The sequence below is a fragment of the Anoplopoma fimbria genome, chromosome 24, assembly GCF_027596085.1.
Source record: "Anoplopoma fimbria isolate UVic2021 breed Golden Eagle Sablefish chromosome 24, Afim_UVic_2022, whole genome shotgun sequence".
Lineage (NCBI taxonomy): Eukaryota > Metazoa > Chordata > Actinopteri > Perciformes > Anoplopomatidae > Anoplopoma > Anoplopoma fimbria.
In genome coordinates this window covers 23881698-24025876 of record NC_072472.1, presented here as the reverse complement: position 1 = coordinate 24025876, position 144179 = coordinate 23881698, and the positions used below count along the sequence as shown (strand labels likewise).

Here is a 144179-nt window from a genome sequence, read left to right as displayed (position 1 = left end):
ATGGAATAGCTGAAACCTATTTGCCTCTCTTTATTCGTGCAGCCCGTTAGCAGACTGTGAAGGTGATTTACAGACTGATTGTGTGACAGACCCTGGTCAATAGGTGCGGTTTTGTCCAGTTATATAGCTGACACAGCCTGTGCGGTCTTTATATAGGAGATCAGGCCCCCATGAATGAATTCCTCTCTGCTGGTCTCTAGTTTCAATTGATTGCTTTAATTTGGCCCATAATGAGTAGGATGCCTCCTGCCTGCAATTAGTGTATGCGTGTGTATGTGTGTGTGAGTGTGTATACTTGTGGGCTGTGTTTAATTACTGCAGTGGATGGATGCTGTGTGGCCTAGCAGGAGCCTGCAGGAATGGGAGGATCCACGACTGCACTTGGCATCCACTGACACCTCAACCCAAAGTGTGTCAGGGCCAGGACTTTACTAAATGCCTTCCTGTCTGAGGAAAGCTGCCAGATTTTTTTTTATACCTTAATGCCATGAATTCCAGTATTTAACCTGGTGAACTGAGCTCCCATAGACAGGAATCTGAAGTTTCTGAGAGTAAATCGGGGCAAACTGTGTGTTAGTAGAAATTTCCACATAACTTTACCTTACTGTAGCAAGCAATTTGACCTCAGTTGACAAAGATCTGGAATATGTTTATCAAAATGGAAAGGAGGAATTGCCCTGAAAAGTAGGAGGTGTGTCCTGCTAGTTCAGTTGGCTAGACCACAAACCACACACTCTATGTCGTGGATTCAAATCCACCACATGTTTCAGAACAACGTTTAATGCTACTTTAAGCTACTGTAACACATTTCAGAGGGAGATGTTGTAGTTTTCACTGCATTGCAGTTATTTAACAGCTATAGTTACTTTTCATATAAATATTTTCTACAAAACATCAACACATGATACGCTTTTAAAATACTTTGTATTATAGATTAAAGCAGGGGTTTCTAACGTTTTTGGCCTGTGACCCCATGCAAAGAAGCTAATTGGTCCCCATGTTAAGTCTTCCTTTTTGTTAGCATTGAGCATATATTTAACGAAAAACATAAATTGAAATCTATGAACCAGGATTACGTTTTTCTTCTTTCCTACCTCATTAATCCTCTCAGATATATCTCTTTATCCTTTAGATGGACCCGACCCCTGGCTAACTGTATATAAAATAGTGACAACTAGCTTCATCTCAACCAGCAACAACTGTAAAATGCTAATTACGCATTGATGCTACAATGTTAATCTGAATGTAATGCATTCAAAAATATATGAATCATCGGGGGGGACCACTTTTACTTTGACACAAACTTGCCAAGAGTACCACTTTTATTTATTTAAACCCAAGGACTTACTACTTTTAACTTACTAAGAGTATTTTTACTAAGTACTTAGAGTACTTATTCCAACACTGCCATAGATTTGATGACCATTTGTCATCTCCTTGTCTACCTCCATATTTCCTCATAACGTGTAACTATCTCTACATCTATGACAAAATAAGTTCAACAGAGATCAGGATCTCCAAAAATATACAGTGAATGTGTCAGAAGTAATTGTTCTAAAAGTTGAATGCTGAAAAACAATTCATGTAAAATATATTCTGGTCAAGAGAAAGTAGTAATACATAGGTATACATACATTTTAGGCTGTTTGGTCCTTTAAAGAATGAATACCATTATTGCATACAGATGTCCACATAAAGATAGTGTATCTGTTAATGTAGTTAGGGTTAGTGTGCTCAGTTTTGAGTGCATGTGACAAAACAGGAGGAAACTAATAGACACCAACAATACACAATTGTGAAACTGGCATCCAGACATCCAGATGGTAAGCTACCAAAAGAGCTCATGTCCTCAGCATAATGAAAACAAAATTCACCCCCAGACACCCTCCCTCTGTCTCCAATTTGTCTCTCCATTGCTTTTTTTTATTTTTATAAAATCGTGCTTGCTCATCAGCAGAGGAGGCCGGGCGTCCCCTCTTGTTGGGCGATAGCAGCAGCAACAGCAGCTCCCTTGGGGCATGATGGTGGTGGTGGTGGTGGTGGGCTTGGTTCGGTGTGTGCCGCCGCTGTCGGTCTGTAGTGAATGCAAATGAGGCTTTGCTCTCTCTGATATAGTCTCTGCGTATACCAAAGCACTAACTCTATCTCTTACTATCACGCTCTCTCCCTCCCTGTCTCTCGTCCCATCTATCTCAAGGTCCCGAGGGTGCACACACCCTCCTCCACCTTTGTTTAAATCATGATGATAAGGTGCACTTAGCACTTAGCTGTCACACACACGCACAGCTGAAATGGTGGCTTTATTGCACTAGTAGGCATGCAGATTACTATTACAGACTGTGATCGTGTAGATCATGAATGGTGTTGCCTGGCAAGGGTGCAGTATAGACCCCGGAACAGGCTTTCCATTTAAGTATAATGTAAAATGTACATGTAATGCATGACTCCTTGTTTTCATCATTAAATCCCAGGCAGCAGGGCATTTGGTCCCAGGTTCAGTTCATCAGGTTGAAAACTGATGTGATGATAGTTAAGAAAGCAAAAATGCGACTGTGACCTGGACTGAGTCCTAGATTGGATTTCAATGCTCATATTAGCTGAGAGCAAGTAGACCTCTTAAGCATGAGTCGCCCATCTTAGCATGTGGAAATATATATTCAACTTTGCATGGTTGTTTATGTCTCATTAATAAGCGACTGTGATTATTTGTTCACAAATCTCCTATCTCCAGTAGGCCTAACCTCCACCTCAACTTAATTATCTTCGTGCTGTTTCATGCTAATTTGAAGTGTAAAGCAGACTTCTTAATGATGTTGTGTGTTTGATCGCTCCGAAGCTCCTCCAACAGTTAGATGGATACCATTTGTTTTCCTCAGTCATTAAGCAGATAATCATATGTTGATTGCCAAGAGCTAATTACAATAGCCAGTGCTGGAGTTTTCTGTGTAGTATAGAATAAAAGAGCCGAACAGGTAGAGCTGAAGAGCTTTTAGCGTAGTGGCCCTGCTGTTCCGCTATCCACATTCTCTTTATGATCCTCGTAAATATGACTTATTGTTTCCAGACGAGAAGGAGACCATATAGCTTTTTTTTATTCACTGCTGCGCGTCAGCAGTGCAGACTTGATTGACCTTGCATCCTAATGTCTTTTCATAAGCTAATCCTACAGGGCCTTAGTGCCAAGGAAAACTAAAATACCAATCATACAACAACAGGGATGTCAACTATTTAGAGCCGGTACAGATTGTATGACAGAATATGACACAAGGAAAGCATATTGCTGATGAAAAACCAAGCTTTTCCCCAAAGCTGCTGGTTATTGAAACCATTCCTTATGTGCATCAAGAAGTCTTGGCACTGTTGTATTTTACAGTGTGGCTGTTTATTTGCCACACTGAAGTTAAACACATAAGTCAGAATAGAAAAAGTCTGTCTCTAATAGGTCTCTCAATGCCTATATGCCTTTAATGCAGAGAACATTGTGATTTGAGCCCTCGGTTTGAGGCAAAACATCCTTTATGCTTCACAAGAAGTTGAGTCAGCTCTAAAATCTGATCCTGTCCTTGTACAGAGTGTGTTCCTCCGCACCACTCTCACAGGCTGGCAAAATGACAGTATTAGCAGTGACCTCCAGTCATACCTGCAGCTGCTCCTCGAGAAACATCGTTGCTGCAAATTAAACTGAGGGAAAGAATAAAGGAGGGAGAGGAAGAAGGCATGGCTGGCCCTGATGCTTTCAACTCAGGCAAGCTGTAAAGTCAGTGATAGGAAATTCGAATTACCAGTGAGACGGTTCTTTCAAGGTTTCAAGTTCTTAATCAATGTTTTCGCTGTTGAAGTAGGATTATGCTTTTGATCTTGGTAAAATCAACTCTAATCAAATTTTGTCAGCTATCATCTTCATATGTTGTCACAGATTAGGAATGATTTTAAGTATATGATGATCGTGTTTGAATCGCTTCTTTTTTACAGTGTAAAAATACTGCTGTCAGCATCTCTTCGATCCTCCTCGAGTGTCTGCGGTCATTTCAGGACATCCCCCAGCAGCAATTCACCTCAGGGTAAGTCTCTCTTACTGTACTCGCTAAAGACAGTCACTTCCAAGATGTCTCCACGTCCCCCTATTTTACATTCTCTATGTGTATGTCATCCATTTATCCCCCTACTTCAATCCCTCTGTGTCTATCCCATCATAATTGCTGTTATTGCCCTTGGCCTCAGCTGTGGTGGCAGATATCTCTGAGATAACAGCTTACTCTATCTCCCCTCCTCCGTCCTCAGGGACAAACACAGACTGATGCTCCTGGCCCTGGAAAACACTGGCTAGCAGGATGGTAAACATTCCTGTTAGTGTGGCTTACCTCTGTTACAGATAAGGGCTACTTAGTGTATTTATATTGTAAGATGAATCACACTAACTAGAATGGATTTGGAATGCATCCCTGTATCTAAAGCATGAGGATAATGCATCCATGCAGGTGGTTGTGTAAAGGAATGCAGCTATATACAGCAACACTGCATTGTTGCACAAATAGTCAGAGGTTGAGAGTGTTTGCAAATGAGCCCACACAGCAAAAAAAAAAGAGCAAATTAGGGTAGGTGTGTGTGCTTCTGTGAACTTGCACTTGTGCACATGCATTTGTCTTTGCCCCTGTATGTGTGTGTGTGTGTGTGTGTGTGTGTGTGTGTGTGTGTGTGTGTGTGTGTGTGTGTGTGTGTGTGTGTGTGTGTGTGTGTGTGTGTGTGTTTGTGTGTGTGATTGACTTCTTTCGCCCTGCTGTGTTTGTATAAGCTGAATGTTGTTGCCTCTGAGACCTGGCCCTTCAGCGCCTCCAGCTGTGGGCTTTAGCCCAAGTTGCTGTTGGCTGTTTGACCCACCACATCAAACACACACACATGCATGCATGCATCTTTAAACACACATCTTAAGATTCAATTTATGCTATCACTGGTCTCAATTTACATACATTACCATAGATCATACATGTGGAGGCTGCTTGCAAGGTCACCACTGAAACGCTCCCTCCTGTTAGAATGGGAGGATAACATGTATGATGGCTGCAACAGTATATCCTTGATTTATTTCAGGAGCTACTGCCTGAGATTACTGACACGCTATGCGCTATATGCTTCTATCTCTTCACATTCCTGCACTAACCGCTCAAGTAGATGTGAAATGCATAGACCTCATTACCACATAATTGCTGGGTGCACCAGCGAGGATGTCTCTCTTAGCATAAGAGCCCTTAATGCTAAACAATGGGCCCTGTGTTTCCTCTGTGGAGGTATGTAATGGCATGTAAGTTGGTGAAAAGGGGAGTGGGCTGGAGCCAGTGATGTCTCCCTCATTCCCCTTTTCCGATCCCTGCCTCCCTCCCTTTCAGCTGGTTAATATGCATTTCATTAGGCGGCCTGCTGTTGGGGAGCCGTGCACTTTTGGCTCGTCTCCTGCACTCGCAGCGTGACTTCCTCCAGAGTCGGACATAGTGATTCTCCGAGATGGCAGCAGGTTCGTGCCCACTTTCCACTTTGCATCCAGCCACAGAGAAAGCTGTGGATAATTCACCCTCTCCTCACTCCCCTGTCTCGTACTGAGATGGATGCAGATGAGCTTTTCTATACCTCTCAGTGTGTGTATGTGCGTGTGTGTGTACGTGCATGAATGTGTGTAGGAGGCAGTGTGCCTTAAGCAAGAAATGGATTGGTCTGTGTCTTCAGACTGGGCCCGGTGAGGCAGGCGGAGAGTATAATCTGATTTAAAGCATGTCAAGGATTGTGAATAATTTCCTCATTACCCCCACCCCTCCCGTCATTTTCAGGGCATATTTAATTTAACAAGAAGAGGGCTTGTGTGTGTGTGTGTGTGTGTGTGTGTGTGTGTGTGTGTGTGTGTGTGTGTGTGTGTGTGTGTGTGTGTGTGTGTGTGTGTGTGTGTGTGTGTGTGTGTGTGTGTTGTGTGTGTTTGTGCATGTCTCTTTGTGTGTATGTCACGTCTATGCTGAAGACTGTCTCCTATCTTCCCGCTCTAGGAGGAAAGAATTACTCCTTGCATACTCTCTCTCCGTCTCTCACGTTGCCTCTCTCTCTCTCCGACCCCCTGAGAGCTACAGCTGTCACAGTGTCACTTTTCCCATCCATAATTGAGGAGTGCGCACTGCACAAAGCCCATGAAACCATGTCAACCACTTCCAGTTGCTCCTGTTAAATAATCAGGCAGAACCAACAGTGCCAGGGGGGGATCTGCCTGTGCAGCTGCCTGTATCACTGGCTTGTGCAATCAGTCCACAACTTCCCCCTCTTCTATCTTCTCCAGCCGACTGCACCCTGCACTCACCGACCTACCCTAACACGCACCATACAAACACTGGCCCAGTTGCTACACTTATCCAGTCAAAGTTGGGACACAGTGTCATGATGGAGCTGAACAACAGCTTTGTTAGGTTTGTAAGGAACAGCGGGAGCAGAAGTGCCCAAGAAGTTCAGGTTAACCTTACTTGTATAAGAGAAAACTTTGACCCACCAGTGAGTCGGAAAGTCAGATAATAACAAAATTAATTCTAATTAATCCTCTAGCAATCTTGGATACCTATAACTAATTTCATCGAGAAATTTAATCTGAACCACATAGTGGCGCTAGAGGAAAATTCAGGGGATTACCAAAGACATTAGTCCTCATCCCTAAAAAACACTGAATGTCGGTACAGAATATATTGTCAATCCTTCTAATATCTAATATCTCATACAGTCTGGACCAAAGTGGCCGACCAACCGACTTACAGAACGACCTTGGCATCCCTGTGGCCATGAAGCTAGCATGGCTGAATATAAGCCATGGATGCTACCTGTGCACATTGAATGTATTTACTGTCGCAGCACCATCAAAGACGAGTGTACGAGGAATTACGCTGCGTTTTGCTTCAGACACTGCTCTCTACAGAGGCGTTTGTCATATTTCAAATGAAGTCTGTGACAATTAGATCCCTATTAGCTCTCTGATTAGTGAGCCACAAGGTATGCTCTCTCTGTTCCCATTTCCCTCACCCCGCCCATCTTCTCTCCCGACCCCTCCTCTCTCTGTCTCTCTCTCCCGATGGCAGGTTCTCCCTGGCATCTCGCAGTGTCAGGAATCAAAGCAGGCAGAAAAGCTCCCAGGAAGGCATATGGCGTGCTGTGTAACCCCCCTCCCTTCTCGGGTCTCTGTATAATTAAGCATCACCACCTTCACTGTGGAACTGCAATGACTCACACTGCTCACAGATACAGCAGCCATTAGTATAACCCTACCTACCCAGATGAGTATTTGACACACACTTCACTTTCATGGCGAGGTCGTTCATTGGAGTGCGTGTGAAGACAGGTAAAAAAAAAAGCCGGTTAAGATGTGGTGCCGTGCAGCTTGACATGAAAGCAAACATTCAAACACTTCAAAACTACAGAGCACAGCTTACATTTAGAAAATAAGCGGTGCTGCTAAGATAGGAATTGAATGATACATTAGCCTACGTACAGAAATTGTCCAATAAGTGAGCGTCTGTGCCGTTTGATCACAAGAGCTGTCTGGAAATGTACACCCTCTACAGAAAGGTAGAGTATCGTGAGGCGTAGTAATGAAAGATCTGTAATTACTGAATAGTGAACAGCAATGGTAAGCTCCCTCTCCACAGGCTTTTGACAGCCACACAGCTCTCTCTGGGGAGCAGGGATTGCTTTATATAACATGGCTCTCTATACTTCGCCAGGCCCAGTTGGAAATTAACAGTGAATACAAACTGGGTAGGACATTGGACAAGCCTGGTGTCCGCCTCTGCATTCCTGGTATAAATCCTGAACACAGCTGGTACAACACAAACAGTTAGGGAAAGATACGTTTACCTGATACGTTTTTGGTAAGACAGTCTTTATAAAGAGTTTATAACTTCTTACTTAACACTGATTTATTTAATAGTTAATACGTTATTTTAAATCAATATGTTATCGATTAGTAACTAATAAGAACATAGGTTGCCTGGTTGTGAAAAGTCCCTTTTTCTGGGAAGACAACTTGAATGGACAGTTCACCCATGCAGAACTGCAGAGAATCCAGATCTAAAGTTATTTATTAACCCATTTTAAGAAATTATAAATATTGAAAACCAACCAAAAAACATATTTTTTTAACTTTTTGATTGAAAGTTATGAACAAATAATTAGAGGATCGGTTAACATTTTTTTCTATCTTAATGAAATACACTTGTTATGTCCACATGGTGGACCATGACTAAATACATTAACTTAAACAGGCCCTATTATGCTATTTTCCGGGTGCACATTTTTATCTCAAGTTACAGTTACAACATGTTTACATGCGTTAATGCTCATAATCCGCCTTGTTTTTCTCATCCTGGCTGTCCTGCAGCACCTCTTCTCACCCTCTGATTCTGCTCTGATTGGTCAGCTAGCTCACTATGTTGTGATTGGTCAACATTTCACATTTCAAAAACCTATTCCTCCGGAGCTTCAGCTCCGTCTCTCTCTTTTGTTGTTTGAGGGCGGGCCAAACTAGCCGGAAGGAGTTTTACGTCACTTCTGTTACATTGTGACATCATAAAGTTACGGAAGTGAAGGAGAGAATTCAATCGAGCCGTTTCAGGCAGCTCAGGACTTCAGGTTTTACACTCTACGGACCTTTTACATGTAAAAAAATATATATAACACACTAAAAAAATGGAAAAGCATAATAGGGCCACTTTAAGTACAAAGTTGAGGTACTGCTACTTATACTAATTATATTCTTCATTTTAGATGGAATTATCGTACTACTACTACTTTCCTTACACCTTATAAATAAACTACTTACCTTACAAACGTGAAAAGTTGCACTCAATAGAGTGCAGATCTTCACCAGGTGTGTCTGCAACAACCACTGATGATCTGTGTGATTGAATGTATTAAAATAGAAAAATAAAAAATGTAAACTCACCAAGCTGTCTGCTGGCTTTGCAGCGGCTGAGGGGCGGTGCTGTACTCAGCAGTCTGTGTTCTTGTAGTTCCATTAGCTATTAGCCAAACACACCTTTTGAGAAAGTGCAATTTAATAATAAGGTTTTCTCCTTTGATTACGAATCACTTCTGCATTTGTAAATGTTTATCATTTATGATTCATGAAGCAATAATGTATTAATTCAACATTTATAATGTAATTCTCACAGTTGATAAAAATACAAGTTTTATTAGATAGTGGTGGTGTGTTTTCTACATTCAGAAGAAAGACTGCACTCATAGTTTGAACTTAAGTGAATATATTGTTTGCTTTGGTTCAGAACCTTTATGAGTAAACATTTGAAAAAGCTGTTGTTTAGTGTCCTGACTCTCAACAAACTGTAGCATTTTAAATTCTATGCTTCACATGCTTAGTATTTATTAGTAGCATTGCCATTGCGTTGAATTGCATTATATGGTGGTGTTATTTTGTCTATCAACTGTACAAACCCACCTGTAAGCCTCCCAGTACAACTACAGTCTACAGTTGGTCAGTAAACAGCTCCACTGTGGATCCAGTGCCTTACTTAAATGCTCCTGTATTCATTAAGAGAACATGATTATTGACCAAGCCACGTTTTTCTAGCAGGTCCTCAGAATCAAACCAGCTGGCTGCTGCTGCTTCTCTTTCCAGTAAGGAACAGATTTAATAACTCCACTATTTGTATATACTTAACATCTCTTCCAATGTACCACTGTCCCTACTGTTCCTCTGCAACAAATTCCTCCATGATCTACTCTTGTATGTTAACCTGAATGATGATGTGTGGCCCACAGTGCCTCTCTTCCAAGCTGCTGCTTTGTTGTTATTTGCAGTGACACATGCAGGGACTGGAAAAGGTCAATGGCTTCTCCCATAGAGGGCATAACTAGGGGCCAGTGAGAGTAACTGTGACTCGCTTTCGTGGATTTATTGACTAGCACACAGATCTAAATGGGGAGTCATAATTGTATGGCGATGAAGGAATCCAAGCAGGCTATATTATGTTAATGTGGCGTCTGCTGGAAGAAAAGAAAGGACTGTGGAGTAGTATTTGTGTTTTCCTGCCACTCAGAGTCTGCATCTCATGAAAGCAGTCAGCTTCAAGGTTTTCGCTCTCTGTGTGCACTAACCAGAGCTATTCATAGCTTTGATTGCCCCTGAGCAGAGCTTTGTCTGTGTGAGTGACTTACCAGACTGCGCAAGATGCCATGTCTGAGGAATGGCTGTGTTTGTGTGAATTTGTGTGTGTAAGAGATTTTTAAATAATTAATTCATTTTAGTAATTCTTTTTAGGAATCAGGAGTGATGGTTATTCCACTCTGCAAGAGCGACAGTTTCTTTCTTACAAACAGAGTGATTGGAGTGGAGTGAGTCTGTGCGAAGCAGGGCCCTGATGGAGATGTGGGACTCTGACCTGAGATTGCTCCTCTACCTTTCCCATGCAGACCCTGGGCTTGTTGTTCCTTTAGCAATGACTGAAAGGCAGCCGTTGTCTCCAAACCTGCCAATCTGCATTACTGGCTGAAATGGAGTAAATTGATTGGAAAGATATATTTTTTTCTTGAGTGAAAGAACTTACTCCCAGGAAGCTGGTTTAGCATTTTACAGACCTTGTGTGTTAATACATGTTTGTGTGAGGCCTTTACTGTGTTATTGCGTGGTGCCGTAACTGGACAAAATAATAACACCACATGAGAATATATTGTTGAAAATATAAAAAAGAGCCAACTTCAATCACTCATCGGTAGAGGAGCAGGAGTGATGTGGAGATTTGATTAAGAAGCCTTACAGAAGGTTACATGGCTTGTTTATGAATCAATATAAAAACGTTGGCAGGTAAATCAGGAAACATATCTGAATCTTTATCTGGTCTTTTAAACAGAACATAATGTGTTTCATTCAGAAAATACTGCCCTTACTTGCCTCCCTTGGTTTTTATCTTTTCTTTTTTCTTTCCCATTTATCCAATCAGAACACACCCCCTGGAAGATTGCATATAAATGATTGCAGGCTCAGGTATTTTCTCCTGATTTTAATATTCTAACCCTTTTTTTCAAAGCTCAAGCATCCGTTGATTGCATCTCAAGATGTACCCACTCAGCACACCACTGTCTTTTTGGACTTGCAATTCGTACATTGATGATTTTGAGGCTGTTGTTAGATTGCATTGTGATTTTGTCCATATACAATGCAGAGGAGGGGGATTGAACATAACCAGAACACCCTGTCTTGGTGACACCCTCTAGATGCTCATATTGATGTGTCAAAAGTTTTCATCTGACTTTCATCTGTTTATATATTGCTGACAGTTTATATATTGCTGACAGTTTATATATTGCTGACAGTTTATATATTGCTTATTATATATATGCTAACACACAGGTGTGTTACCTAGATTTCCTGTGAGGTACTAGGTGTAGTCTGGCCTCAGGAAAAGGCAGATTGGGGTTTTAATGTTGTATAATGTGATTAAGTGAAACAGATTGTGTGGTATGTCACATGCTGCGCAGAACACAAATATATGCACAGGGCACAAACAGATATTCTCCCTCTGTGATTTCAGGGGAAGCCTCTTTACAGTTCACGTTGCTTCACAGCCAAGCATTAGGCAAGCTACGTCTGTGTTCCATGTGTGGGATTAGATGACATGGCGGCGGATGGAGGGGATGTCATGGTGATTCCTCTTGCGTTGTTTTTTTGTGTGTGTGTGTGATCAGTGTGTCAATCGGGAGGCTGCTGATATGTTGGTGTTATTTAGAGGTCAAGTTCTATATCATGAGGGGTGCTGCGGGGGCCGTGCACAACATCATGACAATCTGACTCAAGTGTTTTTTCCTCCCGTGGCGACAATATCTGAATGTCACATAACGAGTGCTTCCTTTTTTACAGCTTACTCTCTGCTCATGCATTGCCCTCAGGTAAACATTTCTCATCATAACAAGGCAGTTTAGGAGGATTATTTTGCCCCACACAGGGATGCTTTCTTGCTGAGATGTTTGTCAGGATCCTTCTTAATGACTTCCTAGTGTTCTCAATGGCCCACCAGTCAGCGTGTCCTTGACTCTGACGGCTGCTTAGCTGCCTGGAGAACATAAGGAGAATATGATCCTCTCCGTGTGTGTGAGAGATGCGTTTGAGAGACAGAGAGAGAGAGAGAGAGAGAGAGAGAGAGAGTTATCTATATGGAGTGTGTATTCATGCTTAGTGTACATGTTTGTCTCTTAATGCCCCTATGCTTGTGTTTGCCTGTCTGTCCTGTGTGTGCAGGCAGTGCAGCAAGCCCGTCCTCCAGCACGGCCCAGGCTCTGCTCTTCAGACATCTTGTGCGTCTCTGGTGAGTAATCAGGTAATTGATCATAGAGACAGGTAATTATTCCTGTGCCAAGCTCACTGGCAAATGAAAAGTCCGGCAAAAAGCATCCGTCTCATCCAACACAGCCTGGAGTAAGAGAACAAGGGAAGAGTAAAAATGGGACTCTGGGTGGATGGATGGCAAAACAAAAAGGCCTTAAACCACAAATGTTAGAGGAGTCTGTTCCAGATGTTCATAACCACAATCCCTGTGTGAACAGATTAAAAGGGGGAGTTTTTGGGTGATTCAGAAGGGATTCCTGTAACTTGAAAATACATTTCAGTTCCCATGTTCACCTTTTAGAACAGGGGTGGCCAGGCTTTTCTTGATTATGGGCAATATACAAAAAAATATAAGGCCAAACGATAGTAAATGCTTAGTTTTCAATCAGTTACACTGCAGGGAAATCAGCGTTCCTAGATCAAAAAACCCTGTGTGCCATAGAAAATTAATTTTCTATCAAAGTCTAATACAGTGCATGGCTTAAGTTCCAAAGTATTATGATGTTATGTGTATATTTGTAGATAACAAAAGTTAAAACAGGAAGATGCATATTTAAATGTAATATAGAGTTAGTTAGTTAAAAATAGAACAGACAGAAATGGGAAAATATTGGTTTCTGTACCAAGAGGTTATTACAGGGGTAATTTCTCAAACTTTTGTCTACATTTAGTGTTTGAACTAGGATGTGCAATGTAAATGCAGTGCAACCTATTAGAAATACCCTCAAGCCACATCCTATATTATTTTAAAACATTCACAGCCCGCCATCTAAAAACAGGCTGCAGGCCTTTGTTGGCCCAATGGGCTGCAGTTTTGACCACCTCAGCATAAGATGTTTGTACACAAGCCTGAAACAGTGACGGCAGCAATCCAGTGATTAGAACATTTCAATGGTCATGTAGTGTGTTTTGCTTGGGCCTGCACTCTGTGGGTTGTAAAAGGTGAGCTACTGTCGGCGTGACAAAGTGCTTATAGGCAGAATTTTACCTCCCCCTGCATACATCTGTGATCTAGAATGCTTGCTTCATTGGTGTCATTTAGGTTTGTTCTGGAGCAGTGAGTAAACCAATCTTCTTACATACACCCCTGTCTGCAGTTTGCCTTGATTTATGAACAGGGAATAACCCAGCCGAACTTGAGGCTCATTTGTCACCTGTCATTAAGATGTACTGGTAAGGTGTTTTCCTGTTACAAATAGCCCCCCTCAGCCCCCTCAGTAGTTGTGCTGCTGCTGCTGCTTCTGGGGCTGTGTTTTGTGGAGAGCAGTGGAGGGAGAAGAAGACAAGAGAGGAGCCTTGCTGCCTCTCCAGCATGGTGTGTAGCTCATACAGAAAGGACAGTTATAATGTGTTGTCCGGTTTGTCTGCCCTAATTGCATCGGCGTCGACACCAGAGAATCTCGTTCCCCTCACGGCGATCACTCATTGTTCTTTTTTTTTTATCTTTGCAAGTGAGTGTGCACTGCCTCTCCTCACCTCCCTTCCTCACGCACCCCCCCACCACGCACAGAAGTGGTTGCGCTCTTGTGGGCTGAAACTCCCACTGGAGACAGACATTTATTTGGCTCCAGGATAAAGCTAGATGTGTGCTGAATTGAAATGCTAAGTCTAGCATGAAACTCTGGGGCCATGGGAGACTAATCAGTTGTTGAAAGGCAAATAAATAAATAAATAAGGGCACGCTGCAAATCAAACGTATCACGTATGCTCCTGCCTTTTTGCCTTTTTTTGTTAGCCCGACTGCTGCTGAAGCCTTAGTTGTAAAACACAGGGAAGTGCATCACTTCTTTCCCCCTTTGTTTCAGTGTAGAGTGCTGGAGGAAAGGCTAGAGGAATAGGAAGGGACATTAGCCCCTGATAGGTGACGTACAGGAGGAGGGAGGGGTGAAGCTGGTTGAATGGGTGAGGTTCAGAGAGGCACAGTTGCATATTTGTCATTAAATATGTATTTCCCTCGGCAGAAATCCCTCTAAACACACTCCCTGAACTGACATTCAGTTGGTATCCTCCAAGCTGTATGGGGGGGAGGCGGGTGGAAGCAGAGAGACAGACACACAAAGAGATAGAGACACGCAGAAAAGGAGTAAGACAGGTGAGTCTGCTTGACAGTAATGGGAAACAAAGGCAGGAGAGGCTAAAAAAGATGACAAACCAGTAGAGGTTGCTTTAATCAAACACGATAGTGTTGAATATTAAGAGAGAAAACAATGATAGACCTCAATTACGAATGGGAGCAACCAAATGCAACTTCATATCTTCCATCATTTTCTTTCCTGTGTAAGCTGAGGCTACTGTTCCAGGATAGAAATAACTGGAGCATGTGTGACAGCTAAGATTACACCTAGCTACCCAGCTAATTCTCATTAATATATGAGCCTAATTATAGCGTTAAGAATTGAACTTGTTGGCTTAACGGTCTATTTCCAGAGAGACTGCCGGTGTGTGTTCATTTACCTGTTCACACAGCACAGAGGTGCTACGATGACTCAAAACAGAGGCATTTATCAGGGCAAACTTCAAGTGGCTTTTAAAGACATACAGACGTGTTAACAGTTAACAGATTAATGATTAATCCCTCAGACTCAAACAGCTTGGGCCTCCTTCCGGAATTATAATTTTACATCAATGTTCAACTATCATGCACAGAGAGATAAGTCATAGAAGATGCACAGAAATTAATTTCTCCACCAGCAGTAGCCTCAGTAGCCCAGAAGGCAGAAAAACTATGACAACATGTTGACTTTTGAGTAATGGGACACTGAAAAACCCTGACTCTTGTTCTCACCGTCTCTCCTGCTCTCTTCACCTTCATGAAAGACAACAGCTGAAAGCAACAGGTTGAAGTTCATTCTTTTGTATAAAATCTCTGACATATGTTGAAGGAAATTCTAATGTCAGCATGCTATCAAGCTGTGATAGCATGTTGATGTTTAGCAGGTACGGTTTGACCATTATAGATTAGCATGTTTGCAAGCTAATATTTGCTAATTGGCACTAAACACAAAGTACAGATGAGGCTGATGAGAAAACTTTTGCAGGTATTTGGTCATAAACCAAAGCCAGATCCAGTCCAATTGAAGTAAATTGCATTCTGGTGTCTATTAGAGCATACTTTACATATCTGCTCTGTAAATCACTTGTCCTGTGTTCTCCCTTCTGAGATCTGAAAACAAAAGACCAAATGGGTCAAATTGTTTTCATTATTTAGAGCAAGCTGTCTAGAGTTAATTTATTTTCAAAAGTTGCGGGAACTACATGAACTTTGTTCCAGGTTCACTCCAAAAGGTAGGCTACGTTTACAGTAATCACTTCAGGTGCAAGCTGTAATTCATTTTAATCCTCCAGTGTGCTTTGATTTGAGTAGAGCCTGACTCACTGGCAGTTATAAAAGTAATTGCATGCAAGATTATCAGAAAATGTCCACTTGTCCTTAAAAAAGCTTCGTAGAACACTAAAAACTTTTCCTCTAAATTATTAAGCACTTACTCCGTTCCCTCATCTATTTCTATGGGGAATTAAAATCTACATTCTGCTGACAGTATAAACCAATATTTAAAATGCATTGCCACACACACACACACACACACACACACACACACACACACACACACACACACACACACACACACACACACACACACACACACACACACACACACACACGCACATACACACACATATTCCAAATCCCTGCAGTGAGCTAAGTGTTGTATATCATCCATTAGAAAAACGGATATCTACAACCTTAATTACAGAGCTGGATTTGTCATTCAAGCAATGCAGGGATATGTCGTATTGGCTTATTTAAAGTCATTGAAGGCTGAAGTTAGGTGCTGCTATCCAGGGAATTATGTGACGTCACAAACCTCTATGTACTAATACGAATGATAACTGGGTAAATTGTCCCGCCCGCACAGGTGCAACAAAGCTAACAGGAGACATGAATGAGAAGTCAATCAAGCCCAAAATGTGTGTGTTTGTTAACAGGCAACATAACTGAAAACACCTGTGTGGGTGCTTTAAGACAGATGTTTGGAATCACATTATTCGACTATTAGTATCTGCCTTCCAGCACCGTGATCTTTTCAGCTGCTGCCTCCAGATGAAAGATCTTTGTGTAAGTCGTCACAAAGTGGCTCCGTCACATTCAGCTGTTATGTCAATGATGGGGATCGAATGGACAGCAGCAACCAACAGCCAGCGCAGAGCGTTTTTACCGCTGATCATGTGCGGGCGGGTCTAACTCCTCTTACTTTGCAATTCCTAAAGAAGGCAAAGTTGGGGATACTTGGTCTTTTCTTGTTATCTCTCAGAATGATAGGGAGAAGCCGATAGACTCTACCACTGTTTACCTCAATACTGGTACTGGACTTTTCACTGCTGAGCTTGTCAAAAGAGGCTTGAGAAAGCCAGTGAACGAGGATTTTTAAATTCTGTCTATAGGCCAGTTCCTGTTCTGTGAAGGGTTAATCTTGAGCTGCAGCAAGGCCTCCTTGACTCAAAGCCGGAGCGCACCCTGATGAAGGCAGGTAGTGGGCATCCAGTTTGCATTGCCCCCCGCTGTGACTGATGGTTGGAGAAACATGGAACTTGCATTCACAGGCTCCCCGGGAGCTGCTTCATCCTCCCTGTTGGTCTGATCCCACAAGGTCTTCAAACCTTAAATGTTAAGTGCCTAAAATAGCTATTTTTGTTGCTTTCTTCCAATCCTCATTAAATGTGGAACATAACATATACACTCACATAACATGGTGATGAGCCTAAAGGCTTTTCATTCATGTTTCTATGATATGCCAAATAATTGGTGACTAAATTTGTGTAGGTGTGACGTAATTTGTACAATTACAACTACATTGTATTCAGCACAAGTAGACTGTTTGTCAACTCTGGGTGATTTTGCTATATTTGATGGCATTTCACCTATTGACCTACTGATTTATATATATATATATATATATATATATATATATATATATATATATATATATACAGCTCTCCAAATTTTTCTTAAATCAGCATCTCTACGTGTATGGCAGCCATTCCATTCCAGTGTCTGTTGAATTCCAATACAGGCACACCTGATTCTACTTAATGAGGTACTGATTAGGTGATCACCTGAACCAAATCTTATTTAATGAAGAAAAATATAAAAACCAGTGCTGTGGTCATCACTATCCTCTTGCAATAGGACCAGCTGGATGGCAGAAACAGTGCTAGTAGTACCTTAAAAGTAATTGGAATAAAAAAAAGTGACTATTGAGTTAAAAAGAAAAGTTTGTGTGAGGAAAAGAAGGGTTCAATTCTGGTTTTACTGGCAGAGGGATACAGTGAGCGTCAGGTTGCTTCCATCCTAAAAAATTTCAAAAAGAAGAACAAGGTCAAGCAGCAGACATTAGGGACAACTCAACAACCGGCAGAGGACGAAAACAATCATGACCGCCAACTCAGAATGACCTCCAAAAAGAATGGCAAACTGCAGCTGGGGTGAAGTGCACGGCGAGGACGGTTAGAAACAGGCTCCTAGGGGCAGGGCTGAAGTTGTGCAAAGCTTGGCACATGAAAAGTAACCCTTCATCAACATGCCGAGAAGCTAAAAGAAGAGCCAGGCTGGGAGGGTTTGCAAAGAAAAGGCTGAGGTTTGCAAAAAAAGATAAGGATTAGACCATAGAGGACTGGAGTAAGGTCATCTTCTCTGATGAGTCCAATTTTCAGCTTTGCCCAACACCTGGTCGTCTAATGGTTAGACTGAGACCTGGAGAGGCCTACAAGCCACAGTGTCTCGCACCTACTGTGAAATTTGGTGGAGGATCGGTGATGATCTGGGGGTGCTTCAGCAAGGCTGGAATCGGGCAGATTTGTCTTTGTGAAGGACGCATGAATCAAGCCAAGTAAAAAGTTGTCCTGGAAGAAAACTTGCTTCCTTCTGCTCTGACAATGTTCCCCAACTCTGAGGAGTGGTTTTCCCAGCAGGACAATGCTCCATGCCACACAGCCAGGTCAGTGAAGGTGTGGATGAAGGACCACCAGATAAGGCCAGCCCAATCTCCAGACCTGAATCCCATTGAAAACCTCTGGAATGTGATCAAGAGGAAGATGGATGGTCACAAGCATCAAACAAAGCCGAGCTGCTTGAATTTGTGCGCCAGGAGTGGCATAAAGTCACCCAACAGCAATGTGAAAGACTGGTGGAGAGCATGCCAAGACGCATGAAAGCTGTGATTGTAAATCAAAGTTATTCCACCAAATATTGATTTCTGAACTCTTCCTTAAGTTTAAACATCGTATTGTGTTGTTTAAAAATGAATATGTAATTGTTTTCTTTGCATTATTCCAGATCTGAAAACACTGCATCTTTTTTGTTATTTTGACCAGCTGTCATTTTCTGCAAATAAATGCTCTAAATGACAATATTTTTATTTGAAATTTGGGAGAAATGTTTATAGAATAAAACCAAATAATTCACATGAAAACACATGAAACTGATAATTGTGGTCTCTTAATTTTTTCCAGAGCTGTGTGTATATATATATATATATATATATATATATATATATATATATATATATATATATAGTTTAGCTGTTGTTTTAATTAAGAATAGCCTTGTAATATAAGTTTCTACCCTGACCACAGCTATGGATCTGTAGAAAACCTCTAAACATTTTTTTTTTCAAAGTGGTTCAGTTCTGCTTATCTTGAATTAGTTCTTATTCTGAAGATCTAATGAATCTGAGAAAAAGTGAGTCAGAGAAAAGGCCAGAGTGAATGATGTGTGCACTGTATTTGTGTTGGCAGTGGATTGAGGTGCCAGGAGTACAATAAAAGGTTTTAATATCTCCTCAAAACCACATCAACACAGAGCCCCTGTGGCACAGACTGCAGGGCAGATGTTTATCTCTAATCAATATGAACACAAAGAGATTACAGCAAAGTCTTATCATCTGTCATCTATTACAGCGTGGCTCCTGTAAATATGCTGCCGTCGTCCATGCTACCTGTTGTGGGAGGTAAAACCTGCATTAGAGGACTGACTGAGCAGCTTTGAGCTTCAGTGGCAGTGGTCCAGTTGAAACTGCGGTGTGGATGATGATGAAGTGATCTCAGCTGACTGTGCCCCTCCCAGGATTAGTAAGTGGCATCATGAAAGCACTCGAACATGTAAGGGCATACCTGATTTGCAAACCAAATGCCCTCAGCCAAAAACGGTCTCTTCCAGTGGAATATATTAAAGCAACATTTGACACCTAATCATATCACTTACACTGTGTATACAGGCTTTTTAACAGCTGCCACAAGCTGCAGATGAAATTACAGAATGATGAGTTAAACATGTCCATTAGATGAGATCAGGGTGAGGGAAGCTTTAAAAAAGAGAATATTGCTGCTGTAAACATGCTGTGGTTTCCTTGCTCTGTTTTTTCGTACATTAACTGAAAGTTCACATGATCAAGGCTGACAATTTGAAAACATGCATTCCCTGAAATTAACTTTTCCTCTTTTTCAGATATTGATCATTTTTGTTAAAATAGTGATGTGAGACACTACAACCAAAGGGGGGACTCTTGAGTTTATGTTCAGTAAATCCCATTCAGTGCAGGAAACGGTGCAAGCTGATCAAACACACTACAGTGTGCCAACCATATTGCTCCTCGGAACAAGACACTCTACACAGTAAATGTAAGACACAGATGCAGACATGCATAATGCATGAGTGTTGAGCAAGTGTTCACATTGCGATGCGAGTGTGCTATGTTTAGAGTATTTATGGCATATTGCAGCGGGAATAATGGCTCAAATACATATGTGCACACACACACATTTGCATGTACACCAACGCTCATACAGCTGCAGACACACACACTGAACAAACTAGAGTGTGCTGCCAGTACAGACGGATGTCTTCTTGGCAGCTTATAACCCGTATCAAACTACCTGCTTGGCTTGCACCGAGCAAGTAATGACATGTACACTGTATTATTGCATGCATTAAAATAAATGTACACTGCAGTCCTCGCCTTGACTGTCAGCTATATTCTGTGTTAATAATGAGAACTTATTACTATGCTGTTCTTTACATCCAGAACAGATTTAGTGTACTGCATCTATTGATCACTGAGCCGAGGAGGATACTGTTTCTGCATGTTTTCTCTGTTGGGAAGAAGCTGCTCACAGAGGCCTTGGCTGCTGCACTTGGTAAGTTATTGACCAGTAAGTAGCATGTTCAAATAAACTGCTCATGAATATTAACCAACATCCCATAAAATGTTGAGGAGTCTGCTGTGCTTGATCTTTAGTTGTGTGTTTTTTTGTGTTTCCTTGCAAATGCATGGATGGATGGAAGTCTTTCAGTGTATTTTCATGAACGTTGCAGTCTGCTGTAGATAGTCAAAAACTCATTCTTTACTGAAATGAAAAATGTATTAATAGAACTTTGAAGTTGTTTCCCAAGCAACAGTATTTGAAAACACCCTGCAAAACCTTAATTTCTTTTCACATTTCATTCATCATTTAATGGTTCAATGGTTATGTTTATTCAAAATGTAATCTTCATTTACAGACCTAATGAATCCTGAAGTATTCCCTGGATATCTGGTGATTTTCATTAATGCAGCAAAGCTTTCACTGAGAAAATTATAACTACAAACACAATGTGACTAAGCAAACTGCTAAAACAACTATCACAAATACAAATTTAGAAAAGGTCATTAAGCATGTAATCACCGAAATTCAATTCAACTTTAATAACTTTTAATTAAGATTACAATTATAAAAATGTATGAATCTGTTTTCAAGAACAAAGTGGGAGAAAAATTAGATACTCTTCTTGCTTCTAGTGTAAATAAACTATTTAATAGGTTTTTCTAGGCTTTATTTCATAGATGCTTTATATACCGGTTACGTAAGATATAGGAGTATTATTAATATAACTTAAATTCCAAGTTATAGTCAGTTTTCAGAATGATAGTTGTTTAGGGACATATGCTTTTAGTTTTAAATGATATAAGGATATAAATGAATGAAATTTATGCAAACTTTATATGTATTTAAAGGTCCATAATACAGGAGGGAGCATATCTATCGCCTCTCAATGGCTCTGAACATGGCGACTGTTGAGCCGGCGGCTAGAAGCTAACAATGCTAACAGTGCAATCTACAGCAACAGCGCTGACAGAGCTGTCAGTGTTTACCTGAAGGGGAACTGGATGTTGACTGCTACACTTCCGCCATGACGGTGTCAGCTATGATTGCCATATGAGCACAGTACAGAGCGCCGGCTGTGAGCTAACTAGTCGGGAGGCTACATGCGCTAAATAGCAAGTGCGGCTGGCCTACTCCACTTTAATTTTACACAGCAAATGATTTTTAGCTGAGATATTAATGCTCTGAATCCCATATGATACACCTTTTAGCACCTAACATAGTTTGTGACATAAGCAAAAGGGTCACATGACGAAGATTTAGATATGATAGGTATAAGAGCTTTGAACTTTTTATGAAACATGTACCAACAGAGTCCTCATCAAGCTCTAAATGTATGCAATACATTGACTGGACTTGACCCCACTTGTTTCACAACCTACTTGTGAGTTGACTTAATTTGGGTTGTCACACTAGAGCTCACAGTTTGACATTTATGAGCTGGGAATTAGATAGAGATTCGGACCTCACAAGTTAAGTGGGTCGTTGCGTTTCGCATCTGTTGTTTGTTTGAAATAGAGGTCTGGCGTAACCATCAATCACAGTGCTACTTTAATTTACACATTTCTGCAAGGGTTGCAATTTTTTTCCCAGCATGATCAACTAATGTAATGAGCCTAATGCAGGAAGCTCAGGGGCGAGGTTGGAAGGGGGCGGGGTTGCTGATGTGTTGCTGATGGGGCAATGAAATCCCATCATGAGGACTGGAGGCCTACTGGGTGGTAAACAGGCCTCTATATCAATCAGCTGAGGAGTTGAGAAGAGAACACTGGAGCCTCCTCCATCCCACACACAGCCTCCAATTAAACAATTAGGGGCAGAGGCTGCTCTAATTGGAAACATGGCTGGTCCTGTTGCACAAGGGCCTCCACTCCATCAACAGCCCCTTGGCCACCCTACTCCAATGCCACTCAGAATGCCCTTGAGTTGAACTCTAACATACTGCCCCCTCCTGCTCCTCCTCTCTCTGTCTGCTTGTCTCTCTTTCTCTCCCTCTGTTTCTGATCTAAATGCAGCAGTCATTTAGCTGTCCACATGGATGGTGGGAAAACTGCAGTGTCTGCAAACCTGGGTGTGTTTCCTGTGGCTGCTGTGTCCTTTATGATGGCACGAGTGTGTACGCTGTAATCCAAAAGTAAGGTCTCAGTTCTGCACCGCACGAAACTTAGTGTGTAGCTTCTTGCATGTGTACTTTAAAATTTAGAAAACTATTTTCCAACATAGAAACTATCATGACAAATATCCATGTTCTGGGAAAAATAAAAAGAAGCACACGTTGTAAACCTGAATAATCACACCACCTTGAAACACAGTGTGAATGCTGCTTCCTCGACTGGGTCCCATTCCCTCAGTGTCACTGTGGAGAAAATGACAAAGCACCATGTCGCAGAGGAATGCCGGGCATGTTGTAGCCAGTCGACCAGGTCAGCCTCCTGACAGCGGGCCAGTTTTATGGTTTAGCTGACTGCTGCTTTTGATGGTGTAATTGTGACAATGATCTCATTCTCTCCCTCTCCCTGCCTGGTCTCAAGGAGCTCTGTGCTCAGCCTTCTTCGCAGCGACTGGCAGTCAGGAGGGAGAGGTGGGGGTGCACATTTCATTAGCTTTCAATTCATATTGAATTTATTAATCCCATGCTGGTTCTGCAGGGTGGGAGGCTGCTCAAGAAGGGGGAAAATATCTTCGATACAGACACCTTTTTCCTCCATCTGCTTGCAATGTGTGCGCAAAAGTGTATGAAAGAGAGGAGGGAAAGGAGGGAGGGAGGGGAGGAAAGGAAAGGAAAGGAAAGGAACCAAGAAGGTGGGAAGGGAGAGGGAGAATAACAACGACAGCCCTAACAACAAGGGCTTGTGAAAAGACTGCAGCGGGCAAAAAGTGTGTCAGATCATTTACCAGCGGGGATGCACGACTCCGTCTCTTAAAAGGCAGCAGCCCTGCAGAAAAGCTCTTGTCTAGTCAGCATTGCAACAAAGGCACAGCTATGGCTTTATTTACGCGCCTGGAATGTTCCTGTGCGCACAGGGGCAGCACCCGAAACAGCTAACCCTCAGCTCCATCAAGGGAGGGAACATGGCACCAACCTCGGCCAGACCTCACCCCAGATAGAGAGGCAGAGAATTTTTTCAACAACTGAGCTGACAAGCACGTCACACTATTTAACTACAGAAGTGACTCAACAAAGAGCAGCTCTCTGCCTAGCTGCCTCTGAATGACCCTGTTTGACGTCGCTCTGAAGAGACTCATGTTGTAGCACAGTGGTCCTGTTACAAAGCAGGCTGCAGACATTTGAGCAGGTGTCAGCTGAGAAAGAACTGAAGTTTACACATCCCTTGTGAGGACAGTTTACAAGCAGACGGCCATTATTTCTTCATGTTATAATGCCTTGTTGACCCGCAGAACTACCAGGAGACTAGTTTTTTAATTCTCTTTGTTAAAGCGCCCCTGGTACACAATCTGCTCTGCCTGACCCCTCACTCAGCAAGCCTTTACACACTCCACCCGGCTGCTCAGATGGAGGCTGAGGGCACGGAGCCAGCCCCTCTGCATCCCCAGCACTCTGCAGCCCTCTCAAGCTAATGACGAGGGCTGCTCCCACTTTGTCATATGGAGAACTCTCAACGTGCCATTTCTGTGCTTGTGTCTGTATGTGGGAGGTTCCAGTACGTGTTTGGGTGGTGTCAACCCTTTTTACAGTGGCTGCAGAATGAGGAATGATCGTAGAGTACGTTCAGAACCTGCTGTTGCGTCATAAGACCTTTTTTTTTGCACACCTAGCCGATCAGCTGCAGGCCTCCAGCTCACACTGGTAGCCACCAGTGCCAGATATATTTCATTTCATTTATTAAATCATTATCAGGTCTCTAGACAGGGTTCCTTGATGGGGTTTTCTACTTGAAGGTGAACAAGCCATTCAAAAGGAACAAAGTTTATTCTTTAGGGATCATGAAGAGGAGATGACTGCATCTTTATAAATGTCTTGAAAATTTCCATTTGGGGTTTGTATGAGTGGAATATTTCTGCGCTTCCTGTGCATATTTTTCTCATGTATGTGCGCTAAGATAATAGCTGTATTTATAATGAACACCAGTCAATGCCAAAATATATTTTATCAACAGCGCCACGCTGACACCTTGACAACTTCACAAATATCCCGTGCTCTGTTCCTGGTTACAGGAAACCTGTTCACTGAAACTTAAAGAACACCATTTTAAATACATCTGAACTTGAGCCACACAAGAGCCAATTAAATGCTGTACATGATGTTCTCTGTTTCCCTTAGTTCACAGGTCAAGTTTTATTTCCCTTGCCTGGCTTACTAGCCAACTGCGTCATTATGTTTTATGTTGTAGTACAAGCTAGATTTGCTCTACTCTTTCCCACATGCAACTTCATCGGCAGACTCTAGAACTTGTGCTTTTTTATAAAAAAAATATTTTTCAGTTTCCTCCTTTTAAAAGTGAATTTCCTATTTAAATGTAATAAGTAACTTTTTCACAGAAAAAAAGCTGAATATGTGCAAAGTGGTTAGTTGCCATCCAGAGAATATGAACCAAATAGAGTAGGTACTTGAATCTCATGCATTATTTTTTTTCAAATCAACCCTGTGGTTCCTAAAACATCATTATAATTCAAGCTCAACCTTGGCTCTCAAGATGTTTTTATTCCACATTTTAATAACTTTGTAGTCAGGGCCAAGTGCCATTATTTGAGTGAATGAACGGAACAAGTGCTTGTTCTCATTATTTTTGAAAGCTCTCGTCAATCCATCTTTGCAGACTAGGTTTGTGGGTGCTCAATAAGCAGTGTGTATGTATATGTTTGTGTGAGAGAGAGGAGGAGAGGGCACAGCAGAGAGAACACGTCTCTGCTCTTCAACGTGGGGGCTGGGAGGAGGTCTACTTTATTTGAACATGGCACGCTTGTTGACCCTCTTCATAACTATTCCTCCTCTGCAGTGGCCAAGAATGGGATATTACCACTTAGCCTCTGTAAACACAACTTCCACTGTTGAACTATGGACCTCGGAGTCTCGCTCTTAACTGCTGGATGCCTCGGCTGTGTCTGCCAGTGAAGGGAAAAACCTCTCCTGTCTGTGTGGTCAATTGAATTGATTTGCAGAAAGCTTTTCAGATAGGTCACGTGTTTCTTGTGATCTCCTAAGTAGCAGCGCTGTGTTTGCCCCGTGTCTAAGGTCATAGGACATACACAGCTACACATGAACACACAAACACATTGCTTCAAACTGCATTCTCACATTGAGATTTGAGCATGTTAAATGAACACAGACTCATTTTTTTATATTCTTCTATCTGATCTGATCACAAGCACTCATTAAAGTCAGCCCAGGTTCTCTTTCTGGCTAAATCTCAGATATGTTATTCCTTTTCTCTTGAAGGATTTAGTCACACAACAGTGGGATGGGGCTCTCTGACAATTGCTCGTACAGCAGAATGGCAGGGACCACAGAGCATGTCAAATCAAATGTCAAAAGAGCAGCTGGGCCAGCTCCAAACTATCTTGCACTTTCATTTCCCCAATATTCTTGAGTGCTTCTGGGATGGAATATATATACGACAGAATGTCTCCGTGGGACTTAGATAAGAGGGAGCCGGAGATAAGTGAGAGAAAACCATCACCAGATATGATAGCAATCTGGGATCCACATTAGTTACCCTGCTATGACAACTGTGCTCATCGGCTGTGCTATTATAGATGTTCTTTTTTCTGTTAAACAATCTTATACAGATGGTATCACGCCACAATTGTTTTTCTTTTTTGTATCAGGGAGAGGGGTGATAAAGAGTGGGAAGCACCGAATGTGAGATTATCATTCATTCCTATGTGTAGATTTAAGATTGAGAAAGCTGCTTGATCCTTTGGGATGAGATGAAAGCCACAAAGCTCATGTCGCAGGGCCTTGGAGACTGCACAATACAAACACAAAACTCTTGCCATACATTGTGTTGGTAATTAGTTCAAAGTGATCAAATAATTAGCATATCTATACTGAATCATCATTTTGATCAGGAATGTTTACTGGGTTTTTTTTCATGTGAGGAACAGACACTTCTCTGGCTTTGGAGCAGTTTGGACTGTATGTTTGCAGTGGAAGAAATACTGTAGTTGAGGACAATGTTGCCTTCATGTGTCCACAGTGTTTCCATCCTCTGCAAGTCATGTTGGTGAAGTATCCTCTCATTAAATACTTGGAACAAATTGATCACATCACTTTTTGTTGTACAGTATCATCCCTCTTCAGGCTGGCACACCTTTATGACTCCATCAGCGTTTCAGCAGCAGCCAGCTGTTTTCTGCCCTCAGGACCTGCTGTCATCACCACCTTTAAGGCCTGGTTTTCCCAACTCTCACATTCAGTTTTACAAACAGGAAATGGCACTTATGATTCTATGTTAATGTATAATTCTGGGCACAGAAGAAAATATTTGTCACATCTTGTTGCACACAGCCCTGATTTATGGGAACACTGCCATAAACTGCTTTTACCTTATTAAAAAAATGACAAGGCAGCAATGACTTCATGAGAATAAAAGCTTATGATTACAGAGACATTTTGTAATACTGAGACTACTTACTTGACAAAAGCAAAGGTTTTACTCGTAGAAATTACTAAATAAAAGTTGCACTTTAAGGGAGAGTGATTATGCACTAGTGAATCAAGGGATAACAGGATGAATTAAAAGAAACTACCTTGACTAAAGACAGCTTACATTGTATTATAATTAGGAGGTTTTGCGCAATGATGAGACAAGGACTTGTTAAAAACTCATTAAACCTACAGCACTCACACTAGGAATTAGAGGAAGTAATATTCTGGCTGAGAGTGTGCCCCGGGGTAGAAATGGAAGAAAAGTTCTGTTGGCTGAATTTAGTTCAAATTCCCGGCTTTGCCTAAATAATTAATTATATAGCACAGAATCTTTGAACCTAGATAAATAAATAAGAGAGATAGTGATGGATGAATTTGTTTAACTATTTGGTTATGTGCATTATAATTTGTAATAACATTGCATCCACAGTAAAAGGATTTTCTTTCATTTTTGAAAAGAGCTATACATGTCAGCTCCAATAGCACAGTAACAATTATTTGCATGCACAGCCCACGGAGGAAAACTATACCCGGTGGTAACGCAAATTCAACTGGACACAGAGGCCCTCTGAAATCAGTTAGCCTTAAGCCTAATGCTGATAATGCTGAAATAAAAACTGTTTTTATCTGGTTTATTTCTCTTGCAGTTTGCAGCTGTAATTGAAGCCATTTTGGTTTGGCCCAACACCAGCTTGGATGGCGGTTGTATGAGATCAGAGGTGCAGTTCTCAATTTGGTAATGTTTTGCAATATTTTGGAAAAATGATACATAAAACTAAGAACAAAAAAAACAAAAACATGCGGTTAAATTATATACAACTGTCAGGCTGCAGCAAGAAGTTATTTTGAAGGAAGTGCTGGCTGCAGCCAAAACCTGCAAAAAGGAAAAAAAAGGAAGATAATATCCCGAAGACAACCATCCATCCTGCTGAAGTGTCCTTGAGCAACATGCTGGTTGTGTAGTTGCTGCTCCAAGACAATGGCAAGAAAAATTAAAAAAAGATTATATATATATATATGTGTATACTTGTCAAAGCTTAGCTGACAAAAGGTGGCCGATTAAGTTGGATTGATTTCTGTTGTCCATAACCGTTAGAATGAAAACATAGAAGAGTTATAATCTTAACTCATCTATAAATTAAGATTATAAAAAATCTTTAAAAAAACAAGATATTACTCTTGAAACGTTTGGTTTAATTTTTCTTCATCTCAATAAAGAGTTATATAAAAGTGTTTATTTTAGATGTGCTGAAGTTGTTATGACAAAGTAACTGATACTGTGTTGAAGTCAGTGAAAAGCTGCTGCCTGTTGTGGCACTTACAGAGACATTGACATGTATATTTGTATATGTCATATCTTTGCCCTTTTATTTTATTCACCGTGAAGTGTATTGTATGTGGCGTTTTCTATTGCAAGGCTTTGAAAAACACTGATACATCCTTTCTGTAAACGTGTCCTCAAACACATTTTCTCTATTATATGTTGAACTCAGTTTGTCATCTTGATTCAATTGCTGTGCACATTTTTCTTCAATAATAATATGCATTTGTTTCATCCCAACACTTCTGAACCTAATACATGTTTGATTCACACTGCTTCTTTTATCTCACACTGGGTGGATTTTGGGTTCAAGTGAATGTATTTGATAGGAATTTAACAAAACAAAGGTGCACATCAATGCATCTTGGTTGCACATTTCAATTGCAAGTGCAACATCACATGCACTAGGTGGTGCACTGTGTAAGTGAGCAAGTTTATGTGGTTTGATCATTGGTAACAAAATCTGTTGCTCAGTAGCGCCACTTGTGCTGGCCTAGCGGCAATACCCATCAGTCTCTGTTATTACAGCCCTCATGACCACGACAGTGTCAAGCCAGCCCTACTACAACACGGAACCAGCTGTCAGGACTATCAAAATAAAACGAGCACCTTTTTTTTTGCATGTAATATAATCTTTGTATGACATAAAGTGGTAAAATCAAATCAAACACATTATTTAGTCATTAAATCTATTTAACAACTTCAAGTTTTCCCCGCAGCAACATTGATAATATTAATCATAATATTAAATAAAAACAATGCTTTTATTTTGCCGGAAGTGGTGGCTACTTTCCGCCGTGTGTGTGTGTGTCTTCCGGTGGCTTGACAAAGCTTTGACCACGAATGAGCCAATCGGCAGTGGAAGGCAGAGTTGTCCCTGTGGCCGCCATTAAAGAAAGGAATCCATGAATTCAAATGGAAACCAACAGGAACCGAGAAATAATGACCGAAATAATCGTTAAAATATAGGCAGACGCCAGAATTCGAGAGGTTTTTACAGGATGTGTTTCGTTTTTAGACACGTTTTTGGGATGGAGGAGTAAGAGGGACGTCTTTATTTTTTTAACAGAGAGCGTTTTAGGGCTAAGGGGGAGGGGGAGAGTTCTTCTTTGCTCCTTTTCTTTTTGTTTTATGAACATTTCCCTCTGCCTTTACTTAGTTTTAACTGTGTGTTTTGAGATGTGGACGTGAAGCCCACACAGCCTCCTTTACGCGCTTTTTTTTTTTAATCCTGGAACTGCAATCGGAAAGGTTGTTGAATTAACTATCCTCCAGCCAAATGTTACAAAAAAAAAATACCTCCTTGATTTGAGACTGAACATCTTTTGAAAAAAATTCGACTTCTTTATTTTCCCGGGAAGTGAAATGATGGAGAGCTGGACCCCGCAGTGAAGAAGGATGAGTTCTTGTTATGTACCAAACGGGGCCAGCTTGGAGGATTGCCATTCCAATCTATTCTGTCTGGTAAGAGATTTAAAACTAAAGGAAAGCAGCCATTTTTAACCAGCTGAACGGGGGCTAAGCTAACGTTAGCCTCACAGCATCAGTTGATAGGAGCTTAGCCAGGCTTACGGCCTGTCGGGCTGACATCATTCCATCCCAGCTCTCTTGTTTTAACACTAACAGCCCGTCTATCACACCCTTCTCTCTGTTACATCTCCACTTGTTTCTTGTCGTTAAACCACACATTCAAGGTGAATGCCTCTCGCTTGTTAAGCTTCATTCACTACGTTTCTCTGGATGGAAACATGCACAAATGTTGTGCATTTTGCTGCCAGAAGCACGACTGTGTCTCCCTGTGAGTTAGTTGTTGTGGCACTTTCTGTTTGTTTATTATTAACTTGCTATCTCCTTCTCATTGCATTTCCACTATGTTCTTATCAAAGCAAACAACTCATGCACTTCAGTTTGCAGAGTTAAGTTCAGTCACTGAGCATTCACTGTGAAATAGTGTGTATTGTTGCTTAAGGCTGACAACTCCTGGAGCCCAGAGAGCTCCTTTTGTTGTTGTTGTTGTTGTTGTTGTTGTTGTTGTTGTTGCGACAAGCATGCAACAAGATATTTTGTGCCAACAGTATTGGTTTGCAAACGTTCATTATTTATGTAATTTCTCATCATCGTGTTGGTCAGTGCAGGTTTAATCTCCTTGGACTGCATTTTTTTTAGTATTCACACCAACTAGGGCACAGGCCCCAGTCTGATTATATAATCTTTGGCATGCATTACAAACATCTAGGTAACTACATAAGCTACACCGTCTACTACTCTATTGATTGTGGCAAAGCGTAAAGTGTATTCCCCTCACTCTATTCTGCATCCAGCGAGTCAGATTGTATCATATGTTGTCAGTTGTGGCTTGTTGACATTAACCTAAATACTTGTGAGATAAGTAGTGCAGTGAGCATCCACTGTGTAGACCACAATCGTCACCCCGGCAGCATATGGAAAGGTGTTGCTTGCGTGTGCTGCTCCTCCTCTGGCTGTATAACCAAGAACATGGTTGGAATGTGTTTGTTGTTGCAGTTAATAGGCTTGTCAGCAGGCTTAACCACACTTTGACTTGTAGGTTAGCTTAAGAGTGTAATGCCTACCTGCACGAGCTCCTCAGAACATCCTGCTTCCAAAGTTGGTAACTTGAGATGTGTTTTTATCCAAATGCTGAAATGTCACTCTTACAAAAAGTAGAGTTATGTTATAGATTAAATGACACAGGACCACTTTGCGGTACAGTGCCAGACGTGAAAGACCACAAAGTACATTGATCCTAGATTGATTTACTGTGTATGCAAAAAAATGTTGTTAAAAGTTAAGTGAGGAGTGAGAGTAGAAAGGCCTTAGTAGTAATGTTGTCAGTGTAGCATAATAACAACATAGCGAAATACTACACCGCTCATGCCACAAATTGACACAGCTTCCAAGCTGTCCGCCCCCTAAAGGTAACATTTTATTGCAGAAAAATCCCCACTCTCTCAACACTACTTAGTTGGGTCGATTGTGTGTGCTGAACTCGTAATGACAATGTTTACGACAGCACTTGAAGGCAGCTTTGGCCACAGTGGACAGCAGAGGTAGAGGCTGGTAGTTGTGGTTCTGTGCCTGTCTGGCTGACATTTTCCTGCACACTGAGACTAAGCATAACACCACTGCTGTTATGACTCACTCACTGAACAGACTCCACTTTGTGGTTTTATGGTGAAAGAATGCGAATACATTGTGGGACTTTTTCCCTCTTCATTTTTCTCTGGATAGTCTTCTCTGGAGTATGGTACTACTTGTTGCACACATTGTTTTGCATTTAAAGTTGGCTAATTTGGAATTAACTTGGTGTGTTAATTTCGTTTTATCTGTTTCTGTATTATTATTATTATTATTATAGACCTATGTAGCTGACATTTGTAGTTTGAGAACCATGCATTTCAGCCCCGCAGGTTCTAAGGCTTAAATGTCGTATGTGGCATTCATTAAATTAAAGAGAGCTCTGTATAAATTTCAATTCGAATCCTCTTGAACCCAAAATGCAAACACACACTTGTTTAGTTTTATGTTTGCTCAATGACTGGGTTAAAACTGAGGGAGAGGTGACAGACATGAAAAGAGACTTGGTAGAAGAGGAGCATCTGCAGCATGATTTGAGGGGCTTCACCTGTTGCTTGTCTCAAATTGTGAAAAGCAGGAAGGCAGCTGTTTTGACACAGCGCTCCCTACTGAGACCCAGAACCCTAAGTGGCCAGAGGGAAGGTGAGCAGCTGGCAAAACCAGGGGTCGTAACCCCCACCCAAGTACGTGTCACCTCAAGGAAGGAGCACTTCCTCCCTCTATACAGCACCTTTGGCCTTAGGTTCCCGCTCAACGCAGCTGTATGTTATTTTTGGCTTTGGAATATGAAAGATAAAACGTCTCATGACCCATAAGCAGTTGCTTGCATTTACTAAGGCGCAAGCAGGTGGCAAAACTTTCAAAAAAGTTTCATAGCAGTGAATCATGTGTGAGAGGCTCACCCGTGCACAAAGCCTGGAAAGCATGGACGTTTTCCGTGGCACCCTCTGCTTTTGCACACAGGCTGCCACTAATTGATTTTGAAAGGACAGACTGAACAACTGCAGAGGCACATTTATCCTTGATAGAGCAGTCTGCCTCGTGGATATTGTTGATGAGGATTGGAGTACTGACGTGTAACACAAACTCTCACTAATTATATCTGCGTCCAGTTGATAATGTGTGAACACAAAGATAAACGTTCAGTCTCTTAACAGGGGCGTTTGGTTTTATTCTTTTGTTTGTAGATCCATAGATTACATAGACAAAATTTCAGTCTTCATCATTAGTTACATCCTCTATGAATCAGTAGGTCAAATACTTGGCTTAAGTCTTGTGTAAACAAAACAGGTAAAGAGAGCTGTTTAATGAAAGTGACTTCAGACATTTTTTGTGTAATTAATAATAATTAATACAAACTAGTCAAGCTCTAGATCTACAGATCCTTACTGTCTCACTACTCTTAAACATGATGTCATACTGTAAACTTGGTAAGACTACCAACTGACCGAAACCCCACAAACGTCTGCGTTGTCACTTTTAAACTTCATAGAGTTTCGGTTTCTCACCACATCCACACAGTATTGAACTCAGCGTCTCACTGGGATTGTGAGGTAAAACTCGTTGGCCTTTTTGCTCTCTGGCATCCAAGCAGTGCAGAAGAGAAAAGACTGCTCTGAATGTCAGTGAGCACTTTTCAGCTCCAAACTACAGCTGGTCAACATCATGCATTGCATAAATTGTCCATGCACTGTAACAAACCTTTGCAGCAGCACTTTATTTTCTTCTGTGAAACTCTGTATTAATGCTGTAATTTCAACACTGAAGCCCCTGAAAAGGACACTGTTGATTTAAATGTCTCTTTGCCATAATTGTAATAACTGTGCTGTGTGAGATGCACCTGCAGTGATCATTATTGTAGAGCAATGATTATAAAGAATTGAAGTAGATGTGATGCTTTAAATATCGATCTAGTTCTCTAATCTCAGATGATAGACAATGCATTCAATAAGTCATTTATTACTGAGGATTCTTGTTGACAGTAACACACCTGTATGCTTCAGTTGCTGTAATGAAGGTTTGTTTTCTAAAGGAAAGATTCATAATGTACTCAATTGCCTAATTGGCAGAGAAACTGCAGCATGGATGCAAACGTCCCAATGGTGGCAAAAACAGACCCCAAAAAAGTGATGAATGGAACTGTAATGTAAGATGAATAGTCTAGCCTTCTGCTCATGTAAACTGTTGTATTTAATGTAAGATGAATAGTCTAGCCTTCTGCTCATGCAGACTGTTGCATTTCATCCGCACATTAACAGCAGCGGCGACTGCTACTACAGCAGCTAAATCTCAGAAACGAAGCAGATCAAAGTGTCTGTGCCCACAGGATGTGGTCAGTTGGTTCAAGTTGCCCTACAGTTAATGTAGTCAGTAACAACAAGCATGTTAGTGTTTTCTCTGCGTGCCATTTTAAAAGTCACCTGACACCAGGCTGCCTGTTTAATAAACTATTAAACCATCTCTCGTTCACATGCACATAGAGTAGCTTGTTTGCTTGAATTCGGAGAGTGCCTTTTTTTCTCCAATTCAACCTGTTTGTCAGCTGAGAAAGTGTGTAATTCTCAAATAGTTTTTTACTTGAATAACACAGTTAATTGATTATAATAAGTTGTGATCAGTTGGGCTAATGTTCCTTTGATTGACTATAGTAATTGTTTCGCAACAGATTGGAGCTGCCTAATTGCTGTACTCAAGTTTTATTTAGTTGGAGATTGGATAGAAAGCAGGTTGCCTTGCTCTATATTCTTTTGTTCTCTTAAATGTAACGTTTAAATGAAAGATGATACAGTAGGAAATGTTAAGGGTTGAGTGGCCCCTTAACTCTATCTGTATGTGTCATGGCTGTTTGAATTGACTTATTGTTGATGCAAATACCAAACAGTTGTGCTGTGTGCAGCACATGATCATGTCAAAAAGTGTGATATCGAAATGCGAGAGGAGGAGAGGCTCATAATAAAATCCGCAATGCACTTATGAACACAGCAGTTTTACATGATGAAATGCACGCCTCACCATCGGAGTCTGGTCAGTAAGATGATGGGGGTGTTCACGTCGCTAATTGCCTCTCTGCACTTCTTTCGGTCTGGTTTCACAGTTAACCGTCGTTCTCACCCTCCCTTTGCATTGTGTGCACAGATGTTTCCTTGCGAGATGCAGGTGTGCTGTAGTGCTTCTCGCACTCCAGCAGGAAGGAGCAGCCTCACTGCTGCATCTCTGTCGTTGCACACAGACCCAGCTCTACTGTCTGCACCTCAGAGCCGTCCTCCGCATGAGTAGCAGCTCTTGAATTCCTTAGGAGTGTTCATCAGAGCTCATGATGTTTTGATCATGCTTCCAGACGACTGCTGTGTGAAATATGTGGATGTCCAACCAGTGCTGAAGCAATAACTTCCTCAGTGCGTGCTATATTGACCTATAAAGCAGAGGTCTTCTGCCTGCAGAGCTGTCCCAGCAGTGAGTACATGTACCAGGATGCATTGCTCCGAGCTTCTGACGCCGGAAGGGTTCCTGCTGGCCGTATCCTCTTGCACGGATAATGCAGCCACAACCTCTTCCTTTCTGCGCTGCCTAGCCGCCTAAGGCGGAGAGTAGCAATCCAAGCTGGAATAGCAGCCTGTAGCTCTTCCTTGCATGCAATAACGTCACTTCCACGTCAAATGACGGCGCTTGGATGCAGGAAGTACAACAGATTTTTCAGCTGCAAACTCAGCTTTCAGGGTCAATATAGCGTGCACAGAGGCATTTATTGTTTAGATTGACAACATTTACTATCGACACTAAATGGACATCCACATAAAGAAACAAAGTAATGATGACATCTTGGGCTTTTGTATGCTTGCCCGTCTCTTATTCCCTTGAGTTAGTGGTGAAGAACAAATTAAACACTTCTATTTATTGATGATGCATAAAGTGCATATTTCATTAACAAAGTATATTCAAAACTATTCTAGCCTCAGGCTTATTAATGATTTGTCCATCTGTGTGTGTGTGCACTCACTACATCTTTATTGCTTATTAACTTGTTGTTGTGATCCAGCTCTGCTCCAGCTGACACCACACAATGCTCTGTTTTGATAGTCCCCAGTCTACCCCCCAACCCCGACAACCACCACCACAACTAACATGACAAATCTCCCAGCTTATCCCTAGGCGAAACACCAGCGCATCGCCACGACCAAGGGTAATCACTTGTTCGGGCTCAGCGCCTCTGCACTTGAGTTAAGATATCCCCCTGAATTGTAATGGATTAATTGGTTGAATATTCAGCCTGAACAGGATAGGACTAAACGGCATGAAAATGAACAGTCCATGTTTGCACAGATTACTTGAAATGTCTACGGGGATGGATAGAGGACCAAGATTGCCAGCGGAAATGTGGATGTAAGCCTAAGGCATCGAGCGTGTGTGCGCACACACATGTGTACATGTCGAGGTAGACGTGGGTTGTCTGTCGGCGCATTGGATGATTAGCAGCAGTGCTAGCTAGCAGCGGAGCGTAATGTTCCTGCTTTAACACTTAATAACCCCGCCAGTGATTTACTGCCTATGAGGCTTTTTCCTGCATGTTTTGTTCTCTCTATAAAAGCCAGACAGCGTTTATAGAAAGGCAAAGCACCCAACTAGCACTCACCAGTAATGAGGATTAAGGTGGTGAGACCACATTTACCAGCATTAGTTCTTTCCTATTTGGGTTTTGAACATGTTGTTCTTGCTGATATTGAAAGCACCAGAGGCACAAGTACACAGTTCTTTGCAGAAACAAACAGAAAAACATCCAGATTTTTAAGGGCAATTTCTCTTTTCTTTTTTCGATCAATGCACAGTGGGGCTCTGTTTTGTCATTTACTTTGTATCTTTCAATCTTTCCCTCCCTTTCCCTCTCTGTTTTTCGCCCCCTGTTTTTGACAGCCCAGGTGTCTTGTTGTCAGAAGTAGTTGGTGGGTGAACGGCCCCATAAAAGAGGATTAATACCTACTCTTTACTCTGTGCTCAGCACGTTTACTCCGAGATGCTGAGTGGATCCTGAAGCGGCGACTCTGCACACTGACAGTCTCTTTCTCTCCCCTCTCCCCCCCTCCCTTCCTGCAGGCGGACTTAACAGGGATCAAATGGAAGAGGTTTGTGTGGCAGGGACCCACCTCCGCACCCATCCTCTTCCCAGTGACGGAGGAAGACCCCATCCTATGCAGCTTCAGCCGCTGCCTGAAGGCCGACGTGCTAAGCGTATGGCGGCGCAGTCAGCGGCAGGGGCGGAGGGAGCTTTGGCTCTTCTGGTGGGGGGACGACCCCAACTTCGCCGACCTCATCCACCACGAGCTCGAAGGTGGGGTCCCCTTGGCATATACACATTAAGGGCATGTCATTTTGTAAAGAACAATGCATGTTTTATTAAGCTGTGCATCTACGTTGGCTTTATGCTGCTTTCACACTACGTGGGGGTCAGAGGTCAGGGTCAGGTGCTGAACAACACACAAGGTGCTTGTAGGGATTCAGTGACTGATTTCACTGGGGGAGGGCTCCTTGACATAGAGGTGGTTCTTGTAGTGAAGGGGCAGGTAATCTGCCCTGCTGCTGCATGATAGTTAAGCAGGTAGTCAGCTAAGTACGTTTTTCTAGTTGATTTTGGCAAATTGGATGATTAAAGAGAGAGTGAGAGAGGACTGCTGCTCTATGTTTTAGTCTCTGCTCAGGCAAGAAAAAAAAAATCTATGAATATGAAATCCACCTCCCCTTACCGTTGCACCTTTTGTTGGAATCATTCAAGGTTATAAAGCTAAAAGAGTGATGGCTGTAAAAGATAACGGAAAGTGTGGAGGGCTTGCAGCTTTTGTAAGAGAAGCACTTGAACATCGATCACCTTGACAAGATACGTTATTGGCCGTACAATGAAAAATGATACAGATTTCGCTGCTTGATTGTCAGGTAGGCACAGGGGAGGTACCCTGTAAGTGAGAGCCTCAGGCAAGTGTCAAATCTGTGTAATCTGATACCCCCCTCCTCCTACCCTCCTCTGACTGATAAGATAGCCAGCCAGGCTGGTAGTGCCAACACCTGTAGGGCAACTCCCTCTCACACACACTGGGCATCACACGATCACATCATGTATGTTTGAGTTCTTTATCAAGTCACAGCAGATTAGGCAACACTTTGCATTTTATTTTGACCAAGTAGAACAAGGAATCTAAAGTCACATGGCAGCATTCCACAAAGAATGAAGAATAGGGTATAAGACGCTGAGCTCAGTCCGGTTAATAACTCGAGTGAGAAACACAGGATGCAGTAGCAGCCATGCAGAAAAGAAACAAATGCATCCACCCCCCATATACTTCTCTTCCCCTCTTCAGTAGCAGTAACATTTAGCGATGGGAGATGGGAAAGGCCATCTTTATTCATGCTCTCTGCCATGTAAATTGAACTTTGGAGTCCGAGCCAAGCACAGTCCCTCCTTCATTGTGGGACATTGTACCTGAAGTGGACTAAAAAATGGGAGCCAAAAGTGACGATGGTCTGCTCATTCAGCCCTAACGGGTCCTGGTAATTACCTCAAGCATCTGGCTCAGGCCTGCTAATAGAGTGCGCTGCACTTAAAGCTGGAGAGGGTGGTTTGGAGAATCTATATTTGGAAGTTGTTGGAGTCACGGCTGTGTCCTTAGGCTGGCTTTGGGGAGATTAAACGTGATATTGTTTGTGTGCGAGGAGATGGAAATTACATAATTGAATATTGACCAGAAAATCTCGGCGGCATTTTTTCTTCCAGCTATTTTAAAACATAATGATGAATCATGTTTTGGCAGGTCTTGTTTTTGATGTGTTGCTCTCTGAATTTTTATTAAAACACCAAAGCTGGAGCACATCTATTCCTCTTGAGAGTGATGTTGACTTGGACAGTCACAGAGACATGCATCCCCAGCACCTGATGAGCTTTTTCACATTCCCCACTCCCCATGTTTCTCAAGTGTTTTGCACCCTGACTCAACCGTGTCTCGGTGTGAATGGTTCCCAGATGGGCGGTGCAATCAATGTTTCCCGTTTTGGAAGCTGCGGCTCCCTTCTCTCTAGTGGAAGGCGTCTTCCTCCTGCTTCTTGAGCCTTTCCCCCTCCTGTAGCTGCTCTGAGTGCGTGTAGCTGCTGTGTTGCTCTGCCGGTGAAATGAAGCAGAGAAGTCCCTCTAGATGGATCTAAAGACAGCCAGAGGGTTCTTTTTCTCCTCCAACCTCCACTCTGCAGCTGCTGATCAGTCTGTTCAGGACGGTGTGTCCTGAGACCTAATAATGGGCTGAGACAGGGATGGAGGAATGTCAGGACCTCTGTCTGGATATACCTGTATATGTGCACATGTTTGTACCACTAGAGAGGGGATGCTGCTGTCCTCTTCCAGAGCCCTTTAAGGCACAAGTATGCTGCTTGTTAGACGGCTATATAGCTTATTGAAACCTCTGTCTGGTTATTCCCAAACTGTGAATCTGACATTCACACCCACTTCCCGCCGTGATTGGCCAGCTTTGCCTATGCGAGAGAGGAGCCAGGGTTGAACTTCTCCCTCTAGCTCTGCCTTTCATTCTTTACACACTCCTTTCTGTCACTTCTTGTGAGGTGCTGAATGCTACACTATGAAGGCCTTCCAGGAGAGACTGTCTGAAAATGTGCAGTTATCCCTGTATTTAAACAATGTTGCATCTCCTCCTCTCTGTGACAATCAACTGTTCACCCTGCCTTGGAGTGTGGTCGTTCTTAGAAGCTATGAACACTTTCATTTCCAACTTGGTTGGAGAACACGTCATACGAACCAGGTCTTTTGCTCTAGAATAATTCCTCCCTTGTGCAGTGGACCGCAGTCATTTCTCCTAAAACACAGATTATTTCCTGTTGGGTTTCACTCTGACCATCTAATTGAGAGTAAGGGGATGTCACGTGAATGCTGATAGAATTAGGTTTTCTTCGTCCTTTTTAGGGATGGGTCACAATATCAAACTTTCAAATAGTCATTATATTATGTAAAAGAATAGTTTATGCGACTATCGTCTTTGATCTTAAGAAATGTGCAGAGCATGCGAGTGAAGAGGTGAGCAGTTTGAGTGGAGTGGGCCGAAGTCTGAGTCGAGCAAATATCGAGCGGAGCAGTAGATTGGAGGGAACAAACAGCGCTGTGCGCGAGGAGTGGAAATGATCACTGATCCACTCATATACCTTGTTGCCTGGTTGGTAAAACACGTGCGGAACACTATGTTCAGCTCTTTTCAGCACGAAGGCATTAAAGCTTTTTCTACAGCGCTGTGAGGTGTGCTATAATGCTGCTGTACACGCAGATGAAACATTCAAAGATGTCAAAAGTCCTGTCGCTCTTTCCCCTAAAAAAATAAAAAATGAGGTGGAGTGCAATCTGGCGGTCTGTTGCATTTGTATACCAGCAGCGTTGGCCAGGCTGACCATGACAGGACCTGCCCAACCTGTGCGCTACACTGAAATGGCTTTGAACCACCGCACACTGTATTTTCCACCAGTTTGCTGGATTTCTTTTTTGCCTTTTTGTCCTAGCCTGTCTTGGGAATGAAAAGCTTCTTCTTTTGGGGTTTTCAGCCTCATTTTAGTTTTTTAGCAATGTTGGCGGTAAACATGAAAATCCACTCTTTTCCCTTTCATTTCGGCAAGCCGAAATGGCGCTTACTCATTGCCCCCACCCCCTTCCACCCTCATTAGATTAGCGCCCTGTGAAAGTCTTTTAATTTTGAGCAAGTGCCATTTCTGTATACCAGCGTGCCAGTAATCCCTTCTCTCTAGGGAGATGAGGGGAGAAGGAGTGAGCTGGAGAGATGAGAGTGGTGAAGGGCGGAAAAACTTGAGGGATCTTTTAAATGTCTGACGCTTAATCACCATTGAAGGAAGGGTAAGGGTAACCACCGAGCCCCCCCTCTCTACACTGTTGGACAGCCCGCACATGAGGAAACCAATTCTAATCTTCCCCTGGCCATGCACAGAAATGAATCCCAACAAGTGAGCTGCTGAATTAAAAGGCTTGCCTCCCCCCTCCCACTGGTTGAGTATAGGCATGCATTCTTATGCAAATGCAATGCTCTCTTCATCGTCATCTCCCCTCAAAAGCTGTTGGAATCTCCTGACCAGAGGCGTTCAAAGTGAAAGATAAATGGCTGTTTTTTCCTCCCCTCATAGATCTTTTTTTTTTGTATAGAAATAAGGAATGGATGTCTGTCTGTGAGGATAATTGCTCTGTTGTACATTTCTTACTGTCCCGGTCTCTTTTCCCACCCTCCATAGCGTCTCTCCCCGGACGAGTCCCACTGGGGCCACCGCAGCTGACAGTCTGGTACCATGTTTCCCTCTTGGGTCCTTCCTAGTTCACTGTTCCTTTATCTGCATGTCACTCTAGAGTGCTTGGCTTCATGCTGCAGTCATTCTTCACCTTTCTGATAAAGTCAAAGGGGAAAAGCTCAAAGAACACAGATGTAGGAGAATTTAGCAAACGTCTGTTTTGATGTTGCTTATTTATAAGTAAGCGAAACATCTATGCATATTGCACTCCCTGAGCAGAAACTCTGGGATTATTAGCTACTAATGGGGAAGGTTGAAAGGGAAAGACGGTCATCTGCTGTCCAGCACAGGTTATCAGCGAGCCATCTACACCGCGGTCCCTGGAGCTCACACATCTATTCATCACTGGGTGTCGGGTTGGACCTCTAGAGGACGAGGACGACAGACAGAGAAACGGAGGGGGAGGGAAGAAGAAGACTGCATTTAAATTGTCTCCCCCACTAGTTGATGAACACTTGGTTTGGGATCCATCCAGTGATGTAGGGAGGGACAGCTTAATGTAACAGCCCTCTGTGAGCTTGTTTTGCAAAATGCTCTTCTGACAATTGTTTTTGTTTTTGCTGGTATGCAGTAATTCTTGGAATTTTTTTTCTAGCTTTGCCAAGTTCATAGGATTTTCTTTTCAGTTCTTGTTTTAGCACTCTCCTCAGTGCCTTTTTGAATCAACGGTGAAATAAAAACAACCCCGCTATGCACCTCAGGGCAGAATATCCAGTTCCAAAGGGCATATTTCAGTAGTCTGCGAGGGCCCTGTTGGCTGAAGGTTTCACTGTTTTTACAAGTCAGACTTATTTTTCCTGTCTTCTGTGAGGAACTCAAAATCATTGAACTGCCCTCATATCTGTGAGCCGTACTCCCTTTGAAGCACTACCTGCAGAATACAGATGTTTGTTGACAGCATATTTCCACTTCATTCAAATACCAAAACATCTGTTGACATTATGTCTGCTCTTTTTTTGTCAGTGCCTCTGACTTCTGTTGTCTGTAACTGTATGCCAAAGTGGTGAATTGATCTGCTGTTGATTTTATGTGAAACAGACTTAAACCCTAAAACAGAGAAAAAGATGTTGTTGATGGTCGGTTCTTTTTACTTGTTTAAAAAAAACCATATGGGTCAAAAAAGTTTGTACCTCACGTAAGGTTTAAACATGCGCCAATGATGGTTAATGTATTGTTTAACTAGAAACTTAGATTTACTCTTATTAAGTAAGAATAAACAAGGTTATTCTAAGGTGGAACATGTTTTTATGCCACGTCTTATCGAGCTTTTATTGCTTTTAAATTAAATTATTTAAAAAAATAAACCTATGCCAAAAATATGTGAATCACTTGACTCAAATCTCGCGAATATAATGAATCAACTCCACTAGCCATCACCTTAATCTGCACTATCCTCATACTTATATTTATGACTTGACAAATCTTGACAGTATAAAAATGTAGCATCTTATTTGTCTATTACAGGGCCACATTCTTACAGCAAAATGTCAAGCCACCAGTTATGTGGTTGTCTGACTTTGCACTCGCAATCCTATTTTAAAGATTGTAAGAGCATATCTGCTCTCTTTAGTAGTGACAGGAGCGATGACACACAAAAATGAGTGTGACACAGACTCAGTCCCACAGTGATGTTAGGCCCATAGTAACACTGCAGCCCAGTGGATGCCCCAGGCAAGGATTCAGAGAGGAGAAACGCCACTCACTCTTTAGAATTTCCAAATGTTATTGACTTGGACAGCCCGAGAGAGTCAAAGGGAATTTTGAAATCTCCCTTCGCTGTAAACATTGGACCGGAAAGTGTCCGGGCAGTGAAATCTTGGCTGTGGCTAAAACCAATTAGAAACTGACTTAGATCACATAATTGGGGCAGGAAACACTGCTTTCTGGAATGACATTTAAAAATCCTGATAATACCGTGAAAGTAGTTTTTTCTCTTTAGTTCTTCTCTAAGGCATATTGTTATTTTCTATACTATTTGATCAATAATAGTTTTAGTGAAGTTTTGTTGGTGTGGCTGTGGTCACAGAGAGGCCATGGATGTGTATCAAAGATAGTTAGTCAGTGATACACATGGTTAACCTTGGCTTAGGATTTGTGCTGATTTCTCTTTTTTCCAACTTCAAAGATGGTTCTAAACTTCAGTGTGCGACGCAGAGAACGATGAATAGATAAACCCGGAGCAGCTCTAAGGAGTAAAAAGCAGAGGAGGCCGATGGCTTTTGTGCTTGGGGATCAATTTTCCAGGGCTAATCGCCTGCCTGTGAACCACCCTCTGCTTTCCTCTCTTCCTCCTGCTCCGTCTTCCTCACCCGTTCTCTCTGATAGATCTCCATTGCCCGGCACAGCGCAGGGACTCCACCATGCGTGCAGCTCTGGCCCATGGGTGCAGTCTCCCTCTCCTCTCTCGCTATCCGTCTCTCTTTTCCCTCTCTTGCTCGAGAAATATTCATTAATTAGTAATGGAGCTTTTATAGAGCACCAGTGGTTCTCTCTCTCTCTTTCCTTGCAGATAAGGTGGAAGTAGTGGAAAAGGAGAGAACCTTCTGTCCAGGCTTGGTAGAATCCCCCTGAGCTCAGTCGATCACAAGGCATTAATCTTGCCGTTTAATGACCGACTGCCACACTAATTGCTTATACACAGACGAGCAACTGGGAGGGGGGGACTCAAGTAATTTTTTCCTTTTGCTTTTACTAAATACCATAACTTTCTTGTTTAGTTTATATGGATTCCAAAAACACCCTTGTGCAATTTTGTGATATTAAGGTGTTTTTCTTGGTGAGGGATAGGCTGAGCCCTGATGCTGCATTGGATTAAGGTGTTATAGGAAAAGGGATTGTGCACTTTTGGGTCTTAAGGGGTTTCCTTGCTGGAGGTAGATGTGAGTGTTCTTAATAGAGCCGCTGTGCACCTGCTCAAGAGCTCTTCTAAAGGGCAGCTCATCAGGGCCTGCTGCACGGTAGGCAGCGACGTCAAAGTGTCCCAGCCATCATCTGAGCTCATAAATCTTTGTCCAAATGAGGCCACTCATCTTACGCCCTGTGTTCTGACCACCGCACAGCGTGTCCCACCCTCCCATCACATGTGGACTCAGATCCGTCTCCAAGCTTGAATTTTGGGTCACCGATAATTTTTTTATATATTTTTTTCAACAATCTTGAATACCTTAAATGTTCTTTAAAGCCATAGATAACACTTTAAAACTGCATGTTATGATGATTAAATATATTTTAAACTTTCGGTTCTTCACATGGTTTTCCATTCAGTTATACAACGCTGCCGTTTTTTGAGTAATGTTGAGAATAAGTCCTCCAAGTGTCTGTCCCGAAGCAGCGATGTAACCTGCCCAGGATGTTTGGTTTTGTTTGGGGAAAATAGTTTTTCAGTAGTTGCATTGCCATTCTCAATGAGTGAGTGTCACGTTGTTTCCATTAGACTCACATAGACCTGGTCCGCAACATTTTTATTTGTCTCCGTGTCTGTCTGAGGAGAGGAGTGTTGCAGCAGGCGTTGCATGATGAACTTGAGGTCGTTAGGAACACTTGATGTAAACCAGACGCCTGTTTGAGAGCTGATTGAGGGAGATACTGAGCAGGAACAAGTGACAGAGAGGAGGCTGAGGAGGGGGAGGTGGAGCGGGGCAGGTGTGGTCTTGGCAGAAAAAAGCAGATGGGATCGCCGTGGCAGTTGATGTAAAATAAGGTGCAGGGAGATTTCTCCTATTTTTACAAAAGAGCCATCATCCACAGAGTACTGAAGTAGGACTGAAGGTTTAATTGCAAAGTGCAAACAGGGTTGATGTCTCCCATGCAAGAGATTGGAGCCCTGCTGCTCTCCTCATTTTCTCTTGTCTTTCAAACGTGATCAGTCCCACTGATCTGTCTCTGCAGCCAGCAGTTTGACCTAAATCCTATTTAGTTTTCTTATTTTCACGTCCCTTCTCTTAATCTGCTGTCAGAGCCTCAGTGCTCCTGCTTTCTTTTCTTGTTGACTTTTTGCCCTCTTGCCTGCCACGGCTCTCAGGACGGCTAGACCAGCTGGCGAATCACTCAAATCAAACTTGGGGAGGGTAAAAGCGGTCCTGATCCTGTGCATACTTCATCACATCCTAATTTACTAGAGTTAAATGCCTTCATACTGTTGTTGATTTCCTTTTATTCTGCAGTTGCTGTACATTTTTAATGGGAAATTGCAGTTTTCCTTCCTTTTTCCTGCCTCTGCCCTGCTTTTCTGTGTTCCCGATCTTATCCGTGTGTGTGTGTGTGTGTGTGTGTGTGTGTGTGTGTGTGTGTGTGTGTGTGTGTGTGTGCGTGCGCGTGCACGTGCACCTGATGAATTAGTTTGTTGCTCTCAATATCATCGGGCATGCAGCCCTCTTTACTTGGCAGCTAGCCTGAGGTTGTTTTCCCCTTAGTTGGATGTAATATTTTAAAGGCTAGCTGAACACTCACTATTGCATCCATGCAACATTACCGGCTGTTTGCTCAAACTCAGGAAAACATAAAAGCTCTCAGCATCTACTCAAACCAGATATTCAGACCTGCCAGGCTGGCACTGGGTTCACAATGTCTCTTTTGTTTAAGGAAGGAAATCAATGCAATTTCCTCTTTTGATAGCCTTGGAATCATCCAAATTTAAAATACCTTTATATCTTCCTTGGCATTACAGCAGCAAGCCAAGGACTAACTTAATAATTGAATACGTTTCGATTGACTTGCTCCTGGGCTGGCTCGGGCCTCCCGGTGCCTGCCAAGCCGACACGATGGGTGGGTCACACTCACACACCCGGTATTTATTTCGTTGATGCTCAGACAGAGACGGCACACTTGGGAAGATGTTTTCTGGAGACTTGACTGAAAGGAGCTTAAGTGCTGTAGGATGAGAGCAGTGGCCGTTAATGAGATTATAGAGCAGTGTTCAGGCGAGCGCAGAATGTGATTCAGAAAGCAACTCTGATATGGGTGTAACGGTACATTTATTCTTCCTGAACAGCTTGGTACAGGTTCGGTGTGCGACTGGTCACGGTTCGGTGCGCCACATGAACCAAATAATTACAGTCCTCTGAGCCTAACACAGTCTAATTACACTCTAACTCTTTGCAGGTGTGGAACAGAAACTCAGGAGTGCAAGTTCTGCCCGAGTGTTGGCAGTGTATCACTTTCTGTCTGTTGGTAAACCCTGCTAGTTCGGCCTCTCTTTTGCGTTGTTACACAGTCTTGGACAACCAGTGACGACCATCCCAAATCACACAGTGTTATAAATTATAGCATCAGTGGACAATGACTAACACACTGGGCACAAATTTAGAATCAGCACGGGCCAACCAAAATCTGGTACCATCGTTGTTTCTGGAAGTAGCTACATCAAACATTCCCCCATGGTGTTTAAGCAGCGACTCACTTAAACCGCAACAGTGTCAGTGGGAGACACACCGTTACGCACTACGCGGATATGTTATTATAATCAGTTTAGTGGGAAAAAAAGGTTTTTATGCATTGCTTGCACAGTCAATATAGAATGTTCCTGAGTGTTCAAGATCAGTTGCACATAGCTATTGCTGTTTGTGCGATTGCACCATTTCACCATTTGCAAATGGGAGCTCCTATATTTACAGTAAACCAAAAATAAATGAAATCTTGGTTTTCCTCGCTGTACGGGAAAAAACCAGGGCACTACTGAACTATGAAACCTTACGCTCCTAAAACCCGGTTTCAAAACTCAATGTGTGGAGGGGCAGAAAGCACCTGAAACCTCCACAACCTGAAAGCAGGCAGCAGCAGGTTTCACCCTGTTTGCATTTTCAACACCTGTGTACAATATTTCTGCAATACCATTCCCAGATGTCACTTTAGATATGACTTACTGTTTTGCATTCCAGGAAATGTGCACTTTCTGTATCAAGGTGTCCAGAGTTAACCGGCAGGCCGTTGAAAATGGCTTGTCATGCTTATGGGATTGCCAGAGGGTGACCATATCACAACTCTCCCTCAGTGATTGTTTTTGCAGCTGAAAGCATAAGCTCCTATTCAGAGTTACCTGTGTGTTTGATTGGTAAAATCATCGCTCACAGCAACAGCTCATGAATTCAATGAGAGACATTGTCATTGTAAAACTGTGCTCAGAGTTGATGTCATCCACAGGAGCAGTGCATGAAAATACTACTTGTGGAGAGTTTGAGTTCAGGCAATTTGTGCCTTTTTCAAAATAGAGTTTGTAACTTTTGCTGTTTACTTTCAAGTGACATTTTCCTCAACTAAAAAAAGGCAAAGCTTATTAAATAAATTAGCATTTATTACTTTGAAGCTTGATATCTGTGATACAGTGTAATGTGGCAATATGTTTGGTACGACAGTTGGTGCTTCCATACTTCATCTTGTAAACGTTGAATATCCATATTGGTGACTGTGCCATCTGATGTGTGAGGCTGCTTTACGCTACGCCTCTACCACAGCCAGCAGCATCATGCGCCGTTCTCGCTGTAATAGTAAATGGAGTTTTTGTGCAGTCAAGATTTACATGGTTTGCCCTGGAGAGTTCTTACAGGTTTGTGAAAATGGCCCCAAAACTCTTAGTTTTCCTCTCCGCTCACATTTTTCTGTCTCTCTCTCTCTCTCTCTTCTTCTTTCCCTCTCCAGCCGAGGATGATGGGCTGTGGGAGAACGGGCTTTCCTACGAGTGTCGCACGTTGCTGTTCAAAGCCATCCACAACCTGCTGGAGCGCTGCCTCATGAATCGCAGCTTCGTTCGCATCGGCAAGTGGTTCGTCAAGCCCTATGAGAAGGATGAGAAACCCATCAACAAGAGGTACGTTTGGCACCACTTGTTCTGCTCCACGTTGTTTATCCTTTATGGCACAATATGTTTCTTGTCAGGTTGTGACGTGGTCTGGCTGACCAGCGCTCCAACTTACGCAGGCTTGACAGTTATTATGTGGAGGCCATTGAACCCAGACTTCCAGGGTTAGGGGTTCTGTTCCCACTGGCCACACTTGATACAAATATATGTGTTCATATGGATGCTCTGGACAGAGGCAGATATTAAACAGCATATATTGTACCAGGGATTTCCTGATCATATATAATGTGCCTCTGATCTTGATTCAAGTATCTTATGATTTGATCTCATTTATGTTTCATCTGGAACATTAAGTTCCCAGTGCATGCTTAACCTGGAGTAGGGCTGTCACAATATCAGATTTCCACTACACAATTATTTCATTTCTTTGGAAGTCTGGATTGACCGGCGGATCAGCTCAGGACTTCCCTGCATTGTGCAGCACATTACAGTTGTGATATGAGCTGCTGTTGTGCCAGCACTGTCCGTCTCCTCTCCTTCCGCTCGCTCTGAGTGTGTCTGTATACAACTGAGACGTCCTCCACCTCCTCTGTGCTATCTGCTGAGCTGGATTTCTCCCTTGGTGTCTGGGTTTATTGATAAGAGATGGAGAAGCGGGTAGTGAGGAGAAAATGACCGTAGCAGTTCTTAACCTCCACCAACTCCCCCACTCTCCCTACCTCACCCCGTCTCCACATTTAACACACTGCTATTGTTTGGTGGCTCAAATGGAGTTTTTCCATTTGGTTTTAAAAAATAATAATTGTAGTGTGAGGTGTGACAGATTCTGTGCTTGCATGCGTAGCACCTGCAGGGTGGTGTTAGATGAGGAAGCAGACAGCAGCTTCTAAATTGTTAGAGAGTCTCTAGAATCATAGAGATGGTTGTAAATGCACTTCCATACTGCCAGGTTTATTATGTGCGTGCATGTTTCGTGTTATTGCTTTTGGAGTTGTTGACAGATTTCGCGGTCAGGTGACCACCGGGGCCTCACCGACATAATCTTGCGTATGCACGGACACGTGTGTTTGTTTGCGGTCCAGTTGCTCTGTCCAGAATAGAAATGGCCAGAGCTCTGCTATCAGCTGTCAGCTTGTCTTTATCATCAACCCGATGAGAGGTGGCAGATCAGAGTTGGCGGCGTTAATGCAGACTCTTTGTAGGCCCTGCATTTGTCCACAATGACTCCCACCTGTCAGGACAAGTGTGATAGATTTCCACTTAACTGGCAGAATAATAGAGAAACGTTTGACAAAATAGTACTGAAGAGCAAGCCACTTCTCTTTTAAGCTATATTCATGGCTTGTTTTTTAGCTCTATTGCCTCTTTAACCAGTACACTGATCACAGAGGGCCCCAGTCAAGGGAAAGAAAACAAAACAATGGTCTTTTCCTCTGCTCCGGAATTCACAGGCCACTCTCTGTCTGTGTGTCTGGCGCTTTCCCTCTCTCTCTCCCTCTCCCGCTCCCTCCCTCTTTCCCTTCATCCCCCTCTGCTGTCATAGAGCAGACTGGGCAGGTTATAAATAGTGGTGCAACCACCCTGAATCTTAGTTGTCGTCAAGGATGTTTTTCCTCTCCCTTTGGTGTGTTCCACTGTGCTCCAGCCACGCTGGGATTTTCGACAAACAAAGCACCACAGAACTGTGACGGAAATTTACAAGACCCCTCGTTTTTTGTTTTTTTTATATGCTACGACTGCACCCAGACCAGCTGGTCTGACAGTGAGACATTTCCTGTGCTGTTATTGATGTGGGGCGGTGGCATTTGTAATTATTAAATCACTCAAGTAATGCTGTTTTTTTGTTTCTGTGCGTCTCTTATGCTTGCATTTGATTTACATTTTATGCCTTTTGTCCACATAAAGATGCTCAAGTTTGTCCCACCAGTGCTGCCATGGAGAACTTAGTCTGCACTCCATAGTGATACTTTAATGTCAGTGCTCAGATCTTGCATCAGTCTCAATGACTTGCTGATTCCACAGGGAATGCCATTGAACATTTCCAGGAAATTCCCGCTCTTATTGTCCAGTGAAAACTCTACTTGGCTGTGCATCGCTTCACGCCTGTCATTCTTGGATACATTTTTCCTTCATCCCTTAACACAGAAACACCCATTAAACGGATTAGTTAACAGTGTTTGCCATCACCTCATCTGTCTCCTCTAAGCACCTTGTTCACCTTTCTTTGAGAAGAAGGTCAGGCACTAGTTAGTATTCCCTCTTTGTCTCAATCACAAATGGATGAAGGATCAAGGAAAATTGAACATGTGACCTCGGAATTCTGATAAATGATATTTGTATAATGCAATTGTTTTCTTGAGAGCATTGCCTGTATGGCCATAACAAGAATAAGTGCTCATTAACAGTAGTTCTGTTTATGTGCAACATCACACATGTTGGTTAAGGAGAGAGTCTTGATTGATTTATCAATTTTCTTATCTAAAACATGTAGATTGAGTATTTCTGGGTTTTGGACAGTTGCTTGGACAGACATTTGATGACATCACCTTGGGCTCTAGGTAATTTTGATAGCGATAATACCAGTTTTCTGAACCACTTTATCAACAAATTAAATAAGAGCAATCAGCAGATTAATATATTGTGAAAATAATCGATAACCAAAACAACTGCAGTTTAATGTTCTGTCTGCAGTTCTTCATGAATGCACCCATGTTGCACACTCGTCACTGAGTCTTCTCAAATCACATGTGCTTGTGGGAAACACTGGCTACCTTTCTGATCATCAGGCAACTCCTCTGCAGCATCCAGAGTCTCCAGTTGGTCGAGGCTGTGGCCAGCTGACAGTGTTCATAACCTCAACCCCAGACCTCAGCCTGTGTTAAAATGCTTACATCATCTCCCTCTCTCCCACTGCTCTCCCTTTTAGCATGATGTGTGTGGTGAGCAGCAGGCAGCAAACTGAATTATCACAGTCTTTGATATCAATAAACTCTATTAGTGCCTCCAGTTGTTCTTATCTCCTTTTCATATCGAAGTTATAAGTAATCTTTCATATTTTTTCAGAGACTCACATTTTTGAGGTTGCATTACGTCAGGATTAGTTTAGTTAAAAATAAATATTGAAACCAATGAACAGTTTTTAATATATGTAATATATATTAAATGAATGCACATTGATCGGTTGAGGCCTTTGTTTTTAAATGTATACTACAAATTCAGCAGTATGTGTTGATTCCAGCTGACAGTAATTCTCTTTGTCTGGAGTGCAGGCGGCTCCAAGTTGTGCAGCGTGGTTGTTTCTGTCTGAACCTTGTGCTGCTAGGTAGACTGGCTTCAGGAAACGGAGAGAGCGGGAGAGAGTGCAGGGGAAGGAGGGAGGGAGGCAGGGAACGAGCAAGGCAGAGCTCCTTTTGGTTGTCATGGCAGCAGGGAAATGCACCATGGGATCGTGTGTTTCCAAGGTGAAGCGGGATGCCCACGCTCTATTGGTCAGCTTAAGGCAGACTAAGGCGTTGACTTGCTCCTAATTGGCTGCATTCTTAAAAAATTCAGAGCAATGTTAAATCCAGCCTGCTTTGATGTTTCAATTTGATCAGGACAAAAGGGATATCGCTTCTTTTTTATCTGCTTGATATGCTCTCTTTTTTAAAAGACATGGAGCGTAGTCCCGCTGCGCTGCAATCAGGAGAGCGTTAGATTACTACTCAGCTGTACTTGAATATGTGTAACCGGCTGTGCATTTTGTCGTTGTTGTCAGACTGAAAGCATCATCAACAAATCAAGCTGTTACGAAACGAGGCCGCTCATATTACAAGAGTGAATGATAATGATTGAATGCAAAGCATACTTACACAATAACAAATATGCCTGCATAAACACATGAGACTGTCTGTGTTTTCCTGCAGGGCTGTGTGTTGTGTCGCTGAGCACATTCTTCTTCTATTGTTTTGGCCCCGATGTTGGGAGGTGACTGTGTGAGTCCTGGTGCGCTGTGGCAGGCGGAAGCAGAGAGCAGCACTCTGCTAAGTAGGACAGTGCAGGATAAAGGGCCACTGCCTCCAGTCTGGGGCTAAAGCGCTAAATTTATCCCCTCTCTGCTCCCAGCACAACACAAACACAGGGAGATGGCCACACAAATATATTCGTCAACAATCAGCATGCGAGCTGGTGCACACAGAGGGCAGCCGTAGAGCTGGCACACAAGCTTTTTGTTGGAATTATTGGTGTGAGACACAAGAAAAGCAGCCGGACCAAACTGCGTATTTAAAATGTGGTGTGCATGCAGACTGATGATGCTGATGTAGGTACACCGGACAATTCAGCACCTCTCCCATTTCCCCCCGCCCCCAACACTGGACCCCCCCAACCCTCCCATGTCCTGGTCTCCCGTAAACTTCATCTGTCTCTGCAGCAGGAACTCCAGGGAGTCTGGGCTGTGGGACCATGTGACCCCGGCGCTCTGGATATATCATGTTGCTGGAGAGATCCTGTCCAGAAGATAAATATGGCTATTGTTGGAAAATACCAGTGTTTTTCATTGGCATGTGTCATTTCCTTAATTGCTGCACAATTATGTGTTATTAATAGCCCATTTCCCATTGCTTCACTTTAGTGTTACGATTTTAAACAAAGTCTTTTGCATCACTGACCTTACAAAGACCCTTCAATTAGTCTGCCAATATACTTACTTTAACCCCATGCCCCCTTGGAGCTGTCCGCCTCAAGGCAAACCATATTATTTATGTTGAGTGCACTTGTTCAAAAAGTATTCATCCATTATGTTATAACCTGACAGAAATAAGTAATCATTTCTCATACAAAATTGGTTTCACCCAGTTGACAAGGACGGATTATGTCTTTCTATCATGGTGAACAAGGTACTGCATTTCCAAGCAGGGATATTATCATAAACTGAAACTGAAAACAAGCGGCGTAAAAGCATGTACGTTAATTGAAACCAAGTAAGGATTATATCCTTTTTTAGAAAAACTAAACTGAAATGTTTTTGCTTGGTTTAAAAATAAAAAATAAAAAAATAAAATATATATATATATATATATATATATAAAATCTTTTTTTTTTTTTGCCATGGTGATTGACAGTGGCGCATGAAATCCTGTACATTTTTTGTTTTAATATGTTGCCTTTTTGCCTTTGTTACTGGAGCACATACCGGCTATGACCGTGATGAACTCAACACCATTGGAGAGAGAAGTGTCGTCATTGGATTACCTGCAGTGGACATTGAGATAGTCACTGTCCATGGCATCTTCTGTTCAGAGAGCCCGACCACCTAAACTTGGCTGATGTCTGGTCGCAGGAAAGTTGAATGGATGAAGTAGGATTTGTGCTGGCCCAGCAACGGGAGTTCCAAGACACCCAGCTCCATCGTGGCATCCAGGATTGGTGTGTTCCGTGCTGACAGAACCTAGGACTCCAATGGGACTAGAAGACATTTTAGGAAACGTCGCTGAAGAATTAAATGGCAAGAACATGATTTAAATATGTTAGTATATGCAATCTTTCATTTAACAAAGCTCATTTAACAGCTTATTCAGATCAGGTCAAAAGTTAACCAACTGGGATTCGGATGAAATTGCAGGTAACAAGTTTTCCTCTGAGTGTGGTAGTAAATGAGTAGCCCGCTCCTATTCCAGATGTTGGCTATTCCTACAGTCTTTGATCATGCATTTTGTATGCATGTAGCTACAAAATCCAATAGAAAATCCCTTTTTTTTGTAGAGGAAAACGGTGAGATGTTGACTTCCGGGGTTGGCCAACAAAATACTTCAGCCCTGCAGCACTCTATAACACTGGCATATCTCATGACACTTTGTGCACAGTGAACAAAATGCTTACAACCTTTCAAGTTGTGTGAATATACAAGAGAACATCAGAAAACTAAAATATTTTCCTACCAATTACCCCTAATAGTGCCAGCTAGAGGCCTCAAGAGAACAAAGAATTTATCTCTCATTACCGAAGTGAACAGGCGTCATGGTCTCTTTATGTGTCGTAGTTCTGAGAAACCCTTATTGTGGAATTCAAGGGTAGCGGCAGGGACACATTTCTCTGTTCACGAGGGGAATCCTGCATCCTTACATTTCCTCTGCCTCCTCTCTTCCCCCCCGTGCTTCACACAGCCGCTGCATTCCTCCCATCCTCCTATGTGACCAGAGGCTATGGGGCCGAGCGAAGGAGTCGTCATAGTTAATCCGTCAGCCGTCCCTCCCTCTCCCTTTCCCTCTGTCCTTTTCTAAGTAACTATGATTGCTGTGGTACTGTCTGTAATCCAGAGGTTCAGACAGATGGCCACATTTAAGGCTAATCCCTCATGTGGTGTGCGACCTTTCACCTCATCACTGTAGACTACAAGGTGACTGCATTGTATTAACAGATTTACAGGATCCTCGCCCACAGCGTATGGTAAACTCCGGAGAAACCTGGAAATGAAGTTACTCCAAGCTGTTTAGATTCACTGCATAGGCTAATAATGCAACTAAAGAGTCCTTAAAACACACCTGAGGGTTGCAGAATACATAATCCTGATTTAGAGCCGGGGATCAGGGGCTGTAAGAGATCCTGTTTTCCTCTCACTGTTAAGACAAAACTGCCAAGCCATCAGCCAAAACAACTCACAGTGCATCCTCTAAACTCGATTGATTTTGACATAGGATTCATATTAAGTCTTATAAAAGTTGACCAAGATGATTTCATTTTCTGAAAGTTTTTTGGGGGGTTGAATTTGAAGTAATATCTAAGTGAGTTCAGCTGAGTCGAACTCATTGCACACATGTTTACCAGGAAATCAACAAAATAAATACTGTGAATCTAAATCTGTGGTTGTTACCCTCTGTTATACACTTGTTTATGTGTTATGCTCAGCATCATTTGAGAGTGTGAGTAGTGTAACAGATGTTTTCAAAGTGTCAACAAGCAAACTTCCACTGCCAAATATTTGCATGCACCATGAGAAGTTAATATTGAAGTCTAATGTCCCTACACAGAGTCACCACCTCTGGTAGTTATTGTGACATTTGGCAGTTTAATTAATTTGTTCAGTAAAACATAGGGATTATGTCGCCCTGTTAACCTTTCCTCATTTCTCTGGGATACAGTTAGGAAAACCCACAAATATGGTCAGATCATTTGGTTACAGTTCTATGTCACAGCTGGTGGTCAGTCTTTAAAGCAAAGTAACTACGGTTTAACATGATTTTCAAAAAGCGTTTCAGCTAATTTAAAAGAAAAGAGGCAAAAGTAGGCCTCGCCTTTGTGGGTTAACAGCAGGATCCCAGCTTTAATCCAGGATGAGGCTGACTAATTGGCCATGGCTCTGGGTAATGAACCTTTTATTATTACAACTGCTCATTTCATATCTCTAAGGGCATGATGACCCAACGTGTACATGGCTTAAAACAAACCTAAAATGCCATCTCTACTACACACTACTGTACCATAAAAGTAATTTTTCACTATGCTGCAAAGTTGAGCTGGAGCATGACTTGTTGTCAGGGTTATGTCAGTATTATCTTTAGCTGGATACAGCTGTATCTGTGTGTGGCTATGATAGGCTTGCAGAGGATCGGATCACTCCTCTTTTCATGCACTCGTTGTTCTATCTCTTTCCATTTCTGTCTCTCCCTTCCAAGTTTAATCTGACGTTTATAAAGAGGCTCACCCCTTCTCCGTTTGTGGCAGAGGGAAATCAATTCAAAGTAATAGAGCTCAGAGTGTGCGTAAGTGAATGTGCTGGCCTTAAGAGTTTCGGTTTAGTGTTTTCTCTAGCACCTAGTCTCCTGTGTGAACCGCGTGCTAAAGCCAGAGCTGGTGCGTCTCGCAGGGCCCTGTGTGTGTGTGTGTGTGTGTGTGTGTGTGTGTGTGTGTGTGTGTGTGTGTGTGTGTTACTTTGGCAGCAGACAGTGTTGTTGTTTCCAAGGTGGCCAGACAGTAGGAAAGATATTATCACCCTGGAAATGTGTCCTCTAATTCAATGCTGTTTACCACCTTCGTTCTTTTTTTTTCTCTCGCCCCTTGCTTATTTGTCTTATCACTCTTGCACGCCATCTCATTATTTAATGAAAAATATGTTTATCGTTTTTATGAGTCTGCATGTTTCCTGTCCCATGTCAATTCCTAATGTGGCTTTAATATGAAAGTCAAATTTGCCCTGCGTTGAAATAATCTGCTGACAAGTACAACGAATCACAAAAACCACGCCTCAGATCTTATCCCGGTTTTGAGACACGTATTGGATCAGCAGAAAATAAGAAGAGCAAATATAACTTTTAGTGATGCCCCTGTCATGTTATTTGCTGACGACAGATTTAGCTGATAGTCGATGAATCTTATTGGCTGATACAGATTACATACAGACAGGTTTTGTTGTTTTGTTTTATTGTAGCAAATTAATTAACTACTGTCTGTTAAATCATTTAAACAATAATACAAACTCCATATTTCCACCGATCCTTCCAGGAAATAACATTTGATTACTAACCATGGTTTCTTGGCAAGTCGTTAACCTCACTGTCCATAGTCAAAACAATTCATCCTTGTTCACATGCGATGGCTGATTGTTTTTTTGTAATTCCAGAAACATTGTTTGATAATGTTGTGCCAGAAACAGTGTTCCTGCCAGCACGTCCTGTCACTGCAGCGGCGCGTGACCAGTCAAAACATGTTTACTTGTTACAACAAGCTGCTGCACATGACAGATATCCATGTGGACGACGGGCCAGAGGTGACTGCTGTGTCCAGCGAGGCAAAATGGCCAGAGATGGAGGGGGGTGGGGGGGACTCCTCCCAGTAGTGGGAACACTTGCTGCTGCTGCTGTTGTTGTTGTGCTGAGGAAGTGTACACCAGCTAAACGGAAGCTCAGTTCTTAGAGCGCCGCCGGCCAAGCCCAACAAACATCTGTGGAATGTTGCGGCTCTGCAGCCTTGTTCTTTTTTCTCGCCTCTCTGTCTTCATATCTTTCACACACCGTCCTTTGGCTTTCATTTGACTTTTGATTCACCTAAATCATGTTTTCTATTGCCTCTAGAACTCTGAGCCTATACTTTGTTAGTGTGTGTGTATGTGTGCATTATATGTGATTCCTTAAAACCACAGCGATAAAATATTGCCACAATACCGATAAGTGATTCTGTCAGGATACATGTTAATTAGTTAAAAATGTCAGAGAGGCTTATAAAAACATTTCAGCTTCAAAGCAAACACAAAGAAAAGGCAATGAAAAAAATATCTCAAAATGGGACAGAAACGTGTTTGGTAAATAAGAACAGAACATATTTTAGAACGGTTAAACAAACTGTACAGGACTTGAGAAATAAACTCAATGAAAATGACACTAATACATCAAAAATTGGCAGGAACATTGGGATCTGTGATACAAAAATAAGAGAGTGCATGGATTTATAGCAGCTCAGACAGTAAATGAATGAATTGGGATGCCTTGTCCCTGTAGCTTTAGATGGGCAACTGCTTTTACTGCCATTTGCTGCCACAAAAAGCCACAAATGAATCTGCTGGCAGGCCTTACAGATAACTCGCGGAAGATAATGAGATGTCGCTCACAGAGTCATTGTTCTATTCAGAAATAAACAAATCCTGTTTCATTCCATCATTGCAGTTGTCCATCGTTGCTTTCATTAGGTGAGAAATACTTCTTACAAAAATAAATGTTTAACTCAATAAGGTAGTTAAAGCCAATCAACAAGCTTAATAAAAAGTTGGTTTCAATGAGAAATCTACAGTAAATTAATTTACAATGATTTTGATTATTTAAATATCAATTGTTGATGTTTCAAAAAAAATGATTTTTTTTAAATTTTATTTGTTTCCATTTTACACATTAATGTCCGGACAAAGTGGGAATTTGAGACAAGAAAATAATTGCTGAAAACATGTGAAAAGACTGTCAACTATATAGCACTGACTTGTGGAGTTAGACAGTGAAACTGTTATTTACCAGTTTGGTGTTCAGGACCTTTTGGGCTGGCCTTAAACTCATGGCTGAATGACAGACTGTAGCCATCCTTATTATAACAGCCTCCTCTAACACTATATCAAAACTAGAGCACATAGCATCAGTGGAGCTGCTGCTCAGTCACTCGTTACACTTAATAACCACAGCCTATAGTTTGCTGGCTAGCAGTGGTTTACCGGCCCGTTTGTCTGCTTCCCAGGCCTCTCTCTGTGCCTGTCATTCTGAGTCGTATGTGAGCTTGCTGCATGCGTGTTCCAGTTAAACTTATTTTCATGCTGTAGTCTACTCTGTTGCTACTGTTGTGGCTGTTAAACTGTGGATAAATTGTTTTGAGCATCACAACCCCCGTTAAATGACTTTCACTATCCCATTTTAATCGATTCAGTCCAATAACATTCAGAAAGTCTAGAAGATATACACGATTTAATTATTTTATCTCTGTAACTGTACATGTAATCCCCCTCACCCATAATTTCACAGCAGAGAATAAAGCTCATTTCAAGATTTTGAGTTTTATATAATTGATGAAATTTGAATCATTCAAATATGACTGATTGGTTAATAATACATTTTCTGTGTTGTTACAAACTCTGAACACATATTTATTTTTGCTTTACCTGCACTTTAAGGAATGATAAAAATAACCCTCAGTTGTATCCCTTGAGAGTTTCAGATTTGTGGCCAACAAGCAGAATATATTGTCCAGTGCAAATTACAGATGTTTAAGGAAACATGCAGTCAACTCGTACAGGTACAGTGAATAAACCAATGGATACATTTTGGGTACTGCCAAAATAAAAGCAGTAATGTTTACATACCTTTTTGTAAATAAATGTAATTTGAACACTTTGGGACGATTAAATGGCCGGTCGTTTGTTTGTGTGCTACACAGCAGACCGTCCATGTGACACTGATGGAGGCTGTCAGTCCCACGCTGCTCCCTCCCTCGCTCAGTGCCGCCGCACAGAGCTCCGCTGGCCTTTGGCACCTCATTTCCATGGCATGCCAGCTGAAGGCAAATGTGCCCACCTGCCCTCCTTTGTATGTGGGCCACGCTCCAAATCCTCAGTGGATTATCTTATTGTCTCCTTACCAAGCCAAAGGCCACCGGCCATTTGCATCACCGAGGTGGAGCAGGGAGTGCCCTCAGCGGACAATCACAGTGACGGCGAGGAGAGGGAAAGGAGAGCAGATCAGAGAGTAGCCCGGTCTATTTGCCAGTTAATAGATGGAAGAGCAGAGGAGAGGGGAGTGGGAGGAAAGGTGGAGACAGAGAGAGAAAAGATGATTAAAATATCTTGTGGCTTTTTTTTTTTTTTTTCAGGCTCCTTTTATATTCTCTCTCAACATGACTGAGAGACAGCAATAACAACATGGGATGCCACACATCTCATTATTGAACAGCGTTCTGACAAGTGTCTAGTTGTTTTCTGGGTACTCTCCATGATTAAAATGATGCATTTATTTCCTCTTATAATAGAGCAACCCAACAAGATGAGAAATATTGAGTTGTTTAAAGAGAGATTTCTGCATCCGTCCATTAGCTCATGCACAGCATGCTGCTGACAGGTTGTATTTTAATCACACACATGCATAGTTTTCTGTGGTACTCAACACTAGCCTTGGGTTTTGGCCTTCTTTTTTTCTTCTTTTTTCTTTTTAAATGTAAGCAGTATCTTGCTGCAGGGGAGATGACATTCTAAAATCCCTGAGAAACCTGAGTCTTGAGGCCGGATCGACACACTTTAACAGACAATGTGTCATGGAGAAGGGCCCCTGAGGGGTCCCCAAGGGGTTTCTATGGACCCTTAGGCATAGGAAGGCATAGTTTCTAAATTAATATATAATAATTTCATTATGATTTCATTTGGAGTTAAGGCAGTCTGGGAACGTCACAGGGATAGCTATGTTCATTATAAGGAATGGTTCAGAATGTCACTGCGCCTTGCCAAGACTGGCTGCTCGCTCTAGCTTCATATTTAGTGCTCTGTCTGTCTGGTGTCCATATTTTCATCTAAGTCCTGCGCCCTGTCCTGCCTGTCAGGTACAGCTTGATCCGAGATGCCACAATGGCGTCTGTGACAACAGTCACCGACCTCCCGTTGCTGGATGAGCCCGGATTGTGCTGCGACCGGACTTTAGCCAGGAGCAGAGTGGGTGGTGGCATAGCCTTAACTCCTAGCTGGGTTTGCTTAGCTTCTATCTCAGCTCTCATCCCTCGTCTCCAACGGCAGTCGGACCTTGATCTTCTCAAGGTCAGCTCCCTGCTAATTAATCAAAAGAAAGACAATGAATTAAGACAAAAATATAGTGGAATTCAGGGTAACTACCGGCTGCGGCATATACCTGGGCTACTTCTCTTTGCCATGTTAAATTTGCCCCGACCCGAAGATTGTTTGATCACTGAAAATGAGACAAAAATATTGTGGATTAGTTTGTTGATTGGTGTCAGGACAGTTTTTGTAAGCCAAATGCCAAGAAATCTAAGGAAATGAAAGGACACACCAACACTTAGTTTTTGATGATGCCTGTATTAAAGTTAGAAATGATAATCAATAGGTAGTGAAAACTGTCATTTACAGGAGAGAAATAATACGATTATACCTCATGTGCACACACTGCTCACTTGATCTCAGCTAACACACACACACACACACACACACACACACACACACACACACACACACACACACACACACACACACACACACACACACTAACTTTCCCATAATGTCTACCAGCTGTTTATTGTGCATGAGTTTTGCACAATGGTGCACGTTGTCCCGCGTGTTGACAGGGCAGTGGACACTCTTGTCCACGGACACACTGACTCATCCGATTGGCTCGCGCTGCCGTTTTGTCACAGCACAAGCCTCCCTAAATCCTGCAGCCTTTGTGCGTTGGTGTGTTGGCGGTGAGGAAACGTGTCATGTGCCACTGTTTTTGTTGACGTTACGGTGCTTCCCCGGCCAAGTGCTAACCAAGCACCTGTTGACTTTTGAACCACCTCTGCTCTGTCGGCGATCACTCTGCAACTTAGTGGTTTAAGTGTCCAGCTGTTCAGTTGGTCAATAGTGAATAAAAATCACAGCTTCTAATGAGACTGGCATCAAGGATTATCGCCAGAGTTCCATGTGACCTGAAATATTACGGTTGTATAATACAAAAATTTGATGTTTTATACAAGTAGACAAACAGATTTCAGAACCATGAAGTGACATTTAGACATGTAAAGTGATATGTTTGTATAGAACATGTCGTCCTCAGATCACGAGAGTAATGTGATCATTTATCATGTAATGTCAACAGCTTGCACGTCTGTTAATCTTCTTAACCAATCAGCTGACACCAACAGTATTGTACCAGATTTTAAATCAATTCTTAACTCTGTTCTTTGAATGCATATTGTGTGTGTGCGTGTGTGCGCGCGCATGTGTGTGTGTGTGTGTGTGTTTGTGTGAGAGAGACGGGTTGTACTACTGCCTGCCGAGCCACAGATGGCAGCCCTCCACCTCAAGCTTCCAAGTGACCTGCAAACGCAGATGTGTGTGTGAATGTGTAGTGTCAGCTTTGCTCTGCGTGCGAGAGGAGAACGGTAGACTGCAGATCTGTTGATGTCTGCAGAACAACAGCAACACATTTTGGCTCCTTCTGTTGTAGTCCATGTGCCACTTGCTTCTCCTCTCCTCTCCTCCCCTTGTCGCTCTGGAGGCTAGTTCTCCTCTTATCCTCCCTGTACATAAATACACCACGACGTTAGCAGAATGGCCTGTTGGTCAGCTTATACATTTTTGTAATTGCAACGCAGACATTGCTTGACAGGATAACCAGCCCATGCGTCTCCCTCAAAAATGGTTTATTACTCTGAAGTGAGCCTTAAATAACCCCAGCACTCCTCATCAGTCCGTCTCATTCCAAGCTTCCCACTGCTCCTAGTATTCTGCTCCATGCTCTGCTAATGAGGAAGACCCAAGCCTGGCTACAGTTCTCCAGTTCTACTTTCCATCTTTACTTTTCTACTTGCTGTTACTCACACATGCTCAAGCTGGTTGGGTGACGAGCCCTGCCCCAGGACTTGACGGTGTTTCTCCAACACTCACACAAACCCAAACGCACACCGCAGGAGCCTGGTGTCATTTACTACTTCAGCACCTGGAGCAGTCGTGACACACCTCCCAAACAAAGGCGTCTTTGCTTCGCCGTGTTAACTGTTTCTATTTAAAACGCACACCACAAACACACACTTTTTCTTTCATTAAACATTATTAGTATTTTGCTTTGGGAAGCATAAAGACTGACTATATCCGTCACACATCAGACTTGCATGTTCAACTAAGATATGATATTTGCACTTAAACTGTCTTCCTTTTGAAACTGAAATTAATATTAGTTTCACCGTGATTCTAACACTATTGTAAGATTTAAGACTGAAGCCTAAGTCTTTTTACTGTATCGGTCCATTAATACAATGTGCTGATGTTTGTCGTCTGTAGATAATTCTTGATTGTCTAGTCTAAATTTTACTTCAGTTTCAATAAAAATATAATTACTGGATACACTCTTGTGGCACAAATATATTGAATTTGGAGGATTGGATTGTACTGTAAATTGGCTTTCCTTGCTCAACTCTAATGTTGACTTAGGAAGGAGATGTGGTTCTTGTTTTGTGCAAAAATGTTAATCTCAGGCTTCAGAAGTCCCGAATTAAAGGGCGCTCAAACCAAAAAACAACCCTGCATTAAGAGAAGGTGTGAGTTATTTGGGGGGTGTAACTCAAGCTGAAAGATGCCAAAACACTGTAAAGCAGTTTATAAAATTATTAGACAGAATTTTGCAACTTTGGAAAATCATCACGGCAGCAATACTTTTTTCTTTCATCCTGCCGATAGCGCAGTATGCAGTAGAAATACGCTGTTCATATTATGAAGATATCTACCAGGAATGTGTGCTCAAATGATTTTTGATTGTCCAGGATTTCACATTGTGGTCTGGCGAAAGTCAAATGAGGTCCAAACAGTTCTGCTGGGCGACCCTGCATTATTTGACTCTGAATCAACAGTGGCCTCATTCAAATGAATGAGGCGGCTGTGCTTCCTCATGCAGTGCTAATGTCATCCAAATTGACAAATTAAGTGGACATCTTCCAAAGTTGGTCATTTTAGTGTCAAGCTTCCTCTCTGTACCCCCTTTATGTGCAGCTTAGCAAGGAAACACTGTGTGGAAACCCAAAGAGGGAAGTCAGCACTAAAAAGACCATAACTTTGGAAGAAACCCAGTTGATTAGTTTAATTCAGAAGCCTCATATTGGCTTCTCCCAAACCGCAGAATGGAAGGCTGTTTTCTGACTAGTTTTACAGGACGAGGACTGTGGATTTGTCCGCCCTGACTTACACTGTAGTTACGATAGGACAGGAATGCTCCATTGCTAGTGTAATCGGGACGAGTGATTACAGCGACCAGTCGAGCTTTCAATGCATACATAGGCATGTAAATATTGTATCATGACAGAAATTGAACCAATCCTTAAATTTCCCGGCAATTACAGTCCAATACCTGAATACGTGCATATCTAATCCTCCCTCTCGCTCTGACTCACCCTCATTGGCCTACTTGCTTCCAGCTGTCTAATTTGAATATCATACATTCATAGCCATTCACTAACTAGCACCACCTCATTTTCAATGTAAGATGAATGTGAGGCTCTGGGGGGCTTGGGGCATCTCTCCTCTACGTAGGTGGTATTATCTTATTGAAGTGTGCTCTCTCTTTCTCTCTATATCTGTATCTGCCTTCGCTCTCCCACTCCTGCTCGTCGTCTTTAATCCTCTGCAGAGTAGGCGTGCCAGAGAGAGAAGACTGATATTTGCTTAACCAAATCCTCGGAGGAGGCAACCCTCTTTGATCCACTTCCAAATTCACAGCGTCCACTTTCATCCGCTCATCCGTCATTTGTGCCGTCTCTCGCACTCTCTGCATTTGTGTGTGTGTGTTTTCGGGGCGTGTGTATGATGGATGAGGATGGGCTGAAAGAGAGGGGAAAGCCCGCAGACAACGGCCTGCATTGTGCTCTCTCCTTCCGTCTGCCTCCTCCTTGCTTTCCGTTTCTTCTTCAACTTGTCACTTTTGTTGTGTGCTGTTGAGGTCAGACTGGCACAGGCAGGCGTCGTTGTAAGCAGAGAGAGAGAGAGAGAGAGAGAGAGAGAAAGAGAGAAGCCACTGTAGTAGCTGAGTGTATTGGCTAGAAAGCCAGGGTTAGTCAGGGCTTGCCCCCTTTGTTTTACTCACACTGCCCTATCCCCACCAGGCTAACAGAAGAACACTCACACATACCTCCCCGGGCGCTTCATTGCAGCCCACTGCTCCTCCGGGATGGGTTAAATGCAGAGAAATAATTTCCCCATTGTGGGACTAATAAAGGATTGATTATTATTATTATTATTATTATACCTGTGAGCACCGCTGTGCTGACTTACTTGGATGTTTAAGTCTCTAAACTCAAATTTCCCACCCATATGTGACATTTATTGAAGGGATTACCATTTAACATTACGCTGGGATGATGCACCACTTCATTATTGTCTGCGGCGGTATCAGAATCTAGACTTGTCCAGCCATCAGAACAATTTGACACAGGCTGATGAGGCATCTTTGTATCACCAGAGGGTACACATATTAGAATCATCTTCTTTTACTCCCTCGTGTCTCTCTCTGGCTTAATCTCTTCGATCAGCAGTCTCTGTTTATGTCAAAACGGATTGAGAGGACAGATTCCATTGTCGCCTTTGACAGAAAAAAAAGGGACTTAACATTATATTTTCTGTCTCTACCTCTCCTCTCCCTGCCATCTCTTTTTCTTTCCCTGTGAGCAGCAACATGAACCTGATCTGCTCCCTTTTCCCCGCGCCAGTCACTTCTCCACCTCACACTCTATCGCAGTTAATCATTGCACACATAGTAGTTATTTTCAAAGGGTGCATATTAAAGTAGCGTGATCCAAAATGACTCATCTCTTTTCTCTCTCTCTCTTTCATCCTCACAGCGAGCACCTATCCTGCGCCTTCACCTTCTTCTTGCACGGTGAGAGCAACGTGTGCACCAGCGTGGAGATCAACCAGCACCAGCCCGTGTACCACCTGACGGAGGAGCACCTCACTCTGGCTCAGCAAGCGTCCAGTCCCTTCCAAGGTAGGTCTTTCAGTCCGCACTACACTGCCATTACTTTGTTAGCAGCTCAGCATCCACTGGGAAAAGTCCAAATGCGCTGTTGGAGCTAAAACAATTAAAGCAAACATGTTACACGGCAACAGCAAACACTGCATCCTTCGGGAATTACTCAGCCCCCTTTAGGCCATTTAGAAACAAATACAGAATGTAACTTAAACCTCATATGTAATTATGTGGCCTTGGGTTGTCATTAAAAATGAATAAGAAGTAAGCTTGGTGCTGGTACACATCATACCCACATGTTTCCTGAAAAGCTGATCAGCAGCTCAGTGGCTGGATAAACACATACAGTGTTGTGCTCTAATGTGTCACTTTGATTTGACCCTCAAGCAGAGCGCCACTCAGTTATGGTGAGACACAACATTACCCTCCAAGTATGCGTGTGACAGATGAATAAACAGAGAGTGATTTTTGTGGGAGGGATGAGTACTGCTACTATGTCTTGCTTTTTGTTCCTTCTTTAGTGCTTTGCTTGAACTGCCTTGAAATTCCTCTTTCCAAAACAAAAGGCCGTAATCAGCTGACAGAATCCAGGAGAAGCCCTCTGACTTTTGTTTTTCCTATTAGTTTGTTTTTTTGGGGGGGGGATTTGCAATTTTGACCTAAAATGTAAGGTCAACAGAAGACGATATTTGACACACTGTGGCCTAGTAACAATGCATTTTGGGATGAATTACCAAACGTTAATATTTATTTATTTGGACAAGCAGAATGTTTTAATCCGACCCCATAACTATTTTCATGCTGGCACCACAGCATCCGTCTGAGTATAAACTTTAAACTTTTGAAAAATCAACTGAATTATATGGCTTTGCCTAGCTAAAATAAATAAATAAATAATGCTAATCAGACATTGGAAGGTAATGTTCTAACATCTAGTGGACATGCTGCTGATGCAAATTGAACTAGAAAAAGAAAACCTAAACATGTCTTTGTACGCACATTACCGCTTGCGATTAATCTCAGAAAAAGCATCTTCTAAAACACAAGTTAATCCTCAGGATTGAAGGACCCCACTTAGCTCCACATAACTTAAGGCTGTTATTTAGCAAAGCGCACAGCCTGTTGGCCCAAGGAGATAAGGTGGAATATACTTGAGCAGATAAGGGAATTATGCTTTCAGAAGCGTTTTGCATTTAAAATATGTTCTTGTTAACGTTAAATGCTCAGTGCTTTGAGTTTAGTTTAGTTTTTTATGAATTATATTGGTAAACTGTGTGTGTGCTGTGTTGGGTGCTGTTGCCAAGATAATGTATGTACAATCTTCTGTCAGGCTGTCTTTCATTACAGATTGGCCTGCAGCCAGTAAAAAAAAGGCAAAGCCTCTGTAGTCACTTTAAATTATGGTGAAGTGTAGCTATAAAAATGTGTGGCTCTAATGATATTCCATCATTGGCTCTAAATTCATTACCCCACCCTAAACCAAACACTATATAATCCCAAAACCATTGTTTGCTTTCATTACCCCTCCCACAGAGAAATGTTAATGTCATAAACATTTACTTTGTGAAGGGAAGGAAATAGGTAGCTCTCTGAACAACACTATTAGAATACAAATGAAAGTATCACACACTCACTGATTGTATTTCTAACAAAGTCAGGTATGAATATCTGCCTCAAGCATTATTTGCCTGTACATTGCTGACTTCCCCTGATCCACTAAATGGACCCTGTCGTTGACTTAAGAATACTTTGCCCACAGAATGACCATTTGTACATTAGTAACTCACCCTGTGTTACCTTGAATTCTTGAAGAAAAAAAATAAATGAGACTTGGATTATACTGCACAAGTTGGTTTAGAGTTTGTAAATGGATGTCTTGATCTGGTTTTGCAGTTAGTAAATGCGGCCCCTTTGTTCACTGTAGAGGCATGCGAGAAAAACAGTTTTCTTCAAGAGTTCAAGGTAACACGGTGTGAGTAACTGATATGCATACAGTTATTTTATGGGTGAATTATTCCTTTAACAACAACATGCCAACTGGACCAGACTCAAAATGATACAAACATAGTAAACCCATGTGGTTCCAAATAGATATGCTGCTTGGAAAACTGACGAAGTAGCACATCATGAGAAATTTTTCATTAGAAATGATTTTACTATCAAAATCTTCAAATTCTTAATTTTCTATTTCGTAAGTTTAGCGACACACAAGGAAAAGTGGTCCTCTTTTACTTGCTCATCTTCAGTTAAATAGATGTGATTCAGCCCTCCCCTCTCCTTGCACCCCTCCAGAGTAATAACAGTGATCTCTTCCTCCACTCACCACAGTAATTCCTGGATAGACCACCCATTGACTGCGTGGAGCTCTCCTGAAGGGAGGGGATAATGTCCCGTCTAGTTAAAGACTAGTGCCTTGGATTAAAATAAAACAATTATTGGATCTTGGCGTATGGATTTCTGTAAGGATGGTGATGGGGTTTCCCGGTCATTTAAGATGATCATATTGCTCCCCAGCCACCAACTAGTAGATGGTTACTTATAGCTAATTTTATTGGTCAATGAATGTCCCTTTGCCTTTGAAATTGTCATGTTCCTCCACACACACACACACACACACACACACACACACACACACACACACACACACACACACACACACACACACACACACACACACACACACACACACACACACCTCCTCGTAGTCAAATGTGAGATAACGTTGCTTCAGTAGAATTGCTTGAGAATCTTTTTAACGATTAAAATGATAAAATGCTATAAATTCTCATTTTGATGGGCCAAACTGTAAAACCCTGAGGCACCCCAGAAGGGACATGCCCTCCATGTTGAGAGAGAAGCAGACATGCATCTCTGAAGTGTGTATGTATTTAACAATCAGCACGTCTGTGTTTTTTGTCATTGAGTACGGCGACTGTCAATACACAGGTGTGTGTTTTCACCGCCGCAGTGCATCTCCTCCTGGCTAACCAAGCGTAGCGCCGAGGAAGCGCTGACTTCCACCCCCTTCATCCATCCAGCAGTCCCCCTACCCCCTCCCCTCTGCCAAGCTTGGTTTACTGCGCGGCGGAGCGCTCCGACAGGCAGACCTCTCCAGGATGTGACCTCATAAAAGGGCGCAGAGTGAATGTAATGAACTCTCAGCCCATTACACTGATCTGAGCACATTTGACATGTCTTCAGGGAGCCAGAGATAGGTTCACAGTCAGAGAGAGAGAACCAGAGGGGATGGAGGGGAGGTGATGGGGAAAACGGTAAACCATTTCCATAATTGTGTGGAATTTGATCTCCCTTCTACAACTGGCCTCAGGTTGTGTGTGTGTGTGTGTGTGTGTGTGTGTGTGTGTGTGTGTGTGTGTGTGTGTGTGTGTGTGTGTGTGTGTGTGTGTGTGTGTGTGTGTGTGTGTGTGTGTGTGTGTGTGTGTGTGTGTGTGTGTGGCAAGAAATGCAGAAATGAGAGGGAAAAAAAAGTTGGGTTGGATTTAATTAAGGTTAATATGATCGACCATAGCTGGATGTTGTTGTGTACCGCAACATAACCTTTTGTTCTTCCCTCTGCGGGGTTGTTTTTGCTGAGGCAGTATGTTCTGAGGGTGAAACGTTATTCTGAGGGGCATCCATGATGCATTGTGTCTGGGCAGCGTAGTAACTCCAGGTACTAACATTTGCCTGGTGATGCTCCACAGTGTTCTTACTCCACTACCTTATACCTGCCATTCACTACCTTAAAACCCTCAGAAGTGTTTAATCTGTATCTTAGATTTTTCTTTCAAACCAGTCATTTCCAAACCTTCCCACTTAAAGTTTTAATTCTCAAGATTTCATTTCTGGTTGATTTGTTGACACCTGTGGTTATACCATGGTTGCAACAAGTGTGGTTTAATAACATGGCAAACACTGCTTGAGCAAATACTATGTCAGAAATACAACAGGAGAGGTGTATTTGTTTCCAGTGCAGTCAAACAAGCTCATCTTATTTTAAAGGCAGTCAATAATAATTGTAATCACATTTCATGCTGTGAGTAAGTTTTACACACAACAGCAGAGAAAAATAAAGTGACCACGGAATGCCAAAAATGTCTTGGCCTTGTGTTTTGTGGCTGCAATTTTGATGCACGATAATTAATACATTGTTTCCTGTCCCTGCGTTACAATAATAAAGTTGAATGCATTACATGTGAAGCAGTGGTAGTAGGTAGTAATCGGTTTGCATTAATAATACAGTTATGATATGCAGCTGAGACTGGATGGATGGAAGTGTGCTGGATTGATCCCTTGTGAATCCCTCATGCTTACCAAGGTCATCTTAATCCTGCATAGTAATGGTGGACTTCGCCAGGACAAATGCAAAACCACTATATAGAGAGGAATTTACTAAATTTAGATATATCGAGTGTGCGCAGCAAATACAAAAGCATACCCTAAACAGTATAAAAAAATATGAGTTTGTTTTCGCTATAAGTGTTGTAGGATCTGGGAGTTAATGCATCTCATTTTCCTTTTCCTACTCTTTGATTCCTGTTGACTCCCGCCATATTCCCATCGTGAAAGCTGTCCTTTTGGTCCAGCAGCAGGATCAATACCTGGGGACAGAGGCCATTCAGTCTAGTAATGACACACTAGCGCAGAGCGGGGCCTTAACTAATGCTCACTCACGCACTCAGCCCTTCTGTTCATACAGTAGAACCATTTCTATTCCCCCTCTCCACATTCAAATGCATGATACAGAGAAAGAGAATGGATGCATAACAAGCAGACAGGTTGTGTGTGTTTGTATATTTATATATATATGTGTGTCCAAGAATGATATGCATATGGTTTCCGTGCTCATATGTATGCATTATGTATGTAGTTAATGGTACTATCTGCCTTCTCTGATGGATGTGGGACTGTTCAATAAGCACACTGATGGGCTCTCTCTGTGCTCTCATATGTCTTGTGCAGTCAAGTGTGTTTGCCGAGGAGTGGCCCTTTTTATAAGCCTCTGTTTATGGGCTCTGAGAGGCCACCGCTTGCCAATAATTGGCGTCTGGATTGCTCTCTAAGTATTTGGCGAGTCAGACGGGACCGGCTGGGTCCAGCGGTGCTCTGGAAAGGTCAGAGCGCTGCTGATTAGGCCGGAGATGAAAGCAAATGGGGAAAAAGTAAGGGAATGATGATTTAAGATAAGAATTAGATTGTTGCAATAGTGAAAATGGAAAGACGAATATAATATGTAAAGTAGGAATGCAATGAGGGAAAGGTATGAATTGAAGGTCAGGACTTAAGGAAAGGACATAAGGAAGGACTAATGATGATACTGAAAGGAATTTGGACATGGGGGTATAAGGATAGGATGAAAAAGTGATGGAAAGAAAAGGAAGGAAAGAGTGAAAGGGTAGACATTAAGTTTGTTGATGAGGAAACAAAAGAAGAGATGGAAGAAGACAGAATGAGGACTGTGCAATGAAAGGTTCAAAATGTGAGCAAAAGCTGGAAAAAGAAGCAAGGAAAAGAGGAAAGATTAATGAATGTAAGAACAAGAAACAGGGAAAAGGGAAGTTCAGGCGGTAAAGGACACAGAGTTGAAGAATAGAAGTAGCCCAAATCCCAAATTGAGGTGTTACAATTTGTAAAGCATACGACACCCTCTCAGAGTAGACCTTCAGTCCGGATCAAGAAGAATATCCCTTCTTCTGGGAGTAATGCAGAGTTTAAGATGTCCTCATGCTGACTAACCTTGTCTTGTCTCTCCGTCCTCTCCTCTCCTCCTCACCCTTTCTTTCCGACCAGTGATCCTGAGTCCTTTCGGCCTGAACGGAACACTGACAGGCCAGTCGTTCAAGATGTCAGATCCGCCCACCCAGAAGCTGATTGAGGAGTGGAACCAGTTCTACCCCATCAGTCCCAGGGCCAAGAGCGGTGTGTCGGAGGACAAAGCTGAAGACATGGACTGGGAGGATGACTCTCTGGCCTCTGTGGAGGTCCTCGTAGGTCAGTTTTTTTTTGTAAAATGATTGAGCTGATCATTTTTTTGCAGTGACCTGTTTCAAATGTAGAGGTAACTGCTTTGGTTTCCACTGCTTTGGTTTTGTGAACATCTCACCTTTGCCTGTTCAGGTGGTGTGCGGATGGTGTACCCAGCCTGCCTTGTGCTGGTGCCCCAGTCAGACATCCCCGTTGTGGCCCCTGTGGGGTCCTCCCACTGCACTGCCGTCTACTCGGGTGGCCACCAAGTGCCTGCTTCCCAGCGAGAGCCCGCCATGTCTTTGGTGACCCTCACCCCTCCCACATCGCCTGAGGAGGCACAGACAGGTAGTGGTGTAAACACAGTGTAAATGTATAAGGCCTGTAGGACTATAAAGACTATAAAGGGCATGGTCACTTTTGATTTGATCTATCATTAAGAAATGTTGTCAAATGTCTTTTAACCTTGCTCCTTTCCTCCCCCAGTGGACTCTCACTCGGCCCAGAAGTGGGTTAAGATGCCTTCATCGTCTGATGCGTTCAGCGTGGACAGAACAAGTCACCACGGAGGCAAGATTCCAAGACGGATGTCCAGTCAGGTGGTGGAGCGTGTCTGGCAAGAGTGCAATATCAACCGAGCCCAGAACAAGTAAGTCTGTTTTTTTCTCTGGAAAAAGTATGGCGGATTGATCAGCCGAGCTACAAATGAAAGATGAACCCAAACAATTGTCTTTGTGCATTGATTCGGGCAGCGGTAGATTAAACAGGCTGAGAGAGTTCCCTGTATCTGGGAAAACATCAGAAACGAGCAATGATTGAGAGTTTGAAAAATGAGGTGGGAGGGTTATGGTTAATGTAAATGAAGCACACATGCATTCATAAAAGATAACAAAACAACCTCCTTAAGAACTTCTACTCACCTGTCTTCCCACTTAATAGGGGCACTGTAAAATCAACTGCATGTTCCAACTATTTGCTGACTCTTTCATCTCGGTAGAGAGAACCAGCCAGCCTCTCCTGATGGTACTTGTTTTTTTATGAGCAATCACAAGTTATTGGTGTAACAAGCGGAGTAAACAAGAGCCGGTTGTGCTGAAGTGTTCAAGTGCTCCTTGAAAGTCTCATATTCAGTTTAAAACAAAACAATTAACCCAACTACTTGAACTAGTTCGAGGCTCAACAAGAGCCCAAATGCCTTGCCTGGTTAATTAAATCTAAATGAACTACGGAAGAGGTGAGTGTATAGCACTGGAGTAAAGCTGTTCAATGTTTCGGCACCTGACTGCATACCAGCCATGTATACAAACCAATCAAAAGGCTTTCCATAATGTTCTATTATTCATTATAAACCATACAAAATACCAGAGAAACCTACATGGAAATAATAGTCTCTAGTAATTACAGTAAGGGTTAGCTTGCAGTTTGTTTTGTCACATGGTCTTTTATATTATTCACCATCAGTGAATCTGACACATTGGGAGCAACCCCGGATCTGTTGCCCCTTGACCAAGCACAGAATGTCGGCTGGAGTTAGCTGTTTGGCTTGTCGGCCAAAATATTATTGCTCCAAGCAGGGCAATGAAATCAGCCTCAGAACAAAGCTCTTAACAATCACCACTGAATACCAAAGGAACAGCAGAAAGGGTTGTGCACTTTTCTAGGGTTTTGTGTCACAATTTTAGGATTTGTGGTTAGAAAAAGATAAGAAAAAAGACCTGTTTTTACACGAATAGTGAGCTGAAATACTCACAGTCGAAAATAAGCCATTAGTAGAATTGTGTTTGAAAATGTTTGTATTTTTCTTCCTCAGGCGAAAGTTCTCAGCCTCAACCAACGGTACCTGTGAGGAAGAGTTGGCTGAGAAAGCCGGAGCCTGGGATTTTGTAGAGCATTCACAGAGGTCATACTGCAGCTGTTCCAGGTCAGTCACTTTCCACATGGATATTGTACAGCATGTGCAGGTATTGCTCATATGTGCTCAAAGACATTTTAAAGAGGTTAAACCGAGTCTATGGAGCTTTGAACACCCGCTCAGAGGGCCATAGTCAGCAAAATTTCTGCGAGTTATACCCACGTCTAGACTTTGACAAGCATATTATTCTTCATATTTTTCAATTCATCACTATTTTGTCTAAGTGACAGCCTTGCAGGGGCTGAAACCTCTGCCGGTGCTGCGTGTTTCTGTAAGTCAGACATTTTTATTCCCGCACTGATGGGCATAATTTGAGGGAGAAAGAATAGCTTGACCTCTGATGGAGCACTCAAGAGATGCTGGGTTAGTAAAAAAGGAGCATGTGTGTTGCTTCATGCTCCTAGCGTTGACAAATTAGCTCAAAACATGTTGAATGATGTTTAAATGTCACTGTTGTTTAAATGATGTTTAAATGTCACTAGAGTCTGACACCTTAATGTTAATGATAGTCTTTGTTTGTTGTGCATGCTTATACCTTCACACCAGTATTCAGTATGACTTTTTTTTCAAAATCTAGCTTTTCATTTGCAAAAGCTTGATTTCTGTAATATGTTAGTTTTCTTTATTGTCACATTTTGTTTTAATTGATTTCTTTGAGGCCTCATTCTTTGATGAGGCCTCAAATTCAGCTGTAACCCGCATTCTTCAGTCTTCAGAAGGACGAATACTCTGAGTACTTTGCAGTTAATCTATTAGTCGTTTGGTCTATAAAGGGTGCCTGAACTGTACACAATCCATTAGATTGAAACACAGTTCAGATTTGCGGTTAATGAGCCAGAACTATCTAAACTGATGTTTGCCTGTTAATACATTGCAAGTGTGGGCATTAATCCATTGGGGAATCCTTTGCACTAGGCTTTTTTTCTTCACTGAGGGAGAGGAGAGCCGGCTTGGGCCGCAGACAAGAGCAGAGTGGATTGGGCCAGTCAGCTGGAGCATGCTAATTTGTTGGAAGCCACCCAGCACTTTGGCGACACAGATATGGGAAGCAGTGTGCGTTGCCAGTTTTATTGGCCATTAGCTTTGTTGTGTAGATGGAAGCCTTCCATATGTCTGCTTATCTCGACATCTAATTGTCAGCACACGCTAGTGCCCTGGCCATCAAAGAGACAAAGCTTCCTCATCAACACCCCTAATGTACAACCGCAGAAGAAGGCTGAGCGGTGACCCAGCGACAGAGAGGCTAAAGAAACACTGATGTTGACCCAAGAGATAGACAGTGGTAATGTAGGAGAAGGTGAGCAAAATGGCTTGGTATGCCGGGTGGTCTCAGGTCAGGTAGTCCACAGGACAACCAACAGAGCCTGAAGACCACGGCGAAGCCTTTGTATAGTGTCTTTCACTGTCATGTATCATCATATCAGCTTCATTCTAACTATCAGAATAGGCAATCAAACTAATAATAAGGTATTTCTTTTTCTTCTGTCAGCACTTTTTCGATGTTTTGTAAAAAGGTAATGGATAGGCTTTAAGGAAATGCTTTTTGTTCATGTTATGAGTTTGAGAGTGAATAATAAAGAAACTACGGGTTTACAATGACATAGTGAATTAGATGTTGCAGACAGTCTCACACTCACACAACTTAATTGTTGTAGGTGTTGTTTACTAATTGATTTGAAATGAACAAGTGGGGCTGGAATGTTGCAGGTGAGAGGAATTAAGTTGTTGTTTTATAGACGAAACAGATGTGAGGGTTTAGAGGGAGATTTTACTCAAGCTGCACGAGATCTCTGTGCAACACGACAATGAAACATTCTCATGAGGCATCTTCATGGTTTGATATATTATCCCTGTCTCTGTTGCCGTTTTGCTTGGTGTCACAGGGGCCTCATAGTCTCAAATTTTTTCCCGTTTGTCTTCTACCCTGCAGATACAAATCAGTGAAGCAGCGATCAGGCAGCACCCCAGGCCAGACTCCGTCAGCGGGCCAGCCCCCCCAGACTCCTACCAAGCACAAAGCTGGGGGAGAGAAGCCAGAGAAAGGTGACAAGCTGCAGAAAAGACCCCAGACACCCTTCCATCATCGCAGCCTGACCAGCGACGACGCTTCAATGGAGGCCGAGGCGACAGCTGGCCAAAGGTTAGCCATGAGGGGCCAGGACGGAGGAAGATTCTCTAGTATACGATCCACGGATGTGTCCGGCATCCAAAAAGCCCCCCAGCTCCATGGTGGGGGGGTCAGCGCTGGACAATCAGAACAGGCCAACTCCCCCCAACCCCCACCACTTAGCCCCCACCCCTGCGAGCGCAGTGAGGAGTCAGGGGAGGGCATGAAGAACCCTTCAACCCCGAACAGCCAACACTTTTACCAGCCGCCCCCGGAGCCCTGCCTGGTCGGGGGAAGGGGGCGGCGAGGAACCCGGAGGGCCAGAGGGTCTAAATCAGCACTTCCACTCCCATCACCCCCACTCCCACCCCGGAGCGTCGACTTACTCCGAGCCCCCGAGCCCACCGTGTATGTGGGCGCGGCGGTTAACTTGGAGGAGGACGGCTCCCACGCACCATGGCGGCTATTCAATTTACCCCGCAGGAAAGAAGCCGAGCTGCCCACGCTACTGCTGCCAGGGGACAAGCTGAGGGACGAGCCCTCAGCATCACAGGACAACCTGGTGTCGATCACAGAGTGAGTGACACCTGGCAATTCTTTTTGATCACTATTTGATGCCCTCTATCACACACACACACAACACACATACACACACACACACACACACACACACACACACACACACACACACACACACACACACACACACACACACACACACACAGGGCGATAAGGCTTTAACCCTTTTCAGTTAGGCTTCCAAACCCGTCATTTCCCACCTTTACCCCTGTTAAGAAAGAGGCCCCCTTACTGCTTTCAAGCACTTTAAATAGTCCAAAAAGACTAATGATTCAAAACTCACCTTCCCCCTCTTTCTCATTCTCTCACTTTCTGATTCCCCCACCTCACTCCTCCTCCCTTGTCCCTCAGCTTCAGAATGTTCGGTATAGCGCTTAGCTGCATACAGCATGTTAATCTCTTGCTATGTGCCCTTTTGACATCATACATCACGAATATGCAGGGCCAGCACTACTCATCGATTCCTACACACACACACACACACACACACACACACACACACACACACACACACACACACACACACACACACACACACACACACACACACACACACATTACATTACATTACATTACAGTCATTTAGCAGACGCTTTTATCCAAAGCGACTTACAATCAGTAGTATATTACATATCATTCACCCATTCACACACTGATGACAGGCTACCATCAAGGTGCCACCATCAGACTCTAACTAACATTCATGCAACATCCAGTCCACACCGATGGCAAGCCTTCAGGAGCAACTTGGGGTTAAGTGAGCTCGGAGAGATGAAGGGTAATGTTAGGGTTAGTTGAAGATATACCCTCTTATTGTAATACAGCTGAAGATGAAATAAATGCTTTCAGCTGGCCATCAGTTCGGCAGACACTGGAGAGAGACTTGCACCAAGAAGGAGCTGCTAGAAAGGGAGAGGATCACAGATGGACAGAGCGAGGGGGCTTGTCCAGTGTGAAGGCAGGCAGAGTGACCAGCAGGCCGTGGGGTGGCCAGAGTGGGAATTATCGGCGGGGTTATGCAATCCCAAGGGGCCAGTCGCTTGGAATGGCTATTCTAGTGAGCTGTAATCCCCCAGCCACAGCTCTGAATGGCGGCTAATCTCTGGCCCAGGCCACTGCGCTCCATCACCTCACATGAGAGCTGGACAGGCATGACGAGAGGACAGAGGTCCAGGGAAATGGAGGAGGCAATGAAGGGGAGGGGCACACATAGGTTGGGCCAGAGCAGCCAGTAGTTTTCTTCATTTTCCCTTCCCTCCCTGTCCTGTTGCATATAAGGAACAAGTAGGGCACAGTCATAGCCACATAAGAGATTTCGATGAGCCAAGTCAGAGTAACAAGTGAGAAATGTGTCAGTCTGTAAGCGATGAGCACTCAGTGCTCCAGTCACCACGTCTCCATAAATCTGCTAGGAAATGTAATTGTCTGACAACAAACATGATGCATCCGGTTCCACTGCCTGACAGCTGTCAGAGTTGTTTGCAACCGCTGCCATTTCTGTTCCTGCAGATAAACATGGTAGCAGCTACGACACATGATAGCCAGCAACATGGGGCAGGAAATGTTCCTGTTGGCGAATTTAAAACCAAGAATCATTTTGAAGTAGTTGTTTTCTACTTCTATACACGATTACAACTCTTCCTTGTATTATTTGGTACCTGATTGCGATTATCTTTTCGTGTGTGTGTGTGTGTGTGTGTGTGTGTGTGTGTGTGTGTGTGTGTGTGTGTGTGTGTGTGTGTGTGTGTGTGTGTGTGTGTGTGTGTGTGTGTGTGTGTGTGTGTCAATAGTTGGGTAATGTCTGTGCCCCTGTGTGTGCGACTTTAATCCACCATGCAAGTGTGAATTTGTCCAGAGTAAAAAAAAAAAAAAAAGAAGAAAAAACAGATTCGGTTTGGACCAGTGCATATCTATTTCAAATGGTCTGTAATTGAAATATAGGTCCTTGAGTGTACATTTGGAACGACTAGGTGGTGTCTGTTGCCTGTGCATTGTAAATCTCTGATGGTCGTCCAACACTACTGCAGAGTCTTCACACCTCAGTGTTTCCTTCTTCCCAGGGTGATGTCCTCATCTAAATGGCCACTTAAGGTGTCTGAAGAACGTCTTCAGATGTATCGAGCCAGGAGGAACCAGTACCTATCGGCTGCCATAACGGACGGAGATCACGAGCCGGAGGTGGACCCCTACGCCTTCGAGGAAGGAGATGTCAAGTTCACATTCTCCAACAAGAAGGATAAGGCAGGCGGGGAGCGGGAGCCTGGCAAGAAACATAAGGTAAGCCAAGGGGAGGGGTGAAGAATGTTTCTGACCTGGAGTGTTACTTGTCAAAGCCTTGCAGTATTTAATGGATGTTTTGTACCTCCTTGTTGAAATGGTCCCTCATGCTTATTGTTGCTCTGAACAAGAGTTATTATACCTTCTCCTACATGTGTTTTATCAACTAAATGAAAACAACTTTTGCCATTTTCTTTCTTTAAAAACAAACTGCAGTACAGTACCTTTCTGTATTGGCAAACATTACCGTATTACAATTCTCATTTAACAGCATCTCTTACAACACACGCAGCTCATTTGAACATACTCATCTTTTATTGCACTCCGGTTTGATGCACCCACATATTTTAAATGCTTTTTTTTTTGTCGTGCTGTTTTAAATGTAATTTTTTGCAGTTTAAATGATGACGAAACTAACATTTGAACCTTGATCGTGGGGACCAAATTGCCACATGGTACACAGGCTCTGCCACTCAAGAACAATTAATGCTAAAATCTTCATACTTAACACCACAAATACATGGATCAAGGGTGGATGATATCAAAGATATGCAATCTTAAATTCATCTGAGATGAATCAACTAATGTTGTAGCTATAATTATGGTGTGATTAATACAGCTCTGCTTAATATCTTTGAACTGGTGTGTCCTGTCATAAACTTCAACTTTTCTGCCTTTGTTATGTCTAGATTACCTGAAAACCAGTTCACGTTGAATTCAGCTATGTCAACAGATGAGCCACCGACAGTGCCTGTTCCAAGTTGGTTGATATCAATCCAGTTTGCAGCCACACCCCGTTGGATTTAATAAACAAAAAGGCAGTGGCATCTAAGCGGTGTAAAACCTTGCTAAAAGGCAGCATGGAGAGTAACCACTTCATTTACACCTTCCTCACTAGTTGGGGCACAAGAGGGCTGATTTAAAGATCAGTGAGCAGAAATCTGCCATCATCGTCCTGATCCATGCGATAGTGCACAAAACATAACAGTACGGTTGCCTTCTGCATGCATCCGCTTTCACCGCCTAAATCTTACTGTACAGTACAGGAAGCTATCCCTGGATCTCTATTGTTAGTTGAGCCCAAAGGAACACCAAATAGATTGCTTGTCCAATTTCCTTTAAGTTATGTTTTTCCTATTTGATCCGCCTTCTACCTCCTTCCACTTCCCACCGTATTCCTCTGCCTCTGTCCCTGGGGCCGTTGGCTCCGGCTCCAGACAAAGACCACCTGTTAGCCGCGTAACGCCCGCAGCGCTGAAAGGGAGAACCAATGAATGTGTGTTCCTTCCCCGTCTGCATGTCTGCAGCAAGCTTCACAGAGCCTGGAGTCTAACCACGGCAACAAAACCTGGCTCGCTGAACCATTAGGCTTAGAAAGCACACTCAAATATTTCCCTTCTCCTCTGTCCCCCCGGTCTGTGCTGGAATGTAAGGGTGAAGGCAGCTCTCAGTGGAGGGGGGAGTCCCCAAAGAGCAGACTGTGCAGCGGAGCTGTTCCACAGTCGTGTGTGTGTGTCCCCGTGTGTGTCCCTGTGTGTGTCCGTGTCCATGTGTGTGTGTCCACCACGTGTGTGGGATTTTAACTGAAGATAATACTGCAAGGTACTTCACCTCCTGCCTGGCTGATGTAGAATATAAACCTGGAGCACCAAGAGTGATGAATTTAGTATATCAAGGTAAAAGTTTGAGATTCCAGGAATTATTCTATACAACTTTGCCCAAGTATGTTAGGAGCTTGACAAGCTGTTGTTCAGCAAACTATTAAACCACTTACTGTATCTCACTGTAGAGTACGGAGACCTAGTGTGAACGGTACATGAGCATCTCCAGCGATCAGATTATAAAATCCTCAGACTGGAGAGTTATTGACTCTGCTGCTGTAGGCCATGTGACACATGTGCTGGATGATCATCATATGTCACTGCACAGAAGTGGTACACCTATGTCAGAGCCTGCTGAATTATGAAGTGTAAGAAAAGGAAACCTCGGATAAATGAGGGAAGTAAGTGAGATGGAGGAAATGGGTGATGGGATGCCTTCATCCAGGCAGCCTTGGAGTCGAACAAGCTTTTGCAATATGTGAAGGCTCCACACATGCACACTTTCCCACCCAAGGCCAGGTTATTGATAAGGGGTTAAGGCATCATTACCACCTATAGATTGTGGCCTTGGTGCAAATGTTGTGCGCTGCAGTGGATTGGTCCTGTAAGGGAGACAGATCAAAGCCTGCCTTACTCAGAGAAAAGCCCTGGAGCGTAATGAAATCAATGGCGGGGACATAACATTCCTGTTCCCTGGCCAGAACCGCGCAGCGCAAAGGGTTCACACTACCCGTCATAGGAACACACACACACACACACACACACACACACACACACACACACACACACACACACACACACACACACACACACACACACACACACACACACACACACATACACATACACATACAGAAGGCCAGCCCTCCCAGATATTGATGTCTGCGTGGGGGCCTAAGAGGCCATTCCTTGGATCATGATTTCACTCTAGTCTCACGCTGTCCCTTATTTCTGTTCTTCTGTTTCTGTCCAATTTTCTCCTTTTAATATGGCTATTATCTATTTTATTTTATTAGTATGTTCGCCTTGATTGCAGAAAGGAACCCCCTTTTATAAGTTGGCTGCTTGATGTTTTTGTGTATTTCTGTTTTGTGATTAGTCCCAGCTCTGGTCCAGTCAAATGTATTTGTCTGGTTCTTAATCACAGTTATGGGCTCAAAGGATTTCACACACCCACAATTTAACACCATAATGGAGCAGACTTTGCTCAGCAACCGGTCCTCATTAAGCAAAAGAAAAAGCTTCATCGACATGGGACTGGTGTCATATTATTATAAACAATGTGTCTGTCTAGGCTGTACATTCTGAACATTGTTGAAACAAATATTCACTGTGTGATGGATCCGTCTGGTTGCATGGGTACGTGTGTTTTTTTTCTCGTCCCTCCTAACCCTCCCATCTTTCTTTCTCCACGCAGGGTGAAGATGGAGGAGCTGGACCGTCAGATGGTGAGGAACCTGTGATATTAATACTAAGATAAAAAATTGTAACATTCAGACACCAAATTTATCATTTACATTTGAAATACTTTGCCCCCAAAATAATTATTTATTTATAAACTTACATTTAGTCAGTTTCTCCACATCATAACATGCCAGGGGAGAATACTGTTTGAGCCATTTTCCCCCAAATACCCTTTAAATTTGAATTTTTTTTCCAGTCCAAAAAGAGTACAAATCACACTTGATCATTATTGTAACACAGGAAGCTGTTCCTACTTAAATTCTGCACACACGCTAAGCTTTCAGATTATTTTACCAATTACTGATGATTTCTTCTATCCATATTCAACTGTTATAATATAGTCATACTGCCACCCTCAGAGCACACAGACTGCATGGCCATCGGGTGCTAGTTGCATCTCGGACTTGGCATCCTGAATGAAATTTGGTTACACTTTCAATTCACTCATTTAATATGTCAATCGAAACCGGATTCATTCACTAAATGATGAGCATTAATTCTTATTTATTTTTATTTTCATTCTTTCAGTTTAATTTAACAGATATGTCATGCCTCAAGTATTTCAATAATTAAATGGATATTAAACTACTACTTTCTGAATTTGTTGAATAGAGAGTAAATTGAGCCAACCCAGGTAGTAAGTTAGCATAAACAATCATAGCTCAAAGCCACCTTTTCATTGAGTTCTCAAGCCCCTAATATCTACTTGTGGACATTAATATTTAGGTGTTAACAGTCAGTTTGTTTATGCAGATGCTCAGCGGGCGGCCGCTCACAACCGCATGGCTTCCACCAGCCTGATCCACGAGACAGACCTGGTGGTGTCCATCAACGACCTGGACAACCTCTTCAATTCGGACGAGGATGATCTGGCGGTTAGTAAAGACCTTTGCATACAGTGCAATGAATATGTCACTACACAGAGCGTGTTCTAGCACAGTGTTGTGTGTGCGAGTTGTGTCCTCTGGCCTGCATGTGCCAGAGCAGTGTCTTCACTCTGCCCATCATCAGCGGACAATTCTCACTACCCACTTACCAGTTGCTCCAAGAAGTTGTCATGTGTGATACTGACTTGGAGGCCCCACAGGTGTTAGAAACATAACAGGGATACATTTAGAGCAGTGTTAATAACTGACACTTTCAGTTACCAAAATGGTACAGTGCTAAAATGCTTCTTCTTTTTTTTTTTGTCCACAGCCCGGTCACAGGCGACCAGTGAATGGAACGGATGAGAAATTTGGCAGCAAGGAACCGAAGCCATCCACTTTGGACCCTGTATCCTGCATTAGTATGTATCTCTACATCTGTGTCTACTGATGTCTCTCTCTCTTTTTCCTGAACACTGATGTGCCGTGTCTCTTCAAAGTACAAGGATGGATTTAGCTCAAATGTTAATCTAGAATCAGATTTGTCATACCCATGAGCCCCTTGAAAATTAAGAATGCTACACTGGGATTTTGAGAGAAGCCACTTAAGTTTGAAGCGTAGTATTCCCACCGCTCACAATTACAGCTAAGTGAAACTGCATCATATCCTTTAATCCACTAAATAAAATTAGGGCTTTTACTACTCAAGCATCATTGATGCTCTCTCTTGGTTTTGCCACCTAGTGGTTGAAAATATTTTTGTAATTACCTTAACAGTGCATCAGTGTTTAGCTGAGAGTCTCCCCTTTACCTGCTGTCTTGTCGCCTGCTTTGTTACTGTGTTGTGAGGTTTCTATGCTAACACCAGAGTCTCAGTATTCAACCCTATTTGTTTACTTGAACACAACTGAACCAGACATTATTCTCTGTGTTTATTTATTCAGTTAGTTAGTTATTCGTAGTATTGAGCTTAGGGACACAAATGTCGAGCTAAAGAGAATTTAAGGACAACCTGTATTTTACTGTGAAGCAAATTGGTCTCAGATCAACCATTTTGCTTTAGTTTAATGATCAGATGCTGTACAGTGCTGGACTCTGCCCATTTACCATGAATTGTGTTTGTTAGCCCCCTGGAAGCACCCGCAATTATAAAAGCGGTTTGCAAGTTTGAGGCCTTAGATATTCTACAAAAAGTCTTTGCCCATCTTCACATAGAGATGAACATATCTTTACCAGTAAACATGTCCCTCTAGTGTAGAGTAGAATTATCTTGTGGGAATGAAAGCAATATAAAAAGAAGCCCCTCCTGCTTCTACACACCTTTCAACTTTGCATAAACAGCTCTGCTGGGTCCTGTAAATATTTGCTCTAATATATAAAGAAAAAAAATGCGAAGGAACATGCCAAGGTAACTGTGACAAACTATGTAAACATGTCATCAGTCGTGGGCGAGGTGCCTGTCAGACTTAAAATTTGTCTAATAATTCATCTGTTTAGACTTAACATGTTAGCTGCCTATAAAAAATATCTGCTTGTCAGAAAACATACATCAGCCAAAGAAACAAACCGTTTGAGATTACACGTTTTACATGAAGTCATCCACATGGTTAAATTTAAGAATGAGTTTGTGTCACAAAGTGCTGTTTGCAGAGCAATTAATATATTGGAAACAGAAGTATATCTCTGATATATCTTCTGGACTCTTGAAATGTTTTATAATCCATTTCATGTTTTGATGGGCCCATGTTCTTTTCTCCTACCAGGCTCGGCAGACCTGCACCAAATGTTTCCCACTCCTCCCTCCCTAGAGCAGCACATCATGGGCTACTCGCCCATGAACATGTGCAGCAAGGAGTACGGCAGCATGGAGCATAACACGGGCATGACCATGCTGGACGGCACCTCATCTCTGGGAGGCCACTTCAAGATTGAGGTGGAGGAGAGCTTCTGCAGTCCAAAGCCATCTGAGATCAAGGTTGGTCTAGGCTCTGTAAATCTGTCAGGTCTTATTGAAGTGTCAAATTAAACCTGACTCAACCAATAGGTGTAATTTACTGGTGAAACCAATAGATGTCAAAAGTCAAATTGAATGAGTTATTGATGGATAGGTTTTCTTCACCGTGCTCATTTTGAAGCAGCTAGGTGGCCACATGGTCAGAGGCCGCTCTTCAAATTAGGAATACAGGGTTCAATCCCCCTGTCAACAAGCATCTGCCTAGCTGAAGCTCCCATGAGCAACACGCTAAACCCCTCCCAGCTCCGTGGTTACTGAGAAGAAGCTGCCACAGATGTGTTTATGGGAATGTAAGGTAGCAAAGTCTCAGCCAGGGATGCCATGATGCTGTTCTGCATATTTCCCTGTTTACCTTTATACAGGACAGGAAACAAAAACAGAAAAGACCTAATCCTTTCTCTGCCTTGCTAAATCTTATTTTCTTTCCATCTTGTAGGACTACTCATTTGTGTACAAGCCAGAGCTGTGTCAGCCGTTTGTAGGCTGCTCCATGTTTGCCCCTCTGAAGGCATTACCCAGCCAGTGTCTCCCGCCGGTCAAAATACCAGAGGAATGCATCTACCGCCCAAGCTGGACCATGGGCAGGGAGATGCTCAACCCCGTGCCTGTCATGACCTTCCTCAACAAGGATAGGTAAGCTGCCGTAGTGCTTTTCAATGAGGTTTGTAGTGAGTGGCTGTTTGTCAGCTTCAGATAAGTCCTCAGGTGATGCTGTTATCATGGCTGGCTCAAGATGAGGAAGAGGTGGTACCATCTTGATCATGTGCACGCATGTGCACATGTACCGTCCTGGACCGTGTATGTGCGAGATGGTAGCCCAACTGTTATAGTCAGTGGTAGTGTCCAAAATGTGAACGTGAAATGGTCATCTGAAATTTTCTGTAGAGGTCCCAGTAATATTTGTTCCTAAAGTGTACTGAAGTAGCACATCACATGACATGGTTAAGCTATGTTTGAGAGAGAAAGACCACAAATACTGATAAACATATCTCGTAAAACAATTTGATTGGGCTGGCAAATTATTATTTACTCAACGGTACTGATCTCCACATATTTTTGGAAAACCTTTCAGAGTTTTGTTGAGAGCTGGAGGCGGGAGGACGGCAGCCCATTTATCCTCTCTGAGTATAAGAGAGAGAGTACCAACACAACTGTGAAGGCAGTACCGTGCAACAAGTGAAATTATCCACTTAAATCGTAGCTTAACAGAAGCACATCAAGTGACTCCAGTGATATCAGTGCTGACACCCGTTTACATGCCTTGTTTCTGTGTAATTCCTATCGGGCTCCTTTCAAAGATTCCTTATCATTTTATCATGATGATCTGGTTACTGAGGCATTCTAATTTAGACTTGCAGAAGAAATGCCAGGGCTGTGCTGGCTGGTTTGGGTTTTGTGTGCACAGAAGCATATACTCCTGCTCTGCTCCCTCACTGTCCACACACCCTCTGGTCTCTCCCTGGACACCCCCTCAGCTGGCTGCTCAATTTGCCATGCATGGCTGCCTCAGGCGGAGCAGGGAAATAAGTGTATAATGCCGTCTTGGTGGAAGATGAGGTTTTATCACTGGAGTGGTGAGATGGGCCCCCACAGCGGCTCCATGCCACACCTCACTGTTCATGGCAGCTTGGAGTCTCCATTATATCTGTCACTGTTCCTCTTAACTACACAGCTGCACCTCTGCTACTTTCCACGCACATGGGAATTTCTTATCAGCATGTTTATCATGTTCTATTGATTTTGTGCTTTTCTGTAATCAGGGCAGTAAAATTGACTCTTATTACATTTATATTCAAGGATTATTTATCATCGTTATGCAACACATTGTTTCACAAAAAAATGCAGTTGAAGCCCATTTTCTACTCGAGACAAACGGGACAAACAAAAAACAGCAGGGAATTCCTGCGTTGTTGTTTTTTTAAATTTGCATCAGTAGGATTGCAAACATCAGCAACAAGACAATTATATGGGCATATACTATGACCAACAACTTAACATATACAATTTGAAATCAAAACACATTGTCCATTTACTTTGAATATGATTGAGCACCATTGATAGGAAACAGAGTCTGCCTCCTCTCTGTCCTGATGTCTGCTCGTCAAGTACAGCTTGATCCGGAAAACCATGATGTAAAGTCACTGTAAAGACATGTGCTGACCTTTGCAAAATTCCATTTTCAACGAACAACACAAGCCCTGTCAAGTAATTACTCATTTCTTCAGCTGTGGTAGTGATTGGAAAATGTTTTGACTCATGAGAAAGGCCAGACAGCATTGCTTATGCAGGTTGGGAGAGGTTACTGCACTCTACTAAGCTTGGCAAATGTCCAGACAGCTGTTTGTAAAGATCTTATGATGTTGTGCTGGTGCTGCCTTCATGTCTGCATCCCATGTTGAACGTGCCCTGGCTGCATGAGAGAGAGAGAGAGTTGTGCTGGGACTTCCTTCTAATGGGTTTGTGCCAGGAGTTGTTCCCCACATACAGCTAGGGACATGATGTGCTCACCCTCCCTCCTCACTCTCCTCTCTCTCCCTGCTTCCTCACTGTTGCTTGCCAGCCCAAAAATAACCCTTACCTCAAAGGGACACTCGTTGAAATGTTTGCTGAATGTCTTTCCCTCTGCTGCTTTTTCTCATTCTTGTTCTCTCATGTGTTAACATGTGTGCAGTCTAAGCCCACTCTGCATTGCTTTTGTAGTGAACATGTCGTGCCCGACTGCCTTATTACTCAAACTATCCTCGCAAATGCTGTGAGACAGTTGGATAACTGTATTTTGTTGTTTGAAGTAATGTACTGAACATTGCTGTCCTGGTTTTAAAAAAGACCTGGGAAAACAAGTATGTTCTGTGTACTAGTGCTTCCATTTTCATGCCACGATTAGATGTTCTGGTACATCTAATTGTGGCATGATTTTTATGAGATTTTCCTTTTGCCCTTTTTTTTAATTTTTACTGTGATTGGAAATGAATTGTGTTGACATTTGAAGCTGTGATTAGAGTCACAAGAGTTATTCTTATTCATTGTCTAATAGGGATCATTTCTAATTCTCCAAAAGGATTCGTTGGGTATCACTGGAAGGGATTCTCAAACACTAAAATGTGCAACTGTCAAACATACTGTAGTGCCTTTCATTTAGTTCTTTCTAATTCATGTCCCTCTGTCTGTCTGCCCTCAGTAACATCCCCAGTGTGGGCAGCACCATGGACCAGGAGTACAGCCAGAGCTACACCCCACAGACCCACACACCTTTCATGTCCAACAGTGCTCCCCCAAGTAACAGTGGCGCTGGCATACTGCCTTCACCTGCTACCCCACGTTTCTCTGCCCCCACCCCACGAACGCCACGCACCCCACGCACGCCTCGGGGCCCCTCCAGCGTCCAGGGCTCGCTCAAATACGAGAACTCGGATCTGTACTCGCCGGCGTCCACCCCCTCCACCTGCCGACCGCTGAACTCCGTAGAGCCGGCCACCGTACCCTCCATCCCCGAGGCCCACAGCCTCTACGTCACCCTCATTCTCTCCGAGTCGGTCATGAACCTCTTCAAGGACTGCAACTTCGACAGCTGCTGCATCTGCGTCTGTAACATGAACATAAAAGGAGCTGACGTGGGCGTGTACCTGAGCGACCCCGTCGGCGAGGCTCAGGAACCCTGCAGCTGCGGCTTCAGCGCCGTGGTCAATCGGCGTTACGGCAACGGCTCGGGCCTCTTCCTGGAGGACGAGCTGGATATCATCGGCCGTGGCTCGGATGTCAGCAGAGAGGCAGAGAAGCGCTTTGAGGCACTGCGGCTCTCCTCGCTGGAAAGAACTGGAGTTGGGAGGGGGGACCGTGTCCCAGACGAGCTTATTCTCCTCCTACAGGACCAGTGTACCAACCCCTTTTCACCCATTTCAATCCTAGAGCATGACATAGTGACACGGGGGCCAAGTGGGGCCCCTGTGCCGCCATGTGTGAGGGTGGAGGAGAGGGACTACCACAGCGACTGTTACATGGCACTGGAGCACGGCAGGCAGTTCATGGACAACATGTCAGGCGGCAAGGTGGACGAGGCGCTGGTCAAGAGCACCTGCCTGCACCACTGGGCCAAACAAAACGGTGAGAGATGTGGCAGTCTAGATTTTCATGCATGCCAAAAATGTCTCAGTTGGACACCAAATTATGTTTTCTCAGGCTGTTATTGTTTAACCATAAAAAAGTTAAAAGAAGCTCTGTGCAAGTAAGCATTAATCTAAATAATTCATTCAACAACTGAAAATATTCTTCAAACTAATGAAACAGCATTTCTTAATCAGAAATCTCACTAAATTCATATCTGTAATCTAACATAATTTAACTAATTGGTTCATGTTTATATGCTGTGATTTTTATTTTGTAATGCATGTAAACATTGATATATAGTAGTTTAGTATTTTCAATTATGATCAATTGAGAAACATAAATGCTTATTATTCATGTAAGTCAAACTGGTGTATGATGTTGAGTTTCTCATGTTGTGATTAATCTTAAACTTCTCCTTCACTCGTCTGTTCTCCAGCGGTGGATGTGAGTGCGCTGTGCTCTCAGGATGTGCTGCGGGTGCTGATGTCCCTCCAGCCCGTACTCCAGGACGCAATCCAGAAGAAGAGGACAGTAAGGTCGTGGGGCGTTCAGGGTCCCCTCACCTGGCAGCAGTTCCACAAGATGGCTGGACGGGGCTCTTACGGTAAAACTGGGGACAAACTGGGGATTATAATCCATTGATGCACAGCTCTTTGCTAGCATCCAGTTTATATGGATTAAAGTCAGTGAATCAGGGTTTTCCACCACATATGCAATGGGGGTTTCAAACTACTCTGCCAAGAATAAGATTCTTAGAGAAACTATGAGGGTGATAACAGTAGTTGGTGTTCTTGTGTGTGTGACTTTTGGAAGGTGTGTGTCTTGGGGTAGAAAAACTCAGATCTTGTCAGGTCAATAAGCAGTGTGGTCACTCTGCTGTGGTCCAGATGTCAGCTCTGTTGGGAGGAGCTGTCAGATGGTTCGGCGACATCACATTCTGATGCACAGTGGAGAAAGGAAAGAGGAGGGAGGGTGGCTGACACCTCACCTGTAAACAGCACTCGCTCACTGTTCTTTCTTTCTTTTTGTTTCTTTCTACATCCTTCCACACTTTTGCTTTTTCCCCTCTCTGGCCTCCTCCTTCCATCTCACCCCCACAGGCACAGACGAGTCCCCAGAGCCCCTGCCCATTCCCACCTTCCTGGTGGGTTATGAGTATGACTTTGTGGTGCTGTCTCCGTTTGGTCTCCCCTACTGGGAAAAACTGTTGCTGGATCCCTTCGGCTCCCAGCGGGACATTGGGTACCTGGTGGTTTGTCCTGACAACGAGGCATTGCTCAGCGGCGCCAAGAGCTTCTTCCGAGACCTCACTGCTGTCTACGAGGTAGGGACTCTGGAGAGGGGTGCAAATACGTCATTGTAAACGCTATCCAAATGTTACAGTGCTCTACATCTCTCCACTGCAGGTTTTGCAGTTAATTAGTAATTATCCAGATCACATGTAAAACAACCTAATCAATTTGAACAAGCAGTGCAAATAGTGCAGCTACACTCAAGTTGTAACTTACTATTGTTTAATTTAGATTAGATTCATGTACCAATTCACACACTCATGTTCTTTTCCACTTTTTTCTACAGTCATGTCGACTGGGCCAGCACCGACCCATTTCCAAAGGCTACCCCGATGGCATTGTCCTGGTCGGCGGCAATGGGGCCAAGAACCTGGTGGATCAGCCAGTCAGCGACTGGTTCCTCAAGGCTGCCAGCAGCAACAGCGACGCCTTCACTAAGCTCAAACTCTATGCACAAGTGTGCCGCCACAACCTTGGTATGTTTCATTTACAGCCTGCAGGGTTATGACTGCGTTTTTGATTCTTCACGGTCGCTCAGGCAGCTCTTTGTTGCTGGAGTTCCACCTTCGACCCCACTTGATTATTCAAAAAAGGCTAGCAGGATTGCCTCGACTGTTTGAAAGAGAGCTTGAATTCAGTAAATGTAGTATGTTTTCATTTTCTCAAATGGTGATTGATGTTATTAATGGAAGTCCAATGCTGTGCTTTTTCTCCCTTTAGCTCCATACCTCGCATCACAGCCATTGGACAGCTCCCTCCTCACACAGCCCAGTCTCCCTCCCTCGTCCAGCCAGTCAGCATCCACACAACTGTCCAGCTCCACTTCCAGCTCAGTCAGCCAGCAGGGCTCAGTGAACGCTGCGGGCTCCTCCGTTCCCAACAACAACATCAACAACAGCAGCAGCAACAGTGGGTCGGGAAATGGCTCCGCGTCGTGCAACAGTCTGGTGACCACCTCGGGCCAGCCCGGCAGCGGGATACCGTCTGCCAAACCCAGCTCTTTTCCCCCCTTCGGGAGCATGGGCACCCAGGGGCAGGGAGGTGGCCCCCAGAGTGGACAGCTGGGGCAGCAGGCTGGTACCCAGAATACTGGCACCTCAGGGGACAACTCCAGCAGCCAGACCCAGGGAACCACAGAGCCTCCAGAAAGGTACTGCAGTACACACTAGACTGCACACCATCAACTCGAAAAAAGCAGAATCTGTTTGATCAGTTTTGTACCTGAGTGATTTTTTTATTGCTTTCCTCAGCACTTTGGAACGAGAGAAGATAGGCGTGCCCACAGACGGGGAGTCCCACGCCATCACGTATCCACCCGCCATAGTTGTTTACATTGTGGACCCCTTCAGCTACGAGGAGGCCGACGGTGGTCCGGGGCCAGTGCCGGCCCACTCCAGTGTGTGGACGCTTGGTTTGCTACGCTGCTACCTTGAGATGCTGCAGTTCCTGCCCCCACACATCCGCAACTCTATTTCTGTACAGGTAAGTTCCCAGGAGAGCCACATTTTTATTGCTGACCATATTGTATTTCATTATCATGAAGGCATAAATGAAAATGCATTAATTGTCAATTCAATGTCAGCGTGTCAACGACTGCTTAATGTTTAACAGATTATGCTCAAGTGCATCATTGCTGTCATATCCGTCATCATCAGAAGCAGTAAATTGTTCAGCAAATCACTCAGGGCAGAAGGAAACGGCTTAACAATGTAATATAATGTAAATCAATGCAATACGATAGCTATAGATACTACCAAACTTAAAAGGCTCAACATGTTTGTATATAGAGTTTCGTGGTTCGATTTAAAGGCTAAGCTCCATGGTTGTATTTTGGGAAGTGTTGTGTTTGACTGCATTATATTCAAAGTTGTTTCTCATATTTTGTCTACCTTTTATGGGTATGTTCAATACCATCAAATACAGACTCTGCTCTTGCCATTGCCACATTTAAATGTATCTTCAGATGACTTCTTCCAACTACAAAAGCAATGTACTAGCCAAATGTTTACCCCTATATTCATTCTGCGGCGGTGCACAGCTATTTAATATCTTCTGTTTCACAAAGTGGGGGCTAAACCTCTCAACACACAGAGTGGAGCAGAGGAGAGACAAGTGAAGTGAAGATAACGTTGTCGGTAGCCGTTACAAACAGGCTCGGTAGTAAACGACACGCTAACGTGCTGACGGATTTAGCGTCTCTGTGGTTTTAGCTCAGCTGGACCACATTTGGTTAAATCAGACCGCTGATGCTGTTTTGCCCTAATTGTTCTCTGTGAGGTTTGCTGAAAGTGATATAATGTAGCCCCGGTGTGTTTTATGTGGAGTGAACGCTGCGCCGGACTGTTTAGAAAAAATATAAAAAATTAAGCTTTACAATGCTATACTGCTTGTTAGCAACCGGCCACATGGAAACTTAGGAGCCAATATGGCCATGTGTGCTCCTAATATTTTTACATGCAGTAACACACCAGTTATTTTGTTTTCATAAAAACTCAACTACTGGCTTTTGCTCCTGATGTTTTTCACCACTGTTTTGGAAGCAGTAAATAAAGTGTGTGAGAGGCGAACCAGCTTTTAAAGTGATATATTTAAGTGCTGTGTGGTGAATGTAATGTATGCTGATGTCACTAGTGGTTCATGTGGATTACAAAAAGTAACTGTAACACTCGAAAGTTTCTCTAAATACTTACTCACGTTAAAGAAAACTTTCAAGTGTTAAACAGGCCACTGATTTGTTGGTATTTGGCTAAAAGTGTCATATGTCCCTCCAGCAAGAGTCTTTGTAAGAAAGGGACTTATTTCCCATTAATTCACTATATTTCACCATACCTTCACTATATAAGTATTTAGCTCAGCAAGAGTTGTCTAAGGAGGCTTATTGCATTACCACACTCTTTAAGCACCTTGTCATGTGCCTTTGGTTCCTCCTTTTACTTATCAATAGATACTTAATTTTTTACTTTTTATAAATACTCAGTATTATTATAATATTTCTACACCAATACACCTTACCTTTTTATTATGAGAAATATATTATTTGCTGCCTCCCCTCAGAACTGCCCCACCACACTTAACCCCTCATGTTTAAGACTCATGATTTGATGCCTACGCTCATCATCAGTCATGAGAAAAGAACACACAAAACAGAAAGTAGTCACACTGCTCTGCGTCACTGCCTCCGTTTCCATCACTCCTCTCTGTTAACGTCACAGTTAGTTTTGTAGTTAGGTCACTTTGAGACATGCCTGTTTGTAAAAGGTCACAGCCTGTCGTGCTGTTATCCTGCTTTACTCTGTATGATGACTCAGCTAAAAAAATAAAAGGGCAGTGACTCGACTGACAAGATGAGGTTCATCTCATTCAAATTCTGGACTGATTATTCACTTCATCAACTAATTTAGTTGTACTGGATTGTATTACAGTGTACAGAGCGTTTTATATGTTGGTAACTTTGTGAACCTTTATGCAAATTCTAAATGTATTTTAGACATAACGTGAATTTCAATGTTTCCATGACTCTATTATGTACACTTGCCACTTTTCCCTAGCTAGTGCTAGAGTAGTAACTAGTAGCCAGATAAGGCATTAATAGAAGCATTGTCGGAGTGAGGGTCTCTTGTCTAACGACTTGTCTTTTTTTAATTTTTAACTCAGATTGTCCCTTGCCAGTACCTGCTTCAGCCAGTACGAGGTGAAGACCGTCACATCTACGCTCAGCACCTCAAGTCTCTTGCCTTCTCCGTCTTCGCTCAGTGCAGACGGCCGCTGCCCACCTCCACCAATGTCAAGTCATTGACGGGCTTCGGGCCGGGCCTGGCCATTGACACCGCACTGAAGAGCCCAGAGGTAAATGCAACACGTAGTCGAGTTGTAGCAGTTGCACTCTAATTGTTTTGACATAATCTATCTGTATAGTAGACAGAGGTGTTGTAGTTGAGCTCTGTAGCTGATCAGTAACAGTGTGTTGGCGGCCGTGTTGTCCTCTGATCAATAGGCAAGTAAACATGGGCTGACACTGTGGCCCTTGCAGCAGCATTTCAGTTGCTTTCAGCTCTCGCACCAATAATGAACCCCTGAAAAGAAAGAAGGCAATGAGATAGAGTTTTGAGTGCTAACCATCCTTATAGTTTTTTTCTTATGGAACAGGACTAAGCAAACTTGTAACCCCTCTGCTACTCCAGAGTTTTCTTTCCATTATCTGCTTGGCTAGCTCCCTGAGACCTCCATAATGGGATCTCTACTCCAGGTTTAGACAAAGGGGCACTTTAGATCAGGACTTCCTTCCTTTCACCCAGGGCTACCCTTTCCCTTTGACAGACTGGCAAACCTTGAGCTGTCTTGCTGGGAGGACTGGGATATGGATAGGACAGTTTGAGTGTCACAAGAGACATTTTTGCTTTTAAAGATGCGTACAGTATGAATTGTTTGGGTCAGCCTGGCTGTACAAGAAGAAATTCGGATTGAAAGAGAGGATGTCCTGCTCCTGTGAAAAACCAGCAGCCAGTCATGCATGCACACATTTAATATATCTGGAGCATGTCCAGTTTTTCTGCATGTGTTTAGAAAGGCTGAACATGTATCCTAAATCCTTTATCCGTCACCTCCCAATCTGCAGAGGCCGGAATGTCTGCGTCTGTACACACCTCCATTCATTCTAGCACCGGTAAAGGACAAGCAGACGGAGCTCGGGGAGACATTTGGGGAAGCATCGCAAAAATACAACGTGCTGTTTGTCGGATACTGTCTTTCCCACGACCAACGGTGGATCCTGGCTACATGCACTGACCTGTATGGGGAACTTCTAGAGACCTGCATCATCAACATCGATTTGCCCAACAGGTACGACTACCACCATCCACCTGCTTGATATTAAAACCAGCTTCAAAGTCTTTATTACCAATAGTAGAAATCAATTAACGCAACTGGACCCCTACACTAGTACTGAGATTATTAAACTCTGTGTAGTAGAAGTAGTACAGAAAGAGTTCCAAGTTGTCCTGCCTTAAAGGAATAATATGTAACTTTTCCACCTTAAAATGTTTAAAAACTTCTTGACCTATGTTATATATTTTGTTTAGTTGTGTACTTGCATTATCCAAAATGTTCCCAGCAATTTTCAAACTGAGAGAAATCTTTAATTTTATTCAAGGTAATGTTTGTTTCATTTGGTCACCGGTCAATGGCGTCATGTCCTTTTTGAGCATGTGCAGCATTGTTGTTGTCTGCCAGAGGCCTTCATAGATTGACTTTTTATCTATCTTTAAGCCACATTTTTACAATACACGCTTTACTCTAGATCTTTGTCCTTTTTAACTTTATGTTTTAACGGCATGAAGGTTTTCAGACATATGGACCTTAAGTTATGAGAGAATCAAGCTTAGCCAACGTTTGCGGCAGCTCGGCTCAAAGACCCTCCAGACGTTCTGTGTCTGCCTGACAGCATCAGCTTTTCTTTTTTTTCTTTTTTTCTACGTGAAACTGCTTTATTCAATGTTTTAACAAATTCCGTCTTTTGTTACTGATTTGATTGAAAGACTCCTAGCAACAGAAAATTATATTTTTTGCGTTGAAAGCGATGTAATCCACAGTCTCTACCGTTACATTTTTCTCTGTGAATAGCCCTCATTCAGTCACAGCTGCACAACAGATGTGTGTGACCTTACAGAAGGTGCACGGCAGCTGTCACTAACACTTAAAATGTGTCTGCGTTAAATCAAAACTGTGGTTTTGCGTCAGTTATGTCATGCCAGCTGTCAAATGTCACTTTTCCCTCAAGTGTAAATTAGGCTTTAGAGGGAAAGCACACAGCTGTCAGTCAAGGATAGTCTCTGCACAGGCCCACACATTCTACAGGTTCACCTTCACCTGCCTCAAGAGCTTGGGCTCACACAATGTTAAACCAGCTCTATTGAATGGCAGCTAAGCACACGGTCTGTACTCTTGACTTCCCGCCTTGCAAGTCTGTTAATGTTTGTTCTGCATACTTTGAAAAGTGGTTCTGACATGTGACTCAATGCATATCCCGCAGGGCACGGAGGAAAAAGGGCTCTGTTCGGCGGCTCGGACTGCAGAAGCTGTGGGATTGGTGCTTGGGGCTGGTGCAGATGACATCAGTGCCATGGAGGGTGGTGATTGGCCGACTGGGCAGGATAGGACACGGAGAGTTAAAAGGTAAGGAAGACTACTTAAATGATACTAAAATGCCTTTTCATGCCGATTTAAAAAATAAAAATAAAAAACATTAAAGACATTCATCTTTTACACCAATGTGTCACATGTTCATTCATCCCTGTTGCTCTCCTCTCTTGATGTTTCAGACTGGAGTATTCTGCTGAGCAGGAGAAACCTCCAGTCACTGAGTCGTCGTCTAAAGGAAATGTGTCGAATGTGTGGCATCTCTGCCTCAGATACTCCCAGCATCCTCAGTGTGTGCTTGGTTGCCATGGAGCCCCAGGGATCATTTATCATCATGCCAGGTGCAGTGTGTATGCAAATGCAAAAGATTATCAGTACACCTACTATCTGTATTAACATGCACTTCTCATCTGAGTTGCATTACTCCACCAAGAAAGGTGTGCTCATGTCTGTGTGTGCGTGTGTTTGTGCGTGTATGTGCGTGAGTGCGGGGCGTGATGGATGGCAGCAGCATATCACAATGCGTGTCCCCTCCTTGTCCAGAGCAGATTGATGGCAGGGAAGATCATGTACCTTTTGCTCATAAAGCACTACCTCTCAGATGCCCATTGATCTCACTGCGGGGTGATGGAGAGCCAGATCAATGGGTTTATTTTGGGAAAGGAGTGGGGGATTGTCAGTGCATCATACCAGGATTGTGTTGAGTGATGCCGGGCTGAGGACATCGCCTTTCTAAAAAGCTCTTTAAACTGAAAGAGATTAGCAAGGTTGTGTTAGCCTCAGATGGCTACAACAAGGGAGGGTTTACATCACTGACAATCTAAATGCTCCCAATCTTGATCTTGCACCTGTAATATTCTCATTAGTATATTGTAATGAAAATGAATCAATTAAAACCACTGAAAGGACTAAATTTAAAGATTAGCTACATTATACCTTTTAAGGCCTCCATTTGGTCATTGTTGAGGCATCTCTCTTTGGTTCTCCCTGCTCTTGTTTACCCCAAATTCCCTTCTGATACACAGTAAATGCCATGATATCTCTTATCTAGAGGGAAACTAAACAAATCACAAGGGCTATAAAACCTAGCCACTATGGTTGTTAAAACAACCTTTTCTATATAAATTGTGGGGAACATTTCAGTTATGTCTTTGGTAGCAGAGTTTGTTATATGACGCTCAGTCCTCATCAGTTTAAAGATCGTAGTAGGTTATAGGATTTTGACAAGCATTCTTATTTTGTTTCAGTCTTCTTAGCCACAGTTTATTGACCCGTCGATCTCTCCTTTCTTTGTGCATCCCATCAGACTCTGTGTCGACAGGCTCAGTGTTTGGCCGCAGCACCACCTTGAACATGCAGACGTCCCAGCTGAGCACCCCACAGGACACCTCCTGCACCCACATCCTGGTCTTCCCCACGTCAGCCTTCGTCCAAGTGGCCAGCTCCAATTACACCAACATCGACCCAAACATCGACATTCTAAATGCTACCACCGGTCAGTAGGGCTCCTTCATCTGCCCTGCAGTCGTTGGTTTTTTTAATTCGGTGTGGCACAGCCTAGTTGCTGGACCTTAAGTGAAGCAACATATGTTAAAGGGAAAGGCAGCCATGACTGTGTTATCGCTTTAAATCTGTATTGTTTTTTTTTTACAAATCCTTCCTGTTTACTTTTCCATTCTATTAAGAGTCTGTTTTAAAGTAGTGTTAGCTTACATACTTAGTGCATCTACAGCCCCCTCAAGCGTCTTAAGTTTATCTCTTTAGTGCAAATGTATTTATTGCCAGTAATATGAAACATAGTCACTAACAATCCATATTCAGTAAATAGCAGAATGTCATAATTATTTTCTAAAATGAATATACTGTATATTGTTACAGAAAAATACTTAGTTTTGGCACCCATATCAGGGGGAGGGGAATTTTTGTTAAAAGTATTTTCAATGCTTTCAGAGACACATGGAGTGTATTAGTTTAAAAGCAATCTTACCACTTCTTCACTTGCAGACCTGTGGAAGTATTCTCCTGTTGAATTATTCTCCTGTTGTACTCAGATGGGTCCGATGCTATCGGGATCTTTGACCTGCTGGACCAGGAGAACGAGTTGGTGGACCCAGACATCATCAACATCTCGCCCACCACTTCACCAGTACACTCCCCTGGCTCTCATTACCACCACGGAGGGGATGGCAGTAAGGTGAGTCAACCTGTTCATGAACACAGGCCATGGCTTGTTCCATATACTTATATGTTGCAATATTGAAAGTAGCCTTAGATTAATGTTGCACCGCATGTCTCCCATTCCTCTGTATGTTGTTGATTGAGTCAGAATATAACAACATTAGATAATCTGTCTAAGGATATGCAGTTCATTTTGTGATATGACACATGTAAACGATGCTAACCTTGAGTTTCTCCCTTGCAGGGCCAGAGTACTGACCGTATGGAGTCTCATGAAGAGGTCCCTAACCTCCTGCAGCAGCCTCTGGCACTTGGCTACTTTGTATCCACGGCGAAAGCCGGCCCACTACCTGACTGGTTCTGGTCAGCCTGTCCGCAGGCTGAAAACCAGTGTCCACTCTTCCTCAAGGTAGCAGGCCTCTTACTTCATTATTTAATGGGTTTATTTTAGTGCTTCCATTTTACACAAGTACACAGTAAAAAATTAATTAAACTAAAGACAACTTAATGGAAAAATTAACGTAAGTCACGGTGCACTACAAAACAATAAAAAACAGACTGTAGGGACATTTATTAATTTTAAGTAATAGCTTGTCAATTTGGGAAATATTATGATACCACTCCCATGTCTGTCCATTAGATATAAAGTTACAGCTAGATTCTGATTATCTAATCTTAGCATAAAGACTGGAAACAGGGTGAAGCAGCTACCCTGGCTCTGTGCAGAGGGAACAAAATCCTCCTGTCAGCCCCTCCAAAAGCTCACTTATTAACATGTTCTATCTGTTTTGTTTAATTTGTATAAAAACAGCAAAAATGGCACACATGGTTTTATGAGGGATTATATAGGATTGTTCCTGTTGGCACCACTGATTGCGAGTGAGTGAAACCTCACTGTGACAACAAGACTGCAGGATACAAGAGGACCACAAAGATTTGATATCCTTTCATCCTAGAATGAGAAACAGACTCGCTGCTGCGGTCAACGCTCTGTGAAAAGAACTATAATTATTTATATGAGATGTAATAAAATGTTAATAACTTTGTTATAATGCCATTAACACCATCTCTTTCCCCTCACTCCCTCTTTTAGGCCTCTTTGCACCTCCATGTGTCTTCAGTGCAATCAGATGAACTACTGCACAGCAAACATTCCCATCCCCTCGACTCCAATCAGACCTCAGATGTACTCAGGTAAACGACACCGGAACACACTCCACTACAAGTCAAGTGCACAAAATACTACTACCAACCGGGGGGGGGTTATTGCAGAGTTTATTCATATTAAAGGTTTTTTTTTGGGGATACAGATGATGACTAATTGACTAATTGAAATGGCATTGACGTAGTTTAAAATGCTTTATGGGCACTTAGTTTCTTATGCATTGTGTTAATAATAGCCCATAATGGATCATTTTGAAAAATAAAGGCTAACTTTATTTATTCATATTTTAAAACCCAGTGTGTCACCCTATAAATAACTCTAAATTAAAGAGGAACTGCATGTCTTTTGTATGCCTGAACAGATATGTGCTGGAGCAGTACAACGCCCTCTCCTGGCTGACGTGTGACCCAGCTACACAGGACCGACGATCATGTCTACCCATTCACTTTGTGGTGCTCAACCAGATGTACAACTTCATCATGAACATGTTGTAGCCAACAGCCTGTTACGGGCGGGGATGTAGGGGACACATTTCAAAGAAGAGGAAAGCGACGACTCCAAAAGGGGGCGTCATCAAGACTGAAGAAATCTGCAAGAACCAGACCAGTGTACGGAGCTGGATCCTGCACCAAGATGGGATTAGACGGCTGTTACTGGTTGAGACAGTCCAGTCCGTGCGAATCAAAGACATGCACATAGAGACAAGGGAATAAAGATGAGGGGGGAACCAGACGTTGAGTCGCAAATGAATGAACGTGAGAGAATGACAGATTGGTTGTCATGGTATGTAGCATGGCAGCACAGTCACTGGCCAGTGTGTATTGGAGAGACAAGTCTATTTGTAAAGTTATTGGAGGAAAAGGGACATATATTTGATCGTGGAAAAAACTCAAGAATGGATCTTTGGTTTTAAGACCTGAAATTCCTTTTTATTCCTTTGGATGAAATAGTATCCAAATGAAATGCCTGCATCTATCTTATTTATTGTACGTTTTCAAATGTATAATTTGTCTCATTTCTTAACCTCTTTTATATATAAAAAATGGAGAAGGTTTATATCACCTTCCTGCTTTAAAGCAATTGGTCTAAGATATATGTAATCGTCTTAATTAACAAAACAACCAGGAAAAAAAATCCCATAAAAATTCAATAAAGTCCCCATTAGGTTGCTTTTAGAGTATTATTTTTTATAATGGAGACAGAATATTTGTATTGTCACAATGTACAGAAGAATAAGAGTGGAGAATTATGTTCCATGCCTTTGAGCATGGACGATTTACAGCAAAGCTGTAGCTACAGAGGACTTGTACAGCAATGAACTTCACTGTGTTCAAATAAAGAGGTACATTGTTGTATATAGTATTTTATACCACACATTTAGACACAAAACCAAACGGCAATATATATAAATAATTATATATGAATGCCATGCCAGCAGTTGGTGGTGTGGCTTCTGTTTTAGGAATAAAGTGCGTCAACTTATTTTCCTGTGCTTGTGTTTATTGCTTTGGGGAGGGGACGGTGATGTGCAATTGGACAAGGGACACCAGTAGTGGAGTGGAAGGAGAACTATTGGCATCTCTTGGAGGTAGCTGACCTCAGGTTTGACCTTTTTCTGTAGGTGAGAGAGAACATGAGAGTTAGAATGTGACAACAGTTTTTTAAATGGCAGACATGCAGTGTCCTTCTCAGCACATCCCTTAAGTTTACTATACCTCTCCTTGACTGATTGGCTGAGGTCTGGCTCTTTTGGCACCACTTCTGATTGGTTTGGATACATTTAAACCATTCCCATTTTACTTCAGTGTGAAAGTAAATGTGTGGTGTAAATGAACTTTAACCTGCTTTCGATGGCTGCCCATTGGATATGCAGTGTTTGTGCACTGAGGTGCATCTACTGTCTGGATTTCTCCTGCTTAGAGGGAAACTGCTTATTGGGAAAAATTATTTGCTATTGCTCTTAACCCTGCATATTTGCCAATAATTGTTGGCTTGAAATATTTGACCATCAAAATGTATGTGGTCGTCTTTTGAGTGTAGAAAATACATTCAATATTAAATGAAACCCTGAAAAAAAATTTTTTTAGTCCGGTGCCATGTTTTCTTTTTGAGAAACCATGGTTGTTTGCAGTAGCCATCTGCTTCTACTATACAGTGGGTCTGCAAGCTCGTTACCACACTCACTTTTGTATTCACCAGTGGAAAAGGCAGCGGAATAACCCTGCATAATAAATATCTCACGTGTAAATTGCTGAATTGCCCTGAGGTCGTGTTGTAGCAGCTGGCAATTCATTCTTTTGAGAATGTGTTGCAGTTTTCTTTGCTGTCAGCAGACTAAATACACAGAGGTCCTGTTCTGCTCGCCTGCCTTCATCCCTCAGCAACTGCTGTCAATGTGCCCTTGAAAATGTAGTGGAATTTAAACTGACATGTCAGTGACTCGGCTGGTAAAACTGCAGAATATAAGAGAGAAATGTAATCAGACTCTGAGATAATTGTTTGGCCTTTCATAAAACTGTAAAACAAAGCATGCCATGTCACATAAGAAACTATGATAATTAAGATAAGGTACTTTAATATTGCAACACATTCACAATGACTTTTGTTTATAGTATATTATAATATATGAATATCTGCACAATACCAGATATAGGAAATGATAAAACAATTATTCTTCACATGTTACCAGTACCAAGTCTGATGGCATTATTCAAAGAGCCTAACAACTTAAAAACTCTACTGGAGCCACTGTTTTGTTTTGCAAATGATTCTATTATTCTCTATATAATGTGTAAATATTGCAGCCCAATGTTCATCGTGTTTATAGTGTTGAAGCGTTCCTGCCTCCAGTCACTGCTGTCAGTCAGAGCTGCTCCACACTGTCACACTGACAGTGATCCCTGGAGCTGAAGATGAGCCTCCATGTGGATATGCGGAAACCATAACAGACATTACAGATACAAAGACGGAACAGCCAGGACAAGCTGCTCTCAGTCAGTGGCTTTGGACTCCCCAGTAGCATCAGTGTGTCGGCACACAACAGAGCCGGAGGTCTGGAGGCCTCCATGCTGACATTTATGTTTTAAAGTCCAAGTATCATCCTAAGAATTGAGGTAAGATCATTCTTGTGGTGTTATTGTACTTAGGTTGAATGTTTAAACAGCACATGCGAGTATTATCGCCTGACCAGTTAGCCTAGCCTAGCCTAGCCTAGCCTAGCCTAGCCTAGCTCAAACAGCATCTGGAAAGTGAATGAGTGTTAGCTGCTAACAGTTAGCTGTTAGCTGCTAACAGTTAGCTGTTAGCTAGCGTTAGTAGTCGGAGTTGGCTCATCTTGCGACATTGCTTGTGCTTTAAAAATACATATTGAACGCGTGAATATGAATAAAGTGTTGACTTGGGGTAGGAAATTGCTTAAGTTTAAGTGTTATCTTCCCAGTATTGGTTAGCAAAGGCACCGTTAGCATTGGCGTTAGTTGTCCGCAGTAGCCAGCCTTCACCTTGTGTTGTAATGATAGTAACAACCTTAACATGTATGTAGCAGATGACTAACCAAACCTCTAGGCACTGACTGCACATTACGTACGACCAGAATGTTTATGAACGTTAGTATAATGAGAAAATAACAAAGTTAACTCAGCTTCTTCTGTCAGCTACACTCAGAGTTGTGTTTATAGTGTTTTCTAAGCTATCGGTGCATTTGCTCACACCACACAAGATGCCCATACTAGGTTTGACCAAACCTTCTTTTAATTTTTAAATATAAGCAATATACAATAACTTTGCCAAAATAAATTGTCAAAATGATGGTTTAAATCTGAAACTATGAATTTGAGCAAGCATTTGATGCCAGCTTTCATTCCTTAACAGTTTTCAATACTCATGCTTCAAACACATTTTGGTACCCAGACAAAGAAGTTTTGACATTTGAATCTCCTAGACTGTCCACTTTATGTGCTTAATATTACATGACATGCCGTCCTTTAAATTGTCTGTTTTTTTTCTGTTCATTCAAGGTTAAGTAGCAGAGACATGGCAGACAATGCAGGGCTGCAGTTTGTCAGCTCCTATGCTTTTGAAGCCATGCAGAAGGTGGATGTTGCGCGCCTGGCTGCCCTGAGTGACCCAGAGCTGAGGCTGCTGTTACCCTGCCTGGTGAGGATGGCTCTTTGTGCCCCAGCTGATCAGAGCCAGTCCTGGGCACAAGACAAGAAGCTCATCCTCCGCCTGCTCTCGGGAGTGGAAGCTGTCAACTCCATTGTAGCACTTCTGTCTGTGGACTTTCATGCCTTGGAGCAGGATGCACGAAAGGAGCAGCAGCTTAGGTATATCTGACATATATGTGGTGATAGGAGTATCACTATTATATTCCTTTATTGATCCCCATGGGGGAAATTCAAGTGTTGCAGCAGCTCAACTACACAGACACAGACAATAAATACACATACTATACAACTACACAGACAATAAATACACATACTATACAACTACACAGACAATAAATACACATACTATACAACTACACAGACAATAAATACACATACTATACAACTACACAGACAATAAATACACATACTATACAACTACACAGACAATAAATACACATACTATACAACTACACAGACACAGACAATAAATACACATACTATACAACTACACAGACAATAAATACACATACTATACAACTACACAGACAATAAATACACATACTATACAACAAAATAAAGATAGAAGTCTATCTTTTATCTTTATTACACTTTATTACACTACAGTCTGGTAATGATAATAATTAAGTGCCTCTGTTGTTCATCATGCATATGTTGCTTTGTTCATAAAAAATGTCAATACAACTGTACACAATGTGCTGTCCTTTCCTCCAGGCACAAAGCAGGTGGCTCCAATGGAGAAAGCATCCTGGTGTCACAGCTTCAGCACGGCCTGACCTTGGAGTTTGAACACAGTGATCCCCTCAGGAGACTCCGTCTAACCCTCAGTGAACTGTTGGCTATCATGAATAAGGTACAGTCAGTGTTGTCCCCAAATGATTCAGCATACCAAAGGACATTGGAAACATGAGTGAAGTTAGCTTCAATGGTAGAAAATGGTAAAAGTATATTTTTTTATGAAGTGAATACCAAAACCAAGATAGGAAAAGTCAAAGATATGTGCAAAATGATGCCCAATGAATGTAATAAATTAAATATAAAGATCATTGGTTGATTGATTTAAAGCTAGTACTGGTTATGCCAACTTAAACTACCTGTAAACTAGCACTGATGATAGTTTACCAAGAAGCTGCAGAAATGGGGCAATTTGGTAGCTTTAGCTGCCCGTCTGAGCTGTTTCCTTTTGTATAATATAAGAGACATCTTTCGTACTTGAATATAGAGAGACAGAGTTGTCTAAATATAAGGAAATTAAAGCATGAATGATTTAGTACAAAATACTGAATGATTGAAAATATGCTACTTGTCGAGATGGGTCTTGGATGAAAGAACCAAGATTGCACAGCTTCCTTTACTTGTTCATCAAAGCTGAAGTTTGCATCAGAAATGAGTCCCAAATTTCTGGCAGCTGCTCTCACACTGACTGACAAATTATATATCTGTTTGTACTGCAATTGCCTTTCAAGACTTGCTTCTTCACCCTAATAGAATGACTTGGATGATTGATCCCTGCCATGTTTCACTTATCCCTTGTTGTTTCTCAGGTGGTAGACTCAAATGGAGAGTTTTTCTTAAAGTCCTCTGAACTATTTGAAAGCCCTGTTTACTTGGACGAGGTTGCTGATGTCCTCTGCATTTTACAAGCAGGTACCTGACTCCTTTTATCTTTGTAATAGTTTGCCTTAAGGCGCTGTGTAAGTGGGATGGTGCTGAATACAATGGCTTCTGTAAACATATATAAGCAAACATTAGCTGCATCATTAGCTGTATATTATGAAAAACTACCTAATGGTAAATCCAGCCTGAAATAACCCACCTCAGTGATTTTTGTCCTCTGCATTTGACAAATGGATGTCTAGAATGCATGTTTATTATTTTTCCTTTTCTTAGAGCTGCCTTCCTTGCTCCCCATTGTGGATGTGGCTGAGGCTTTGCTGCATGTCCGCAATGGAGACTGGTTTCTGTGTCTGTTGGTTGCCAATGTCCCTGACAGCTTCAATGAAGGTACAGTAATTTATCTGTCTCACAACACTGCACATGCTGTCTGCTGATAATGTGAGGTAGAGTGGCTGTTTAATTGGCAGTACAAGCTTCATATGGTTAGTGAGTGCACCTGCTGTGGCAGAAATCCGGCCTTACTTAACATTACCTTAGAAGCTTCCTGTGATAGCTTAATTATAGTTACAGGCAGATTGCTATTGAGTTGCCTTCACATGTTCTCTTTCCCAGTTTAGCTGTTTGCCTGATTATTTTAGGCATGCCGCTGGTCCAAATGTGTGTGTATTTGTCTTTGATTGATAAACATTATTGTCTTGCTCTGGCACACAGAGTGTGCCGTGTGTGTTTTTTGAGTGACGCATTATAAGAAAACGCCTGCTGTCTCCAGTGCTTCCTTAACACATAGAGGGTCAGATCTAAGTCAGTAGCTTTTGTGTGTTTTACAAAGCAGTTCAGCATCCTTTTGGCCCTGTTACAGGAAAATACTTTGTTTCACTGAATTGAAAGTGAAATTAATTGATATAAGGGTGAAGTGTGAAATGGGTCTGTCTAGAAGCATTAATATTCTTCATGTTTAACATAAGCTGGTAACCAGACCTAAATCCACAGGCTCCTCTTTGGCATATGCCATTATCCAGAAGTGGCAGAGATGATGACTACTATCACTTCAGTGGATTTCATAGTCCCAGCCAACCATGAATAGTTTGACTTTTAAACTGTCAGCTGTGGAAAAGTACAAGGAGATAGGAGATAGGAGATACGGCTCTGGGAATGCGGTCTTGTGATGACTGTTAAATCTTATTTCCAGACAAATAAACGAGTCATGATTCTAAGGTTCAGGGTATTTATGGAGGAACATGACTTGGCCATGACATTGGAAAAATGATACAGTCGTACTGACTTTAAGATAATTTACTTTTATAAAGCAAACATAACATTATAATATATTAATTGTATAGTATCTCCCTTACTTTCTGGGAAAAGTCTATCAGCATGTTGTTAATAGTCAGCAAATGACGTGATACAGAGTATCAAAATGTAATAATTTAGGAAACTCAATGGTCCAACTTGTGATTTTTAATGGTGCTCTATGCTGCTTGTTTACTTAAATGTGCATGTCTGTCTTTGCAGTCTGTAGAGGTTTGATAAAGAATGGGGAGCGTCAGGATGAGGAGAGTGTGGGTGGTCGACGCAGGACTGAAGCCCTCAGGCAGCTCTGTCAGATGAACCCCTCACAGGCCCTCAACATCAGAGCTATGGTGGTCAGTCACACTCTTAAAATAATCACAAATTTAACACCAGCGTCCTACTTTATACTTAACCTCCCCCAAAAGTTGATCTTTTTGTTTTAATTTTCTTAATTTTGCAGTTGCACCTCAACACCTAAGAAATTGAAGTCAGGTCACTCGTAGTTCTGAACATACAGAGAATTATCACCTAAATCTGAAGCTCTCTGCGACTTACCCAAAGCTTTATAGTAACTTTAGGCTAATAGTTTAGCTGTCCGACAAAACTGAATATATTTGGATTTTACCTGTCAGTGGGACAAAACAACAAACATGTTGGGCTTCATGAAATTAAGATGAGCATTCATTACAATTTACTGACATTTCATAGACCAAACAAGTATTCGATTTATCAAGAAAATAATAAGCATATTTATTGAATTGTGATAGTCTCAGTTTTTCCAGAAACATTATATTCTCTAGTTTTTTCCCACAAACAATATAGTTATATCACACAAACACAGGTTAGAAAGATTTTTGCCTTCACTGATATATGTTGTGATGTACTTTGCGATACTATCCCTGAAGGGAGAAATTTGTCTTCTTGCTCCCCTCCCGCTCTTAAGAAGGTTACAGCACAAGGTCAGCTATCGAACGAGGCCCCAGGAGGTAGTAGAAATTCATTGCCTTCCTGTAGAATACATCATCGACTTATACTCTGCCCAAAACTGTCCTGAGAGCGGTTTAAAGAGCAGATAACATGCAGGGACAAGTGACAAAGGATGCTGAAGACTAATGTGTACAAGAGCTAAAACGATTTGTCGATCAACAGAAAATAATCAGCAGCTATTTTGATAATCAATTAATTATTTGAGTCATTTTGGAAGCAAAATGCCAAATTTGCTTCTCTACATCTTTAATCTGTACTCTCTGAGTCTTTTTCTTTGTTTGATTAACTCAAATAGGATGTGTTACTTTGATTGTGGAGTATACTATAAGACATAAACAAGTAAGCTGTAGAACAAAATACATAGACTTCACCAATTGTCAGTATGGAGTGTCTTTTGTCTGATTTTCGACATAAACATATGCCCTCATAATAATTTACTAAAAAAAAAAAATGATTCACTGGGTTTTTGTTTATTCTGTGTATTCCCAGGTAGAGGAGTGTCACCTGCCTGGTCTGGGGGTGGCTCTGACTCTGGACTACAAACCAGATACAGCAGATGAGGCAGTCAGTCCCCTAGTCTCTTATGTCAGCGGTCTCCTACTGGGTACTAATAGCAAAGTCCGCACCTGGTTCAGCATGTTCATTCGCAATGGACAACAGGTGAGGGGCCAGGCTTTGTTCTGTATTCCATTAATTGTTGTTTAATTAGGCACACACACAAACATACAAGACACAAAACTGGTCGCTGAAGAAGTTTGGTAAGTTAACATAGAGAAGATTGGAATGCAGTAAGATCAATGTCTGATCATTTTGTTTCAGCATGTTGAGCAGAGGCAAAAGTAGTCTGTGTGAGGTGACAGGACAAGATGTTGTGGTTTATTCATGGTGCACGTTACAAGAGTCTCACCATGTTAGGGCGGACAGCTCATCTGATTCTGCTGCATGTAATTGGGTTAAGTTGAACTAGTTCATGTTTACATGATTTAATTTAATGTGTATGTACTAGTAGGAAAAGCATCACCTCAGTCAGGATTTAGCCGGGGCTTTTAATGTGTATGCCATGTAATCATCCTGAGTGTAAAAACTATGAACAAATTCTCAAAAATGTAGGTTTGCCCTTTCTATACTTGTGAGGACCCTCAATTCATTCTCTACCCCATCGTTGGACCTTTGTTTTGTGTCACACTTTTCTGTCTTCCTCATTTTCATATCTTGAATTGAAAAGTGCTAAATTAAGGTAATGTTTAAATTATAACAAAAGATATACATGGCATCATGCATATTTCCATCTGCTGGCAGTTCATGGAGACAGAGTGATACTTTTCACTTTGTGCCTGTCACTGCAAATGGAATCATTTGTTTGTTTCTCTAATGTTTTTTATTTCTGCCGCAGCTCAGTAGAAAAGCCTTTCTGTAGCATTGGAGAATTTTGTTCAAATCTTCTATCCATATTTAGCTTTTTCTGTTTTCTACATTACACCCTGCATCAAAGTTGGTGCTCAAACTTTTTAGCGATCAACAGAAAAATGTATTGTTGACAATTTTGTTACTTCTATTATTGTTTATTGTTTGTCATTTATCATAGAGTAAGCCAAACATTCACGGATTAAAGCCCAAGTGTAAGCACTGGTATGGAAGCACAGAAGCTAACTGATGTCATTCTCTTTGTGCTGCCAGCGAAAAAGAGAAAGCAGCTCTGTGCTGTGGCAGATGCGCAGACAGCTGCTGCTGGAGCTCGTCGCCATCCTGCCACGCTCGCGCAGCACCCACGTGCCCAATGACGGCGATATGGAAGAGGCCAGCTCAGGGTACTCTGGCCTCAGAGAGGAGCATGTGGTGAAGGCCAGCGCTCTGCTCAGACTCTACTGTGCCCTTATGGGCATCGCCGGTCTCAGGTAGGTCAAAGAGGATGCAGAAGCTCTACTGATATTTGATGTGCGATTTCTTTGTTTGTTTTGAGAGTTTGATTCTCAGAAATGATATTAGAAATGGTCCACAGTCAGTGAAATTGTTTCAAAGTATCTGAAACATTCATGTCTTAAAGATAGTATGCTTAATATGATTCCTCTTCAGACCCACAGATGAAGAGGCAGAGCAGCTATTACAGTTGATGACCAGCCGGCCCCCGGCCACTCCTGCTGGCGTCCGCTTTGTCTCTTTGTCCTTCTGCAAGCTGCTTGCCTTCCCTACGCTGGTCAGGTACAAAAAGCTAGACTGTTATTGAAGTTTTTGTTTTATTCAGCAAACACAAAAACATTAGGTTGGGATCACAAACCCTAACAGTTGTCTAGAGTTTTTATTATCTGCCAATGCGTGCTGCCTGCCAGAAGTCTTCTCTGTAGCTTTTGGAATTGAACACTGTCACTTTGTCACATGGTGTGTGAGCATTATTATCTGTGTGTCTGTGTCCAGTACTCCAGAGCAGGAACAGCTGATGGTCATGTGGCTCAGCTGGATGATCAAAGAGGAGGAATACTTTGAGAGGTAAGGAGAATCTTGAACTCTTTTATTTTTTTATTTTTTTTAATGAGAATGAGGCATTATTCCAGAGGCATTACTTTGTGTAGAAACTATGGTTCTTAGTTTGCATGTCCAAATGTATCCTCCATACATTTTGTACATATATCAAATCTATTAACTCTGAGATAATGTGCTGTAGTACAAGGAATTTGCATTTCTCAAAAGCAGTACCTCTCCATTACTGGAAGGTGTATCTGGGTTTGGCATGCATTTTACATTACAGTAAAAAGTGTTTAAATATTAATAATAAGCATCGAAATAGTCGACTAACTTATGAAACCATTAAAAAAAACCAATCATAAAACACTGCTGATTAATACTATAAACCTCTGAAACAATAATGTTAAACATTTGTGTTCACATCATGACTACATTCATGTTGGAATGGTTGCTTTCACAGAATAAGCAATGATTTATAATGTAACATTATGCAATATGAGCAAATATTTTATAGTTATATTGAGGACATATTTTGGAAATTCTGATAGCCATGCTCATTTTGACAAAGATCCCTATATTATTAGTTAAGCACTTTCAGTTAATAGCAAATGAGGGATAACACAATAATACTTGAATAAACAAGGAGCAGTGGAACTTAAATGTGCTAAATCCATGTATCAATGTGTGTTTTCTTTTTGTTTATGTCCACTTTTCGGAGGCATTTGATGTTCCCTCTGAAAATTGTTTGTTCTTTGAGAAAATAGGCAGCAATAAATTCAGCAATGCTTTTGTTTTTATGTTAAATTGAAGTTAATATGGCCTGTCTTAGCAATGACTTATAGCTGCAGTGTAATATATGAATGTGTGTTTGTTTGTGACTCCATAAAGCATAAATCATCAGTCTTAAGTGGCTTTAGGGGCGATTAAATGGATGCAGGCTGATATAAGAAAGTGTGCTGTGAATGTGTGTGGGTTGATGCAACTAGCTTAATCAGTTTATTAAAATTCTGTCCTGTAAGATGCAGGATTAACGACAAGTCGAAGTGTCTTTTCTCACTTGCCTCGAATGCGTTTGTGTGTCCTCCTCCTTACAGTGCTGCAGGCGTATCCGCTTCTTTTGGAGAGATGCTATTACTGGTTGCCATGTATTTCCATAGCAACCAGCTCAGCTCCATTATTGAGTTGGTGTGCTCTACTTTGGGGATGAAGGTAAGGTGGTAGGTGGGAGGGAGGCCGTGATCAATACATCAGTCTGGCTGACCAGCTACTGGCCCCACTCCTCCACTGCAGCAGTGAAGCATAGAAAGACCACATCACTGATAAAACACTTGCAGCATACACATATCTACCAAGACACTCAATACCCTGTGGCCAATTTGCTGTTTTATTACTTATTAAGTGCACTATTGTTTCCTGCCTGTGTGCTAAGTAGTTTTCCTGTCTCAGTGTATTTTCCACTAAGATGTGTAATGTAATTGGATTTAGAGCCTGTTTGTTTCCACCCCAAGGGCAATCCTCTCAATTCAATGTTGCGCCTGCCATGTAGAATTTTTCTTATGAAATATGAAAGAAGGGAATTACAAAATACCGGCACTGTTGCCTGCAGGTTGTTTTCACTCACAGTAAACCTACCATTGATGACTTCAATTTTCTATTTTATTTTTACTTTTTGCCAATGTTCAACTTTCTACAGATTGCCATCAAGCCCAGCTCTCTAAGCAAGATGAAGACTATCTTCACACAGGAGATCTTCACAGAACAGGTACATAAGTTGTCATCCTTGTGCACATTTCCCCCTGCCTATTCTAGTGTCCAATGATTTATTTGTATGTTTGTGTTGGATTTTAGTCAAAAATTTGAAAAATTATGTTGACCAAAATTAAAATTAGCCTGTTTTTATAGATGAAAAAATACTAACTAAAAATAATGATCCTGGCAAAACTTTTTTCCCCACCTGTTTCACCGATGCAAAAAAAAAAAAAAAAAAAAAAAATAACATAAGAAATGTACACAGACTATTCTGGCAAAACCTTCTTTTTCAATCTCTCTAGCATCATAATCACAGGAGAAAAAAAAAATCATCATAAGATGCAGTAAGTTATGTTTGCTCACACATGTTGCTAATGCTAATTAGAGATCAGGAATGTTCCCCTTATCATACGCTCAGTAGAAGATCAAAAGGAGGTTGGTAGGGAAGGAGCCAGAGAAAGTAAATGACATTCAAAGTTGTGCCAGTCTCACTTTAATGTGACGTTGAACTAAACAGAATTTGTAGCTGTGCTTTGTTTATTTTCCATCGTTGCTTTTTAGATAACATGTTTTTCTATTTCCGGTGTTCAGGTGGTTACAGCCCATGCGGTGAGGGTTGCAGTGACCAATAACTTAAGTGCCACCATCACAGGATTCCTCCCAATTCACTGTATCTACCAGCTGCTCCGGAGCAGAGCCTTCACCAAGCACAAAGTGTCCATCAAGGTATGAGGTGTTCACTCGATTGCTCAATGAAGACTAGATGTCTATTTATTTTTGTATTAAAAATGAATTTTTTTGCTGTCCTCATGTGAATCTTCCAGGATTGGATCTATCGCCAGCTTTGTGAGACAACCACCCCCATCCACACCCAACTGATTCCCCTAATTGATGCCTATATCAACTCCATCCTCACTCCAGCATCCAAGGCCAACCCAGAGGCCACCAACCAGCCCATAACTGAGCAGGAGATCCTCAATGTCTTCCAGAGCTCTGCTGGGGTGAGTCTGCCTCAGGGATTAACAGAAACTGCAAAAACCTAAGGCTGCACCCTATCGTTAATTGCATTTGTGTTTTTATTTTTATGGTGTGCAAGTTGTATTACATATCCTCTTGATGATATCTGACAGTATGTGTGTGTATTTGAGGGCAACATTTTTCTCTTGAGTTACCATAATTTCTGGAGTTTGTTACCTTTCTTCAATGCCAAGTTTCAGAATGGTACTTACTCTTTGCTTCCAGTCCCTGACCTGTAGCTGTTGTTTTGCTTTTCTTTTGCTATTGGTTAGCAAGGGGAGGGTAGTCGAGGAGGACGGCAACGCTACTCCATCACCACCCAACTCCTTATCCTCTATTATATCCTGTCTTATGAGGAGAACCTGTTGGCGAGCACCAAACAACTGGGTATGTACAAGACAATAACTGTGTCCCCTATAACACTGCACTGTGACTTCCCTCTGTGCTGTCGGCTCACTTACTTCCCATTTCTTATTTTCATCCATTGTCATCTCCTCCACTGAAGGAGGCATTGTATGTGAGATGGAGGGAATTTGTCAGGCAGTGAGAGGAGAAAGGCAGCTTTTGTCCTCTGTTAAGTTGTAGGAGATGCTCATACTCTGGATGTGCAGTCATTCATCCTTTTCTCTCTTGGCACTGAATGTTGGCCGCCTCATAGAGAATAAATGGAGGGCTGACAAAGAGCCAAGCACAATGGCTACGGGAACTGAGCTAACTAGGACAGCTGTAGGTTAGATTGAGCATTAGCAGTTAGCCTAGTCAGTGTTTATTCTCTCCCATGACGAGCTCTCCTCTTGCCCTTCATTAGGCCAGATTTATGTGAGAGTTTATGCCCATCTCTTTAATTGCTGTGTTTACCCAAGTGCTCCCGCAGCCTTCAAGGAAGGAGTAATGAAGCCCATCAGCAGTGGTAATGAACCCACGTCAATGAAAAATCACCTCCGCTCCTCTTAACGCATCGGCACAGTGGCTCTGGCGTCCTTACACTGCCAAATAAAACACTTATGCTCTGTCTTGTCCTTTTCTTGCTTTATGTTATCACCCTCTCTATTTTCTGTCATATAGTTTCTTTGCTTCACTCAACGTTTTCCTCTTCTTTTTTTTTTTTAAGCCCTGATGCAGAGGAAGCCAAAGTCATACTCAGCAGCCCTGATGGACCAGATCCCCATTAAGTACTTGGTTACACAGGCCCAGGGACTGCAGCAGGAGCTAGGGGGTGAGACATGGACCACATTTTGTTTTACTATTATGGTATTACATACTTGGAGCACACAGGTTACAAACAAGGATTGCAGTAATTACCCTTCATTACACATCACAGTAAATATCATGACTCCACTTGAATAGCTCCCAGTTTGTTTCTCTTTCTTAACTGTAATTGCTGTGTTTTGTGGGTAGTGATAAAGAATGTGAACATTCATCCCATTTTTTTATTTGGAAAAAATGTAAAAAAGCAATCAAAAGAAAAGTAAAATACTCCAAAATATTGTGGGTAATACAAATAACCTGTCTTTCTCTTTCCCTGTTCCCAGGTCTGCACTCTGCCCTGCTGAGGCTGCTGGCCACCAACTTCCCCCATCTATGTCTAGTGGAGGACTGGGTGTGTGAAGAGGAGGTAACTGGTACCCTGCCCCTGCTCAGGAGGATGATGCTCCCCAGCAACACCTGCAGATACACTCAGAGCCAGCTCCACCAGGGTGAGGAGGATGAGAGAAAAAGGGTTTAGGCTGGTAGTTCTCAGCCCCCCATATCTTTGCTTTTTTTTGTCTTTCACCAATCAGAGGCACGTATGTGGCTAAGGTCAATAGAAACAAATGAAAATACAATTCAAATGTAAACTGTGGTTGTTGAGATTGAAAAGATTAAAGTAAAAATTCTTAGAGTTAAGCCAGTCAAACAGCAGTGATAGTAACCGAGGAGCCAGGGTTGTGTAAGTCAGAGAGCAGTTTTTACGTGTAACAGTGAAGAAACACTTAACAGTGAAGAAACACTTAATATTGTATAATACATTTACAGGTGCAAGCCATTATCGAACTGAGATCCTATCTCAATGGTTAATCCTTCAAGGTTTAAGAGGATTATGCTGTAATTGGCTTTTCTTTGAGAGATCCTTGACAAGATGCAAACGTGTGACGGGTACTCAGTTTCACACACCATTATGCAGGTTAATGTGGAGTGTAATTCATGTGTGTGTGTGTGTGTGTATATATATATATATATATATATATATATAATGCAACTATGCACAACTGTGTGTTGACACTTTTTTTTATGGATTAAGGTTAGAGGTCAACATCGCTGTAGTTTTATTTTATACTCACCAAGATTAAATCTTAAAAAAATGTGTTTTCCAGACGTTGTTACTGTCTATTTGAGGCTCCAAAAGTTTCCTTTTTCAATTTAATTCAGTGTGTGCATTTGGTTCACATTTTGAGATTAATTCAGCTGTCATCCCCCAACCCCTTATCCAGCCTTCCAGAAGTTACCAGCCAGCAGTCCGAGGCTGATGCGCATCATGGAGCATTTAACTCTGCTTTCACCTGGAGACCTGATCCCTTATGCAGAGGCCCTCACAGCCAGCATGGCTCTGCTGCTGGAACCCGCTGTGCCCCGCAGAATACTGCAGACACTAAACAAGCTCTGGATGGGCCTCAACACTGTGATGCCCCGCAGGTACATGCTCTGGACACTATTCAATATTGTGACAAAGGATAGGAAACGCTACTGTGACAGCCTCACGTTAGATTACCACCTAATGTCACATGGGAATAATACTTTGTGGTAACAAGTAACACCTGTGGAACAAGAGTTGTTGCCCTTAACCCCAGGCTGCTTGCTTACTGATTATTGTGTGAATAGATCAGAGGCATTGAGCCAAACAACTCTGTCAGCCTGCGCGAACTCTCTGGACAGAAAAGGGTGACCCTCACTCTGCCCCCGGCCCACAGGAGCACAGTTACTAAAGCTCTGAGCAGACATCCTATTGATCCAAAAGTGTTCTGTAACAAGAAGAGCTCAGGGCAGGAAGACCGAGGGAGACTCTCCATGAGGGAGATGTAAGGGATTGTTGCCCCCTCCACTTTTCGCTTCTTCACTCCCGCTCGTGGTATTGAATGTTGCAGAGGGCTGGGGCTCTTGTTTACCCAGCAGGAAGGGAGCAGTGTCAAATTTCACACAGATCCACTGATTGATGCCAGTGCGCAAGCTGCAGGAAGGCTTGGCACTCCAAGAGTACCCTGCTGTTCATAGTTTAGCATCGGTCTGATAAGAGAGATTGAGGGTGAAAAGCTGCCACAGGCTAATAAGTGAGTAGCTGAATTAAATTCCTGACAAAGTGAGTCTCATATTTGAGTAGCATCTGATTTATCTTTCTTCCAAAATACAATAAATCCGTTGGGAAAAAAACTGTTTATGATTAGTTCATCTGGATAAGTATGATATTTTGTCAACTTGCATTTCACTTTAATCTTTTAAAAAGTGCAATAATCTCTTTTATGAGCTGTCAGTCTTTTCAAATGTTAGACTTAAACAATGTTCGACATCTCAATTTGAAAGGAAATTCTTTCTTATTCCAAGCTCTGGGCAAAAAAAACGGCAAAAGAGTGATTAAGGTGAAAGTTTAAACTGGTGTCTGTGTTGCAGGTTGTGGGTGATGACAGTTAATGCCCTCCAACCTTCAGCTAAGCTGCTCAGGCAGCAGCGATACACTCAGAATGACCTGATGGTGGACCCTCTCATTGTGCTGCGTTGTGATCAACGGGTGTACAGGTAACTACTGGGCAAATTCTAAAGGGCCATACATGGACACATACAGCACATGGAGGCACATCTGTTAATGCTACATTGGATGTCTGCATACACAGACCTGTTCCCACCATTCTTGGCGTGAACAGGTATCCTTGTGGGCAGATGTTTTGGGCTGCATGTGTACAAATAACAAGGACATGGGCAGACAACAAAAGATACCCCACATGGAGCACACCTGTCTCTTGCATTTATTTTCACGATATATATAACATCTCTTTAAGATGGCTTGAAAGAAATGTTTAACCTTTTAAAATGATGCAGTTTTTTTTACATTTTAGCCATCAACAAATGATTGTAGCCGTATGTTAGTATATCTAAGATTTTGAACTACCGAGACAAATGGAATTGACAAATGTATTGTTTTTTTATTTATTTAAACAAATTCAGTAAAAGAAAAATAGAAGATTCAGTTATAATAATTTTTTTGCTAGGTGTCCTCCTTTGATGGACATTGTGCTTCACATGCTAAATGGCTACCTGCTGGCCTCAAAAGCCTACCTACACTCCCACCTGAAGGAGACAGCTGACTTTGATCGGCAGAGCCAGACGGTCTCCAACTTAGGCGTGCCCGGACAGCCAGACACACCAGAGGTCACCAGGGAGGAGCTGAAGAACGCCCTTCTAGCTGCACAGGTATTTCAACCTCTTGTTTATAATTTCATGTTGTGGGGTTTTGGTGAAGAATGGTGCAGAAATATAAGAACACCAGAAAAATATGTAAGCGACCTTTCACGTCTAAACATGGTAACTGTCTGTTTCTTTTTAACAGGACAGCGCAGCAGTCCAGATTCTCCTGGAAGTGTGTCTGCCAACCTCCGAAGAGCAGCAGCTGGGGGCCAACACAGAGAGCCTGCTGAGTAGCATTAGGGGCCCCTTGCCAGGGAAATCGAAACGGGGAAGCCCGGGGCCGAGAGCCAGAGGGGGTGTGGAAGAAGCCGAGCCAGAGGAAGGCCTACTAAGTGACTTGAGGGAGGTGCAATGTCTGATCTGTTGTCTGCTGCATCAGATGTTCATTGCCGACCCTAACATTGCCAAGTTGGTCCACTTTCAGGTAACACAATGGGAAGACGATAAAGTGGTCTGTACACTTGATCTTTTTAGTTTTACTGTGATAGTGGGAAGGCTGGCAGGTTTTCAGAGACACAAACGCAAAAGAGAAAGATCTTCCAGAAAAGATCAAGGTTTAAGAGGAATAACCCAACCTTTATAATAGATCAAACAAATACCTATACTTACCTCAGTTTACAAATTAGTTCCACTGGAAACTTCTGCTCTGCCTTAAAGGAACTCAAGAGAAAGAGAGCCATCAAGCGTTCAAATCCAAATTCCAATGAGGACATGGCTCAAAATATATAAATAAGTTATAGAATCCATTGCATTGTATGGCAGTGAGGTGTGGGGTCCCTTTCTACAAAATGATTGGACAAAAATTCAGTTGAAATCCTACATGCAGAGTTCTGCAAAAGTATTTTCTTTGTGCAAAGAAAACATGAAAACCTGTAGGCTGAATTAGGCTGATATTCTGTGTTTCTAAATTTTCAAAAAAGATCGATCAAATTCTGGAGACATGCAACCATGCCTGTTAACATTATAAAGCCATTGCCTGGTCAGACACAGAAAAGATTGGCTGTTGTTTGTTATTCATTGTATTTCATAATCCTAATTGTGCTTTGGCTGCACATGTCAAATGTCATGTCGTTAAAGCGAATTGCATTGAATTGATAATTGTGTGTTTTGACAAGTCTGAATGAAAAGCTAACGGGGGCATGTGTTGTTCAGGCTCTGCTTCTTAATGACAATACTGCATGCTTAGATTTCCTTGCTCCATTTCAAACTGTTGCCATTTAAAAGTAATGTTATCATGCAAGTATCCTTTGTTTGAGGCGTTGAGCGGATAGTGCCATATCACTGAAAATACCTCTGAGTCATGTTGACCCCATTAGTCATCACATTCTGCCATGACATTAGTGGTAAGTGACTGCAGCACTCCCGGAAGTAGCAGACAGCCATATGGTGGACTTCATCAATCCAATCCCCCTCTGTCATTCTAATCCACCCACCCACCAATCCAATCCACACTGCCAAGCAGAAGCTGCTGTGTGCATTTGTATATACACACATGTGTCCTATAAAAGTACTTGTGAGCTTAAATGACTACTTTATTAAATTTGCTGTTTATTTCTTGTCGATTCATTCTTCATCCTAAGATTTATATTTCCGGCTTTCTCCATCTTCTGTGCCTCTCTCTGTCAGGGTTACCCTCAAGCTCTGCTGCCTCTAACTGTGGCAGGCATCCCCTCCATCCATATCTGTCTGGACTTCATCCCAGAGCTGCTGGCCCAGCCCCAGCTGGAAAAGCAGGTGAGCCCTCCCCTCCCTTCCCCTACCATCTTTTTCCTGGCTTTAAATCCCTGACTTGCCCTGGACTTGTGCCAGAGCTTCTCTTACACGTACATGTTTTCTTTAAAGCAGCTCTATTGGGCGCTCTCTGCTGACTGTTTGCATATTTGCTCCATAAATATGTGGGGGAAAAATGTGTAGCTGTTCTGAACGTATGTGTCCACACAGATCTTTGCAATCCAGTTGCTGTCGTACTTGTGCACCCAGTATGCGCTACCCAAGTCTCTTAGTGTGGCCAGGTTGGCCATCAGTGTCATGGGGACCCTCCTCACAGGTTGGTGAACTGAACTGTTCTTGTCTTTACATTTCATAAATTCTTGCTTATGATTGTGACCTCTTTTGCTCATTCTTCTTTTTTTATCTTCTTTTGTAACTCCATCATTTAATTATCTCCCAGTAAACTCTTTGTGAACTGTAACTCACTAAGCAGCTTGTACACATTATATCAGCTGTCATACAGTATGTCTTCATAATTGTATTCCTATATTTGGCTGCCACCATCTGGTCTTCAGCTGTTAGTGCAGTATTCTCTCTCCATTACATAAGTGCACAATGTGTGCCGCCCCTTTTAGCCACTGCGTTCGTTGTTTACACAGTTGTTTTGTGTACTGTGCGTTCTGTCTGTATTTAGTGCTGACTCGTGCCAAGCGTTTCTCCTTCTTCATGCCCATCCTGCCATGCCTGGTGGCCTTCTGCCAGGCCTTCCCTCCGCTCTATGATGAGGTTGCAGGTCTGCTAGTACAAGTGGGTCAGGTTTGTGCCTCCGATGTTGCCACCAAAGCCAGGGACATTGACCCTCTTATCACGCGTAAGTATAGTTAGTCACTTGGGTGGCTTTTCGTCAGTATACAATTTGTAAGAATTTATTTTCATTGTTGTGACCACCAGTGTAAAAACACTGTATCTACATTATGTAGTACACTTCTTTGACAACTCCTAACACAGATTAAGCAGGTGCTGTCCTGGAGGCATTTTTCCATATTAGACACTACTATACTTAATGTATCAGCACACTTAACCTGATGTAGGCCGACAATCCATTTGATAAACTAATCCAACGTTAATCATTATTTCTGACGGATGAATATTTCTTAATTAGGAAAATACATCCTTGTGTACCAGATCACATCCAATTTAATAAAAAAATAAAAATAAAAAAGAAGCCTTGATTAGCCTTAAATACTGACCTTGCAGATTGACTCGGGCAACTCTTACTATATATAATATGTATATAGCTAGTTTTTAAAAGTGATATTTATATATACACAGAATCGCCCCTTTGTAACACCACATGGATAGTTCTACAATTTTTTTGCAATCAAGGTATATAATAGAGAGTATAGTTAGAAAGATCTATCATTGTTTAAGAAATAACATTAATAAGAAGTTTGTCATTTTCCTGCCTCAGGCCTGCAGTACCTGAAGGAAAAGCCTCAGGGCACTGCGGCTCCAGGAGGAGGTTCTTCCAAGCTGACTTTACCCCAGAGGACAGCAGAGGAACTTGGTGGAGCTGACCCTGATGTCCAGCTCTGCTACTGTGTAGAGGCCACGTTTATGGACATCATTAGCTCCATCCTTCATGGACTATAGACTCCTTCTAGAGGAAGAGGAGGGTCTGGACTTAAACCAACAACTCTAAACGCTGCCTCAGAAAGACATTCGTATTCCTGAGAGGGCTTTTTTCAACACATCTTGAATGCATGGACCTTTTGAGACAATGTATGGTTGTTGTACTGTATATCTATGATAAGTCTGGACTGAAAAATCCATTTCACATCCTGTAAATAAATCATGTTTTGCAATTTATTTAGAAATGTATGTCATGTGCTCTGCCAGTTTGTAGAAAGTTAAATACTAAAAATGTGGAATGGGTCCATTTTATTGACCTTTTTATAGGCATATTTTTCTAAGCTGTAAGTGACCTTTTCTCAGCAACTGAAAAATGGAAGAGGTTGAAATAATATGAGGAGCTTTTGTACGGTGTTTGTTTGTAATAAAACAGAAACCCATTCATTGATGTGGTTTATTTGGAACAAAGGGGTCATCATTTGGGATCATCTATGCATGTGTTGTGTCCATCTATCCCTTGGTTGGATATCTAAATCTCTTCTGGTATCCAGATGTTTTGTATTTTGTCTCAAACTTGTCCTGCTCTTGTGGGTATCCCGACTCAGACAGTCCTGTTTTTGCCACACGTTTTGCCTTTTACATTCTCTATTATGGACGATTTAATTGACATTTTTGTTTAATTATTCTTCTGGACACATTAACTCCAAGGAGGAGAGCAGCGGACGTTTTACATTTGCAACCACCAGTCGATTAAGCATTACATTTTAGCAACTGTAAACGGGGGCATGAATGAAAAGCCAGGGAAAATGCATCCACACCTGCCGAGGCTAACGAGGAAGAGAGACTGCTCCAGTGTCAGGTGAGAGGAGACCAGTGCCTGGAGGAGACTTGCATCCCTGGGGCCAGAGCGGGCGACATAGAACCCACTTAAAACTGCTGGCTAAGGGCAAACGTAAATACAGTAAGATTGTTATTCACGTCGGCAGTAATGACACCCGATTACGTCTCTCGTGTCTCTGAGCTCCTTGGGCAGTTCCTTCAACCTCATGATTCTCATTTGTTCTGACATGCACTGTGAGCTGTAAGGTCTTATATAGACAGGTGTGTGCCTTTCCTAATCAAGTCCAATCAGTTTAATTAAACACAGCTGGACTCCAATGAAGGAGTAGAACCATCTCAAGGAGGATCAGAAGAAATGGACAGCATGTGAGTTAAATATGAGTGTCACAGCAAAGGGTCTGAATACTTATGACCATGTGATATTTCAGTTTTTCTTTTTTAATAAATTTGCAAAAATTTCTACATTTCTGTTTTTTTCTGTCAAGATGGGTTGCTGAGTGTACATTAATGAGAAAAAAAAATGAACTTTTTCGATTTTAGCAAATGGCTGCAATGAAACAAAGAGTGAAAAATTTAAAGGGGTCTGAATACTTTCCGTACCCACTGTATATATATATACACACACGCCACCAAAAAAAAATCAAAGGCGTATTCTTTTCTCAATTTATTTTTTAACATTGAGTTCTAAAAGCTGTTTCAAAGACCTTTCCCCTTCAAGCAGGAATACAATACTGCATCCTTTATTTATTTATATGTTGTGTAATGGTTTGAAATACAGTCCAAAACTACTGGAATGATCCAATTAAATACAGAGTTGCGGAGCCCAGAAGAAACCTTAGTGTCCTTAAGGATAGCTTTTGCCCTGATTGTTTGCACCTGTGTGTGAAAGAGAGGATGAGGTCTGTAGAGATTATTTTATTATTCTGAAGTATATTTTAAACTTGTGTGTCCTTGATAAGTGAATCTGAAATTCTTCTGATCATTTCTTTGTAATGGTTTTCTTATGGGTGAATGTGGTTCATTTCAGTGGAGGTGAACCATCTTGGAAACTGGTGGACCAGAAGGTGACATTAAGTGCAACCAGTTTGGCCAAGTGAAGTAAGTCATTTGTATTTGTCTGTTGTGGATGTGTCAGATGGGAGTCCTTGCTGAATGCTCATTATAATTTGGTGGATCAGTAGAATTAGTTTGGAAGTAGAGCTACATTATCAAATACAAATTTACAGGCTGCTCCATATTTTGGAGTAAACTGCTCTACTTGGGATTTCCTGATGCTGCTCTAGTGGATTTTCATGAATGGTACCTTAGGTTAGTAACACTTAACTCTTGAACAACAAAAATATTGAATGGACAATTTTAAAATCCTTCTACTGGCTTTGTCCTGGCTTGCCTGCGGTCAATTGTGGACTTGACATGGATTCAATTTAGCTGGTATGGCCTACAGCCCAGCTAGTAACAAGCATTCACTAGTTTGGCTCATTGTCATATTTAGGAGCGATGGATAGCCTTTGGAAGGAGCTAGAATTGTTTTCACTGTCTGTAGATATTCCACACAAAAACACACAGAACAGAATCATTGCAGCAGAGCATGTGCCAAATGAAACATCTTAAAATACAGAGCCTCTGTTGGTCTTATCTTTGTGGCTCACATCGTAAAAGCATCTTATTGCACATAGCTTTCTGTTGCAAAAGCTCTGTCACCGATAACACTACCACTGACTATATCGTATAAATGTGGCTAATACGGTAGTGAGATTGGCCTAAAGTATTTTCCCCACCATTGTCTTTTGGAGTTTACCATTCAATACCTGCGGTCAATGATATAGAGGGTTGATAGAACTGAAACAGACTGTTATAGAGCCTTATTTAAGCGACTGCCTATTTTTCTTTCATACCACTCACTTACTGCACTTATTACCCGACATATGACTCCATATTATCACAGCTGTGCCTCTGCCATCATATCCTAATAGATATATCGAGGTAAATCACCAGAGGGCAGTCTTGCCACACCTAAACAACAGATCCATCCTGTCAGACTAAACCCATTAATTAAATAAACCTTAAAGAGTCAGCAGTAAAGAACCTGAGCATAGTTTTCAAGTTTTGCACACGTGAATTATAAAACTATCATGGTTATAGAAGTTACAGTATAAGATGGCCTTTGATTTACAGCGGTAATGAATAGTAAGATGTTGGGAGAAAAAATATTTTTACATTTAAAGTAGTTCCTTTCCTCTATACACAGTAATTCACTCCTGTATGAGCAACCAGATAATTCTTGTACATAAGAAAGAATTGCCAAGGAATGACATAAAAAATGACACAGGAAGATGAACAATTTATCAATATTGTAAAGAGGTAATATTATACCATGCAAATAGTATGTAATATATACTATGTTTTGTAATCTTTTATGTACACAAAGCCAAGTTATTCGTTTCTGTCTTCTGTTGTGGCGGCATTTATTTAGCACTCTGCAGTAGTTTGTTGTGTTGCTGCAGTTTCCCAATGCTGTGAGAGATGCCTGAAGCAGGTGGGGGGTGAAATCACAGAGCAGTTTTGTTTTCACTGTCAATACCGCTGTGCCGCCTTCCAACTCCTAGCACACAAAATACAACCCTTTGCAAACTGCAGAAAAGGGTTATTGAGGAGGTGATAGGAGTAAGTGAGAGAGATGTATTTATTCTCTGTTCAGTATGAAGACAGGCCGAGGGAGAGTTCAGGGTTGTCCAGTTAACAAAACATGATTAGCTTGTTGTGTGATGGCGACAATTGTAAGCTACCTTGGAAAGACCTGCTGATGACATCAATTTTGTAATTAGACACAAGCTCTCATGCTGCAGTCCATTATCGAGTTGATTGCATTCCAACATATCAAAGAGACTAAGCTGATTAAGCTGTGAAAGTGAGACAGAACATTGCTGCTCCATTCATCCATACAATGTAAGCAGCAGATCCATCTATAGACCCAGAGTATCCTGCAAGTTTTACACAAAAGCCTGACATCCAGTCAGACACATGACACACTAATCAGGAAATAGCTGCGAGTTCATGTTGACAGAGGATTCGTTGAATATTTATTTAAACAAGAAGCTAAGAGGATCACAGCTAATGAGGAGGCTCATCATTCCCTGATAGTAATATTAAAACTATATATCGTGTCAGATCACTGGCAACAGCTATTTTGTTTACAACATCACACAGTCTGATTAGAGTCCCAATCTTAGATGCATCTCTTTGGAGGAAGTGTAAAGGACAAATAACTTGTACTGATAATGCTCTAAAATATTCTACAGGCATATAAAACATGTCTGTTATGATTAAAGGGTGACTTAATATTTGTTGTTGTTCATTATAAAAATTGAATTGTGTTATTTGGTTATCACAGAGCTAATCAGATGTTGACACATGGTGGTAATTGGAATTCAGTGAGAGTCTGTTGACTTTGAGCTGAATCTCTTGTGGGGCAGTCTTTTGCTTTCCCAGGCCTTGCACTTAAGCCAAGGAAGTGTTAACACTAACCTTATTGAAAAAAGAAACTGTTTCTCAACAATGCTTCTACCTCTTTTAGAAATCTCTCCATGAGCACCAGAGGGAAGCACTTAAATTGTGTTCTTAATGCACTTAGCTATGTATACACCACCTCCATCTTTTTTAATTCACATCACACGCAAGGTCTATTTGCTTCTGTTTACTTGCTAGTAATAAAAGACCGGCTCTTGAGAGGCAGCAGAAAATCCCACTTCAGCTTGTTACAAGAGTCATTGAGGTTAGCAAAGCATTCTATCCCTGTTGGCCTCAGACGCTCTTCAGGTATAATGCGGTAAAACACCCACATACTGCTGTGACTACTGCTAAGCCTTCCACAAGGACAATGTTTCTTTCTCTATTGCTCTTTGGGTATTTGACTTTTTAAAGCCTGCTCTTTGAATTTGGAAGGGAGTATTTTTATGATATTGAGAGAAAACCACCAGATGGCTCATCCGTGTCTTTTTCAAACTGAAAATTCTTGATTGTGCTTTTGTGATTAGTTCTGATCAGCATAGTAAACATGCAAACATGCTAAAATAAGATAGTGAACATGGCTAACATTATACCTGCTTGATATCACCATGTAATCCTTATTATTGTGAGTGTGTAAGCATTTAGCTCAAAGCAGAGCTATGCCTAAGGACAGCCTGGCAGAGCAACAGTAGATTCTTAGGGCCCTATTTTAATTGTGCTTAGACGAGAGGTCTAGGGCACCTAGATTATGTGGACATCTCCAAGAGCTATTTTAGTTCATACATGTGCAGCAGCAAGATGTGCAAATGGGCTCTATGAAGGTGAACAAAAATTGGAGGGTGGGGTATTCAATAAATATGCTTTTAGCCAGTCACATCACTGGTCTCATTGCTGTGGAACAGCTGAACCAATCACAGTGATGCATGATGACAACAGCTCAACAAGTGAAGGATTGTCTCTCCTTAAAATCACGTTCTTGTCAGGATGGGGCAAAGCAGCACAATGTGAACACACAAATCTGCCACCAGAGGCAGATGGTGTTAACAGTTGATTAGTAAAATGGATGATAGATCAATCCTATCCACTATATTACTAGATGAAAATGGATACATCATATATTTAAATGTGACACAGCAGGGTTTGCTTTCTGATGTATTACAAGAAGAATATATGACATCTGTCCCATTGCCTTCTGCCTGGCTGCAGGAATGTAATGAACTGAAGGAGAAGCTTTTCGTACAATTTAGGGCTGGGACACATGCAGCGTTTTTTGCTGTGAGAGATTTACAGTGTGAAAATCCATTTATCTCGGTTTTGACTTTGTTTAGTTTAGTCAGTGAGGCTTACTGCTAAATTACAGTAACTCCATTATCATCACAGCGCACAGGTTTTAGTTGCTTAGTAACGGCAGTTGCGACAAGAGCACAACCTCCCCAGTACCTTAGTAAAATGATAACAGATACTGTAAGAATATATTTTATTTTATAGATCATGCAGATCAATAAAGACTGCTTTACCACTGTGCCTGCTAACACTTATAAGACACATTTTTCTCCCTCAATACCCACAATTGGTTTTGCGCTGCTTCATTTGAAGGAACCTCCCACCTGTGCACCATGCGCACTGCGCACCACTCAAATGGGCATTGCTAATTTTAAGGTCTGGATAAACTGTCTGAGCGCTACTTGAACATGCTGTGGTGGATGTAACTTTTTACACCAATTTTTTGTTTATTGCATCGTCAGTGTATTTGTCCTTCTTTCTCTGCACTTCCACCATGGCCACGGCCACAGCCGGATCTGACCAAAAGAAAAAAACATTAGCTGCTGCAGCATCGTTCTTCTTGTTTTCACTACGTTTAACTAAAAGTTTCCAAACATGGGATTACAGCCAAATTAGAGCCCAAATCAATGTACGATCCAAAAGAGTATGTCATATTTGCCGAGCTGGGTTAGCAAAATGGAAGGGAGTGCTTTTGTAAAGTATATCTTTTGCTTGAGTCTTTCAAACAATGTGTGAAAGGTGGCAGCCATGGACAGTCACAAGCACTGGTGAATGTAGAGCTGACTATGATTAAATGGTATTTCAAACCCTGCTACTATCCTTACTCCGCTTCCTTCAGTGACAGTTGTTTCTGTTCTGGTTGATGTTAAAATAATTGTGCTGATATTTTGGCCAGGACTCTCTCTCGAAAAAAGATTTACATTTCTAGAGACAATCCAGGTCAAACAAATCAAAAATATTGGTGAACATATGGATATGTCTGTTGAACAAATGCCGAGACAGTAGGAAAAGTTGTCTGCTGGACTTACAACACTGTGAAGTGTGTATGTGCCTGTGTGAAGATGTATGCTGGATACAAAAGTATAGTTAAAGGTAAATACACCATTATCCTCATTATGTTTCAATGCTTTAAGGCATTAAAAACATTAACAGGTAGTTGGTTTGGTTGGAATGCTTGCTGATCTTACAGTGATCACAGACTAGAGGTCGATTATTACTGACTGTTTAATTACCAACAACATAACCAAGTGAATGAATATTTGTCCTGCCCAGATAAGCTGGTTTTCTCTTCATCTACATTTCTTTCGATGTGAAAAGAAACTTGTTTTGCCTGATCAAAGAACAAGGGGAGACAAGTGAGACGGTGGTTTCTCTCAGATCTTCCCTCCGCCCTGTCTTCTTCGGCTGGTAGAAGCTGACAGAATTGATTACACGGAGCAGGAGCACTTTGTCAGGCCGGATGCATTTTTCACAATGTGTCACTAGGAACAAAGGGACACTATTAAAGCTTTCGTAACACCCTCTAAAACTTTTGATTTTCCCCTCGGTTGAGCAGAAAACGTCAGGAAGATGGTGATTTAAAATTAATTGGCAGCATGTCAGCGGCGTATTTACATTTTGTTCTTTTAAAGATGCAATTAATTACAAGAGATGAAGAAATCTGCAGAGAGATGAGATGCGGTGCATTGGTTGCCCTCCCCCCTGCAGACTGTCTTATGCTCTAAGGGAGTGTAGGCAGGCTTGCCAATTAACGGCAGACTAAAAGAGACCCAAAGCTCCCATGTTTCAGCAGGTAAAAAGGCCCAAAATTAAAGTGCCTGGCAGGAGATGTAACAGACAGACAGTAGAATGTGGTTTGCATACTCATGTGCTACAAGCTACAGCAGGAAGATGTAACAAAATGTTCTCTTTCAAGAGTTTTGTAACTCCAGGAAACTATAGCAAATTGGGTGCAGGGAAGGCATAAACTGTAAGGGCTGTATGCAATAAGTTAAGGGCCCCTATTTCTTCTGCTTTTATCATAAAATTAGCTTTTCTTCAATGTATAACTAACAAGACTGAACCAGGAAAATGTGTTTTAAGTCACCCTAAAGTCTGTTTGGCATTCATCATCAAGGGAGCAGTTACATTGACATCCCACAGTGTTCCCTGTCTAGACTCTTGGACTATTTATATCTCTGGAATTAATGAAACAGAGTACACATTCAGTAAAATAAATGAGGCAATGAAGCATCTCTGTCTGGCAAAATGTCCTTGTTGATATGTTGACTTCTTTGAGAGCATGCTCCTTTTCTTATTTTGATTAAACTGCAGAGCCCTATATTTGAATTGCAAATGTTTTTTCTCTCTCCAGCATCCCCACTCTTTTAAATGTGGCTCCACTTTTTCTCTTCCCCTTGGGATGCCCCTAATAACCCATATGCCTGGGCCTCCAGCCGCTGGCCTCCGCAGAGAGACCCATGTCACAACAAAGCAATGATTTGGCTCGCTCAGTCCATTTAATGCTCAAACACAAAGTGAAGCTGTCAGAAATACCCCAAGGCAAAATAAGTATTTTTGTCCCACCCCCACCCCCCCAGCGACCACAAACACAGCGACAGCAGGCATGAGTTGCTGCAGAGCTTCTTTTAAAGCAACATATGCTTTTGTACTGGAAATACATTAGTCATACGGGGGAGGAAGGAAAGGGAGGGAGGAGGGCAATTGAAGTTTTGCAATAACATCTAAAATGCCCCACATTTTCACTCTGGCAGTAAGTATGGAAAAGTTTGAGAAGAAAGAGAAAGTTTGATGTAAGAACATAAAAAGGAATAATGCTAGATACCTCGGGAGCTTGCTCGCTTCGCACATTCCTGCGAAGACCAAAGAGGGCCCTTTTAAAAAGCTTGTATAATTGATTCCACCCAGAGGTAACCCAAGGCAATCACCTACCCACCAAAAGTGAACACTAAGCCCTGTGTAAAGAGCGCCTGTTTTTGTGCCATGCTAATGCTCTCTAGTTCCTGCCATCTTCTTTTTTCTTTTTGGAGCTTTCAACTGCGAGTGTGAATAACTGCGAAGTGAGGCAAAGCTGAATAAACATTGTCTGAATAGGTGATTGATGGATCAATTTAGGTCCCTCGTTTCCTCGCACTGGTGGCGGCATTCACATTGATTATGTTGCCTGTGATCGCTGGCCAAAATACAGTCCTTGAAATGAGTGTGTCTGTTGGAAAGCGTCCAGCTCTGCCTCAGCCAAACAGATGGCTCCCAATGCTGCAGTCATATCCATAGTAATGGCGTGATTACAATGCATTACAATCCAGAGATCTTGTCATTAACGTTGTGATTTAAAAAGCAATTATGGTTTTGATTATCCTCCGCTGCAGCTATAAGCTGTGTGTGTTTGTGTGCGTGTTGCTTTGCCGGTGGGCCCGTAGAGATTGTTGATTGATTCCTCAGCTGAGGACTGTGTTTAGCCTCCTGACTGACTGACACCTAATGAGCTTCATCTGCATAACGATGAGAGGGAGCTGCATTGAAGGATGAATGGAGAATATGAAAATGGTCATACGAGCATTATTGTTGGTGAGAATGGATGTTGAGTGAATTTCAACTATTGGATGGATTGCCATGATTTATTTGGTCAAGCATTCATGTTCCCCTCAGGAGGAATTGTAATCAGTTTAGTGATTACTGAACTTTTTATCCAGCGTGATCAAGTCAATGTTTAATTTGCCAAATATTTGGATTTATGTCCCAATACCAAATTATATTCTCATCTGCCTTAGCTCTGCTTTGTGTTAATACTCCTAATGAGCAAATGTTAGCGTGTGAACAGGTTAGACCAAGATGATTAACACACTAAACGTAATACCTGTCTGTAGACTCTGGTTCTCTTACTAGGGCTGGGGCGATCCATCAATATGCAATTGTGTTAGTGCACCAGAACGGCATACGTCATCTAAAGTTGTTATTCTGTTGTTTTATTTTCTGTACTTTAACGACTGTGTCGAGTGAGAAAATGGCTATGGCTAACATTACAGACTTTTGTTACAGTCTCTGACTGTTGTTACAATCTATAATTTGTTTCAGTTATTCTCTTTACCCCACACTGTTTCATTGTGCATATTACTCCAGTGATGAAATCAATACATCTCATAACCATTTTAAGTTAGTACTTAAGTAAAAATCCTGATTGTCCAGGTCAGGGAAAGGGTTGCTATGACATACAGAGAATAAAGAAATGTTTAGCAATCCTTTTCAATGAGAGGTCCAGTATTGTTCTGATCAGGCATCTGACAAATAGGATTTTTAGATTATCTGGTTACATTTGTTTGTTTTTAAGAGAAAATTATTGAATGAAATATTGAAATAATAATCAGACAAGTTTAGGATATTTATTCTGGGTAACATAAATGTTATCTTATTTTAGAATTTAGAATAACTTTAAAATAAACACTAAATTAGTCGCTTAATTAATCGATCATCAAAAGATCTATCACTAAAAGAATTGATTCAAAAAATATCGTTAGATGCAGCCCTATGTTTGACATCAACTATAGTACAGGGAGAACCCCATTGTGGAAGAGGCAGAGATTTAAATTATCCACTAACAATAGCCTCAGTAGACCATGCAATGCAGCCACAAGTCATTTTGAGAACAATATCACTGCTGATCAGTTTATCTATGCAACAAAAAGACAGATGAAACCAATGAGCTCCAGGCTTCACTGGTTATTAAACATCCTGAAATCTGTAAAACAGATATTCAATTCAGTCATTAGAAGGACACAAAAATACTTGTAAATCTACCTCTTGTGCCGAGTAATGTCAAGTGGAGTTAAGTGAATGTAAGACACTGTGTTGCTCTTTTAAAGCGTGTGCTATTTTAAGACCTTGTAAAGGGCAACCTCGTCTTCTCTGATGAAGAGAAACAGACGGGTAGCAGTGTAAAAATTTGATCCCATCTTCTACCTCTGCTCTCTTATTACCTCAGGTGTGAAATCCTTTCCTGCTCATGCCGGAGAACCAAGCGGGCGTGCTCAGCTGTGAAATTGTATCTTTTCTGCTCCCTCCGCCCCGTTCCACCAGCTTCTCTCCTTGTCCTCCAACAGGATGGCAAAATGCCTTTTTCTTTGGCTTAAAAACAAAACAAAAAACAATGCTTCCTGTTGTGAGGTGAAGCCATTCTGCTCCACAGCTTAATAATCACATGCCTGCTTCTGTGCTCTGCAGCTACAAATGAAGGGATCAGAAACCCCTTGACACCGCAGAACAACGGCTGTACGCTGCTGTCACGAGTCACATTACCAGACGACTGTGCTAATGTCGTCTTGTAAGAGCACTTGGAGGTAATGAATCAAACACAGAGCTGAAAAGCTCCATCTGGGGACATTTGAATTGAGACGTAATGAAAGCACAGCAAAAAGGTGCCATCTGTTAGCATTACAAGGTCATTTGAGCACATTTTTAAGTGAAGTTTGAGATGTTTAGCTGGTCCAGTCATGCAGCTTGAGGCCTGCTTGCCTAATCTTACGCAGATCCTCTGTGCCTGCTCCCATGCCTTGACAGCGATGCCCTATTTTCTCTTTGGCTTCCCCTGTGAGAACAAATAGCTCTTCCACACCTCTCAACACTGCCAGGGGGACAAGACAGCAGCACTTTGCCTGGAGTTTTATGGCTCATACAGTGCTGGCCTGAACAATGACACATCACGGTGCTGGAATACATAACTCAGAGGACTCATGTGCCAGAGACTTTATTTGCTTTTACTCATTAAAAACACAATGACTTTATATCATAGTAAGGATATATAAGAATCTGTCACAAGGTCAGGTTAAAGTTATAATTCTTAAGATTTCAGTCCTTGTTGATTTTGTGACCCACGTGGTTACTGGTGTAAAAAGTAAATAATCTGCCTTTGCGGGGCTCCAGACTAATTTATCCACTGGTAGTACTGGGGCGGTCACACCCTTTTTGTTTGTATAGCATGGTCTTTATCAGAGATGGGAAAAATTGTTACATTTACTCTCAAGTATGTAATGGAGTACAATTTTGATGCTACTTTTGAAGGAAATATTGTACTTTTTACTTCACTTCTTTTTTTTATAATGAGTAATTAAAATACAATGGAATTTTATACAGTAAATGAAACCACTCAAAAGTATAACATTTGGTTGCATGGTGAGTACTTATACTTTTACTTGGTTTTTTTAAAATTGTGGTATTCTTCCACTACTGGTAGTAATCAGTGGCACTGTCCCAGTCTGTCTCGCAAAAAAGCATTTCTGCTCGGCATGCACAAATGCAGTCTCGTTAGCAGGTATGTGCTGGTCAGAGCCTCTTACTCACAGGTCGGCATTTATGCATGCGAAGCAGAAATGCAACTGCTAAATACTCGCTTGCTCGTCAAGTTAACTTTGGAGACTTTGGAGGAGGGGATGGAATAGACTGTAGCGGATGTCTCAGCTCCATAATGATCATGATGCACTCACATGAATGTAAGCACCTGAAATTGTAACTTGGCTGCAGTCTTGAACCCTGCCTTTCAATCATGTCATGATTGATCCCGATTGTATTTCATGCTGCACAGGGCCTGAGTAGTTTTTCACACATTAGCCGGGCTTAGTTAAAGGATTTGGTTACCTCACAGAGAAGTTCAAGGTTTGCAGCCTGTCACCTGCAGCTATGCATCTAACAGCCCACTGTGGCTGCTCCTGGCTGTTCCACTATTCCCTGCAATATTTGATTACAATTATTGTCAGCGCTAACCTTTGTAACAAATACTTTGCTTTTCGTAAGACGTTAAAAGCCTCCCTGTATTTCGTCGATTGAATTTTATTTATATGAAGCTGGAGTAGGAAATGTTCGGCTTGCATTAGTAACTTAATACAGCAGCGATATGGCTGTAGGAGAGTAAACAGTGAGACTGATATCAATGAGATACTAGCTGGATTATATGATGCGACGTACCTTGTGAATCACTCATGCGTGTAAAGGAAATTTAAATCCTGCGCAGGATTTGATGGACCCTGCCACTAAATATGAAAGCCTCTATGTAAAGAGGTAATTACAGAGTGTTACATTGAGTGGCTGTTGCTGAAAAATTGCAGACCAAAAATGTGTTTTGTTCTGATTATTACTTTGAGTTTGTTTGCAATTATGCTCACAGTTCACAACTAGATAGAAGAATTTACATTAATAATACAGAATTGAAATCCATACTTGATTATGCAGCAAAATAAATAAAAAAATCACATAACTAATACATTTATACTTGTATATAGACATATACAAATAAAACTATACACTTACATACAACCATGCATACATAAAAAAAGTAATAAAACAAAATACAACACAAACACACTCAAAGGAGAAAATCCAACAACAAACCTTAAGAATACCAGCTATCTATCTTTTGTTCCATTCAGTTCTGTGTTGTACAGCCTGATGCTGAAGGCAGGGTTGCTGCTTCAGGTTGTTCTGCACTGGACATGACATCAGAGGTCAGCTAAAACACACAAACGCTGAACATTGAACAGACACAGCTGTGAAGTCACCTTTTTCTGTGGTAATAGTGTACCAGCAATGAAACTGAGGTTCAAAGTCAAGCATGGATCATTATTATGGCTCGTCTGATTTACCACCTGGAATGATTTTCAAAGTGTGAGCTTAGCCCACTGCTGTGTCTTTCTTGTGTGATTTACTTCCTCTGCAGCACAAAATGTTGGCGAGACATACGGCCTGCTATAAATCCTTTCCCCATGAAAACGTTACTGAGGATCTGTCCTGCAAGTGAAACATAATATTCTAGCCTTTAAGAAATGTGGTAATAACACCGGCAAGTGCATCTTTATGTGATTATAGGAGCCATTATAACTCATTGCGTACAGATGAATACTGCAGGCTGAACTAAAATGATCATATTGCCAGTAAAATAAGAGAGTGACATCAATTGGTGAATGTTAATAGAAAGATACATTTTGCAGATTATTGGGAAACTGGGAAATATTGGCAATGCATCTCTGACCAAACACATAGGCTGTTTTCTAAACCGCCTACTAAATATTACTAGCATACGCAGTATGCAGTCCATGCTGCATACTGTGTTCATCAGTAGTATGCCGTATGAAACTGTTCCCTTTTAAAGCACTGGACAAACAAACTCGTACCAATATTGCAATATTTTGCAAAAATACAACTTATTGAGCTTTTCATTTTTTTGTTTATGACCAACATTTCTATATTTTAGGCCTATAAGATACTTCATGGCCACTGTTGTTGTGATCATAGACTGTGCCGTTCCAGAGCTTTGCTTTGGGATACGGTAGGTGAGGTAGACTGGTCTAATACATACTGGAGATTTCGACAAAAGGGTATTTATGGCATGCTGTAGATTTTCATTTGTTTGCCTACTGGTACTCCATGCTACATTTTGGCCATATCAGTATGTGCTGCTAGTATAGTATGCGGTTTCGAATACAGCCATAGCATGGCTGAAACTAGTTATGGAATAAATTTAAATATTTTGATATAGTCGCGCACCTTTGCTTAAACTATATCTTTGGAAGCCTTTCAACAGGCGACATGATCTCCAGACTCTCTCTGACAAAATAGTGTTTCCCCTCCTGCAGCCCTCAGTGGAGTGAGACCGACATCAGGAATGCCTGCAGAATAATTTAACAGGACTGTGGGGAGAGCCAGAGAAAAGACAAAGCCCTCCAATATGATCTCTGAGGACCCCGCAGCAATCCACTGTTCTCCTCCCGCCATCGCCATTACTGACACTATTGATTATGGCCCTGGGAGTGATGATAGCATTCGGCTCTCCCCCTCCAGCGGAAGCCACAATCACGCCGCCGTGTCTCCCAAATGATAGACTGTCTCGGAAATGAAAGAGGAGGTGAGGGCTGGAGAGAGAGAGAGAGATAAGGGTGATTGAGAGAGATGGGAGAGGGAGGCGGTGGGACTGGAGGCTGGTGAGGGGGGTATTAATATGGCTCGGTTAGTTTTTCATAGCAGCTGAGGAATGTAATGTTCCTGTCGGGGGCACGGTGTCAGAGTTGTGTCGGAGGCAGCGGGGCCTCTGTGGATACATGAAAATGGCGTAATTGCCTCTTTGGCTCTTTGAATTGCTAACAAGGGAGCCTGACATTTTCAAATGGTCCTGATTGCAGAGCGCTCAGGACACCCAGGCAGCCGAGGTTCTTATGTTATCGGTTGCTTTTAAATGAGACAAGAGGCAGCGTGCTTTTGCATGTGGAGAGAATTAGAAAAATGTTATATATCCTCTGGAATGTCTGCATAAAAGGGATTGGGAAGTTTTCATCTCTGTTAGGGCGCACACTGCACGACACACACCAGGTGGCTCCTTGATTTAATTAGCACAGTGGAGCAATTAGCCGCAGTAGTAAATCAGATAGTGCTTTTTAACATGGCACCGAGCTGATAGACCCAGTATGACGGTATCTCCTCTAGGGAAGACAGTGGATCACAGTCTGCCTTCAGTCATGGATTATAGAGAGATTATAAATAGACTTTACTTTTCGAACCACTTCTGTATCTTGGTCCTTGTCTTTGACCTGCAGCAAAGACTCTTCCTGTCAGGCCAGCGAATGGGAGTGTTTTTAACTGAATCATCTTTGGTTGGTTAGGTTAGGTTTGCAGCTGTGACTTGGATGCTATATATTGTATATTCTCTGCCCTGATAGTCGAGATCACAAGAATAAAGCACACAGGATTATTGAACATGCCTGGTCTTCAGTGCACTGTTTCATGTTTGCACAGTAGCATATAGAGCGGTGCAGGGTTGAAGTATTTGTGTAGGCCAACCATGGAAGTAAGCATCGCACTGGCTCCCCAGACATAAAGTTAATGGTATTTTTTCATTGGATTCTGGATTATTGCAGTATATAAGTAAACTATGGGGCAAACACAAGTTAAGCATACCTAACCCTACAAGTTTTGTTCAGCATGATGATCTTCACTAATGATTTTTGAAGCTAGAATGAAATCACCAGAAGAAAAAAGCTAACATGAGGCTATAAACCAACTACACCGTGGTCGTTTGATGCACAATGAGGCTGTAAAGGCGAACTAGTCTGTGTGTGTGTGTGTGTGATGACATTTGTAGTCTCATTTAGCCACTTGTTAGCAACCACCTTTTTAAGACAAGTAAAAGCTTTAAAATTCACAGGAGGGGTATTTACTGACGTGGTTTATGTCTTAGAACTAATGTTGACATCTCTTAAGCTTGTGTTAACCGCAGACCGTAGTTCAGGCATCTAACCAAAAACCCAATCAGAAAACCCATTAAATGGAAGTTCAAAAATGCTGACTCGTTTTAGGGTTTTAGGACTCATTACTGCAGTACTCCATCACGCTTTGAGTCTAGTCTAGTCTAGTATCATACCTATGAATACTTCTTGACTGTAATATACGTCAAGAAGCATGTTGCTGCTGTCTCGTCTGACATTCTCAGAAGAGTCTTAAAATGATATCTAACCTGACCTTCATCACAACAACCTCCCACTCCGCTGCACTCCTCCTTCATGTGTGACAAATCCAGCAGGTACGTCATCAGCAAAGATAAAAGACTTAATCCTTGTTCCACCAAACTGTACGCTTGTTATACCCATTGCTGCACCTTAAGATGCTGCCATTGATCACTAGAAGACATTTCAAGGTTTCACATGTGATTACCATTATTAGCATTACTGTATCAATCAGGGGTTATTCCCTCAAGCAAGGTCTACAGGATTAAAGCATAAAGGGCTCGAAATGTCTGTAAGAGAGTCCTCGTGCACATTGCCAGGTCCTCATGGACTCAAAGGAAACACTTTTGAAATGGGTTTCCTTACGAAAGAAGACTCTGGGATTTAACCTAAGTGCCTTGCTGAAAAACACTTTGTAGCTGTTTGTTTGCAGTTTTTCCCTGTCTGTCTGGATTTAAACTACAACCCATTTGACTGGAATGCAGCTGTTGGTAAAGACAGGGTAGTCTGAGATGGATCTGAGACTGGTCCCCACAGCATGATACTTGACTGTCAGTCCAGATCAGGTTTGAGTGAGCAGGTTCGAGTAGCTTTGGAGACATACTGACAGACCTACTGTATGTGCCATGCACACACACATACATACACACTCTCACTGTAACTGTGTTTTTCCAGATAAATCAGCGATGGCAAGGTTTCCACACCTGATTTAGCTGCCAGCAACCTGAGAGTGTGCGTGTGTGCGTGCGTGCGTGCATGAGTGTGTGTGTGTGTGTGTGTGTGTGTGTGTGTGTGTGTGTGTGGCTAATTGAATTCAGGGACCTTGGCGCAATCAGACAGCGTTCACTGTCTCGGTAACCTTGCGCTGCGTTTATCGTTATGAATCAGGCCAGCGTGTAATTGCTATTTTGACACAGATGCCGTGGCACCATCTTTCTTTGATTCTCTTCATCCACACTTATTTTGTTCATATTTTCATACCTCAAGGCCTGTAGTTCTGATGAGGAATAACAAAACGGTTGGGGGAACACTGTAACTTTACAAATGTGACCTTTTACAAACATCTATTTGCATACTTGTCCTGTTTAAAATGCTGTGACAGCAGAGCTTAGAACAGATTTTGTTATTATGGAGCTGTGTGTAGCAACGATATGTCGCTCAGGCAAGGCAATGTTCCTCTGACATGTAAATGTGCTTGTTGAGCTTTAGAATTGTGTGTTCATTTATATCAAGTTAACTTATATTAGCCTAGTGTGTGTACATACATAGAAGGACTTTGACTCCAGTTTTTCATAGCTCTCACTGTACTTCTACAGAAATAGACACACAGCTAAAAACAAGAATAAAAAAGCTGGACAAAGGTAAAGAATTTACATTTTACTACCATGGACCAAATTAAGTATATATAAAACGGTAAACATAAAAAATGAATGAAAGTTGTAAACCAAAAAATAATGCAAAGGGTGGTAGAAAAAAATATGTATTGAGTAATGTAACTGGTTGTTTATAAACATGAAGTAGGTAGATATGACAGTACAGCATATACAACGTGCCTAGATTTATATTTTACAATAATGATGTGTACATGTAAAAAAAGAGGGTTTTTAAACTTAAGTATACAATTTATGATTTGTATGTACACTGGATGCTTATCGTTAAAAGGTTATTGCACAGAGATGTGACTGATGTTAACTGTTCATTAGGCTGATGGTGTGTGGAAATAAATATAAGACATAAAATACACATATGGTAACTAAAATCAATAGGATTTATTCTCAGGGGACCTTGAATATCCAAGGGAACTTTCATAGAAATCTGGCCATTCGTTTTCAAGATACCTCTCAAAGATGCCATATGCATTAAGTGTGTGTCTGCATCTTCTCATCCACAGCTGCAGAGCCAGCAAGACCCATCAAAGGACGAGATGAAAGGCTGACCCAGAGAGCTCAGCTCAGCTCTCCAATCCAAACACTGACATATGCTGCTGCAGCCACGGTGAAGACCAAGCAGATGGAGAACGGCCTGGAAAGGTGGCATCCACAGAGGTGTGTGTGTGTGTGTGTGTGTGTGTGTGTGTGTGTGTGTGTGTGTGTGTGTGTGTGTGTGTGTGTGTGTGTGTGTGTGTGTGTGTGTGTGTGTGTGTGTGTGTGTGTGTGTGTGTGTGTGTGTGTGTGTGTGTGTGTGTGTGTGATGGTGGGTGGGAGGCACAGACGGGGCTTGATCCTGAGGACTTCAGTATGACTTAAATCTCCCTCTGTGTTTTATATGTGCATTTTCATACACACCTGCCACACTGAGCCGGCCGAGCTGCTTAGGGTTTGCAGATGTTCTGCTTTGCATGTGCGCAACACTCTAATGAGGAACGCTACAGTGTTCTTCCACATGTCATTGAGGAAATGAAGTGGTTGCTCTCCCACTACCAGTCACAAATAACTTAATAATCAAAACTAAAAAATAAATAGTTTAACTACATGAGTGGATTTAGTACCAGGAATTTGTTTATTTTCTACATAACTAATGATAAAAGTGTGTTTGAATCCCTCTTTTAATGGCCTATCGACAAGTTTGATAGATTTATTTTTGCTCAGTGTTTTGGCTCTCCTCCAATATAATCCACAGAATAAGTAATTTGTCATTGCCCTCTAATATGACCCATGTGACCCTATGAATGGCTAGTTGTTGTCAGCTGTTTGTGTTAGCTGGTTCTGTTACAGACAGAAATGTATGCCCTGTTGCCTGCTGAGGTAGAAGCTGAGGAAGATTGTTTGATTTGTTTGGGTGGGCTGGGTGCTGCCAGTGAGGAAATGTGTTTTAGCTTAACATGTTTGTAGCTGTTTTTATGTTGTTACTAGCATGGTAGTGGTTTGTGGTTCACCCATAGGATTCTGAAGAGCTGTTTTGAAGCTCAAATTGGGGTGGCTCTGGCTGGCGCTATATTGGCAGTGATGACACAGCCTGGCTCAAAAAATGGGCAAAGAAGAGGATTATTGGCAGAGCTGAGGTAGTCACGGGTGAAGCAGCAGAGTAGACAGCTAGCAGCAAGTGACCTGAGACGTCACCCACCTGTCACTCAAAGCAGCCACATCCCCAATCATGCATAACTTTTAGCCTTAATGCAATATAATTCATGCATTGAAACGTTTCTGGTGTTTATTTGTGAGCCTAGTGGAACAAGATAAACATTGATGGTGGCTGGACAACTAAGGGGCCCATGGTATTCAGATACCATGCCAGCCATTGCACAGTAGTTTTGCCTAAGAAGATATGATGCAGATATAAGGTTGGGTCAAACTATCAAGCTCTTTGCTTGTATGAGGGAAAGATACAGAAGCAGTTGTTTTTTTGGGAGTAAAGTTTGACTAACCCATCAAAATTACAAACAAATGAGCAAATTGATTCAACTGTCGAAGAACAAGATGGACCTGAACAAAAATAAAAAAATAAATTTGTGATGTCTTTGGTGAAGTATTTTGGTATCTAGAGCTAGAGGAAAATTATTCTGCAAAGCATGTACAACACCTTGATAAGTGACACATCGAGTTCACTAGTTCAAGGTAGCACATCCTACAGAACCACAGGGCTAGCTGAGCAGTGGATCTGGAAGCAATACGAGCAGGCAGCTCATCGACATAATGAGGTCGAGGCTGCAAGAGCTGGCATACGTATTGACTGGCCGGTGAACAAATAGGCAAGATTTCATTATTAGGTTAACATGGCCTGGCAACCACTTTTAAAAGTTAGTGCTGAACCTGGAATGGTCTTCGATCAAAACATATTTTAATATTAACACCGGGCTTCCATAGAAATGCTTACCCAACTTTGGTCACATTTCACGGTGTGAATTGAAAACACGCCCTCCAATCTTTTCATGATCTGCCACCCCTATGGTTAACTCTAAATGTAGGCGACTGAAACCACTTGTTTATGGTTAGCAAATAATTGTGGTCATGCTTAAAATAAATCAACATTAACTGTTGGAATAAGACAGAATGCAATTAATGCCTTTGGTTTTGCAGTACTTCAAGCATCTTCCAATTTTTCTCTGCAACCGTTATTGAGACAGTCACAAGAAATGCCTTGTCTGACAAATGTAAGAGGACTGGAGGCAAGGTTAAGCTCTTTATGAAACAACTAAATGCTGAGATTTTTCTAGTGAGGTAGTCTAAAATTCACACCTATGAGGACTCCAACCTAGTCCTCACTGTATACTAAGTTAAAAGAAGTTGGAAAACTTTTTATGACATTTCCAAAAACCTGCGTGAAACTTAAATTTTAATGACCAAATGAGTACCAGTCAGGTTGTAAAAAGTGATGTGATTTCTCGGATAACACACATTAATATGAATGATGGTGGGTCAGTGCCATTAAATGTCCATCTGACAGGAGAGGGTGGGAGGAAATGGAAGATGTGAGGAGATTAGATGGAGTGAAAAATGGGCTGTTATGAGCAATACTCATACCATGTAAAGTAGTGGATTGACAAAGATGGATTTCCCATAGTTCCCTGCTGTCCAATATATCACCAGGGGCGGGCTTTGTCCTTCACTGTAAATCCGGATAAGTAGAGTACCTCAAAGAGTTTAGCAATGTCACTCAACTTACATTGTATGCCATGAAAAAAAAAATCCATTCAGTTAATGCTTGTAGTTCAACTTTTTGTAATCTATTTAAGTCATAAGTATATGTTTTTCAATGTCTGTTTACTAGTTCTGATTTTTTCTAAAACCCGTTTTCCTTTATTTGGCCGATCTCAGTTAAATCTTCCACTGCTTTGTGTGAAGGTCTGTTTTCCATTTGCTTCCCAAAACCCATATTTAGGTCGATTTGTTCCCATAAAAGCAATTTTTCTGTGACAAAATGATATGTTCAATGAACTTTGTTTTATTCTTTGTAAACATTGTTTTCTGTGTTAAGTTTTTCCTCTTCATCTCTTCAATTCTGTTGTTTTGTTTGCAAGGCGTTATGCTTTCAGGGACAAGTTTGTCCTTCTCCCCCCCAAAAAATGTATGAAAAAGATGAGTCATAATAACTAATTTATTTTGATAAAAAGGGACTGGAACTGTTTTCTCCAAGAGTGGCAGCCACCCTGTGAGTCTTCCTCGAATCTTACCATACCCACTAACTTCTCTACTAATGTAATCTCATTAAAACCAGACACAGAGGCTACTGGCTTCCACCCAGCTGAGTCTGACTGTGCTCCACGCATATAAAGATGAAGGATGCTAGATCACAACAGCTGAACAGACCGAGGCAAAAAACTTTGAGACGAACAGACAAGGCTGGGATAATCACATCTGTGGCTACTTCTATTTACTTAGCTATCCATCTTTGATAGCAGAACGGCAGCTTTGTTTTGACCAGAAGGAGTGGAAAAGCTTCTCTATCAAACACAACAGTTGCTCTCTAAACACAACCAATTAGGATGACGGATGAGTTGCGCCTTGGCAAGTATCCCATGAGAGACATGAACATACAACTCGAATAACAACACAAACAAAGGAAAACAAAGAACAACATCAGAGAGCAAAGTGGAATATTTTTCATCCTGGGAATTTTGGTGCTTTGATTCCCTCCCCTTGGTCGATTGTTCTTTATCACGGCTGACACTCTGTTCTATTTGAGGAGATTTGTTGCGTGGGTTTTGATGCATAATGGATGGGGGCTTACTCTGAGCAGTGCCTTGTGGGAAGCTGGAGGAGAGCTGGTGAGGGCGTGCCGCTGTTGCTGATTACTTCTTATTGAGCCCAGGCGCCCTTGGGATCATCTTTATGAAGCACTCAGCATGCAGAAGCAGCGTACTGTGTCATGCCTTATGCTATGACCTACATGAGTTATACGCAGTATATCAACACTTACTATGTGTCCAAGAAGAGCTCCTTCCCCTGATTTACAATTCAGTAATGCACTATTATCGCCTTTAATTTCACTATCTTCCCTGGGAGAGTTAAAGTCTCCTTGAAGAAATAAACCGAGCTGTAAACAATGTCACGATGAGCTCCAGGAAACCAAACGTGGTCTCACTAAGAGTGTTCTGCAAATCTGTTAAGAAAAGTCATTACTGAGAACTACTGAGCATTACTGGGGAGAAATCTGTTTAATGAGCACTGTTTACCCCGAGGACAGAGTAGCAGAGCGACAGAAGAATCCTTATTGTTTTAGTGATTCTATATTTGTAGATTCATACTCGAGGGGTCCTAGAGGTTGTTCAGGATGTATAACCTCACAGGCATTTCATCATCAACATTCATTTTATGGTTTCTATTAAGCTAATAATGTCAGATCTGTACCAGTATTACCAGCGTGACTTTGCCATCCCTCCAGCTGTTTCTTTTTCTCATTTCTTTATCTCGCTCCTGTCCGCTTTCATTTGCCCACACAGTGGTATCTTAGTCGGAGCTGCCTTAGCCTACACGAAAACATTTGAGGCCTGGCTCTCCTAAAGAAAGCAGTTATGTTCAGTGATGACAAGAATTGATTTCCAATTTCCTCCACAATGACTGCATCATTTCCAGCGACTCAGGCAATTTGGCCAACATTACTGAGGCTGCCGGGGGCTGTAGATCAGGGTGACAGCTGTCTTCACCTTAGGGCCCTGCTCACTGAGATCAGAGAGGGAGAGAGAGTCTTTTCACTGATGCAGCCTCCATCAGAAATTGGTCCTGTCAATTTAGAGAATTTTGATTTCAACCCTTTTAGTGGACAAATGTGCTTTTGTATTTCTATGAATAGTGTCTGTGTGTGTCTGGGTGTTGATGTTTTGTTTCAGCTTTTATATGGTGTTTTTTTTTGGCCCTCTTAAATACATATCCCACTGAGATTCTTATGGTTTCATTTTACGTTTGACATTTATTTGTATATCTAACAAGGCCTGCCAGCGGTAGTCACCTAAAAGGCTTATTTAGAGGAAAGAAACTGGAAAACTAGCCTGCCAGGGTCTACTGATGGAACAAACACATCCATACAAGTAAAAAGCTTTCAGTGCAACACAGCTACTAACATTGTTTGGGGAAAAATGCTCTGGTATGCGTTTCGTAATATTTCAACTGAACTCATTATGCATTCCAGAGAATGTAATCCTAAATGAGATTAAAGTGTAAACTATATAAATAGTTGGACCATCTTGCATATCCTGCAAACATCTCCAAGCTGTTAATAATGCTGTAATATGAGTTTAACCCTATACATGATTTGATTTATTGTATTTTTTTATTCTGGAAAAATTGGGCTATACGCCAACGTCTTAATTACTAGGTCATCTTATCAGTATATCTTGCAAACTGGATACATAAGGTTAAAAACTTTTAAGCGCATTGATTGGCAATTGACTTGCAGCTGTTGCAGAGCCAAAGGTGTTTCCTCACCACTGCTTTTTCATTGCTCTTCTCACTGATTTATTCAGTTTAAATATAAAAAGGTTGAAGTACTGAACCAGGATGTTGTGTTTGTCGGTCATGCTGTGTTTAATGGGTCCTTCAACAGAGTTTTGTTGTTTTTAAAGTTTGTGATCATTGCAACAGTGTGTTTCTGAGAGTACTTCATGGGGAGCAGTTTTAGAGTGATGGGCAGGTTCTGTGTGGCTGGAGGTGTTTGTGTGTGTGCGTGTGTATGTGTGTATATTTGGAGATTGTTTGGATGGAGGGCTTGTGGCGATCAACCACTCTTCAACAATCAGCCTCCAGCTGTCAGCTCTTTACCAGGCTCCTCCACTTTTGCCGGCAAATGTGCAAATGTCAAACTGTTAGAAGAAGAGGTTCTGTCAATACACAGAAAACAACCACTGCATGGGTTTTCGTTTTGTTTTTGTATCAGTGACACAAGGAAACAATCCGTTCTTGTCTATACTGCAGCAACCCAAAGGTTATGATGGACCACGTCATTTAATAAAAGCAATCAATCCTTCACAAAAACAGAAAAGATGACACAGGTCATGCCACAGAGGTTTCACACTGGCCAGGTGACTGTGCGGCCATTAGAAAACCATCACTCAGTTTACACCACACATATACATGTTAAATTGGGTCCCTATAAGAGGATATTGGCTCCCATTAGACATGGTGTGAGGTTGGAGCTTTATCATAGTGCTGGTGCAGAGGTATTAGTAGGAGGCCATTTGTCAGCTGTAATACATTGCTCAGAGCAGTTGTAATCAAAGAGCACTTTGTCCTTTTGACAAATGGTCTTGTGGAGCACTAAAATGCTTTGTGGCTGTGTTAGATGGCAGTATGGAATTAGGCTTCAGTTACATTGTATATATATATGCCTGTGAGGGCTGTTTGTTTTTGATTATTCATTATTACATAGAACGCAAGAAAGTGATGCATTGTATCAGTGGTGCTGCTCCTGTGAAACGAAATGCAAATTTTTATTGAATTCAAGACTTAAGATATGACCAACCGTAGGGTTTAAGTCCAGAAAACATTTTGAATATGTTTTTAGGCTCCATCCATGAAACATGTTAGTCTTGCTTTATAGTGATACATTAAAATCTTG

The 144179-nt window shown here is 42.1% G+C and overlaps 2 protein-coding genes and 1 long non-coding RNA gene across 4 annotated transcripts; all 3 read left to right on the top strand.

Annotated features, from left to right (window-relative positions):
* Positions 1–29352: 29352 nt before the first annotated feature.
* med13a (mediator complex subunit 13a) lies at positions 29353–99987 on the top strand. 2 transcript variants are annotated; one of them, XM_054625444.1, is made up of 30 exons: positions 29353–29949; positions 36670–36904; positions 47542–47710; positions 64733–64878; positions 70651–70851; positions 70978–71172; positions 71311–71473; positions 72635–72745; positions 74667–75419; positions 77483–77699; positions 80718–80748; positions 81518–81639; positions 81962–82052; positions 83394–83605; positions 84081–84277; positions 86823–87745; positions 88185–88352; positions 88849–89072; positions 89327–89516; positions 89761–90190; positions 90291–90522; positions 92695–92886; positions 93656–93879; positions 95069–95211; positions 95358–95516; positions 96482–96670; positions 97227–97369; positions 97598–97762; positions 98447–98547; positions 98880–99987. In XM_054625444.1, the coding sequence occupies exons 1-30, from the start codon at positions 29884–29886 to the stop codon at positions 99010–99012; spliced, it is 6525 nt and encodes a 2174-aa protein (XP_054481419.1). In that variant the 5' UTR covers positions 29353–29883; the 3' UTR covers positions 99013–99987. The 2 variants fall into 2 exon arrangements, with proteins under 2 accessions (XP_054481419.1, XP_054481418.1); XM_054625443.1 differs by having other exon boundaries at positions 70978–71175.
* Positions 99988–101341: 1354 nt separating this feature from the next.
* ints2 (integrator complex subunit 2) lies at positions 101342–120022 on the top strand. Its single transcript, XM_054626216.1, has 25 exons — positions 101342–101631; positions 102535–102843; positions 103399–103537; positions 104229–104331; positions 104575–104688; positions 105814–105944; positions 107068–107238; positions 108256–108473; positions 108652–108777; positions 108991–109062; positions 110133–110247; positions 110732–110800; positions 111379–111513; positions 111612–111788; positions 112077–112191; positions 112916–113020; positions 113337–113501; positions 114276–114477; positions 115447–115572; positions 116043–116244; positions 116381–116662; positions 117865–117972; positions 118180–118285; positions 118643–118819; positions 119420–120022. Exons 2-25 carry the CDS (start codon positions 102551–102553, stop codon positions 119599–119601), a joined length of 3633 nt encoding a protein of 1210 aa, XP_054482191.1. The 5' UTR covers positions 101342–101631; positions 102535–102550; the 3' UTR covers positions 119602–120022.
* Positions 120023–120692: 670 nt separating this feature from the next.
* LOC129113044 (uncharacterized) lies at positions 120693–137700 on the top strand. Its single transcript, XR_008532386.1, has 3 exons — positions 120693–120786; positions 121448–121518; positions 137581–137700. It is a non-coding gene; the product is annotated as an uncharacterized LOC129113044 (long non-coding RNA).
* Positions 137701–144179: the final 6479 nt, after the last annotated feature.

What these genes read in the sequence shown, in the direction of transcription:
- med13a (XM_054625443.1), top strand. Translation starts at nt 29,884, where the DNA reads ATGAGTTCTTGTTATGTACCAAACGGGGCCAGCTTGGAGGATTGCCAT. An exon ending in AGCCTGGCAAGAAACATAAG is followed by an intron (nt 77,700 to 80,717) that starts GTAAGCCAAGGG and finishes TTCTCCACGCAG; the next exon opens with GGTGAAGATGGAGGAGCTGG. An exon ending in CAGACCTCAGATGTACTCAG is followed by an intron (nt 98,548 to 98,879) that starts GTAAACGACACC and finishes ATGCCTGAACAG; the next exon opens with ATATGTGCTGGAGCAGTACA.
- ints2 (XM_054626216.1), top strand. Translation starts at nt 102,551, where the DNA reads ATGGCAGACAATGCAGGGCTGCAGTTTGTCAGCTCCTATGCTTTTGAA. An exon ending in CATGGGGACCCTCCTCACAG is followed by an intron (nt 118,286 to 118,642) that starts GTTGGTGAACTG and finishes GTCTGTATTTAG; the next exon opens with TGCTGACTCGTGCCAAGCGT. An exon ending in CATTGACCCTCTTATCACGC is followed by an intron (nt 118,820 to 119,419) that starts GTAAGTATAGTT and finishes TTCCTGCCTCAG; the next exon opens with GCCTGCAGTACCTGAAGGAA.